Source organism: Astatotilapia calliptera, chromosome 14 (assembly GCF_964374335.1).
Source record: "Astatotilapia calliptera chromosome 14, fAstCal68.1, whole genome shotgun sequence".
NCBI lineage: Eukaryota > Metazoa > Chordata > Actinopteri > Cichliformes > Cichlidae > Astatotilapia > Astatotilapia calliptera.
This window is the reverse complement of record NC_137435.1, coordinates 23,442,835-23,583,000: the sequence shown is the minus strand read 5'-3', so window position 1 is coordinate 23,583,000 and position 140,166 is coordinate 23,442,835. Positions and strand designations below refer to the sequence as shown.

Genomic DNA, 140,166 nt, shown 5'->3' with positions numbered 1-140,166 from the left:
ACAAGTAGCGTGTATATTTCACAATTAACTCATGCACTTTACCAAAAATGACCGCTACAAAAATATGAAATGCACACTGCATGCGTAGTGCTAGCACTGTCAATAAAACATCTGCACTCACACTGTTCACAATTCTGAGTTATCATTCTCTAAGCAAAAAACACTTTCCCCTCTTTACTGTTGTGGTAAACCGTTCCATTGTGGTGGAATACAGCAATAAGTGCAACACGTGCATTGCACTGCACCATTAGGTGTGGTGCAAATGCTGCAAGGTCAGCGGTCAGTCAGGAATCAAATGATTTCATCATTCTAAATGCAAAGGGATGATTTGCCCTCATTCTGCAAGTACTGCAGGGTCTTTTTTCTACTTTTACAACTAATTATGGGGTACATGCTACATCACTGTACCAGCATGCATTAAAATGCTTAAAGATATTATGCTTTACATTTGAGCCAAAAGTTCATACACAAATTTAGTCTCTGCTGCAGTCTCAAGTGACAAACTCAAACTTTGCCATGTCGGCTGATTTTGTTATTTTCTTCTTCTTTCTTTTGAATGGCACAAAATTATCACAGTGCTCTAGTTACTGGTCAGCTTTGTGGCTATTTGTCTCACAGTAAAAGAAAACAATGCCAGTTCCTGTCCAGCTTAACTAAAACATTTAGCTGACCAGTGCTTGTTTCTGGATCACTTTTGGAACAAAAGGTTTGAAGTCATTCAGTTTGTGTCTTTGATTTGATCTGTTTGTTGCAGAGTCAGCACATAGAGCCAGACAACCATTCACTTTCACACCGACAGTGTGGAGTTAGGATTGGCTATAAATTTATGATAATGAACCCCACGCATGTCTTTAGACTGTAGGTAGGAATCTGGAGTATCTGGAGACAAGCTTTGCAGACTGGATTTGAATCCAGGATGTTTGTACTGAGAGGCAACAGTGGTACCACAGAAACACCATGCTGCTCAGTACGGCAAAACATTTATACTGTATTTAAACATATAAAGAAAAGAGTTTTGCGCAGTAGTGTGGATGGAGATCTGACTTTATTTCTTTATTATTTAGATGATAAAGATGAAGTTACAAAGCTTCCTATAAAAAAGTTAAAGTCCATCTAACTATTTCAGCTGGTTTCCCCCTAAAGTTATGTTATGTGTCAGTCCAAGGCCATCATTGTCAAAAAGTGTTGACCTCCTGCTCCTCTAATGGGTGCTGTGCTAAAAAAAAAAAAAAAAAAGCCTATAGGGAAAAAACTGTCACTTTTTGTTCTTACATCTCTGGTGGTACAAGGATTTAGAGAATTTCAAATCTCTGGTGCCTTTTGGTGGCATGATATGAAATATATAAGTGAAACATTTATTATGCAGGTTTAGAGACACCTTCTCCTCTAGCAATGCTGTACCACCACTGCACAGCAGAAAGTGGCCTTCATAACACAGGAGTCTTTCTTTTTATTGGTCTCATATCACCCTTTGGAATACAAAAAGAAATCAAGGCCAATGAACAGTTGTACAGTTTTATTTTTCAGTGGGGTGATATTTTAGCATTTTGGTGTCATTTCACATTATACAGTATTTTATTTGTTTTTATTCCTCGCAAGCCTTTGTGCGATTGCAGAGTGGTGAGGTGAGAAAAAAAAACAACTTTGAATGAGAGAAGTGATTTAAGCTTATAAAAAAAGGGGTTTTGTATTTTATTTCCTCTTCACTGAGTTAATTGTTTTCATCTACTAATGCAAGCTGAAGTCCTTTGAATTGTGGGAGGGAAACAGTAAGGCAAGAACATATGAGAAAAGGAAGTCGAGGGAAAAACTGCGTATGCTATCCGATCCCTGTGAACAGATCAAATAATGCCATACCTAAGACACGAGCTTCGATTTCGTACACATTTCTTAGCAATAGGATTAGTGAGGCCTACTGAGAACAAGAACCGAATATTGTTTTTGAAGAGACAATGTTCAGTTCATCCTTACTAGTTGTCCACTTGCCTGAATGATTTCCTTGCTCTATACTACAAATTCTAAATGTTCAAAACAGCAAAAGTTTACACCACTGCAGTACTCGGTGTCCTGTTCTTCAGGTCTTGAGCTAGGACTCTTCCGGTAATAACCATACTTGCTCTGAATTCAACTGAAAACTCTAAATATAAACTATAAACACTCCTAAAAAAAACCCCATTTGGTTTTATTTTCATCATAATGAAAAATGCTGTTTGTGGTGTTTCAGTCTGTCAATGTGACATATCAAGAAATCAAGAGAGATCCCAAGAAATGTATAAGATTTCTCTTTAGCGTGAGAATACACTAACAAACAAGTGTTGCATAAGATAATGGAAGATTGTGGAAGGAAGCAAGCCAACAAAAACTCTTTAAATAGTTTTGTTATGTCAGTCCATGCATGTAGCGCAGACAGAAACAGATACTAAAATGCAATCTATTTAGCCTCTTCAATCGGAGACTAAATGTGAAAAGCTTTTATGACAACAAATATTTCCCCAAAACTTAGATTCTAATATTCCAGTTCAGAGGCCATAGTAGTCTGGCTTTAAGGATCTTTCTGTTTGCAAATGCTAAACTTCTTACAGAAGAGCAATATAGGAATTATTGCCTGCTATACCCATTATCACCACATAGTGTCACTGTGTCAGGGCAGTGCAGTGGTGTCTATAAAAGGATCATTCACTTTCTCTTCACCCAGTTAAAAGTGTAAAACAACAAAACAGGATTTATGATTTGAACAGTCATGGATGCAAAAGACTACATTTAAAGATGTTCTAACGGTGTTGATACATTGTGATACAATTACAGCAGTTTGCTTCTATAGTGAAATATTACAGCACAACTCCAATTTTAAAATGTAAAATGTAAAATATAAATAACAGACTGCAGGGATTTACAAATCCCATAAACCCATATATCTTGTTTTTTCAGCAGAACATAGAAGCACATGACATGTTAAAACTGTGACTTTTATGGAAAATACTAGCTTAATTTGAGTTTAATGGCAACAACACATCTAAAAAAAAATGGAACGGGGGAGACAAAAAGGCTGTAAAAAGAAACAAGTGGGGCAACATTTGACAAATAATTAGGTTAACTGGGTATAAAAAATCTTAGAGAGCCAGAGTTTGTCAAAAGGAAAGATGGGCAAAGATGTACAAAGCCACAAAAAAAAAATTTGTCATGTTCTTTAATTTAAAACTGCAAATACAGTGAAAATCTCATAGTACACAGAATCTGGAGAAAACTGTGGGCAAGCAACAAGGCTGAAAATCAACAGTGGATGCCCGTGATCTTCGGGTCCTCGGACGACACAGCATTAAATTCAGGCATGGAAATCACTGCATGGGCTCAGGAACAGTTCCAGAAATCAGTGTCTGTGAACATAGTTCAGGGTACCATCCACAAAATTCAGGGTACAGTTCTGTCATGTAAAGAAGAAGCCATATGTGAACATATGAATGCCATCACCCTCTCTGGGCCAAAACTAATTTAAAATGGAATTAGTGGAAAACTGCTCTGTGGTTGAACAGGTTGAAATTTGAAATTCTTTTCTGGAAAACATGGACATTGTGTCCTCCAGAATAAAGAGGAGTGGGACCAGCACTCACTTCAAAAGCCTGCATCTCTGGTGGTAGAAAGGAGAATTAGCTTGCATGGAATTGGCAGCTTGAACATCAGGAAAGGCTGCAACAGTGCAGAAAGGCACATATATGTTATAGCATAGCATATGCCCATCAAGATGGCCTTGAAATGAGAGCAACACTACAATTCAATACAACATGACCCATTTTTTTCCTTAAAATGGTTCATTTTCTTAGTTCAAGCATTTGATATGTTGTCTATGTTCCGTTAAGGATAAAATATGTAAGGTTTTCAGATCATTACACTTTGTTTTTATTTTCATTTTCCACTGCACCCCAACTCTTTTTGGAATTGTGGTTGTAATTCTAAAAAGTCACTGACTGCTATTATGTTGCCAATAAAAATAATAGGATCAATGCGCCTTTAGGAAGCAGTCCAAGCTTTGTTCACACATAAAACAAGAGCAGTGGGCTGACTTAAGCTTCACATTTATATTATTTACAATTTAATACTAAATGATTTAATACCAAAAGTTTGCTTGCCTTTAAAAATTGTATATAACTAAAAACAATTCACTGACAGTTACTGCACCTAAATATTTCTTTATAAAATGATGTGAGCTAGAGAACTAGACAATGTTGAGTAAGTAGGACAAATTGTTTGATAATTTACACATTACTGATACCAAGCATATCTTTCTTCTCCATGCAGTGACTGGTTTGTCATAATATGAAATTCCAACCTACAGCTTTGCCCCTAGGTTTTGTAGTGCAAAATTAAAAAAACAAACAAACAAAAAACACTTGTTTCAAGTATAGATATATAACATAGATGGAAGTATAAGGTCATGTTAGTCTTTGAATTCAGGTGTTCCCAGTCCCATTGCCCTGCCGTTCACTTTGTCTTTTCAGACATTTGTGACATTGTGTGGATTGTTCTAAAGAGCTCACTGAATTGGTACTATAATAGAATACCAGCATCAACTGTAAGCAGTATTATTGCAGAATGGAACTGTTTACGAACCGCAGAAACTCAGTCATGTGGGGTTGCAGAGTGGTTAGACACATCGCTGAAAGTTGCTGAAACAGCTGAAACCTCCTCTGGCATTAACATTAGCATGAAACCTGTACTATGGGAGCTTCATATCATGGGTTTCCATGGCCGAGCAGCTCCTGGAGGTGTAATTTCCATTTGGCCATACAGTGTATGAGACTATAGCAGTAAAAATCATAGCAGCTTCAAACTTCAGAAATCCTGCTAAGATAAGATAACCTTTATTAGTCCCACATGTGGGAAACTATTCAGTGCTCTGTATTATGCCCTCCTACTATATTTTTTTCCCGGCTGGCCTCTGATTTTTCATTCCCACTGTGTTCTGGGTTGATGGTAACAATGCACTTCATCGTTGTGCCATAAGCTCTGACAAGAGGATCAATCAGAGCTAATGAAGCCTAGGAGGAGGTGAGAGAAGTGTAAGAGGGACGGCGCCGAAGGGGGACTTGGTGGGAATGTGAGGATGGAGGCGGGTGTGGCGGTGCCAAGGATGCAGTGAGGGGGATTAAGAAAAATGGCACTTCCACCAGTTCTTTTCCATTTCCTCACTTCCTGTGGAATAACACACACCGTTATCTGTGGACCACAATCTGCTGACCTATGATACTATCATTACATTGCAGAGAAATGGGCATTGCCAACATTTCTACATCGTACATTTCCCTTTTGCAATCTCTACTATTTGTAAAGATTTAAACCGCAGCTTACCCAGTGCTTGCTATCCTCATATATTTTTCATTTTGTAGGAAGGAAATCAAGAATAACTGCATTGAAAAGAGGAGATACCACGCGTTTTTTTCATATGGAAATTTCTGCACTGATGGATATTAAATCAGACTGGAAGCATACATGACACTTAACAACATTTGTATTATGCTTCTTTATCCTGCAGTTCACCTTAGCAGGATAACCATTTCATGCTTCTAATGGATTATTTATTACAGGAACAACAAAGAGCCTATTATACTGCACACCCCTTAAGCATCATACAAATGGGTGTACAATATACACAGGTTTCCTTCAAGCACTTGTAATAGCAAAATGTGCTAGGAAGCTTTATTAATGTATGATGTGTGGTTAATGTGATATGTGTAAAGTCAACTGCAGGGATTTCTCCACAGCATGACGTGGAGAAGTAATAAGGTGGAAGGGGGTTCAAGCTTTGATCAGTCGTGTAACCTCAGGAGGGGAAATAATTAAACATGCCCCAGATCTGAACAACTCAAAGCCACGCGGGGCTCATCCACAGCCGGGATCGGCACAGCTGTTGCTGAAGGACCTGAATTATTACAATTAAAATCACCAACATTTCATTATTACCGTCGAGCTTAGCGCCGCTAACCCTGAGTACGGTCCAGAACTCATAACCCTCGGCCAAATCCCAAGTTCCTCATTATTACAGCTTCGCTCATTGATGTCCCATAATCCGCTGTCATCGCTTCCCCAGTCGGTGAATCCTGGGAAACAGAAACAAGAGTCTATCCTGGTGACAGGAAGTGGTGGGTGGGGGGTGATGTGCAGAAAAAAAAGGGGGGGGGGGGCTGCAGAGTCATAAATATCCTCCCAAACTCAGTGTAGGATGTACGAGAAGAGCCTTTCTGGTAATAGCTGCTTCTGTTGCTCCTCCCCTACTTATCATCATCTCCTTATCTTTCTTTCTCTCTGCTCTCATTTTCATCTTTCGCCGTCTGTTAAGTGGAGAGCGCACATTCAGTTTTCTGTATGTCATGCTAATAACATCTCAGTGTCAAGCATCCACCTCTCTGCCCGCAGCCTGATGGGTATCATATTTTGTGTACATATTACCCTGGTAACAAAATTTGAAATATGATCAATGAATATCTACATGGATGTATTTGAATAAACTCCACACTGATCATTGCCCCATGAGCTCAGTGACCATCAGCATGGCTGATGTGACTGCATGAGACTATAGTTTCAGTTTGTTTATACAGGCATCCTTTATTCTACGTTAGGTGCTAGTGTGTGACTTGAAAACTGAACTTCTAGGTCCAAAGGGTCCTTTTCACTCTTTTTAGCACCTCCTTCACCTCTGTCTCGTATGTTTTGGTTCTTTTTTCCCTTTTCAGCTCTTATTTGTCTTGCTCCAGCTATTTTTTGTATGAGATCTCTTTTCACTGTTTCTACTTTTTTATGACTCTCTCAACCCCTCAGGGTGTTTTTTCAACTGCAGTTCTAGAGCAATTGATTATACCACACTACTGTACATGACTGCTCTTTCCCTGTCTGCAGCCAAACACACACACACACATACACCACCCTCATCTGACTTTGCCTCCCTCTCACTGTACTTGACTTTTCTGAGTCTATTTCTCTCTGCCTATGCAGCAGATAAAAAAGGAACCATGTGGTAGATGTATACACATACACACACACTGAAACTGATGCTCAGTGCAAACAGGCATAAACACATACACTCCAATAAAGGACAAATCCCGAGAGACGGAGAGTACAATCTCAGTCGAAGTGAGAAGACAGGAACAGGAAAAATAGACAGGAAAAAAAAACACATACATATTAACATCCTTCCCATCTCCTCTCGCATCCACTCTACCTCTAGCTCTCTCTCTCTCACTCCCTCTTTCCCTCACACACAAGCACAGACAGACCCCCCTCTCACACAGGAGTAGATAGAGAGTGGTGAAGAGCAGAAGGAGCTGGGTGGCAGGAGGGAGGCAGGAGGGCTGTTGTTTATTGAACAAAGCCAGGAAAGGAGCGTGCAGTCCTGGGAAGAAGAGCCGCTGTGAAATGCCTCGAAGGGAGCCCGCCAGCTACTCCTGCAGAGACCTGAAGGTAAGCGTCGTTCACCGCCGATGGAGGAGGGAAAAAAAAGCAGAGGAAGAGACAGGGAGAGGAAGGCAAAAGAGGAGAGGGGAGGTTTTTAAAGCCATTGATGCATGATACGACCGTGGCACCTCGTCCAAGCTGTCTTCTCTCAGTTTGACTGCGAATGGCATAGCATGACAGCATTATTTGTTTGAGAATTGACAAATAAAAAAAGTGTGCATTACTACAAGGAGAAATCCAAAACTGTGAGAATCCAATATCCACTATTTAGAAACAGCGAATGCAATGGCCGATTGAAAGAGAACATGTAAGCTAATTCAAGAGGAAGAGACCGGGAAAAGAAAAATGTTTATGGTACTTCAGCAATAACCTTTATCACCACATCTTGCACTCCCCCCCCTTTACCCCCACCCCAATCCTATGTCACTGCAGTGATATATAGATCATCACTATGCATCCCCTCATTGCAGGGGGCAGGGTAATCAAAAAGGCATTGAATATCTCTGACGCAAGCAGAGAAAAGCCTGTCAACGCTTCTACTGTTTGTGCCTATTTGGGCTCCGTGCTGTAGTTCTCTCAGTACAATGCAGGAGTTTTACAAGCGCAGCAGCGAACCTAAAGTGAACGTGCATCTGTGTGTTACTGTAAGTGTGACTGTGCGCGCGTGTGTGTAGAGGAGGGGGTCTCGCACGTCCAACATGCAGCGCAGCATGTTTGGGCTTTGCATGTTTCTTTTTTTACATTCTATAAAAGTTGGAGATGAAGCAAAGGACACTGGGTCGTGATAGCTGCTGGTATGAATATTGCAGACTGCATCAAAAGTGTTAAGAGAAAATAATTCCTCTTTTCTGGCCTGGAGATTATACAGCTGCTCGCTTTAATGTCTCATGCACCCCACTTTTTTTCCCCAACCTCCCTTACTGTATGGCGGACTCTCTGGGAGACACATCTCAAGAGTTGCTGCTGTAAAACTTTGATGACATTGCAGCGGGCTTAATGGTCACATTAATTGATCTCTAAAGCTCCTGTCTGTCCTGGTATTGTCTCATCAAGGCACATCGGGAAGACGGTGTCAAGGCAATGTGCAGACTCGATCATGATTTTTTAATGTGGAGGAATACTAAAGCCGATGCTCTGATCATTAACCACATTTTTACACATCACTCAAACTCAAACCCAGAAAAAGGGAAAGCCCGGGGTGATATCCTAATGCCGAAATTTGCAACAAAAACCTGCTTATTTGCCACACTCGATGTTACTTTTAATCACTGCAATTCACCGTGACCCTTCTCGCATGTGCTTGAACAGTGATTTGCTATTTCAAGGCTGCAGATGGAAAGTGTGAACTGCTGTGATGTAATGCTTTTTGATAGATAGGCCTTTGACCTCATAGGGCTATCATTGCAACTGTAATTCATGGCTGTGCACCTCATTTCCCCCTCCTACTAAGCCCGTGTTCAGATCTCCCTAACAAGTGGACAAAACAGGGCAAAGGGCAGGAATAATGCTCAGCAGGATCTAAAGAGACTCTCAAAAGACAAGACAGTGTGAATAATTAATTGGATGTGTTTATTTTGTTAAGACTGTGTGTCTCAAGGGGATGGGGAGAAAACCACATCCGCGATTCTCTAATACCACAGTGGCACATTTGTGTCAAGAGATTAGCCAGCCGTGAAGATTTTGTCTGTCTTTCTTTTGCTTTTTGCATCTTTTCTTTTCTTTTCTTTTTTTAGTATCACACACCCTGGAAAATGTGCATCCATCTCCGAGTGCAGCTCAGAATTACAGTATCTTATTTTTTTATAGATCTACATAAAGATGCCTTGTTTATGCAGCCCTACTGAACTAGTTGCCATCTATAAATTCTCCTTCAGTTTTAGCTTGTGCTCTTGATAAACTACTGTCTATAATTCAAAGCCCCGCCACTCTGTGAGCTGTACATGCAAGCAATCTGATGCTTGTGTTACTTGCAAGAGACAGATGTGCTGAATACAATTTCTTAAATAATCTAGTCTTTCCCTCAGGAAGATCAATCACTCTGTTTATGTGCTCGTAAATCTGCAACCAATGGAAATCGGTGCTTGTCCACTGTATGTTAAAGTGGCACCTACAATGCTTATGTAGCAGATTTATAACATGGCACACTCTCTGCTTCTGCCACAACTTCACAGAGCGTGCGTTTTCTCTATAGTCTCATCACACATAAAGTTGATAGAGTGCATGAGACTGCTGCTGCTGCTGCTCCAGCCTACACACAACACAAATAAACCTTCACCCTGTGTTTGGTAATGAGATGACTGCTTCAGGGATCACTGCTTTGTGTCATGGTTGTCTTTTTGTCCAGCACACCTATACTAACATAAAAAACATTAAAGCATGTCTACACTTCTACATATACCTAGGGTTACCCATCATGAATGGGAAAAAAACAGCTTTAGGGATCTTGTAGCTTGATGCAGTGTTGTTCTGTACGTGGGTAATTGCCAAGAAATCTTTTAAAAATTGTTGGATGTTTCAGGACACTTTGCTCTGAACATCCCTCAGTGAGCTTTCTAGTAACATATGCTGTCCAGGTGGTGTGAGAGGATTAAAAACTAATGCTGCAAAGCTACCTCTTTAACAACAGGACTGTAAAATGTACTCTGTCACTGGCTACATTTTAAAAAATGTGAAAAATTGTCACATTTGCAGGTTAAGTGGACATGTTCATGATGGGCCGCGCTCCTTTCTGTTAGCAGCAGGTTATTGCTTGCACTATCCTTTATTTACTATGTTAAGGGAGAATGCTTGCACTATGCACATGGCTGCCTTTGTCAGGCATTGCAGTCTGTAGGAGATGTGCATTGATGTCTCATATCCAGTGGATAACATTTCAAGCCAGGCCAGTTAGCTAAATCACACAAGGGCAATTGCATTGTGGGACATTTACATGGTGCATGTACTTGTAAATATCTGTCTTCAGACATGCTGGCAGAATTGGATGTTGTTTAGTTTGAAATGCACCAGTCTGCTATTTTGTTTGGCCAGTATAACAAATGCCCATCAATATCATTTGCAGACACAATGACAGCTTGACTAAATTCGATCCATATTGTGTAACCATGTTTTTTTCCTTTCTCTTTTCGTAAGAACAATGCGCATTAATCAGCATTGTGATAAATACAGCTTTTTATACAGAAGAGCACATACTGCTGATGCACATACTTAATTTTGAGCACTCGAAAAAAAATTACAATAATAACGTCAAAAAGGATGAAAATGTAAATACACCTCGGATCTGTTCTATCGGATCAGAGTGATTTTTATCAGGTTTTATGCACGGGATGTGAGCATCCATCACCAAGAGGAAGATGATGGATCTGCAAAGTCTCCGTACATTTACCATTCATTAGCAGAGATGCAAGAGCAACGTGCTGCACGGTTAAGGCCTATGGAGTGACACCATGTTCTTTTTTAATTTGACATCTTTTGAAAGAATGTTTTCAAGATTGCTCTGCTTTTTTGCTTCGACACCAACTTGCTTCACATTTATGCAGATTGGACTCACTCACAGCATGTCATCTGCTGTCAGAAACAGAGGTTTGAGCTTTCCGCTGAAGGACACGTCAGCAAAAAACTGAGCAGAGACCTTGTTACTCTGCTGCTATACCCAACATTGTTTTGTTTTTTGTTTTTTAACATGCAACTGACAGACCCTAATCTCATTTCATTCTGACTTAGTATGTGCTGACTATGGAGAAGGAGCATCCTCAAAGGGACAAGCACGGGGACACAGTGAAGCATGTTATGAATTCTGATCCAGATCATGACCTTTGGCTCTTCCACCATTCTCCATGTGCTGCCCGGCTCTGCAGCCCCACCCCTACCATGCTTGTGGCCTCACTTCACCTCATCTTCCCCTCCTGTTCTGTCCTCTACAGTTAGATGAGGCAGAGGATTAATAAGCGAGTACACTAAGACTGATTTTGGATGCAGAGAATTTGTATCAGTGGGTCCAATTTATAGACTGCACAGAAGAAGTTAGGGGGTGTTAGGGAGCATATCCACCTCTCTGCCTCACACATCTCACTTCTGTTTCCATCACGTCTCTCACACTTCAGGCCAGCATGGTTGAAGAGGGTGCGATTTGGCTCCAGTAGGTGTTGGGTTTTAATCCCATCGACTGCCACTTCAGCAGCAATGTGAAATGGCCATCACTTTTTCTTTTGTAAAGGTGCTCATCTTAGTGGAAGACTGACATTTTTGGCTTTGGTGAATTTTTTGTAAAAACTGTACAGTAGTGAAAAGACTCAATCAAGGAAGGTGTGATGCAAAGGATGTGTGTGTGAGAGAGTGGGATGAATCATTAGGAAAATTATTTCTCCAGTGTGAATGGAATGTCTTGGTGCAGCAGTGTCACTCCGGAGAAGGTCATTCGAAGGAAGGGCACAACTGGATACACTCAGCTCACTATCGGGCATAATGGGAAAATGGTACATGGTAAGTTGGTAAGTTCGTGTGTGTGCGTGTGTGTGTTTGCAGAGCCTGGAGACAAACTAGCTGGGGACATTTTTAGTCATTTGACCTGCCCGACCTCAAAGTGTCATAAGTGAGCAGAGATAGGGATGAAGCCATGTTATTTTATGGGCCAGTCTTAGCCTTGGATAATCATGACAGGTCCAGTAACCATGACTGAAGGGAGGAGTGGAGAAGCGTGGACAGTCAAGCAAATACAAAGCTCTTGTGCTCCTGTAGAAAGACTCTACCAGTGCAGATATCTTTACCATGCAGGGACTGGTAAACCTAAATCTAGCTGACGTCTTAATGTCTTAAGATAATCCTAAAAACATCTTCACAAAATTAGCAACATCTGCCTTTCTTCTCTTTTTATTCTATTTTTTCTTATTCTTCATCCTCAGCCTGTGTTTTTATTTATTTTTCTCACTATCAGCACCATTTGTCTTTCTTTTTTTGATGAAACAACAGAAAACACTCATCCATGAGCTCAAAATCTATGGATGAGATCCTCCAATAGTCCTGTTTTTACCGTTGAGCTAAGGGATACTGCTGTGTTTGCTGCATATCTTGCTGCCATTTGTAACCCTGTCATGCTCAGCAGAAAGGTCAATGAGGAATGGTGAAATGAAGCACCACTGTCAGGTAAAAGTCTAGTGTGAAGTCACTAAAAATGCATGCTGTTTTATTTGTATTAAAAATACTGCAGATTTTATCTTTTATTTTGGATCCTGAAAGTTATTCCTGACTGGGGCGAGCGTCAGCATTTCCAAAATAAGCACAATTGCAAAGCTTTCAGACAGGAAATAAGGAAAGCACAATCGATAATCTCCACATAATGTGAAATAAAGAAGAAATTGGGGGATTACTGAACCAAACAGTTGATCAAGTAAGAATTATAATTCAGGATTGGATCTGATTCAAGGGCTTTATTTGCATGTTGGTGATTAGTATTGATGTGAACCTCTCTTAGCTCAGTTACAAGCTCGCTCTTACTTCACAAAGCTGACAATACAAGTTTCTGAAGTTCAGGAAAATATAGGAAATTAAATCACAAAGCAAATTCTATTCAGTACCAGTCAGCCCCTGAGGGGAAATTATAGTGCTTGCTACAGGTTAGACGGAGAACAAAGCACATTTTGCTGCGCTCTGTATGGATAATTGTTTATAGCATGCGGTGTCAGCAAATAAGGGAAATATATGTAGTGTAGATATCCCTTAGGAGGCAAGTTGCCTGGTTTACTAGTACCTCTTGGCTTTAAACACAATAGATGAGTGCTCTTGTTATCAGGACACAAACACAATTCAACCAAAGCATCCTGTCACTCTTCGGGTAACAAGATAAATGCTTGTTACCCTCTTAAAGCGCTGAGATAAAACACCCCAGCTGGTATCCATTTCGAACACTTCTCATTCGGGCTTGTTGAATCTGCAACTGCGAGCAGACACTGCAATTACAGCCTTTCTGAAAGCGCACACGGGTCTGGAGTTCACAAATCTCTGGGGAATCATATTTAATTCATGGGAGAACCTAAAAAAAAACGAGTCAGAAAGTGAGACCTTGCAACCCCTGCAATGTATTCAGCAAGTTATGCTGAAAGCTTTGTGCGCACCTCTGCTGTCTGTCTGTCTGTCTGTCTGTGTTTTCTCTGCTCAGATGCCTGTCACGTCACTCTGCCCTTTGCTTTGGACGAACATTGTCAACACTACATTCCTGTGTGGATCTGGTTTGTGACGTGGTCCTCTCACTTCCCCTGTGCTCGCTTTTGTATTCCCTCCCCTCGTTTGTCAGTGATCAAATAAAGTAACATCAAAGACAGATGGCAAAGAAATGTCAGGTGTTGTTAAGGTCAAGAACGAGCCACAAAGGTAATTTACTGTTCCTTTGCTTGGTTACTTTCAAGGCCCCGTGTATCCCTTGTTCTTTGAGCAAATTAAAAGTATCTGATTTTCAAATAACACCCAGGGGCTCTATAAATTAATTGCCTCTTTTGGGGCTCCAAAGGTGTAGTAAGATTGCTTCCAAAACTAGGGCTTCATCTGAAACCCCACATACACACCACTTCCCTCTAAAATTATAGTAGTGGCAGTAATTAAATCCCACATCATTCAGGAGACGTTCAAAGTGTTCCCTTTCTACTTTCCCTGTCACTTTGGACCTCACACAACAGATGTTTAAAAATACCTGTTTTGTAATACAACTCAACAGCAGAGGAAAAGCTCTTTAAAACCGCATCACACTGCACCGGAGGCTGTCACAGCACATCACCTACTGGCTTCAGTTGTGCTAAAAACAACCACAAAGAAAATATGTATGCTCATTTTATATTGGAATGAATGTAAAGGGAAGGAAACAGATGAAGGTGCTTATTTCTCTGCCACTAACTGATTAAGAGAATAATCATTAAATTTAATGGGCAGGATGATGAATAGAGTGAAAGCAGTGTTCGGGGTTTTTTGTTGTTGTTGTTTCGTTTTTTATCGAGAGAGCGGTGTGTGCGAGTGGGTACACACAGTCACAAGAACTGGCAACGATGGCGATGAGGAGCCTGCTCTTTGGGAAAATGACATCATTAAAATAAAAATGTGCAGCTGAGCCTCATCATCCAGGCAAATTGGTCAGCATTGGGCACTGGGTCACCTCCAGCGTGATGAGGTCAGCTAATCCCTTACTTAGGTCTTGTTTGGTGGTTATAGTCAAATATTTAATATTTACTTCATGAGTCTGAACTGGAAATAAAATTAAGCGAGCACATCAGGGTTGTTCAGGTGCTGACTTTTGCCCTCACGTCCTCCATTTGTGTGCATTATTTTGTGCATGAAATGATGCACAAATGATTTGCTTTGTCAAACCTAGTTTACAAGAAACTGAATTCATGGAAATGCTCAGCCTCACAGCTGATATCCTCAGTGTGGTTAGGTTTATGTAACAAATGCTCACATCCTGTCTTGTGATTCAGTCTTGACCTCAAATGTTCCCTGCGCTGTGTATACCAAAACATAACCGTGAAAAAATATTCATGCTTGACTTGCTACATGCAGATAGTGCATTGCCAGTACAGTTATTGGTAAAACATGCAAACTACACTGTCAGCAAACATTTTGGCACGTTCAGTGCTCTAGTTTGGCAGTGTGCTGTGTTCATTAACTAGCAGCGTGCGGCCATGATGCTAGCTCTTCTTGGCGGTGATCACCTACAGCAGTTTTTTGAGCTAAATACTAATAAATACATATGGCTGTGTTCTCACTGATTAAAGCTCAACTCAATGTCATTCAAGAAACCAGTTTGAGGTGACTGGAGTTTTGTGGCACCAGAAGATGGGTGCACTGTGGTCATAAAGGGATAACAGGATCAGCAACAATACTCAGATGGGCTGCATTACTTAACTGGTACAACTAGACGCATTTTCTAATTTTGATGACATAATTGGGACCTGTGTGGTCTTCTGCTGCTGTAGCCAATCTGCTTCATGTTGTGCATTCAGAGACGCTCTTCTCCATAACTTAATTGTAATGAGTGTTTGGTTTGTTTGTTTTTTTTGCTTTGTTTTTCAGTTGTTGTTGTCTCCCTGTCAGCATTTGGTCATTCTCCACTGACCTCTACTATCAGCAAGACATTTTATGCCAGTGAACTGCCACTAACTGGATATTTTATGTGTTTTACTGACCAATATAAAAACAAAAAGGTCAGGAAAAATGGGAAAAATCCTAGCAGGTCAGCAGCTGTCTCACGTTCAGATTCACATAAATCACCTTTCTTCCTCATTTCTGACACAGTTAGAACTTTAGCTGAATGTCTGGGCCATGTCTGCATTCCTAAATACATTGAGCTGCTGTCTTGTGATTTGTTGGTTAGATATTTGGGTTAACAAGCAGTTAAACAGGGGTAAAAAATAAAGACATTTTGTGCCTTTATATTTTGAATATCTTTTGTTTTCTTCAAAAATAAGCTTACTTTTGCTTCTACGCAGCAAAGTCAAGCTGCCATAACAGTAATTTCCCCCCACAAGTACATCCCTGGAAATGCCTACATGAAAGAAATCTTTATATAGACTTTTGAAAAAATATATTGCAACAATTACAACTGCAATGGCTTGACCTTTTTTAACCTTATAGCCTTCTGTGATCTCTTAATATACCATCTGGCAAACCCTGACATAATGACAAATTCATGCGATTTCAAAGCCATTCATCCATTTTCTGCTTATCTGAGTTCTGGTCTTGGAGAAGCAGTCTGAGCAAAGACACACCTTCTTTCTATGCAGCCACAGGCCAGATGAGACATGAGCTCCTAAGTGTATCCTCTTCAGGCCAAGTGTTTTGGGTGCTCAAAACACCTCGCCTTAAGAAGTGTCCAGGAAGCGTGCTGTTGCCCAAATTGTCTTCTTTCAATGTGCCATCTCTATTCTGAGTACTTCCTGAATTACTGAGATCCAAGAGTGAACCTAGAAACCATTTGAAGTTTGTTTTATTGAGTCTATTTTGTAAAACAGTGCACTTTCATGGGTGATGTTATTCTTTCATTTTCTACCTATATGTTGTAGGCGTGGTTTAATTCAGTTTTAATTAGATTTTATTTATATAGTGCCAAACCACAACAACAGTTGTCTCAAGGTACTTTATGTTGCAAGGTAAAGACCCTGCCAGAGATTAATAATAACTAATGATTAAATTCAGAATGGTGTAAAAACACAGTTAGTGGGGGGAAGAAAAAAAAGAGTGAAGAAGAAACAACAAATCAACACTCACTCAACTCACCTCTCATTCTCACCAGTCCACCTCTTAATTTCAAGCTGGACCCTCATCCCTCCTTTGAACCAGGCCTGAGATACTTTATTGGTGCAACAACTCCTTCCCAGTCTGGAACCTACCATTTTTTTTTTAGCTTAAAACCACTGCCTCAGATCTGGAGGTGCTAAGGAAAACTGCCGCAGTGTAAGCTGGAGGTCAACAATCCACAAAAAGCAGAGTCGAGATCCTGTGAACATAAACCAGACAGCTTTAAACCACTGGCTGCGCCTACAAATCCTGTCTGCAAAAGTTATGACCAACATATTTTCCAAAGCACCCAAATCTTGCTACAGTTGCACACGGACCAAATCAGCTTCAGTAATGGATGCAACTAAATGCAATGTGTTCACGCAATACCTGTATCTGTTATGCAATACCTAGGGGTTGAAATGTAAAAAGCCTGAGATTGTACCTACAATGCAGTATGTACTCTTTCAGTAACATAGCTATGACCTTTTATTGTTTGTCGCATTGGTTTATTTAAAAAAAAAACATTCTGGAAATATGTTTAGTATAACAAATCCCATGAAGCACTTTTTCATTTTCGACAGGTTAGCTCCAGCTGAGGATGGCAGGAGATTCCCGAGTCCTAATGGACCACAACATGGAGATAGGCGTCACCCCTGCACAGGTATTCGCACAGTACACACACTGTATTTTGCCCAATCTGTATTACTTTATATTTAAACAACTGGGAGAGATTAACTGTGAAATACTAGAGAAACTATATGAGAGAGTGGAGGTGAGACCTCGTTTTTGGGAAAGCAGGGGTAGAAAAATAGATGAGAGATATATAGAGAGAAGATAAGAATGAATAATATGGAAAGCTCTGACATTGAAAACAAAGCATTGTGGAAAGCATTATGGAAATGCTTAAGAACTTAAGAATTTATCTACCCTATAAAGTAGATATGCTGTAGAATTATTGAATAGATAAAATAAGTACTATGAACATGAATTAAGGCTACCAAAGTGTAATTTTTTTAGTAGTTTAAATAAGTGTTTAATTCAGTTTACCTGGCAGTGAAGATAATGACCAAAAAAACAGCCATCCCAAATAACTAGTGGAGTTGTTATCCATCCTGAATTCCCAAGCTGATTGAAACTTATGCAGCTTACTCAACCTTGTCTGGCGAGGCTCAGTGAGAGAAAACTCCCAGTACTTACTAGTGCCAAACAGAGACAGCTAATGAATTTGTTTTAAGGGCCATCACCCCCAGGGACAGTATTGACTACAAAGGCTGGAGTTTGGGCAGCACTAGCTGTGATGTCTTCATCTATCACTCAATTAACCCAGCTCAAAGAGTGGAAATGAAAAGGCCTGTTTTGGCTGTCTTTCATTGAAAACCTCTGTAGTAGCGTTTAACAACTCGAGAAAACACGGCCATACGTCAAGTCATCTTGTCAGTAGAGAAGAAACGCTTAAAGCATTACCTTAAAAAGCGGTGTGCCGACTGCATTCTGCATGACTGTTTGATGCATTTTCCCTGACTATGGTCTGTAATAAGGAACCGCATTGACATTTAGTGAACGCACGGTCATCAAGCCACTAATTGCAATGCAGATCAATAAGAATAGTCTTTCAATTCTTCTTTTTCAAAATGGTCCTTAAAAACTGATTACATTAAATCTATATCTAGAAAATCAATAGTATATAGATGTGACCTAGCACAGCTGCAGTTAAAAAGCAGCTGACACAGTAAAACGATTTGAAAATTAAAATAAAAATCCGGCAGGTTTTATTTTTCAGGCATTACAATCAAAGGCACCAAAAAGGACACTGTTTGTGGCTCACACTGTGCTGTTCTCCAACTAAACTACGATAATGATCATCCCTATGATGGATGCAACTTCCCTGTTGATGAACGTGTGGCTGTGGGGTGAAATGGTTTGCAGGTGTAAGATTAGCAGAAAGAGACACAATCGTTGTCTCGTCTTGACACAATCATTTCATTTACCAACTGAGATCTGACAGCGTCAATGTCTCAATAAAGAGTCCCTGTGCTTTTCTGAAAGGTCCCTTAAAACATTGTCTTTGGTGTATGTTGGTCTTTTATGTATTTATTTGTGTAAGAGGGAGGCCAAAAAAACATTTTTTTTTCCAAATCATGTTTGAATTTATAGCTACATTGTGAAGCATTGCCTTTTCTAACCATAAATAAACTCAACAAAATATGATATTATAATATGATATTATAATAATGCCTACAAGTGTAAGGTGATTCTTTAGTTATACATCAGTTTTTTTAGGGTCTTTTAAAGGGTCTTTTAAAGGATGGTGGTAGATCTGTTCTTATCCGAGGTTGCAAATGTTCCATAGAGTGCAAAAGAACACAAGGGACAGGGAGGAAGGCAGGGCACAGTTGTGGAGCCAGATTGCCTCGCTGGAGCTGGGCCAACATAGACAAAGGCTTGAGTGTCCTTGTGTTCTTGTTGTGTCCTTACTCTCTGTTTCTTTTTTGCCCTCTGTGTATACATAGACATCTACAAAGTGACTTTGTAACGGCTCTTAATTTGATTTGCCTCGCTTATCTTCTCTCCCTCACCTCTAGTGTGGCTTAGCAAAACCTGATAGAAAATCCCATACTGCAGTGATAGTTAACACATACATCTTCCAGCACACTATGCCTAACAAATTCTTCAGAGCAAATCAATGCGGGTAAAATATCTCTCTAATTCTGTCTTTTCATGCCTAATTTCTTTGACCGTTTTTCTTTTCCTTACTTTAGCACTCTGTCTTTTTTCTTTCACATAGGTGAAGAAGCTTCCCAAACATTTGAGGGAGCCTCAGATCTCTACAGAGCGAACCCACCTGATAGCCGACCCAGTGAAGAAGCCACGTCAGCGCTACGTGCAAAAGGATGGTAAATGCAACGTTCATCATGGAAACGTGCAAGAGACCTACCGTTACCTCAGTGACTTGTTCACTACGCTGGTGGACCTACGCTGGCGTCTTAGTTTCTTTATTTTCACACTGGTCTATGTAGTCAACTGGCTCTTCTTTGGGTTTCTTTGGTGGCTGATCGCACTCATCCGTGGGGATCTAGTGCATGGTGACGAGGAGGGCTGGACCCCCTGTGTGGAGAACCTTAATAGTTTTGTCTCAGCCTTCCTCTTCTCCATTGAAACGGAGACCACCATTGGGTATGGTTATCGTGTAATTACCGAAAAATGCCCTGAAGGTATTATACTACTTTTGGTGCAGGCCATCTTGGGTTCCATTGTCAATGCCATGATGGTGGGCTGCATGTTTGTTAAGATTTCACAGCCAAAGAACCGTGCTGAGACCCTCATGTTCTCACACAACGCTGTCATATCGGTGCGAGATAACAAGATGTGCCTGATGTTTCGGGTGGGCGACCTGAGGAACTCTCACATTGTGGAGGCATCGATTCGAGCAAAGCTGATCCGCTCACAGCAGACCAAAGAGGGGGAGTTCATCCCGCTCAACCAGACTGACATCAACATTGGCTTTGACACAGGGGATGACCGGCTGTTCTTGGTCTCACCACTCATCATCTCTCATGAAATAAATGAGAAGAGCCCCTTCTGGGAAATGTCCCTGGCGCAAATGGAAAAGGAGGAGTTCGAGATTGTGGTTATTCTTGAGGGAATGGTGGAGGCCACAGGTATGAAGGGGGTAAGATTATCAGGAAGGGGTAAAGGAAGTATGGGAGGGCATACAAATGAGGATAAGTCAATAAAAAAAGAGATGAGGAAATGTTGCAAGCAGTGAGCTAGGATGGATTAATGGATGGAGAGGCGAAAGAGGAAAGGTGAGCCTGCCAGTAAGCGCTGCTTACTGGAAATGATGGAAAGACAGAGATACTAATTAAAACCTAATAATAATGCATTAAAAAATAGAAGACATTTTTTTATATCTTTCCTATTCTATATGGGTCAGTTTAGAGCCAATAAATTGTTTGAAATGTATATTTTCTTAATTCCACAACAGTTGTTGACTGTTCTTTTATTTAATCTTTAACTGCAAAACTAAATATTTCTTCCTTCAACCGAGGCAGACAAATAAACTCTAAAACCTCTTTACAAATGTTTATCTGTACCGGCATCTCTACTGTTGCTACTTCAAAGTTTTGCCTTTGATACTGTTTATTTTCAATTCAATGAAGCGTACCTACCTGCAATGTTGGCGTGTGTTTTTGGTAAAAACCAAGCAGTCCTGAAAAGTGCTGCAGGCTGGTTACATTAATGGCGCAGAGATGACCAGGTGTATCTGTAAAGTTCCAGAAAGTATTTCCCAGCTTAAAACTGCAGTCAAGACCACAAGTTCAACACAAGTCATTTGTCAATCTAACTTGTTCCTGTGGCTAAATCAAGTATTGTTTATATGCCTAACCTGCATTTTTTTAATGGCCTTTGTTGAAGGACTTATTACAATATACTCATTTTAAATTAATTGAATTATACATGCTACTAATTTACTTTACTGGATTGCATCATACTTCACATGAGTAAAGGAGACACACAGTGATTAGCGGTCTGATGATGCCACAGTTGGCTTTTTGAAAATTCTAACAAACCATCAAATGACCTAATATGACCAGACACAGCTTTGCATTCGTGTGAACATTTCTGCTCTATTTCATCTTATTTATTTATTTATTTCCTTTTTCCTGCAAAGCACCAGCAGTCATCCCACTTCCTGCTCACACTGCTTGATACTTGACTCAGGCATTAAATCACCTTTCGCTTCACCGGCAGAGACCATGGCATCATGCAGGGGTTATGTCGTCACTGTCCTTGACCGCTAGGCAACAAACTAATCTGACCATCCACCAGCCCTCCCCCACTTCCTTTTTTGTATGTGAGACTTTCATTCTGTGCGTGAGAAAGAACACAGTGACAGACAGAAAGCTACCTCAGGCCCAGGCTTTACGTGTCGTTAATAAAAAGTCATTAATAAACAAAATATCCTGCGTACGACCTCACGTGGATGTCGTCACGTATATTTTGGAAGCGATACATACGTGGGTGGTGAAACTGGCTTCATGCTCTCGCAGCCATTACTTGTTAGCTGTGTAGCCTGTGGTGTGCAGCATAATGGTGAGTAAGGCTCTGGAAATCACTTACAAGAGGTGCTTCCACATTATTTGTTTGTTGTTGTTTTTTGTTTTTAAAAAAAAGCAAAACACAAACATGACATATTAAACCAAATTTTGCTTTTCAAGTGTAATTGCAATAACAAAGCGGCTCTCTGAAATAAAAGCAGCTTATGATACACTTCACAGTTAGTCAACTTAAAATCGTGGGAAAATGTCACGATACAATAACCGAGTCTAATGAGTATAAGATGAGTAAAATTATGCAATCATGTTCACACTTTTTATTCCAAATTTAAATTGGAGTTTAAAATAAAGTTTAAACTGAATGAGATTCTTACACAAGACTTTGGATCACTTTAGCTGATGCAACAAAAGCTATCAATTTCATATTTAATTGAAAGCAAGGAATGGTTTTACTTTAATAAAAACAAACAAAAAAATAGGCCACCCCTGCTTCCCTCACTCCCTTTTCTATAAAGTCTTAATGGGAATTACTTATTAATACTTATTATTATTATTATTATTATTAGTAGTAGTAGTAGTAGTAGTACTTATTAGTACTTATTAATACTTTTTTAATAATACTATTTAATAAAAATAATAAAACCTTTTTTAAAAAGTTTTATGACACCTATTTGAAAATTCCAAAGTGGTAATGTTGTGATTTGATTGAAAACCTTCCTACATATCCATAGATGTAGATACTAACGAGCCTGTTAAATGCTATATAAGTGATAAGTGCTTATGGAGAAGTCCAGCACAACAGGATAGTCTTTCTCCCACATAAAATGAGGTCATCGCACCAGCTATTTTGCTGCAAAGAGCAGAGATCCAAACTTCCCTGGTCAACAGCACAAACACCTCTGCCCTGTTGTAAAGGGGGGACAATGAGGTACAATCAAGTTTTTATGAAAGTACGCCATATGTAGGCAAATAACATTGCCGTGCAGTCAGCTATGAGAAGAGCACACAGAGACTGTGTGCAAAGTGCAAATAAATGATTCAGTCTTCTTTCATTAATTGGCATGCAGACTCAAACATGCAATCCATATTGTATTAACTCAATTAACAAATATCCATCTATCTTTCTCAAAATAGCCATACCCGACATGAGAATACTGGTGCCTTGGTTTGAGCTTTTATGCTGCAACACAGCATGAGAGAGAAGTCATTCAATGATTGCAAACAGCAATTTGCTGACCCTCCTTTGCAGTGGAGGTTTTAGTTATCTTAATAACAATAATAATGATGTAAAATTCGTCTTTCTTTTTTTCTTTTTTTTCCTTTTTCTTTTACAAAATGTTGTGGTGTAACAAACAGGACGCTGTTGGTGTCTTGACTGATTTTGGGAAAATATCCCTTTACAAAGTTGCACTTTTGAGGAAAGTCTCTTCTCAATTACATCACAGTCCAGTGCAATTCAATAATCCATTTTGGAGGGTGGCTTCTTTAATGAGAATCAAAACACTGGAATGAATCCTGTGGCCAAGAATTATGGAAATGTGGGGCAACATTTATTAAAAACATGGGAGCAAATTGTATTACATGTGCATGCACTACGTTTTATGCACCCAATTTAGTAAAGTGTGCCTTGCTTGTAATTTCCTCATTGGCTGCACTCTGGCTGTGACTTTGAGTCAGACTCTAGATTTAAGATGTACGGTCACGGTAAAAAGAAAGTACACCCTCTTTAAATTCTAAAGTTTTACATATTGGGATATGATAAGAAATAATAACAGTGCCTTAGATGAACTGCAAAGCAGGAAATATATATTACACAGTTTATTCAAACAAAACAATGGCCAAAATTCTGAAACACTTTAATATAAAAGGTACACCCTTGATGTTTCCATATAAACTCAGAGAATAAGTAGCAGCTAGATGCTCCTAATTAAATGCACTTGATAAAGTGATCATCAGCAAGTGTGTACCTAAAAGGTAGAGCTTTAGGTATTTGTCAGGTCTGAAACACTCAGTTTAAAACAATGTTTGGAGGAAATACATTCAATTGAGTTAGATTTTCCTTATATAGCACCAAATTAAAACAACAGTGGCCTCAAGGCGATTCAGATTGTAAGGTAATGGCCCTGCGACAATACAGCAATGATCCTAAATCTAGTCAATTTGGCATAAAGTTGATCATCTCCTGTGAGAAAGATCATTCACAAGTAGAAAGCATTCAAGACAGCTGCCAATCTTCCCAAGAGTAGATATCCCAATAAATTAATTCCAAGGTCAGATTGTGCAAGGCTCAAAGAAACTGAAAAAAGAAGAGCAAGTTGTTTGGATATAATGCATAGCACCATGTTGGTAAAAACCAAACACAACATATCCACACGTACACCTTATACCAACTGTAATGCATGGTGGTGTAGGGCTAATGATATGGGCTTTTTTTGCATTCATAGTCCCTGAGCACCTTGCAGTCATTGAGTAGACCATGAACTGTACTGCATACCGAAGTATTTTAGAGGTAAATGTGAGTCAGTCTGTCCTACAGTGAAAGCTTTCCCCAAACTGAGTGATGCAACAGGACAATGAACCCAAGTAGAAAGAATCAAACAGAATGGCTGAAAAAGAAAAGACCTAAACCTGACTGAAATCCTGTGGCAGGAACTTAAGAAAGCTGAGCATAAATGCAGGCCCACAAACCTTGATGAACTGATACACCTTTATAAAGAAGAGTGGGTCAAAACTCCTCCACAGCTATGTAAGAGATAAAGTCATACAGCATCTTCACTCACAAAACACTCACTGCGGTACTTTAAAACAATAAAGCCACTAGAGGTTTGTTGTCAGCAACATACAGCAGATGCAGTTTTGATGTTTTATATTAGGAAACTAAAACTGTACGTGACCATGCTTCATTCTATTTAGTACTTGCTGTGATGGAGGCCCAGTCATATACACTATGTTGCTAACAACAAACTTTGCTGTCATTATGAGAAGTGTTTCTAAACTGAACTGAACATAGTGTGTTTGTCCCCTGTGTCCTTCACAATATTTATATATAAAATAAACCCTCTTTTATGCCAGTTCTCAGAATACAGAAAGAATATTGCATCATCATCATTGTTGCTTGTGAAAACAACGGTGTCTGCACTGCTGTTTTTTGTTTTATACTTTGCAAGAAAATTCATAAAACCGATATCTGCAGCAGGACCCACAAATATGATTTCAAATGGTGAAAAGAGAGACAAATGAAAAGAAAAAAAGTGAATATGACTGTAGGCTGCCAGAATTAATATAAAGCAAACAATCTTTTCAAACACTGAGATGGGGCCATTAAAGTTTAATACAAACAATAACTAAGCTTAGAATGACATTTCAGGAGTCATTACTTATTTATTTTTTTATTTACTTAGTTGGTTGGTTTTCATTGTTTATGTTTATTTGTTTGTTTGTTTGGTCATCATTTGTGATTCTTTGATAGAGGCTGATTCTTGATTTACAATACAAAGCCTGCAGCCTATGTATCAGCAGTTAAGTTCATTAGAGCATGTTTAATAGCAGATTTTCAGATTGAAGAAGGATGGTCGATTGTCTCGAGGTTTTTGCCTCGGCCCACAAACAAAAAGTAGAAAGAAAGTCACAAGATAAGCCCTCAGCATCTTTGTTCATCAGAGGACACGTGTGTACTGACAGGAACCCTTGAGGGCAAAAACAAAAGAGTCAAGACACATGGTCAAGTTACAACCTTCAACTTGACCTTTACAATTTAACTTTTTTGATGATACTGTTTATATGGTTTATCCGTTAGCAAGATTACTACAACTATTTGCATGATGGACACATTGGTAGTAAACAAAATCACCTAGAAGAGACTAATACATTATGTGTCAATGATGTTCTAGGCTCTATCACTGTCACTTACTGTAAGGATATGTCAAGTTCAACAAATCGTTTCCACCTGGATTTCAAGTCATGGTATGCTCACAGGTCATGATCTTTTTCCATGACGGCAGTTTTCCATGGTAGCCTTTTTCCTTTGGAAAAGAATCTGTTCCATTTTCCAGCAGGCATGATACCATGAGACTTAAAGTTGCACCTCCAAATGGAAACCAATGAAATATATGGTTTCCATTTGGAAAATCCTTTTTTTTTAATTCACCCTGATTACTACATTTGTGCGGCATTGTTTTGGAGGAAATGTACTCGTTGCACTCACTGTATGGATGAAACAAATCTGAGTCCTCTTTACAAGCTGTAGAAATCTCCAGATACTGCTTCTGCAGAAGTGACCAAATTATCCTAAAAGAAACATCAGTTGTTTTTTTTACTGTATATTTATAATGTATCACAATGAAATTTACAATAACAATCTACACATGGCTATCAGGAGGGTCTTTGTTTATTAAAATGGCTAATAAACAAGGGGGGGGGGGGGGGAGTACTATCTGATCACAACAATAGGGACTAAATTAATTCATTAGCAAAATACTGTAATTATATCTGTGAAGTCTCTATCTTCCACGAGGCCAATATAAAGTCAAATATTGTTTTGTGACAGTCATGACAAAGCCTGTGCACCACTACATGCCAACAGGAGAAGGTACTAAGGATCTTCATTGAACAGCTTAATGGATTTAGACTACTAAACTAGGGCTTTAAAACAAACACATCAAATACTATTTCAACAACCTTAAAATACACTATAGAATCTCTTGTCATTAGGAACTGAAAGATGCTATATTTCACAAGTTAAATGTGGAAAGTAGGCCACTCATATCCAGAGGGAAAGCTGAAGAAAATGTGCAAAAGCCTGCCTCTCCTCTCACACTAGATACCATATCAGTTTCATCCCATGCTTGATGTTTTTGGGGATGTTACATACATACAGATTATTTATTTCAAAGGTTATTGATGGAAAGTCAGATGTTTGCAGTTTAAAGTGATATACAGCTACATATCGCGCGTGTGAATGATTGCTCCAGCTTGGAAAGTTGTGGCAGTGATTATTTTGTGGCTATTTTAAAAGCTGTAAGTCTTATTAGCTAATTGACGCAGACTTTTCAAAGCTGCTGATATAAAAACAGACAGAATACTGAGAAGTGGGAAAACTTACTTTGCTGTCAGAAGTTTATATGCATTCACTGTGGGCACGAATGCCATGGTAATTTGGGGTTTTAATGATTTCTTTGAACTGTTCTTTGTTCCTGGGTGGAATGATTGTACAGCACACATCTTTATTGAAAAACAAATTGCGTGGACAGGTTTCCATACAATTTGGAATTCTTTGTTCCATGCAAGGACAAAAGCACATCCATACAGGCCCAAATCTATACAAACACTTGAAGGTTATATAATGCCTTTTAACTTGATAAGCCTTAGGCATATTGAGTAAACAACTGCAGATTCCAAGAGCAGTATTTCAAACAAATCTATGTAAATATAAGTTATTTGGGTATGGCACCCCTTTGCCAAGACGTAAAAGAAGAGCCAAACTGTCACAGAGAAATGGTTAGGATGTTCATAAGCCCAACTGAGCCCAACTTTATATGATTAAATATTGAAATGCTTCATTTTAAAATTGCTTTAAAGTTATCAATGAGGAGGTATGGTGAAATACTGTTTTATTATTTTTTCCTCAATAAAAAAAATGCAGTGGTTTCTGATGCTAGCTGCTATTTAGCTTTAGGTCATATTTAATTTATTAACAAGAACGTATTAACTGCACCACTAACTTTCTGCAGCTCACATTTTTAAGGCTATTTCACACCAGCTACCTACACTGGAAGAAAAACACAGTTATAACTAATGACAACGATAGCAAGAGTTCGACTTAGGTTAGCCAGTTTTCTCAGCACTACAAATGATATGTAAACATGAGCAGACATTTGCACTTGTCATAAAAGAAAACATGCAAAGGGACTTTTACAGTTGCACTGCTTCAGTAGCTGTGCCACACATCCACCATGTATAATAACAAGACCATGGATGTAGCTCATCAAAAAGGAATGCTATTTAGTTGGAGATTAAGTATCGGAATTTCACGAGCCGGACCACGCCTCCATACTGCTCCTTCTGGTTCTCATCTATATAGGTTCCCCCAGTCCTACAAGCTGTTCAATCTTGTTTAGGTGCCCTACCGTCCCTCCCCTTTTCAATTCTTCCTCTTCAGTCCCCTTCGAGGCCTTCCCCAAACCACAGCTCAATTCATGTCCAAGCCATTCACCTTTACCTACTAAAACGCTGTCAAACATAAAATGAGGACGTTATTTATATATTGTTAGTGTTACCAGTTACACTTTTGCAAGCAGAAATGCTGTTATAAAATATATTGTGAATGCTGCCTCCCAAGTCTTATACTTACACCAAGCTTTTATTGTTGCTATTTGAGTAACACACCTGTGTTAAGCCACAGTGTTAAACCATACTTTAATACTTTACTGAGCAAAAGCTACAAACATGCAATTAACATGTGCCTTTAGCATTTAAATGAATCAATGCGTAGTTGTTTTGCCTTTTGACTATCAAAGCATGTGCACACACAATATTGGCATGTGACGTGTACTATTTTTATTCAGATTTGCTTACTATTAAAACACAACTAATGGAATATATACAGTCTTTTTTATGTGTAAACTCAACAAACTAGCCAAATACTTCAGTGTTTAAAAAAATACTCTAGTTATATGATTGGAGACTGATGATAGGAGTGTAGAGAAAACAGTATGCACGTCTTTGCTGTTCTTTTGTAACCATGAATAATTAACTGATGCTCTTTCTCCCTATGCCTCTTTCTATGTCATTGTGTGCTTACCTATCCACTCTGGTTGTGTGTGTTTGGCTCTCTGGTTTCTCATGTATGGACCCCTCGGACTGTCGTGTGTGCTCTTTGATTTTGTGTGAATGTTTGTGTGTGTACATACACCTGTCTTTACCTTTTGGCAGGGATGACGTGTCAGGCAAGAAGTTCGTACCTGGACACTGAGGTCCTGTGGGGTTACCGCTTCACTCCAGTGCTATCCTTAGAGAAGGGCTTCTACGAGGTAGATTACAATAATTTCCACGATGTCTATGAGACCAACACACCCACCTGCAGCGCCAAGGAGATGGCGGCTAAACTTCGCGAGGAGCCGTTATTGCCACAGCTTTCCCTCCTCAGCCCTGAACCCAAAATGCATACGTTTGACCCCCTAAACCGACTGTCACAGCAGGATCCACTGAGCCAAGATGAGGAGATTGAAGAGAGGGTTTCAGGGGGTGACAGAGGGGAGACCAATGGCTCAGCCGCTGCTTTAGAGGAGCTCCCACTTGCTGACAGACTGTCTGACTGATGGGTTTGACAGCTAAAAGCCCAGAAAACTTTGGATAAAGACATATGACATTATATGGTTTCATTTGGTCAATGGCCGGCTTGGTCCTTTGCAGCACTCAGAGATAAAAGACATATCTCCAGCCACCAACTCATGCAATATTCCTCTACTAGAGTGTCAATCTATAGTATAGATTGGTTTTGTAGACAAATAGTCCACATACAGAGAAACACATGTACAGTATCTATATCTACACTTACAGGTGGGGGGGTTCAGATTGTGTTTTTATATACAATAATGACCACTTACTGCTATAACTCTGACAGTTCAAGTTGTATAATGTAAACTTGAGCGGAAACTGGTAGCCATGACAGCTTACCATGGGCTTATTATGAATCCAGTATTCTCATTTTAGAGTGTGTTAATTCAGCTTCGTTAAAGCATAATCTCATAACTCAGCTCGTGTGTCTGACTGCAGCTTCTGTGTGGTAATGGAACCTTGTTATCTGCAATTTTTTTGATTTAATATAGGAGATTATTATCCTTTCTCTGTCACTGTTGTTCTTCTGCGTCAGAAATCTCACTCACCTAGAAGGAAAGAGTCTTCAAGTATGCACAAACAAATAAGAACATTATGAAGGCAATGTGTGCCGGCAACCACAATCCAGTGTTATTTTCTTTGATCGCACTTTTTCTCACGTCTGTGCTGTCTCTCGTTATAGATGTCTAATTCTGTCCTCGACACACTGGGAGCCTTGACCCAAAACAAACCAGCTAGTACCTCATTTTCTACCCATTTTCAGGTTTTTAAACTAAGAATAACAACAAGGCAAATGCTGGCAAAACTGCATAAATGTGCTACGGTATGGTTGGTTAAAGATTTAATTCACCTGCCCACTGCAGCAAATGAAGCTTTCATTTCAAGCCCCTGGTACATAAAGCACAATTTCTTTATAAAGGGGACTCCACACTGACCTACCCTACCCTCCCACCTAGCCACCGCCACTGGCTAATGCATGTCAGTTCTAGTTAAAACTAACATCCAGATATAGCTTTCAACACTTATATGTAATGTTCAAGCTCAAATCCTATTTGAAATGCTCTTGATTTTTATATATGACAATTTCAAATGCTCCTCAAGCAAAATGTAATATTCCATGTATCCTTTTTATGTTTTTTTTTTGTTTGTTTTAAAAGCTTACAGATAATCAACCTTGATATTTTCAGCTGCATTAAAGCTAAATATACTAAAGATATAAACAGGATGTCTTATTTCGTGACTTTAGCATCTGGCTAACTTATTGCTGTTCTTTTTCCCCCCTTTGAAGGTCACCCTCAGCTTTTGCCCTATAATCTGGCACGTTTTTAGTGAGCACACACATTCAGTCTGCAAATTCACCACCATCACACAAGCCCTAGATGTTTCACATTATATACTTTATGGTCCTTTAAACTTTAGACTTGTCCTTGAAGGTCACTTGAGCTTGCATGGATGAGGTAACAGGAAAAACAGGGTATTTTCTAGTCAGCCAAATTATACATTAATTAATTCTACATTCATTCTACAGTATACTGTCACATGATGTGCAATTTTAAAATCACCAAAAGAAAACCCCCCATTTTTTGGGTAATTTCTTTTATTTAATTTGATGCCTTTTTTTAAAAATGATTTTCACTATGACATTTTGGCACCTTAGTATATTTATCATTCAAGTGAGGTCATTTTTTTCATTCCTTGAATGTCATCTGTTTTCTGTGTGTTCTTGTGGGAATAAACATAATATGGCCGAAAGAACAACATGTTCCTTTTAGATAATCTGCACATGCACAAACAAGTGTATGGGAGTCTATGAATGTGTAGGCATTTCGCACATGACGTTGCGACTGAGGATTTAAAAGTACCTTGATGTGGAGTGACTCTGAACTCTATCAGCTGATGTGTGATAAAATGACACATTTAACTCAAGTGGCTCTGGGTGAAACGACTGCGCCTCGTACACATGCTACCTGAAAACTGGATTAGCTGTGCATCAAATCATGAGAAGGGAACTTTAGCAACCAGCAATTATGAGTGCAGAACAATCTCCTCTTGCATTTAAGCTTGAGGCAAGGAAAACAAATGTGGGAAGATTAGAGCAACTTTGTTTCCACCACACACCCCCTGCCCCTACCGCACGCCTGAATTTCAAAAAATGGATTAACATTACTGTGGCTGCTAGAACCTTCAGGACTTAAACAGTTTCCCTGAGTCAGCTTTGTGTTTTCTGTGACTACGATTGAATTTGCATGCACAACAGCCAGCAGACTGATTAAGAAAGGCACCGCAGCTATTAACTACCAACAGAGAAAACACTGCAGAAGTCACAGGGGTAATGACATTTCAAAGAGTACAACCAGTTAGGAAAATGAAACATGGTGTTACATTCAGTGGCCAGCGTGCCATAGAAATTCAGTGAATCACAGCAATGTGCTGTCAAGGCTATTCTTGTCCAAGCTATTAAATGTGGAAGTTGAATTGCCAGCAAGCTGACAGACCCTGATTCAAATCTGAATAATGTACGATGATGAATATAATGCATCCATTCAGTGGTGCATTGAAATAGATACCCAAGGCAGGTGCATGGGGATGAGCGTGTGTGTGTGTGTGTGTGTGTGTGTGTGTGTGTGTGTGTGTGTGTGTGTGTGTGTGTGTGTGTGTGTGTGTGTGTGTGTGTGTGTGTGTGTGTTTGCGAGAAAGAGAGAGAGAAAGAGGAGACAGACAAGACTGCACAGTCATGACAACCTCGTGCCTACAATGACACATGCAAACAAAACAACACACAAAATGTTCTTTTATTATTTTGCCAAGTTGCACATGCTATTTCTGCCAAAAGGAAATCAAAGACAGGTACATTTCTAAAGATAAAGATGAATGGCACCACTTCAAGACACTAACTATTGTTCGTCTGCTTAAGACGCCTAGCTAAAATGCTCCCCCTTCTGTTAAATTATGCATGTATTGAATGAAGAAGAAAGCACGTTGGCCATTAACATCTCAGTAGTCAGAATAAAGCATCCTGCATGAGGGAAAGAATCACAGTCCCTGAGAGACAGCAGGCGGGGATGACTTCTGCAGTTGTTTGAGTTTTTTCCATATTCTTTTTCTGTCCATCATGTTTTGTTTTGCAAACAAGCTGACCCTGTCAAACATCTCCCACCGAGAACAAACACGGACAAACTGACAGAGCCGAGTAAAGCGAGCAAATACTTTATGCCCGTGCTGATTTCAGACGTTTCTTTCTTTCAGAACCCATCCAGAGACTAAAGGACAAGCTCCTAAACCCCATTGTCCCATTTTTAGCAACTATGTCTCCCTGCTGCAATTATATCTTATTAAGCATTCAAATCTCGTCTTACATGATACTGTAATGACTCCCCTCGTTTCATTCCCTTGAAGCTCCCACTGGTAAAAGACGGGTTCGTGTCACTTATATCTTTTCTCTCCCTCTTTGTCTCTGTCTTTCGTGAAAGGCTGCAATTTAACTCTTTCGCTTGCGTGTGCTACACACATCAGCAGAAGGCACTTTTGCACACACAGCTGTGCACGTGGTCTGCTGGGTTTCCTGGGAATCTTTCCCTGCAGTGTTAGTCAGAACAGAAGCTGAAATCCTCTTGAATCCAGCAGTGAACGTGTTAGAAAACGTTATGTAATGCAGCTTCAGATGGAGGAAAGGAACCAATTGCACTTTACGCGGTGACGTAATTCAGTCTGCTGTTTGTTCATGATGAAAATTTGTCTGCTGCAAGTCAGTTATACAGTCTGTGGTTCAAGTAGTTGCAAATCCACATAAAAAAGTTTTCTGAACTTCATAAAGCAGCTATGTTGTTCTTAGAGCACAAATATGCTGCAACCCTTGTGTTAAGGACAGCATCATCACCACACACTCCACCGTTAAGTCAACACAAAAACTTTTAAAGATGTATAAAAAGAGAAAATCGATAGCACTGCGAGTTGAGGAATGATCTTTTTCCCCGAGTTTTGAATGATACAGACAGATGGAGGCACAGAGTGAGACAGAGAAACCTTTGCCTTTTCCAGCCAGTAGACAGAGGTCTACCCTTTGATGTCGATGGCAGCCTTTGATGAGGATTTCTATGGCTGTAGAGTGTGGCTGCAGATTGAGCTCCCTCAAATTTACCTGCTAAGAAAAACAGACAACCAGGAAGAACCAAACATACTGAAGGAACTAGTCAGTGTTAAAGTTAATAAAGCATTAGTACAACACTAAGAATCCAAAAAATTCATGCTGATAAGATTGTGTGGTAAGGTAAATATGAAGCGATAGCCAGCACCTGGCTGACAAAGTTTTCTAATGCAGAAAATCTTTCAGAATAATTGGGTGAAGTTTTTTTTTTTATGGTGGGCTACTGTTTTTGCTCATAGCTCACATTATGTCGATGACATTCTAATTCTGTATAATTCTAAACAGTAAAGCTAAGATGAACAAACTATGTCTAGCTACTTCCTGTTGGAGAACTCAACGTTAAGGCTCAAAAGGGGAGGGGTCAGGGGGAATCGACCTGCGACAGCAGTACTGTTCATATGTCGCTATAATAAACCAAGGGATCTCCATTTCTGTCTGTTTCACGCTTGAGTGGTTGTCTCATTTTTGGGGTCATCTCCCTGTTGCTAAGCAACATCATTAGAGGGACTGGGACCTGATAAAGATGTCACCAGTTCTGATCACATAGTTCATAAATTACCAGACTGTGACTGTGACCGTACATCTAATGATGCCAAAATGCCTGTGATAGTGAGCACTGCACTAGTTTTTCCAAACCATAGAAGAGAAACCATAAAAGAAAATTCAAAGGATTGCTTCATGTTGGAAACTTCTGGAGCATTTTTGTTCCTAATGCCCTGTGAGCCAATTCTATCACTCAAGGCCTTGTTTTAAACACCATTGTACAAACCAATGGAGCATACACTGTTGGATTAATTAACAGTAACCTTTTAGCGTCATTGTCAGACATTGCTTCTACATTAATACTGCAGTGATACACGAACAGAACTTAGACTTACTGTATGTGTGGGAGAGAAGCCTTAGAAAAGTGTAACCACTTTGCAAGCTTATCCTGATAGTGGAAATAAGAGCAATGCCGCAAACCTTGAGATGCTTAAGATTTTTAACAAAACAGGCAGATTATCTGAGAGGTTTCTTTACTTTGATGAAGGCGTTCCCAATCAGATGCTTTCCAGGTGGTACTGCATGGTGGAAAAAAATGTACTTTTCTGGATTCACAATTTTTAACAAGATCCCCAACAGCACTGTTGTAATGCAAGCCCAAACCATGACAGAGCCTCCACAATGTTTTACAGATGGGTGTAAACACTCCTTGACCTCCACTGTACATACTAATATTTGAACCAAGGTTTTTAGGTTCAAATCACTGTATAAGATCTGTTGCCACTGATTTTAACCAACGTCTTGTGTAATCTGGCATACGTTTTCCTTCCTTACGAATGGCTTGTTCACAGCCACCATTTTCTATGAGGCTTCAGTGAGCAGTAGATGGATCAACTGAGGGGCCAGATGCATCTATGTCAGGTGTTTGCTGATTATTTGTCCTTATTTCTGAAGTTCATGACTTTAGATACTGTTCATCTGCAATAGATCTTTTTTAGTTAGGCCTGTCACCTTTTCTTTTGTCATTCATTTACTCAAAATATTTAACGGCGCACTGCACTGAATGAATCACGGGTCATTGTTAGGTCACTTATGAAAATAAAATTAAAAAATTGGAAAGTGGCAAGATACAAGCCATCAGAAATCCAGGGAACTGTTCCTTGAGACCAATTTTAAAAAGTCACAAGAAAGAGTGGCTCCTTGGAAGAAAAATATAAAGGAACTCGAGTGTCTCAAGACTTTCCTGGAGTACTGTCTAGTCTCTTCAGAGTATTTTTTTTACAACTTCTAACTTTGTGAACTATATTTTTATTCAGTTATGACATAGAACCTGTTTTTCTCTCTTATCTCAATATCACAGTGGTAAGTATAGGAAAAATGGTGTGGAACTGATGCTTGCTTTTGAACTCTTGGTGGATTTAAGCCCACTTGAGAAGCTTTGAATGAGTAGGAGAAAGGCGAGAGAAAGTGTGTGAGATATCCCACGTCAGTGATAGAGATAACATCAATACTTCCACACAATGGCTTCAAATGAATGCATGGGTTGTCTTTCTCTGAGAACTCGGCTACCAAGAAGCACTTTGTTTTAAAAGGATATCAAGCCTTAAAAAAAGCCCTTTTTTTGACTTCAAGCAGTCATGTTTAAAGTAGTAGGCTGACTGCCATTCACGTGAAACCTCTTTATGTGTGTTGTGAAAGCAAATAAGAGAAGACAATAAAAACAGATAGCAAATTAGTGACAAACAGTGTTTGATTAAATTCCTAAACCAATGAAGAAGCCTCCTCCTGTGAATCATACAGATTAAATTACAGCAAGCTTATTCATGTGTCCAATACTCCGTACATTATGCAGCAACAAAACAAAGTGTGATTTTACCTGACAAAATAGTAACATTGCAAGAGCGCAAGAGTGCAAAAAGTTTTGTGTGCTCTCAATAAAGATGGCACTGTGTGTCAAAGACTTGCAGTGCTGGAAAAACAAGCACTGCAAATCGTAAAATAATGCTTGACTGTATAATGCACAGTTCACCAGCATCTGAAAGAGGCAACTGTGGGAAACCGAATTACCTCATGCAGAGATGAGCTTGTATTCTAAATTTATCTTTCTATTTCTCTCTCCCTCGTTCTTTCTCTCGCTCTCTTTATCCATTGCTCCTGCTCATTGAGTTGGTAACCTTCATGATTCCTCTCCCTCCTACGCAGCAAAACAGTACTAGAACAGGAAAGAGAGCTGTCCAGTTTTTGCCTGCCTGTAGATGATTGCTTATATGTTTTGGCTGATGCAGAAGATTGCAACAAAATTTTCAATTACCAGATTAGCACTAGAAAGTTCTGCTTAATGCTTTTCCTTAAGGACTGTATCACAAATATGCAACTCAACCAGCTGACAGTGTGAGAGTGTGCTGGGCAAATCCTTGCCTCTTATAAAACATGCTCATTTATTACTCACACCACCAAATAACATCACTTGTGTAGTGCAAAGTCACTTCAGCTGTGGGTTGGTTTCGGTTTAGGAGAGAAACATCAAATATTTATAGATGTGACAAAACCAAGCTGCAGCAAATTGTACTAAACTGAAGCATTTTCAACCGGGCCTATTGTCTCCTTTGGGTCCTGGCATTAACATGCATCTGTGAACTGCTCTGTCATATATCTCTTCACGCATAAGCCAGCCACCCTCTGTGAGTCACACTATAATCACATCAAGCATATACCTCACCACACATCCTTTGCTCCTGTTTCACATGCGCTGACAGAATGCCACTCAGAGCGCACCGCTGAGGGAAACGCTGCGTACATCTTAGTCCTTTTGTGCAAACTAAGCCAATGAGTCTCAAAGACTCTTGAAGTCCCAGAAGCTTTATGCATCTTCGACACGTGCTTCCTTGTCACTGCATGTCCTCCCTCCAGCCAAGCTACTTGTTTTGCCTGTGACCTTTTAACAGATTCCCTTGGCATCACTGAGGCCTGCAGTCATTTGCAGTGTGCACTGTCATAGGCAGCATAGTAAACGTTTCCAAAAGGGTCATAAACTGTATGTCAACCATCAGAGGTGATTTTCTTTTCTTTTCTTTTTTTACACAAACTGTGCTGTCATGCCAAAATACTTTAGGGGTGAAGAATTTGTTAAATGCCTCACCCACCAAACACACACTCGCATGCTGTATGCGATTTGTTTGTTTGCCCTTCAGCATTGGATTAGGACTATATTTAGCCCAATGAAGTATGCTAATGAGCACCTAGTTTCTGGAAGGCATATCTGACAGCTTCCACCACACTCTGCCAAATCCAGAATCTTTATCACTGTTCTTTTTTCTTTTCTTTTCTTTTTTTGTTCTTCACTCGTCTTGTTGTTAAAATGCTTAAGTATTTGCATGAGATAAGGTTGACATGGGTGCACAGGGTGGCAGGATGTTTATTGGTTGGTGAAATTCATCTTAATTTGACAGACAGCAGACCTCCCCTGTGAAAGAAAACCAGTGGCCAGTGGCTGGTATCCCCATCTGCCAGTGTCAGGGGCTGGGTGCTCGGGTGTGTACTGGCTTACTCCCAGCGGCTCCATAGCGGGACCCAGGCCCACAGGCTCTGTCGGGTGTCCTTGGGTCTCAGGTCTCCGTGGCCGGAGCTCGGTCTGCTCTGACATAGCCAGCTCCCAGCAGGGCCTGGATGTCGGTGGGGTGGTGGGGCCTGGGTCTTCACTGTTGTTTATGCATATGTTGGTTGTTGCTGATGTTTCTTTGCTGTTTTCTTTTATTTTCTCAGCAAGTGTTGAAGCAGATTCGCAGTGTTTGTTTCTGTTAACTTTCTCACCAGCTTCACATTCTTACTTATTTTTTCTTTTCTGCCCTTCAATCTTTTCTGTTGTGGCTGTAATAACCCAAAATTAAAAAAAATCCTCATAAAGTTCTGATAAAATACGACTATCGAGTGGATCATTATAGCAGGTGCCTTAATACTGCACTTGTGAAAGTAAATCTGTTTGGCATGTTTTGGCCTTAAGACAACAATTCTGATTGCTACACTGTTGGACAGGACAGGAGGAAAGAAAACTGTTGCGTAACTGTGCTTTCTCAGATAGCAGTTAGAACTGTGACCCCTGTCCAGCCAGAGCTGAGTAGCCTGGTGAATCACACACACACACACGTGTACCTTTTTATATTAATTTTGCGATCTAAATTAGCTTGTCAGGTCATGTTATCCACCAGTAGACAAAAGTAACACTGCAGCCTTCACCAAACCCAAATTATTTTTCAGTTTCATTTTAAAAAATAAATGATCAGGCTAATTTTGCTATCTAGACTAACAGATACACTCAAAAAAGCAAGGACAATCATCAACCCGACAAACATCATTGATTTAAATCTTATATTGATGTGAAGTGTTGTTTGAGGGAAGAAATAAAGCACTGCTTACTGTTTCTAATTAAGCAGCACTCGGTTTTCTTGAAATCAATGGAAGTTATTTTCAGGAAGCTTTTAAACCACATGTATTGATTTTTGTAGCCATCTGCACTGATATTAGAAGACACATTTTGGGAAATGTAAACTATTAAAAGTCTAGGAAAAACTACAAAAACGAGCAGCAAACACCTTTTCTATGTTACAATGATTAATTAACCATTTACCAAAACCATGCTGTATATGTTGAAACAGTTATGTGGACAAGTAAATCTATAGCATGTGCAAATTCTGAAAACTGTCTTTTATCCGTAGGTTTGTAATTTTGAAGCTATAATTGATTGACTTGTCTGGGAAAATATTAGTAAATTGGATTCATCACACTCTCCCTTACAAATAATGAAATACCAAGTTACTAGTTTTTGTTTGTTTGTTTGTTTTACACCACAGAATACATCCAGATATGTTACATTTTAAAGCTTAACGCAATTTACCAACTCGTTTAACAAATAAACCTTCACCACGAGACGCTTTGGGATTTCTGTGGTTTTACAGATTGCTCTTCGCTGCAGGCAGTGATATCTGGGTATTGATTCTTGATGGACGCAGTCTGACAACTTTAAAAATCTCCATGGCGGTGTAGTGCAATTTATATTCCTGAACCTTAACCGGGATGGATCAAATTTATGTTTTAAAGCTCTTAAAAATCCTCACTGGTCATTTCCCCGTGGCTCAGCAGATTAAGGCGGATGTTGGCTCATCAAGACATGGTGCTCGAAGTTTTCATCATTTGCATAATAAAACCTCATCCCTCGTATCTCATGTGCACGCACTCCACATCACCTAATCAAGCAGATATCCCATGATAGCAGACTTTCGATGGCTCTCAGGAGATGATGAATAATGTTTAGTAAATCCTTCAGTCCACTGATGTGCCTCTTATTAACGTGCTACTAAACTGTGATGGGCTGTGAAATCAGCTTCTTGTGATACTATAATGGGCTGCTGTTTTGATTAACCTCTCTACTGCTGATGAGTCAAGGTGCAATATGATTTAAAGTTTTCTTGTAGAATCGCTATTTTAACTATAAAGCTGGTGGTTGGTCATTTTGAATTCATGTTAACCTGATTTTCATCATTGCATCCATTCACAGCATATTTATCTGCACAATCAAATTCAGATTTGAAAACATTAAAGAAAACTGTGAGAAACGGCAAATATGCATTAAACCTCTTATTTGTTATTGTCCTACTGCAATGATCATATGTTTGTATGCCTGAATGATGCCAATTTGGAACGCATGCCATTTTTACATACATAAATGAACATAACTGTCCACATAACATTCTCATGTCTGTCACATTTTAAGAATGGGCATGTTTTTATTCCTGATCGGGCATGCCGTTATGCCTCTATACCATTAACTGAGGCTGAAAGATGGTCAAAATACATTCAGAGAAAGGGCAGTTTCTCTGACATTTGAATGCTACATGCAAAGAACCATGATTGACATAAAAGGTGGGTGTGGCCATTCATTCCATGAAATATCACCTTGCCTTACCAAGTATTTGTCATTTCTGTGTAAGGCAGGAAGGAACCCATAGGTGCAGGACTTACAGGTAAAACTAAACTTAAATGCACCTTTGTTGCTGAATTATCGAATACATTTACCAAGGAAGTCACAAGGAACCTAGACTGAGATATACTTAACAGACAGAACACAGCCAGAGGACGAAGGAGAGCACAACAAGGAACAGAGGGAAATGCAGCCAATTTATACACACAGGGAATCAGGGCAGAGAGGTAACACCTGGGGAACAAGGCTGGACATATTCTGACTGACAAGACACAAAGCAAAACTCAACATGACGCAAACAGGACAAATGACTATTAGAATAAAACAGGAAACAGACAGAAATCACGGTCACATTGAAAACACAGGCACACTCAGACTGACTAAATACAGTGAACGGATAACAAACAAGAAAACTTCCAAACATGCCCAAAACTCAAAACACTGGCATGACAGTACTACATTGCCTTTTCCATCATTTCAATCTTAATTTCTATTCTTGCCATCAAAAGCCTCTATCGTTGATATCAATATGAGGGTCAAAGTGTCTGACCTAAAGCAAAATGTTGAAAGTTGTGTCGTCTTTTAGTATCCACGTAAATGTGCAGTTTTCAGAATTGATACAAATTTAGCAATTCCGATTCCATTATTGATATCACTTATCAGTGTGATTCCTTTTCAATCTGCTCACTGATTCTCATTGGGATCTCACTGGCTCCGCTTTGAAATGAATGAGGGTCGCCACCATCACTAGGCAGCATATCAAAGACATCACATTTGTGCAAATTAATTGCATGTCGTGAGGTGAAATGCTTGTGCATGATGGAAGTATTTCCTCTCTTTGTTGTGATGTTGGGGTCATTACTCAAAAAAAGCAATGTATTATATATAATACAGGGAAAACCTTTCTTACAATTAATGCAGTACTATCTCCCAGGAAAAAGTAATTGATTACACTACTCGTTGCATTACCTGGCACGCACTGTCTCATAATTACCATCTAAAATATAAACCTATACTACAGTCCCACACACCAACAGAAACCTGTGCAGAAGTTAGGTTGGTGCACATCTGACAACCCTATTTGACAGCTGTTAGAATTTATATAATGGCAAAAATCAGTCAGCTAAGTAAAGAGAAATGACAGTTCATCATTAATTTAAAAGCTGAAGTTTTAAAACTTTGAATGTGTCCCCAAGTGTAGTTGCAGAAACCATGAAGCGCTACGACAAAACTCATATGAGGACTGCACCTGGAAAGGAAGACCAAGAATCTCCTCTGCTGCTGAGGATGAATTCGATCGCATCACCAGCCTCAGAAATCACATGTTAACAGCACCTCAGATTATAGCCCAGATGAATGCCACAGTTCCAACACATCTCTGTATCAACTGATCAGAGGAGACTGCGCAAATGAGGCTTTTATGGTCAAATGTCTAGGAATGGACACTGGACCAATGAAAATCTGTACTTTGGTCTGAGCAGTCTAAATTTGAGGTTTTTGGTTCCACCCGCTGTCTCTTTGTGCAATGTGGAAAAGGTGAATGGATGGTCTCTAAATGCATGGTTCCCACCATGGAGCACGGAGGAGGTGTGATGGTGTGGGGGCGCTTTGCTGGTGACACTGTTAGGGATTTATTCAAAACTGAAGGCACACTGAACCACCATGGCTACCACAGCAGTGACATGCTCATCATTTCCAGCACTGCCATCCCATCCCATCAGAATTTGGTTTCTGCTTGTTTAAAAAAATAAAATAAAGATAATACTAATTATTATTGGATGACCTTTGGAGGTGCTGATTAATCAGGGTTTGTTACCTTTTGACAGAGCTAGCCATGTCTTCTCTGCATCTTCCGTTTTTGTTAAAGCTGTCTCTTAACTCTTGACAAGAAATGTGTCAAAGTATTAATTTAGATATTAAACTCTAAACACAAAATTCACTATGGTTTGTCTTTGCGTGTGTTCGTCTTTGTGTGTTTCCATTTCTAGCCATTGCAGATGTGTGGCACCCATGGCTGCCAGCACTGTTCTTGCTGGTGTTTGCATGTGTGTACTGGTGTTTGTTTGTGCATGTCTGTTTTTTGTGAGGACTCAGCTGTAAAAGGTTTTAATTAGGATTGGATGGCTTCATGCATTATTGTTAGTTATCACAGTGGCAGATCTCCAGTGGGAAAAGGTTCCCTAAATTAGACATGGACAACTGGGTGGGGGGTAGTTATTTGTTTTTGTTTTTTCTTTAATATTTCTGCCATCATTATATTTATTCATCAAAGACAATAGGTCTCATATTTATCTCTGTTGTTATGCTGTATAGTGTGGACTTATGTTAGGTGTTAAGTTGTGTTTTTGCTGTTTAACTAGATTTAAAAACTAATCTCTCTCACAAATGCCTTTAATTGCTTTAGCTTGTGTCCTCCATGGCGGTGGCATTCAGAATGATGACAAAGCAACAATCGCTTCACATGATTTGGTAGTTTGAAAAACACTAATGTGCCATCTGACAGATGTCTTTTGATGGCTTCTGTTAATGTCATTCTAAATCCACGCATATTCCCACTGGGTAGATGTTACGGGTGAAGGAGATGTCAGCCATCTGCAGTGTGACAGCGTAATCAGGACAATGTCATATGACTTGATGAGTTCCTATGAGACCCTGGTGACACGTACTGTGCAGTGCTGTACTGTGAAAAGCAGCTTCTATAAGGAACAGAGAAATGAAATGTTTAAATGAAATGTTTCCGCCTGTGTTTTCTTTATTTAGATCACAGTTGTTTTTTATGCTTGTACTTATTTGTCTGTTAGTGCTTTTCTTTTTCTCTCAGCAAGTGTTGTTTTTAAAGTATGGTACTAAAATTACTGCCAACCACAGTGTATAATCGTGGCGCTTTCAACAGCAATCAACATGAAACCCATTCATAAATAGTTTAAACAAGTACTCAGTATTATGACATAAATCTCTTCCCGTGGGTTTGTGTTTGTAAACTGTTTCTTAGCTGATCAGAGACTCGACTAGACACTTCCCTGCTGGCACAGACAGAATCACCAAATAACTGTCTCGTCTCCTTCCAGCTGAAAAGGTAATATTCTTCATCAGAGCAGTCTGTTTTGCTCAGCGTGCCAGATCTAAATGGCTGAAATTCCTGCCCACTTACAGCAGTTATGTGAGCTGCTTTGGCTAAGATCAGCTGTGCAAGAAATACAAATTCCCAGCCAGTTTTTTCAGATGTTTCTTTCACTGACTACAAAAATTGTACCAGGTTTTTTAAACATGACATCTACATGCACCAAATGATTAATAACCTACCAGAGAGGCAACACCAGTTATTATCACTGATTCTCATTAAAACACCAAAGATTTCCAATTGACCCTTAAATTGAGTGCAACAACTTATTGGCCTCACTGACTGATATCGGTGACGATACAATGCATACATGCATATTTACATATATATTGAAAACAGATTTCAACTTGTCATCTTGTGGCCTACGTCTGGATGTCGCTGTGAAAATGATGTGGATGAATAACACTGTAGTAACATAATTGCATCAAAGAAAATGAAGGTAGCAGGGAGGAAATTAGCAAATGAAAATATGTGAAGCAGCAGGTATGACAGGCAAAGTAATACGCCAAAGATGAGGAGCTACAGGTAACACAGCCTTTAATTAATGCTGGCCCAAACTCTGATTAATGCAACTGTCAAGACTGAATTTGATGGATGGAGAGTAAATGTATTTGCTCACCCAGGATTTGATGTAAGATTTACTGCCTTGTGGTACCAATGTTTTATTCTCCTTTTAGGGTATGGTATGAGAGTAAAGGAAGGGAAAGGGTGGTTGTGGAAATGATGCAGATGAGAGGCCTAATTTAGAAAACATCTCCAAGCCCATAATCTGTGAGGACTGGCCTGCACTGCCCACCTTGCGGTTTCAGCCTCAAGTGTTCCTGCATCCTATTATGACACATGCTGAGGCCTCAACTTGAGTAAGAGGTGGCAAAGAGATTATGCTGGGTGAGTATTAAAAATTTCATATACTGGCCTTAAGCCCGTTTTCCCTTCTTTTCTGGGGAACCTGTGGTGCTTGAGATGAGGATGATTACTTGCAGTAAGGCAATTTTCTTTCTTCTCTTTTTTCTCTTCTTAAAACATAAAAGCCTGAATACAGTTTCCCCTAATGGAAGGTAAATTTTATCCGCTTGTGTGTGCTTGAGAAAATGTGAAAAATGCAAATTAACTAAAATATTAGGTAAAAGTTGGGGGGAGAGATGTTTCAGAAGGAACTATTGTGTAAAGTGTCTACTGGCAATCACAGTGAGTCTTGTGTGGCTCCCTGTGCACAGTGTGGCACGCTCCTATTTCAGAGTAACTGTCAGTCTCTTGCCTTTACTCTGACAGCTGTGTTTGAGATGTGTCCAAATGTTTGAACAATGAATTTGATAGCTGAAAGTACCTGTTTCGTGTGTGTGTGTGTGTGTGTGTGTGTGTGTGTGTGTGTGTGTGTGTGTGTGTGTGTGTGTGTGTGTGTGTGTGTGAGTGCGTCTATGTGGTATGGATTGACATTTGACCTGCGCTGTACCTGGGCTCCGGGGACATTTCGACTTTTTGCTGTGTATTCATGTGTCCCCCTAAAACATGACTTGTAAATGCATTTTTAAGTGTCTAAATAATAATTTTTTCTACTTCTTATGAGGTCATTATTTATCTTTTGACCTGTATTTGCTTAAACTGTAGTGTAAATTCATTTATTAAACTATAATTAAAAGATTTTCTGATTTTCTTAAAAGTCCACCTATACCCCTCACCTGATTTTTGTGTATTCCAGTGTATTGCACAGCGACGTTTCGAGTTAGAGTGGATGTGTGTAGGTACTGCAATTTAATACACATTTTCAATACACACGGCCGGAAGTCATTGTGATTGGTAGGCTATATATATAGGCGGTACCTACAGGAAACGGCGCCACAACTTTCGCGCGCGTGCCCTTTAACAAGTGTATGTCGACGGCAATACGAAGACGGATTAAAAACACAAAGGTAAGCCTTTTTTAATGTAAAATGCACCATGACTTTAATACTATATGAAATTATAGGTGCACAGGCCTATATTAAACTGGTTTAATTTATGCTTTATGGACTGTTAGTGAGTCTTTGAAGAAGTAAAACGGCCCCAGCGTTTGTCATTGAGTAAATAAAATAGGGCTGACGACTAACCGCGTCAACGCGATAAAGCGGGCTAACCCGTGTTAGGATTTACTCGGTGTTAAAGCATTATTGTGGCTTAAACGTGTTAATGCCGACATCGCGACTAACGCGATTAACAATTAAACCAGCGCAGTCTGAGTCAAAATCCCTGATGTCGCTGTTAGCTAATTTCGGGCAGTTTGTCCAATGTCTGTCCATTCTGCTGACAGCCCTAAAATAAAAGCAAGGGTATAAGTGTATTTAGTCGTGTATTTATTTATATGCCTGAAGAAAAAACTTCTTACAGTTTTGATGCCTAAGCTTTCTCAGTACTTGTATCACTCTCTGCAGTCGCCATTACAGAAATGTCACATGTCGCCATTTTGAGTACTAGGCCTTTAACATTTTAAAAGAAGGCATAAATTAGCACTATGAATAAGTCAGCTGTGTTTATGCTGTAAACTACACTACTGCTAGTTCTGCTACTACTGATGATGATGACAATGATGACGATAATCGTAATACTTTATATGCTTTGGTAATACAGCCAATCGTACAGGAGAACATGCGAAGGAGACTCATTCCTCCACGGGAGGATGCAGTCTGTCATGTTTCTGCTGGAAGGGACAAACTGGGACTTGATATCCACTACATAAATGCCTTCAAAGGTAAGTTGGTCTTTAGTTTGGATTAGATTTGGAGTTTGTCACTGTCTTTTGTCACTCACTTGGTATGCCTCTGCAATTCAGGTCGGGGCATTTTCACGACTGTTCCATTCCAAAAAGGAGACTTTCTTTTGGAATACAGAGGTAAACTCATAACAAAAGAAGAATGTGAGCGGAGACACAGAGTTTATCATGACAGCCTGAAGGTGTTCATGTTTGAATTCAAGTTTGATGGAAAACTCTGGTGGTGCGTATTATATCAGTGTAGTTTGATTAAGATTAAATTACACATTGCTTTTGATTTATGAAAAAAAGCTTCCTAACTAGTTAAGCTAATACTTTTTTGCCTAACCCCACAGTGTGGATGCATCTCAAGAAGATGGGTCATTAGGCAGACTTGGACTGATGTGGTTGTCGTTGACAAGTGCTAAGATGAAAATATTAAATATCAATGGAAAGCCCCATCTATGCTTATTTGCAAGCAGAGACATAAGTCCAGGTGAAGAAATAGACTATAATTATGGTGACTCGGATTGGCTCTGGAGATGCAAGGTATTTCTACAATTGTACTTTTTGGAACTGATAAATTGCATACCCTAAGCCATTTTTACATTTGTACCTACTCAAATTGGCTTAACGTGACTTAGGGCATCTAGTTTTTCACTGAAATTGAGTATCACCTACTGTGCCTGGGGTAACTATAGCAATGCAGCCGAGCATCCAGTGATATAAATGCCACAGCAAGCATGGACGTCAAGGTGACAAAATGCCTGCTGCTCAGTCTATACTTTAGTGTTCAATTCAGGGATCACGCTGTTAATTTTGGTCGCTATTTCAAACATTTCAGAGTTTCAAAAATGATGGCTTGGATTTTCACGAAGGAGGCGCACTCATAACTTATCGAGTGACACCATTGACCAGCCACCTGGTGGCATTCAGTCTATGTCAAATTTTCTGATCACTTTGGATCACTTGGAACCTTGGTGCAGTAGTTACTGAAAAACTACATGGTACTATAACCTACTGGAAAAACAGGGGTAGGTACTAATGGAAAACAGGCAATTGTGATGGCTGCCACATCAAAGCCCTCTAAAAGCACTAAAAAAATATCAGCAGGTATGCAGAAATAAAAAATGGCTTTCGGTTTCTAAATTTTAACAGTGATTGATGTTTAATGTGATTCTACACAGCAAAATCTCCAGTGTTAAATTAACACTGGAGAGTGTCTATAAGGGTCCACACCTCTGAGTGTTAAATACAACACTGTTGAGTGTTAAATTAACACTTTTGACAGTGTTATATGTTTAAAAGTAACCTAGTCAGTTTTGAAGATTAACAATGGCTAACACTGAGCAGTGCTGATTTTCTAACACTGGAAAATAACTCAAAATGTTAGAAATATTCCAGTGTTAGAAAATCAGCACTGCTCAGTGTTAGTCTTTGTTAATCTTCAAAACTGACTAGGTTACTTTTAAACATATAACACTGTCAAAAGTGTTAATTCAACACTCAACAGTGTTGTGTGGACCCATATAGACACTCTCTAGTGTTAATTTAACACTGGAGATTTTGCTGTGTAGCCTCTTTAGTTAGATTCATTTTAAATTTTGTCCCTCGAAGATAAATGGGCCCTAGTGACAGTTCGTTGCTGCTACAGGTGATTGTTTTACTCCTTTAGCAATGGCTTAAAAAATAAAGAAATCACACTGACTATTTGTCTCTTAATCATAGGGCCTTAAATTCTCTATACATGACAGTGAATATTTTAAAGACAATAGCTTGAAACTTATCTTTCTCATACAGTTTATTTAATGTTTCAAAAGCCTCTTCAAAAATGCACTGTATATTCATTTTCTATCTGTTACACACGAAGACGGAGACCAGCCAGATTCAGAAGACTGTGAGCTGCCTAAAGCCGCAACCAAACAGCTTTCCAAACAATGATCTGATTTTAATGAATGTTTCTCATGCACGATGTGTACCTTACGCTATTTGCCAATAGTGAAATGGTCTATTCATCCTCTTGAGTGATGCATTTTTAGTAACTGTCAGATTACTGTTCTTTTGTCTTCATTCTCTATCTGTTACACACGAAGACTGAGACCAGCCAGATTCAGAAGACTGTGAGCTGCCTAAAGCCGCAACCAAACAGCTTTCCAAACAATGATCTGGACCTGAAACATCCAGAGCCTGAAAGGGTAAATATAATCCAGTGTACCACTTAATGAACTAATAATTTAATCTATCATCATTCTTTATGGATGCTGTGTGTGTGTGTGTTTGGCAGTCACCTGGGTGTGATGTGATTTACATGGACCGTGGCTTGTAGGTCCTTTTCATTGTTTCAAAGTGCAAGTCTGGATAACATCTGAGTGTGTGTGTGTGTGTGTTAACCACCCAAATGTGACTTAGGAGGACCACACTGTTATTGGGGGACTCCGTCAAAGTTTGCTTCATGGTGACATCACTCTGGTTTTAGGAGGGGTCTTCTCGTATGTCTTGACAGTTTGACCTACAGCATGCAGAACTGACTGCATGTGCTTTGTTTCTATGTTGAAATTTTTTGAAACTCAGGCTTGAACATTAAGATAGATAGTACTATACAACTTCTTAAGTTGTTTTAGGCACTTTTTACTGCTTTAGTGCATGGGCTCTCTCTGGCTGTGTACTCTGGCTTCTTCCCACAGTCCAAAGATGTAGCTTATGGGGTTAGGTTAACTGGTGATTCAAAACTGCCCTTTGGTGTGAATGCAAATGCTTGTCCTTCCATGTTAGACTGGTGATCTGTCCAGGTTGTACTGCCCTATGGTAGCTGGTATAGGCCCCAAAACTGCTACCCCACAATCCTGATAAGGATAAGTGGAAGAGGATGGATGATTGCAAAGGAATCAGTTGTTAACTATTGTAGCCAGTATTTTTTTCAGAAGAAAACATTTCTTGAGTGGAAAGGCCCCCCCCCACACACACACATGCAAATTAAAAACAGAAGCACAGGCCTGCCCAGTACAGTTGCAAGAAGAGCACTTGGTCTAATCTTTGTGCCATCTTTTCTTTGTTGCAGGATCTTGATGAAGAAATGCCTCAGCAAGACTCAGAAGCCATGCATTCTTCTTCAGTGCAAGATTTTGAAGAGGTAACATTGACCTAGGACAGATTTTAATGAATGTTTCTCATGCACGATGTGTACCTTACGCTATTTGCCAATAGTGAAATGGTCTATTCATCCTCTTGAGTGATGCATTTTTAGTAACTGTCAGATTACTGTTCTTTTGTCTTCATTCTCTATCTGTTACACACGAAGACTGAGACCAGCCAGATTCAGAAGACTGTGAGCTGCCTAAAGCCGCAACCAAACAGCTTTCCAAACAATGATCTGGACCTGAAACATCCAGAGCCTGAAAGGGTAAATATAATCCAGTGTACCACTTAATGAACTAATAATTTAATCTATCATCATTCTTTATGGATGCTGTGTGTGTGTGTGTTTGGCAGTCACCTGGGTGTGATGTGATTTACATGGACCGTGGCTTGTAGGTCCTTTTCATTGTTTCAAAGTGCAAGTCTGGATAACATCTGAGTGTGTGTGTTAACCACCCAAATGTGACTTAGGAGGACCACACTGTTATTGGGGGACTCCGTCAAAGTTTGCTTCATGGTGACATCACTCTGGTTTTAGGAGGGGTCTTCTCGTATGTCTTGACAGTTTGACCTACAGCATGCAGAACTGACTGCATGTGCTTTGTTTCTATGTTGAAATTTTTTGAAACTCAGGCTTGAACATTAAGATAGATAGTACTATACAACTTCTTAAGTTGTTTTAGGCACTTTTTACTGCTTTAGTGCATGGGCTCTCTCTGGCTGTGTACTCTGGCTTCTTCCCACAGTCCAAAGATGTAGCTTATGGGGTTAGGTTAACTGGTGATTCAAAACTGCCCTTTGGTGTGAATGCAAATGCTTGTCCTTCCATGTTAGACTGGTGATCTGTCCAGGTTGTACTGCCCTATGGTAGCTGGTATAGGCCCCAAAACTGCTACCCCACAATCCTGATAAGGATAAGTGGAAGAGGATGGATGATTGCAAAGGAATCAGTTGTTAACTATTGTAGCCAGTATTTTTTTCAGAAGAAAACATTTCTTGAGTGGAAAGGCCCCCCCCCACACACACACATGCAAATTAAAAACAGAAGCACAGGCCTGCCCAGTACAGTTGCAAGAAGAGCACTTGGTCTAATCTTTGTGCCATCTTTTCTTTGTTGCAGGATCTTGATGAAGAAATGCCTCAGCAAGACTCAGAAGCCATGCATTCTTCTTCAGTGCAAGATTTTGAAGAGGTAACATTGACCTAGGACAGATTTTAATGAATGTTTCTCATGCACGATGTGTACCTTACGCTATTTGCCAATAGTGAAATGGTCTATTCATCCTCTTGAGTGATGCATTTTTAGTAACTGTCAGATTACTGTTCTTTTGTCTTCATTCTCTATCTGTTACACACGAAGACTGAGACCAGCCAGATTCAGAAGACTGTGAGCTGCCTAAAGCCGCAACCAAACAGCTTTCCAAACAATGATCTGGACCTGAAACATCCAGAGCCTGAAAGGGTAAATATAATCCAGTGTACCACTTAATGAACTAATAATTTAATCTATCATCATTCTTTATGGATGCTGTGTGTGTGTGTGTTTGGCAGTCACCTGGGTGTGATGTGATTTACATGGACCGTGGCTTGTGGGTCCTTTTCATTGTTTCAAAGTGCAAGTCTGGATAACATCTGAGTGTGTGTGTGTGTGTGTGTGTGTGTGTTAACCACCCAAATGTGACTTAGGAGGACCACACTGTTATTGGGGGACTCCGTCAAAGTTTGCTTCATGGTGACATCACTCTGGTTTTAGGAGGGGTCTTCTCGTATGTCTTGACAGTTTGACCTACAGCATGCAGAACTGACTGCATGTGCTTTGTTTCTATGTTGAAATTTTTTGAAACTCAGGCTTGAACATTAAGATAGATAGTACTATACAACTTCTTAAGTTGTTTTAGGCACTTTTTACTGCTTTAGTGCATGGGCTCTCTCTGGCTGTGTACTCTGGCTTCTTCCCACAGTCCAAAGATGTAGCTTATGGGGTTAGGTTAACTGGTGATTCAAAACTGCCCTTTGGTGTGAATGCAAATGCTTGTCCTTCCATGTTAGACTGGTGATCTGTCCAGGTTGTACTGCCCTATGGTAGCTGGTATAGGCCCCAAAACTGCTACCCCACAATCCTGATAAGGATAAGTGGAAGAGGATGGATGATTGCAAAGGAATCAGTTGTTAACTATTGTAGCCAGTATTTTTTTCAGAAGAAAACATTTCTTGAGTGGAAAGGCCCCCCCCCACACACACACATGCAAATTAAAAACAGAAGCACAGGCCTGCCCAGTACAGTTGCAAGAAGAGCACTTGGTCTAATCTTTGTGCCATCTTTTCTTTGTTGCAGGATCTTGATGAAGAAATGCCTCAGCAAGACTCAGAAGCCATGCATTCTTCTTCAGTGCAAGATTTTGAAGAGGTAACATTGACCTAGGACAGATTTTAATGAATGTTTCTCATGCACGATGTGTACCTTACGCTATTTGCCAATAGTGAAATGGTCTATTCATCCTCTTGAGTGATGCATTTTTAGTAACTGTCAGATTACTGTTCTTTTGTCTTCATTCTCTATCTGTTACACACGAAGACTGAGACCAGCCAGATTCAGAAGACTGTGAGCTGCCTAAAGCCGCAACCAAACAGCTTTCCAAACAATGATCTGGACCTGAAACATCCAGAGCCTGAAAGGGTAAATATAATCCAGTGTACCACTTAATGAACTAATAATTTAATCTATCATCATTCTTTATGGATGCTGTGTGTGTGTGTGTTTGGCAGTCACCTGGGTGTGATGTGATTTACATGGACCGTGGCTTGTAGGTCCTTTTCATTGTTTCAAAGTGCAAGTCTGGATAACATCTGAGTGTGTGTGTGTGTGTGTTAACCACCCAAATGTGACTTAGGAGGACCACACTGTTATTGGGGGACTCCGTCAAAGTTTGCTTCATGGTGACATCACTCTGGTTTTAGGAGGGGTCTTCTCGTATGTCTTGACAGTTTGACCTACAGCATGCAGAACTGACTGCATGTGCTTTGTTTCTATGTTGAAATTTTTTGAAACTCAGGCTTGAACATTAAGATAGATAGTACTATACAACTTCTTAAGTTGTTTTAGGCACTTTTTACTGCTTTAGTGCATGGGCTCTCTCTGGCTGTGTACTCTGGCTTCTTCCCACAGTCCAAAGATGTAGCTTATGGGGTTAGGTTAACTGGTGATTCAAAACTGCCCTTTGGTGTGAATGCAAATGCTTGTCCTTCCATGTTAGACTGGTGATCTGTCCAGGTTGTACTGCCCTATGGTAGCTGGTATAGGCCCCAAAACTGCTACCCCACAATCCTGATAAGGATAAGTGGAAGAGGATGGATGATTGCAAAGGAATCAGTTGTTAACTATTGTAGCCAGTATTTTTTTCAGAAGAAAACATTTCTTGAGTGGAAAGGCCCCCCCACACACACACACATGCAAATTAAAAACAGAAGCACAGGCCTGCCCAGTACAGTTGCAAGAAGAGCACTTGGTCTAATCTTTGTGCCATCTTTTCTTTGTTGCAGGATCTTGATGAAGAAATGCCTCAGCAAGACTCAGAAGCCATGCATTCTTCTTCAGTGCAAGATTTTGAAGAGGTAACATTGACCTAGGACAGATTTTAATGAATGTTTCTCATGCACGATGTGTACCTTACGCTATTTGCCAATAGTGAAATGGTCTATTCATCCTCTTGAGTGATGCATTTTTAGTAACTGTCAGATTACTGTTCTTTTGTCTTCATTCTCTATCTGTTACACACGAAGACTGAGACCAGCCAGATTCAGAAGACTGTGAGCTGCCTAAAGCCGCAACCAAACAGCTTTCCAAACAATGATCTGGACCTGAAACATCCAGAGCCTGAAAGGGTAAATATAATCCAGTGTACCACTTAATGAACTAATAATTTAATCTATCATCATTCTTTATGGATGCTGTGTGTGTGTGTGTGTTTGGCAGTCACCTGGGTGTGATGTGATTTACATGGACCGTGGCTTGTAGGTCCTTTTCATTGTTTCAAAGTGCAAGTCTGGATAACATCTGAGTGTGTGTGTGTGTGTGTTAACCACCCAAATGTGACTTAGGAGGACCACACTGTTATTGGGGGACTCCGTCAAAGTTTGCTTCATGGTGACATCACTCTGGTTTTAGGAGGGGTCTTCTCGTATGTCTTGACAGTTTGACCTACAGCATGCAGAACTGACTGCATGTGCTTTGTTTCTATGTTGAAATTTTTTGAAACTCAGGCTTGAACATTAAGATAGATAGTACTATACAACTTCTTAAGTTGTTTTAGGCACTTTTTACTGCTTTAGTGCATGGGCTCTCTCTGGCTGTGTACTCTGGCTTCTTCCCACAGTCCAAAGATGTAGCTTATGGGGTTAGGTTAACTGGTGATTCAAAACTGCCCTTTGGTGTGAATGCAAATGCTTGTCCTTCCATGTTAGACTGGTGATCTGTCCAGGTTGTACTGCCCTATGGTAGCTGGTATAGGCCCCAAAACTGCTACCCCACAATCCTGATAAGGATAAGTGGAAGAGGATGGATGATTGCAAAGGAATCAGTTGTTAACTATTGTAGCCAGTATTTTTTTCAGAAGAAAACATTTCTTGAGTGGAAAGGCCCCCCCCCACACACACACATGCAAATTAAAAACAGAAGCACAGGCCTGCCCAGTACAGTTGCAAGAAGAGCACTTGGTCTAATCTTTGTGCCATCTTTTCTTTGTTGCAGGATCTTGATGAAGAAATGCCTCAGCAAGACTCAGAAGCCATGCATTCTTCTTCAGTGCAAGATTTTGAAGAGGTAACATTGACCTAGGACAGATTTTAATGAATGTTTCTCATGCACGATGTGTACCTTACGCTATTTGCCAATAGTGAAATGGTCTATTCATCCTCTTGAGTGATGCATTTTTAGTAACTGTCAGATTACTGTTCTTTTGTCTTCATTCTCTATCTGTTACACACGAAGACTGAGACCAGCCAGATTCAGAAGACTGTGAGCTGCCTAAAGCCGCAACCAAACAGCTTTCCAAACAATGATCTGGACCTGAAACATCCAGAGCCTGAAAGGGTAAATATAATCCAGTGTACCACTTAATGAACTAATAATTTAATCTATCATCATTCTTTATGGATGCTGTGTGTGTGTGTGTTTGGCAGTCACCTGGGTGTGATGTGATTTACATGGACCGTGGCTTGTAGGTCCTTTTCATTGTTTCAAAGTGCAAGTCTGGATAACATCTGAGTGTGTGTGTGTGTGTGTGTTAACCACCCAAATGTGACTTAGGAGGACCACACTGTTATTGGGGGACTCCGTCAAAGTTTGCTTCATGGTGACATCACTCTGGTTTTAGGAGGGGTCTTCTCGTATGTCTTGACAGTTTGACCTACAGCATGCAGAACTGACTGCATGTGCTTTGTTTCTATGTTGAAATTTTTTGAAACTCAGGCTTGAACATTAAGATAGATAGTACTATACAACTTCTTAAGTTGTTTTAGGCACTTTTTACTGCTTTAGTGCATGGGCTCTCTCTGGCTGTGTACTCTGGCTTCTTCCCACAGTCCAAAGATGTAGCTTATGGGGTTAGGTTAACTGGTGATTCAAAACTGCCCTTTGGTGTGAATGCAAATGCTTGTCCTTCCATGTTAGACTGGTGATCTGTCCAGGTTGTACTGCCCTATGGTAGCTGGTATAGGCCCCAAAACTGCTACCCCACAATCCTGATAAGGATAAGTGGAAGAGGATGGATGATTGCAAAGGAATCAGTTGTTAACTATTGTAGCCAGTATTTTTTTCAGAAGAAAACATTTCTTGAGTGGAAAGGCCCCCCCACACACACACACATGCAAATTAAAAACAGAAGCACAGGCCTGCCCAGTACAGTTGCAAGAAGAGCACTTGGTCTAATCTTTGTGCCATCTTTTCTTTGTTGCAGGATCTTGATGAAGAAATGCCTCAGCAAGACTCAGAAGCCATGCATTCTTCTTCAGTGCAAGATTTTGAAGAGGTAACATTGACCTAGGACAGATTTTAATGAATGTTTCTCATGCACGATGTGTACCTTACGCTATTTGCCAATAGTGAAATGGTCTATTCATCCTCTTGAGTGATGCATTTTTAGTAACTGTCAGATTACTGTTCTTTTGTCTTCATTCTCTATCTGTTACACACGAAGACTGAGACCAGCCAGATTCAGAAGACTGTGAGCTGCCTAAAGCCGCAACCAAACAGCTTTCCAAACAATGATCTGGACCTGAAACATCCAGAGCCTGAAAGGGTAAATATAATCCAGTGTACCACTTAATGAACTAATAATTTAATCTATCATCATTCTTTATGGATGCTGTGTGTGTGTGTGTTTGGCAGTCACCTGGGTGTGATGTGATTTACATGGACCGTGGCTTGTAGGTCCTTTTCATTGTTTCAAAGTGCAAGTCTGGATAACATCTGAGTGTGTGTGTGTGTGTGTTAACCACCCAAATGTGACTTAGGAGGACCACACTGTTATTGGGGGACTCCGTCAAAGTTTGCTTCATGGTGACATCACTCTGGTTTTAGGAGGGGTCTTCTCGTATGTCTTGACAGTTTGACCTACAGCATGCAGAACTGACTGCATGTGCTTTGTTTCTATGTTGAAATTTTTTGAAACTCAGGCTTGAACATTAAGATAGATAGTACTATACAACTTCTTAAGTTGTTTTAGGCACTTTTTACTGCTTTAGTGCATGGGCTCTCTCTGGCTGTGTACTCTGGCTTCTTCCCACAGTCCAAAGATGTAGCTTATGGGGTTAGGTTAACTGGTGATTCAAAACTGCCCTTTGGTGTGAATGCAAATGCTTGTCCTTCCATGTTAGACTGGTGATCTGTCCAGGTTGTACTGCCCTATGGTAGCTGGTATAGGCCCCAAAACTGCTACCCCACAATCCTGATAAGGATAAGTGGAAGAGGATGGATGATTGCAAAGGAATCAGTTGTTAACTATTGTAGCCAGTATTTTTTTCAGAAGAAAACATTTCTTGAGTGGAAAGGCCCCCCCACACACACACACATGCAAATTAAAAACAGAAGCACAGGCCTGCCCAGTACAGTTGCAAGAAGAGCACTTGGTCTAATCTTTGTGCCATCTTTTCTTTGTTGCAGGATCTTGATGAAGAAATGCCTCAGCAAGACTCAGAAGCCATGCATTCTTCTTCAGTGCAAGATTTTGAAGAGGTAACATTGACCTAGGACAGATTTTAATGAATGTTTCTCATGCACGATGTGTACCTTACGCTATTTGCCAATAGTGAAATGGTCTATTCATCCTCTTGAGTGATGCATTTTTAGTAACTGTCAGATTACTGTTCTTTTGTCTTCATTCTCTATCTGTTACACACGAAGACTGAGACCAGCCAGATTCAGAAGACTGTGAGCTGCCTAAAGCCGCAACCAAACAGCTTTCCAAACAATGATCTGGACCTGAAACATCCAGAGCCTGAAAGGGTAAATATAATCCAGTGTACCACTTAATGAACTAATAATTTAATCTATCATCATTCTTTATGGATGCTGTGTGTGTGTGTGTTTGGCAGTCACCTGGGTGTGATGTGATTTACATGGACCGTGGCTTGTAGGTCCTTTTCATTGTTTCAAAGTGCAAGTCTGGATAACATCTGAGTGTGTGTGTGTGTGTGTTAACCACCCAAATGTGACTTAGGAGGACCACACTGTTATTGGGGGACTCCGTCAAAGTTTGCTTCATGGTGACATCACTCTGGTTTTAGGAGGGGTCTTCTCGTATGTCTTGACAGTTTGACCTACAGCATGCAGAACTGACTGCATGTGCTTTGTTTCTATGTTGAAATTTTTTGAAACTCAGGCTTGAACATTAAGATAGATAGTACTATACAACTTCTTAAGTTGTTTTAGGCACTTTTTACTGCTTTAGTGCATGGGCTCTCTCTGGCTGTGTACTCTGGCTTCTTCCCACAGTCCAAAGATGTAGCTTATGGGGTTAGGTTAACTGGTGATTCAAAACTGCCCTTTGGTGTGAATGCAAATGCTTGTCCTTCCATGTTAGACTGGTGATCTGTCCAGGTTGTACTGCCCTATGGTAGCTGGTATAGGCCCCAAAACTGCTACCCCACAATCCTGATAAGGATAAGTGGAAGAGGATGGATGATTGCAAAGGAATCAGTTGTTAACTATTGTAGCCAGTATTTTTTTCAGAAGAAAACATTTCTTGAGTGGAAAGGCCCCCCCACACACACACACATGCAAATTAAAAACAGAAGCACAGGCCTGCCCAGTACAGTTGCAAGAAGAGCACTTGGTCTAATCTTTGTGCCATCTTTTCTTTGTTGCAGGATCTTGATGAAGAAATGCCTCAGCAAGACTCAGAAGCCATGCATTCTTCTTCAGTGCAAGATTTTGAAGAGGTAACATTGACCTAGGACAGATTTTAATGAATGTTTCTCATGCACGATGTGTACCTTACGCTATTTGCCAATAGTGAAATGGTCTATTCATCCTCTTGAGTGATGCATTTTTAGTAACTGTCAGATTACTGTTCTTTTGTCTTCATTCTCTATCTGTTACACACGAAGACTGAGACCAGCCAGATTCAGAAGACTGTGAGCTGCCTAAAGCCGCAACCAAACAGCTTTCCAAACAATGATCTGGACCTGAAACATCCAGAGCCTGAAAGGGTAAATATAATCCAGTGTACCACTTAATGAACTAATAATTTAATCTATCATCATTCCTTATGGATGCTGTGTGTGTGTGTGTGTTTGGCAGTCACCTGGGTGTGATGTGATTTACATGGATGAAGTTTATTAGTTGATATCTGCAACTGAATTGAAAACACCTCACCTTTCCAACTGTCCAAAACAAATAAATGTTGCAATATTTTGCTAACAGTGTCACAATCATCGTCTGGTGTGCACAACAATATCATCTTTGGACAAGTGCATTCAGTGTGTGGGACTGGTTTCCTCCCTCAAGTGGCTTGGCTATAAGTGCAAAGGTGAGACATTTAGTGAATAGGTACATTATATAGTAAAAAGCATTAATGGAGTTCAACAAGTTAAGACTAGCTGAAATGAACACTGCTCCCTTTTTAATTAATGGGTGGTCACGTCTAATTAAAGAAATGTAGTATTACCTCATTGGTGCAGGACCTTGTAAAAATGGTATACTTGGGATTGTCCTCAATTCCCCATTCCATAACATAAACTGCTCAAAATAATAAAGGGAACACTTAAACGATGCGATGTTACTCCAAGTCAGTCACACTTCTGTTATATCAAACTGTTCACTTAGGAAGTAACACTGACAACCAGTTTCACATGCTGTTTTGCAAATAGAGTAGACAACAAGTGGAAATTATAGTCAATTCACCATAATAAAGGACTGGTTCTGCAGGTGGTGACCACAGACCACTTCTCAGCACTTATTCTTTCTGGCTGATGTTATGGTCACTTTTGAATGCTGGCGGTGATTTCATTTTAGTGGTAGCATGAGACAGTCTACAACCCACACAAGTGGCTCAGGTAGTGCAGCTCATCTAGCGTAGCACATCAATGTGAGCTGTGGCAAGAAGGTTTGCTGTGTCTGTTAGTGTAGTGTCCAGAGCATGGAGGTGCTACCTGGATGTGGAGTAGGCCATAGGAGGGCAACAACCCAGCAGCAGGCCTTAAATAGTAAAACTATGTACTATAATTTCCAGTATTTGCTCTGTTTTTTGTCATATCTCGTTGTTAATGTGAGGTTTTTGGGGGGGTTGTATGTGTTTGGTTTTTTTGGGTTTTTTTCCCCCACAATTTCTCAGATGAAATTGCATTAAGTGATGCTGAAACAAAGGACAGTGAGAGTGAATCAGATGATGATGACACATCACTCACAATGTCGGCGTGTGGCACCAGTGAGCCTGTACATGCAGTAGCTGATTCCACAAACACAGCGCAGCCCCAAGACACTGTAGATTGTGGTAAGTTACCACTAGCTTGGTTTCTGTGGATAAAATGTTTGTTACAAATATTAAAACTTAATCAAATTGTGTAATCAGCAGATGAAGGACTACTCACAATGCCTGCAGCAAGTGAGACTGCTGCTCCCTCTGAAGGTAAGGGGTGCAGTTGGTTCTCGAAGCTTATTATTGTTTCATCACTTTGCAACATATGGCAAACTGCAGAGTGGTGGCAAAAAGTCACTTGGATGAGTGACAAAATGTTTCTCCCACTGAAAACGCTACGTCCAGATTAACAGAATCAACGTTTTGGGATTTACTTACCTGGATGATTGAGCATGCATCAAGAGACTTTTATTCAACTTTTTATTCAGTCTTTTATTCACAGCGGAACACTAAATGTTGTCTCATTTTAGAAATTTGATAAATTTTCAAACAGAATTTTAGCTCGTTTTGATATTGATGGTAGCAACACATTTCAGAAGTTAGTACAGGGTAGCATCCATTCTTTTAACAAGCAAATGTTTTTTGTTTTTTTTGTTTGGTTTTTTGTTTGTTTTAACTACTACTACTTTATATATCTTCCAGAGAAAAATGCTGCTCAATCCCACAATTCCCGAAGAGCTCCCAAAAACATGTGGTCCAAGGCTGAGGTTGCTGCAGTGATGAGGCATTTGAAAGACCACATAAACGAAGGGAAACTAGCCACCAAAAATGAATGCAGTCATTGCAAATTGGTAGAAGATCCGGTGTTGGCAGGAAGAACAGTTCAAAACATAAGAGATTTTGTAAGAAACAGAGGATTAACTGCAAAAAGGCAGAAAAAAATGAACTAAAATAACTGTTTAGAGAGCTGTGGTTTTACATCTTGGTCAGATTGCCAATTGTTGTTAACACTGATGTTCTGTTTAAAGAAAAAAAAGTTCTTGTTAAATACAGAAGTAGTTTGTATTTCATAATTTTTACATTTAATTTATTTAGGGTTTTTTTTGACGGGTTATATTTAAAATAAAAAATTATAAATGCATATTTTCTCCCCTTAATATTTACCTTTAAACTATTAAAATTCATTTTAAATGTTTTTAATTTTTCTGTTTTCTATATTTTTATATTTCTGTGGGAAGCGTGGGCATTTTTGTCCATAGATTTCTTTTTTTATTTATGGTTAAAATTAATGTTCAGATCCAAGAACACTAATAAAATGATGTTCCAGTAATCCTGTGTCCTGTCAGATGTGTATTCATGGTAATGATGAGCTATTTACATATTACATCATTGTCCCTTTAAAGACCCAATATTGCTTTTTTTGGACCTCATAAAACACATTGTTGTCAAGTGGACAATGTCTCCAGAAAACACAATAGAGTCTGGTTGGTGTGTATCAGTGTATCTAGACTTCTATAGGGAGTGTATGAGGTCTGAAGTGACCCAAATTTTTTTCAGATTTTTTCGAACACTTTAACCTCGCTCCCTTGGCTCTAAGTCCTTTCAAAAGGGTAGTCCACTTAAACCACCACCGGGCGGATTGACGTAGTATAGTCCCGCCATACCACATAGACCCGTATGTGTGTGTGTGTGTGTGTGTGTGTGTAAAGATAATTTACAACTTGGATACCTTCCAACAAACATGCTACCAAAGTTGAGCTGTAGTGCTGAACAGTCTAACTCTCTGTGACACCATCATTATCTGGACTGGAGCTTTAACTCATTCACTTTTTCTACACCAATCACCCTCTAACAAAGTTAGACAGCCACCTTTTGATGTGAGGCTAGCAGAATAAAATACGGCCCTGTGGCTGAGTTTTTATTAGCCAGCGTTTTCATTTAGCAAGCTGAACGTGGATAGCCTGTCTAATAGCTCTGATTCCACCCTTCACTCCACCCAAATCTCACACACCTCACCAGTTGATAGTCAATATATACTTTCCCTATTTTCATCTACTGCCTGGTTTTACCGTAGTATGTCTTATTACACCCTGAGCCCTTCTCTCTGTCTCTCCCAGTAGTGTGTTCTTTCTGCGACAGCTGTCAGTCAAATGCAGACAGATGGCAGTTTATATTGAGCCAGAAATATGGGAGTGAAATTGTGCATCACTGCCAATTCTTCCCATCAGTTACACTTGGTTTCCTCTAAATGCATCCTATAGCTATATAAACCTGGAAAGTAACTGAGACGGAGAAAAAGAAAATGCATTTGAAGTAAGAAGAACACAACTCTTTTTTTTCTGTCAGTCTAACACAGTTGCAAATGTATGCAACACCAATATTAATCCTGAATATTATGCACTAATCCTCTGTTATTTACTGCAAAGTATAAGATGATCAAACACGCTGCCTTAAGATAATACATTTTAAACATCTTTCTCATCTGAAGACTTCAAATGAACGTGTTGGCAATATTTAGTTGGACCCAAGCATAAAATTGAAATTCATGTTTGCCTTCTGCAGTAATCATTTCAGGCCTACCTGCTAGAGGACAGTCTAGGAAAATACCTTACTTATCCTTTCTGCTTTGTATACACTGGATGATTTTTACAGCACTGACTGTGCCAAGGCTAGAATGCTGGGGGAAAGTAAACTAGGACACTGCTGTAATACACACTGGCAGGCATCTGAGCTGTTTGATAGATAAAAGGGAAAGAAACATATAGAACAAAACAAATGGCACAGAAGAAGAAATGACGCAGATAGCATGAGCCGATGTGCTCATCATTTCCAACACTGCTCACACAACGAGTCAGGCTGTAGAACTGGTGCTGGGTTACTATTACTAATAACAGCCTGTCCTCATTTGTGGAGCAGTATGGAAAAAAAGTTTTGTAATGTTGTTTGAAGACAATACATGTACAGCATTCACTGTTATTTTGGAATAATTATTTAGAGGTCTAGAGGAAACTTTGGGTTTTTGCAATTTTCTCCACTTTAGACGTCAAATGCAAATGCTCTTGGACATGTATCAGTTGCTTTCATACAATTCTCTACCGTCTACAACATTATCATTTGCTTATGTCATGTCAGTCAAAATGAACTATACTTTTGGATGCTGAATAGTCGTTCCCAATAAAACTAATAGCCTTCATTTCATTGCTCGAGTCATCACATACAAAACTGGTGAATTAGTTTTCAAATGCTGTCCAGCAAATGTTATACCTTTTTTATTATTTTTTCCTGGAAATGTCCCCCAAATTGAACAATTTCTCTCAGGTGAACTTCAGCTTTCACTGACAAGGAGGTGTGTGAAGTATTAGTTGTAACCAATGACAAGCCACTTGTTCACAGTCACTCATGGATTAATCCCATGAACCCTCAATTGGCAAGCATATATGAACCGAGCAGGACATAGTGTGTACCATTTCTACAAGGTCAGCATTGTAGAAGGGGGTTGAGGATGCGGGGGGGGGGGGGGGGGGGGGGGGGGGGGGGCAAAACAGCAGAGGGAAAAGACAGCAAAAACATAGGCAGATCCCTAATGAAATTAGGGCAACACTTGTCGACCATGTTGTCAATTACGGCCTCACAATGGATGATGCTGCAAACAAATGTTGGAAGAACACTGTGAAATCAATCAGTCAAACATTTCGTAGGGAGAACAGGTATGTATAGTATTGGACAGTAATCCAACATCTCATAATATCTCATGTTTAGTGTACATTACTGTAATTTTACTGTACACGACTGTACAAAAAGTGTATAGTGCTGTCTTGAGCATTTTCAGGTAGTGTCACTGAGTTCTGACCTTTTTTTGCATTGGAAAACACTGAAAGAATACTGTACACTGTCATAATGGAAACGTGACAAAGCCACTTGACTATCTTGTTCATCAAGATGGTGTCAACACTTCTCATTTTGATGACACTGGCAGTTTCATTGACGTGAATACTTGCTTTTAGATAGATAGACAGACAGACAGACAGACAGACAGACAGACAGATAGATAGATAGATAGATAGATAGATAGATAGATAGATAGATAGATAGATAGATAGATAGATAGATAGATAGATAGATAGATAGATAGATAGATAGATAGATAGATAGATAGAAGAAGCTTCATGGTGAGACCTGGTGGGGCCTGTTTCCTTATAATTATATAAGACATTAAACATATAAAAGATCTGCAGCTGATCGCAGGTGCTGTTCACTAGAACTCTCAATATGAGGACCAAAGACATGCAAGTGAGGGGACCATATGTCAGGCTGAAAAAATAAAATAAACCTTTTAGAGTCAGAACATAAAATCTGCAATTATACCCTGCATACCTGAGTGTCTCTGTGAGCGTGAATACATCCAAGTCCAAGCTAATTAATTGGGGCAGGGACCAAGGGAAAGAGTATCTCCAGCTGCTCCTCACCAGCTCGGTGCCCCTGGGTTAACTCAGTCCTGTGAGACCAGTGCATACACATGCACACACTAGTCACACATACTCACACAAGATCTTATGTACCGTATAACAAGAGAAAAAGAGAAAGTCCCAGAGGAAAGCCATTTAGGGGAGCCTAAATGACAGTTTAAAAGAATGTCATCAACTTCACACTAATTCCTCTTTAAAATGTCCTCATATATATTATATTTTTCATTGTTTTTCAAAAACAAATTAAGAACGTGGATTAAAATTTTGCTTCTTTCTTCTTTCTCCCTAATGAAAAGAAACTATTGCAAACTTTGGTTTCATCGTGGTCTAATGCAAATGATCTTCTTTTTGCATTAATTCAACAGAATATTTATATCAGAGTTCGTAGGCAACAGAAAAAAAATACATTGATATTCATAATCTTTTTTAATGCAGTGACATCACTGCTTTAATATTGTCAGCACAGACAACAACACACTGCCAGCTGTGAATACACATGTTGTCTTACACCTTCAATGAAGGTGAACAAGCTAAAGCATACTTTTCTAAACATGCTGCTTGTGCTATATTATGTTTGCTAAGGATTTTGGCTTCTTAATAAGCTTCTTTTTTGTTTTGCATTTGATTCATTGGAAGGCAACTGAGCTCCCAGGGCTACTGTCTAATCAGCAGCAAAGCTGCAACCCATTAAACTGAAGTAAGATACTTTTCAATACCATTAACTACAAGGACCATGAAAATACATTTGTATACTGAGACATTCATGTATACTGAGACATATTTATTTGTTTTTGTGATGTGAATTATTGATCTTTTAATGAAAAAACCAAACCCAAGTGACAGCAACCTGAGTGATACAAGTGTAAGTGCAGAACATGCTCAATCTGAGCTTCTTCTCCTCTGATTTAGAAAACACAGACAGGACACAGGTCCTTGTTGTAAAAGAATTGTAATACTGTCAGCGCTGACACTGATGATAACGTTACGACTGACGTTAACAGTGACAGGCCTGACACTTTGGTAAGAATGTTTTTGGGGTTTTTCTTTTACTGACAGCTGAACTGTAAAACTCACAATTCTCACCCAGAAACCTCCTCCAGTAGATATCTGACATGAGGTGTTCTGGATTTGCATTTCATATTTTTAATGTATAACGTTGTACATTTAACAGTAACACAAATTAAGCACAAAGATTTTTCGCAGAGATGGGCTTTTGATGTTTTACTCATTTCCCGAACTGTAAAATATGTATTTAGACCCCTGTAGGACAATGTTGTTATTCTAGTGGCAGGTCAAAACGCAAAGACATGTCCACTGACAAGAGAAAGTCACCCTTCATGTCCATCAGGACGTAACACAGAATCGCACTGTAAGCAAAAGCTATTTTGTCGACAAACACGGCATGATTTATCGTTTCCTTGCACCCAGTCATGGTAACATAAGACATAGCATCACACTAGACATGTTTTCACTCTTGTTAAATCATTGAGGGTTACAGTTATTTGTTTGTTTTTTGTTTATTTGTTTTTATTTAATAAAAAAAAGTTGTTCTTTCTTGTTTATGTTGCTGATCGTTTTGTGAAACTGTAATTTTCTATTAGTAAAAGAGATCAGAATTAGAGATATTCTGCCAGACTGATTATTAAATAGTTTCTGATCTTGTGTGGTTTTATTAGCAAACCTTCTTGTCATGTTGCGTGACCCAGTTTCGGTGAAACTTCACATCATCGGACTGATGATCTCACACTGACTCTGGAAACTCTGGCATACAGAGTTCATGGTCAACTCAATCACTGCAAGGTTTCCAGGACCTGTGGGTGGAAAGCTCATCACCCTTCCACCACCGTGCTTAACAGTTGGTATGAGGCGTCTGTGCTCATATGCTTTGTTTTATGGCCAAACAGGTCAACTCGGTCCAAAGGACATGTTCCAGATGTCTTGTGGTTCTCTTGGCAATCCTTCCAAACAATGCATAACTCTTTATTCTTTTTCCATTTGTACCTTTGTTAGCATATTAAGTGTTAGCATAACATCATTTTAGCACAACTTTACCACAACAGAATTGTTCTAACTCCTGAATGCTTTGGACCAGTAAATAGTCAAAACTTATCCTTTTATACATGTGCTCACCCTTAATGATGATCAGTTACTCAAATGGATGTAATTAGCCACGTCAATCCTTATTACTTATCCTTCCAAAATCCTGTGTAAGCTAGAGTTTCCGTTGTGCTCCCTACACTGTTTCAGCATTTTGGCTTGATATTTGTTACATAAATAATGAAATGGTGTAATGTCCAACTCAGGCACTTACCTAATTTTAAGACCTGGTAGGGACCAGATGACTTGTTATTATGACCTGGTAAAGTCATACAATTTAAAAATTGTGTACTTTCTTTTCCACAAGACTCTAAGCATTTCTTTTTCTCTACCCTAAATCCCCCCAGTTCCTCATCTCCTGTTGCAAGGTGCTCATCAGAAAGTTTTTCTTATATTTGTATATATTTATATATTGAAGTCTTCATTATAAAATAGATAAAATACCTACAGCTGCCACACACTGTAATTTGCATAAGCCTGCTTCCTGCATGGAGCCTCTTTGGAGGTTGTAATTCAGCCCCACTGTTCTAGTGACTTTAAAAATGTCTTTTGAAACTGATATTACTGTGATAATGGCGGGACTAACAGATGACACCTGAAGGCATTTTTTGACAACTGGATATGGAAGAAATTGAGTCCAGGCGAGTTTGTTTCTGCCTTTAGAGTGGTTAAACATGCTAGTCTACACAATCTCAGTTGCTCATTTTCTTTTTCATTCAGGGAAGGAAATACATGGCAAGAGCAGGATACCCACTGTTTTTATACTCTCTGATACATGGCATACATATTATACAAAACAGTGAGGGAAAATATTACAGAGAAAAGTATGTTTTGGAGACAGGCTTTTATCAAACAGACATTTGTCAAATGTAAAATATGTATTTATGGAGGACAATACAGTGTAGTGTTAGGTCAAAATACATGTGCACTGACAAGAGAAAGTTATCCTTCATGTGCATCATGACATGACCCAGAATCACACTGTAAGCAAAAGCTATTTTCTCGATAAACATGGCATGCATTATTGTTGTTTCCTTGACACAGTACATAGCATTAGAGAGCTTTCAGATTGTATTAACATACTGAGGGTTCGCAAAGTTTCTTTTAGGAACCCCCAGTACCACCACCACCACCACCACCGCAACCCCCGCCCCAACTCTCTCTCATCTACAGGTAGTTTCCCTTTATAAAAAGGGGAGGGGTGATCACTCACAGAGGTCCTTTTCAAAAGGGCAAGCAGGTTTTGGCATAGGGCCAGCTAATCAAGGTCATCTCCTCTGCTTAGTACAGCACTTCCTCTCTGCAGTGATCAGGACTAAATAAAATAAGGTGTGTCAGATATGATCTCTCTCTCTGAATACCATGTGCAATGGTAGAATGAGCTACTGAAAAGACAAAGAACTGCTTGTCCAAGCTTAACATACGTGGCCATCGCTCTTTCGCATATGTTTAGGCCAACCAGACACTGTAGTGTAAATAAAGGATGGGCATGGTCATCATGGCATTACCATTCTCTGGATTTGCATTTTAAACAAACATCTTTTGTTCGTTTGTATTTTTTTTTTTTTTAAGTCAAAGGAGCAACTAAAATGTGATGCATTGCAAGAGGAATTATGTTTATCCACCATCACTCATACCATGCTGGAAAGTCAGACATTTTAACATGGGCTTCATTATTTCATTGCAGTGGTTTCCAGCTTGAATTTCACCCGCTGCACCCTTGGTTTTATTTTATGGTCTGGCTAAGACGTTCAACAAAAAATATGTATTCCAATTGTGACGCAGCACTGGAATAAAAGAAAAGATAGATTGACCTTGACCTCTTCTTCACAAATGATAGCACCTTTTGTGGGTAGGCTGAAAACAAGCGGTTAACAGAAGTCAGCAAATAGGGTCAGTAGATGAGCTCCACAGCTTCTAATGACAGAATCATCCATCACTGTCATTCGAAAGCTCGGGGAGGAAAAAAGCTTGAACCCTTCTCAAGTTAGCCCCAGATGGCAGAAGCTGGGCTTACAGTTCTGACAGAGTTTTGCTCTCGTGTGCATATAGGGCAAAAAAAATACAGGAATATGGAAAATAGTCTGCTGAAATCTCAGTTGCTCAAAAGTGGAAAGCTTACCACATTTCAGCATTACTAAATTTTCATTATGTGCTTTTTGAGCAGTCTTGCAAATACTCGCTTTTTTAACGTGGCATCAGTTAAAACTGGAACAAAAAAGTGTTGTGACATTTGACTTTTTCACTTTCACACTTTAAAACAGCTGAAAAACCCGTTTGCAAAATAGACACACACCCTTTAACGTAACAGAGTGGCTTCTCCAAAGTACCTCTTTTACAGAAGTCAGCAGATTGGCTTGTGAATATCATTTAGACAGGAGGGCGGATTTAAGGCATTATGAAACACTCCACTTCTGGTTGTATTTTTACATTGTTTCGTACGGTCATTAGTCAAACAGACAGGGAGAGGAGAAAGAGAGAATTGACCTCTTGATATCGTGGGAGGGCATTACCGCGTTGAGAGGTGGTTGACAGGTAACAAAGGCTTCAGTTCACTCCAAAAAAGTCTATTGAATGTCGAAAAAGAGACATCACATTCTTATGTAAGTGCATATTACGAGACAAATCCCCATAAGCATAACGGGCAGTGCAATTATAGATAGCAAGTCTGAGAGTGGTTTAGAGAGAAACACAGAGAGAGAAAAGTTGGAAAAAAAACTGAAAAGCTAACAACATTTGCACAGATGCAGACTTTTATTTATCTGTATATTATAATAACAGTAAGATCAGGCACCACGTGGCACATCCCATGAGCAGTATCCTCAAACCATTCGTCTTGATTTACAGTCAACAAGGACTGATGACTGAAATGCTCCCATGTGTCTGCAAATATTTTTATTCAATAACATATACTCTTAGTGTGCCATAAAAGAACAAGAAACATAAATAACTATCTCTGCCATGTAGTGCTGGTAATGTCACATCCAAAACATAGTCATTATGTGTACAGTTATATTGCAGAAGTATTCAGTGGTAAAACAAAATATATATATATATATATGCATATATATATATTAGGGAGTGGGGAGGGAAGAAAGGTGGATAATCCCTAAAAATGTCTGATCTTTTAAAATAGCTACTCTGCTGTCAAATCTGATGAGCTATAATGAGGTCCTGTATTAAACTAGATATGATAAATTACGAGTGCAAATCAAACCGTGTGTTCCCATCACTGTCTTTCTCCATTTTTCTTTTTTACCAAGTGAGGTAACATCTGTCCCACAACGTGCCAGGTGTTCTGCAGCAGATCTAATGAGAATTTTTTTTACCATGGAGGTGTCGGGTCTATACGCTGAAAGCTCTGAATTATCTGGGTATGTCTTAGATCTTTAAATGTCTGGTTTTATTGCCAGTTTATCGCTGCAGACGAAAGTTTAAAAGTTTTCTGCACTTCTGAACAGCCATTCATTTTTTCATTCATTGATCCTCTTTAGTTTTTTTCATCTGAATGGACAACAGTGTAACCCATTCAGACACACTCATCCTTTGTTTGGTTGCTTCATGTGAGAGATTTTTGTGTTTCTATTTTCTCTGTGCTTATCTCACTCATTTGAAGAGGCTAGTTCCAGAAGAAAAGGTCACCCATTTCTTTTGACTCAACAGTTGACTGGGGTTCATGAAAGAATGCTAATACTACACGGTGTGGGCACATGGCACTTGATGATTAATAGCTGGTACAAATTAGAGATTCACCAGAACCACTTTTCTTAAGATTAAATATGGCCGTGCAGCACATGTGAGGCTCTGTCTGTGAGGCTTTTGCATTAGAAATTTGCCAACAAGTAATAATATGAGATGTAGCAAGTCATCCATAAAAGCCATAGTTTTTACTAATGCAGGAGGAATCTTTCACTATAATCATGAAACACTCCGAGAGTGTAAACCTCCACCAAAGCAGTTCACTCTTTGTATTAAGTTTGTTTTAGCATATACACTTTGTTTTCTTTGTTTTTTTCAAATTACTTTAGGAAGTTTGTAGTGCAGTAAAAACAAGTTCAGACTTTTGCTATTTGAAACTTATTTTATATTTGACATACTTTGGAGTATTATTGTTTTTATTATTTTTATTTATGTTCATATAGTACATGTTAAACATGCATTTCACTGTTTATTAATATCTGTTTAACTGTTTAGTAATAAGTATCAAGTGAAAAAAGTTTATTTGCTTTCCAAACAAAAATTATACTTCATCAACATTATATATGTATATAAATGTGTATGTATTTAAAGGGCTTTCAAGGTCAAAGGTCCAAAGTAATGTGAATCCCCATATATGAAACCCTGTATACCTGTATGTTGCCAATACAAACAATGGGAGTAAGAATTCAGTTCAATTTAGTTTTATTTATATTGCGCCAAATAAAAACAATAATACAGAGAAACCTACAACATTCAGATGAACCCTATATGAGCCAATACTTGGCAACAATAGGAAGAAAAACTCCCCTTTAACTGGAAAACCTCCACCAGAACTAGGCTCAGGTAAGGGCAGCCTTCTGCCACCACTGGGTGGTGGTGAGAACCAGTAAGAACTATCATTTTTAATAGCTCTATATAGCATTATTATCACTTGGACCTTCAGATCATTCTATTGACCATGAAGGAGAGGTCGGAGGTCAAATGTGACTTGATGTTTTAAATCTTTATATGGCACTTTTTAAACACCAATTGAAAAAAAAAGCCAGAGTTATTTGGCTTTTTGTCCATTTTTGACCAATAAAGTTTTACAAGAAATTTATTCACTACATTAAGACTTAGCAGATTTACAGACAGAAAGGCACGCACAGATGCACACAAACAAAACCAAAAACGTAAACTCTTTAGTGAACTATAGAAACTATAGATGCATAAGTGTGAATCCTGGAAGAGACGGAAGCTGGATGGATGGATGGATGGATATTATGAAACAACTTGTTCAAAGGTCTTTTGAGTGATATTTCTTGGCATTAAGAATTTTACATGCACAGTTTCTTACACCATCTTCTGGATAAGATCACAGTGCACTGGAACACTATCACCAAATGGTTAGGTGGTCTTTGAGGGTTTCAGTAGACTCAAGCCCAGAGGTGGTGAACAGTAAGCTCACTGATCTCCACAGGCCTCACCCTGCACTGAATCAGCTTCTGTGAAGTGGTGAGAAAAATCCTGTACCATCACAAGAGCGTCTGTTGTTTTTACTCTCCACGGGTTAGCTCTGGACTCTTCTTTTTTCTCATTTCTCTGATGTTTGCTGCAAGTTTGGTTGTTACTGTAACTGATAGCATTACCCAAGTTCTTCAGCTGCCTTAGGAGAGCAGAGCTTCCATCTGCCTTCGCTTTTGTCGTTGGTGCATATTTTAAACTCTGAACTGCTAATATTTGCTCAGCAAATGTGGGGCATGCCATAAATAGCCACAGGAATAGCTGAATACTAACCATCATTGAAATATGCAAAAGATTTGAAATAGAGTTAAAGGATAGATTAACAGTACAGGCTGCATTCTGTTTCGCATTCTGTTCATGCACTTTTTAGATTTTCAGTATTGGAGGGGGTGAGTACTCAGAGCACTCACCCCAAAAATATTCCCACTCTACTCTGCCACTGCAGTGCAAGGTTGCCCGCTGCAGCTTTCAGGTCATGCAGCACATGTGAGGCTCTGTCTGATGAAACAAAATAGGTCCTACGTTATGGACGAGAAGCACACCCTGATGCCTTCAGTGCTCCGGGACCAGCAGACAGATGTACCAGCAGACTGTCAGACAGAGTGGTGCCAGGATAAAAACTCCACCTTCTTTGGCACAATAACAGGAGAACAGGATTGCTGAAGCCACACTCAATGTGCAGATTGGGATAACATAGGAAACATGGAAATGGAGCCAGAGCACACTGGTGCATCCAAACACACAGTTTGGATGTGAAGGTCATTCAGAAAAAAGCCTATTCTGGCAGTTGTTTAAAGACACATAGGGGCTGCCTTACTTGCCCTATTCTGCCTATTCAGCCAAGTTGTAGAACGAGACAGGCGATGTTTATTTATTTTATCTGTTGCCTAAATAGTTTCTTGTTATTTATGGTTAATGTTCCATTACTTGTAAAATGATCTAAGACAGATATAAGATAACCATCTTACAACTGTGTATATCCGAGCCACATTCCGACTATTTCCCTGCTGAAGCAGAGATGGCTGAGCCTACGGGTTTATTTTGCCTCGTCACGCCAATACACAAATCTGAGAAGCAAGATCTTGTGAAAAGAACAAACACTGTGTATTTTTTCTAGATATATTATATAAACCATTGTGTGTTCTTAAGCAGTGCACATGTAATATCTTCCAGCTTTCAGCTGTTGGCCTTTTTAGAAGAAGGTACTGGAGCTGATTCATTTTCCTAGGAAAAGCTGTAGATACGTGATTATTATTTGTATCTCAGGTGCAAATTTAAAAAGTAAAAGTCCATTAATATACATTAAGGGGGTGTCAAACATACGACCCCCTTATGGAGGGGGGGGGGCAAAGACTGTGATCTGGCTCACTGGATTGCTTTAGAAAAATGGTAAAGGGGGCATAAACTGGACTTTTAACTTTATTTTTATATGTTTAACAGCTTTTTTTTAATAGCAATAGCTCACCCCCCTTAAAATCAAAGTGGGTTGTATATGAGCTTGACATCCTTCCATTAGAGATGTCACATTGAAGAACAACATTTTTCTTTTTTAAATCGATGAAAAATTCTATTAGCGTTGCCCCAATGACCTTTTATAGTAGGGTGACCAACCATCCTCTTTTCCCCGGACATGTCCACTTTTCACGTTCTGTCCAGGGCGTCCGGGGGGATTTTCGAGATTAATGAAAATGTCTGGATTTTCGTACAGTGGACCCATATGTGTGACTTCATCCCCGAGCAGCTGCTTTGTGAGTGGTTGTTCTGCGCTCACAGACGGGACAGATAGCGTGCAGCAGCGCCTAGTGATGTTTAAAAGATGCCAAAGCACAACTGCAGCTTTTCAGACAAACTGCGAAAAAAAACATTCCCCCGTACCATACCGGTACTGGTAATTTTTCTTATACAGTTGAGGCCTTATTTCTGTACCATTATTTAATTCCAGAGGTTTTGAAGTTATTTTTTTTCCCCTTGTTGACTTGTAAAAGCCTATATCACATTTTTTTCATTAACCGCACAGAGAGGCATCGTTTAAATATGTTAAGATTTTCTTTAAGCAAACAGTATTATTAAAGTTCTTCATGACTGGGCAAAGTGTCCTCCTTTTTGGAAATCAAAATATGGTCACCCAATTTTATAGTGAAAACATTTCACAACAGGATATTATCATGAAACCTCCTCAGTTATGTTTATATGTAATACACATTGAATATACAAAGTATTAAAATAGTTTTTTTAAAAAAAGACCTAAATGTGTTTTGTGCAACAACAAAAAAAATCCTAATATCCCGCAGCTGATCAGTGCATGATCAGCTCTTTGGAGTACAAGATGACCTTCACAGATATTTTACCATCCATGAATTTATTTTCTTTCAAACTTGCTTATCTGCAGAGCTTTTGCACTGAACTCATAATATTGCATAATTTATAATGAGATAAAAACAAAAGAGGCACGAACATAAAATGCTCTTTCTGGCTGCCTGTTAGGAAACAATGACACCGTGTTAGCCTTTAAATCAGCTGAGCTGGCTGACCTTTCGGGCTGTGCAGCAGATACAAGGAAACACTTAGCATAAAGTGTTGTGAATGAGTCTATTTCTATTTTTTTTTATCGCTTTCTCAGTCTGTTTGCAATTTTTGAGATCTGTTGTTGTCAGTTACCTAAGAAAACTGTGCATTGCCTTTCTGTAGGAAGGGAAATCAGTTGGTTTGGGGTCATTTGAAAACAAGAAATGGAGCTTTTTGAAAAAAGATGAACAAATAGCAAAACTGATGCTGTAGAAAAGCTGCTTATCTTTTTTTTTTTTTCTACCTCACTCGTCTTATTTCCTGCTCATTCTCGCAGTTCCCATGGTAGTGTAATGTTTGAGCACCTGACTCACGGCAGCTCTCCGGGCTGTGGGGGTGTTACAGGATCACCAAGCCAAGCCAGATGCCCTCTCACTAGGTAGCCAGCTACATACTGTACATCTTCCACCTCTTCCCACTTTAACGGTCCACTGGCCTCCTCACACAGACACATTGTGCATCGATGCTGTGCCTTACTGTTTGTGAAATAGGAAAAAAAGGAAAATATCACATACTGCTGAACTCCATTTTTTTTCTTGGTAGTGATACCTGCTGTTCAACAGACAGTAAAACACTGGTGTCAGTATTGACAGAGTGGAAAAGCAGTAGTCATGTAAAGTCATGTAAAGAACAGAAAAGCAGCCAAATACCCAGGATGCAGATGAGCGATGGTAAATCTTCCTTACTGAAATTACACACAAGCTTCATTTCATCTTTTTTCATGGTCAGCTGTGCAGAGAGCTTTAAATGGTTAACGTCATTTTCAAGTGACTTTTTGACAAATACTTCATTTTCCTTTCCCCTTAACAGTCCATATAATAAATAGAATATAGACGACATATCGCAGGTTATACCATCCCACACTAAATATGCAATACACAAGTAAGAATTAGAGTTCTGCAGTGTTTTTTTTTTCTTCTTTTTTGTGTGTGCGTTCATTTTGCAACAATGCTGAGAAAAATGTAGGCCATAGGAGTCTTCAGTAGGCTACTATGTACCTCACATTAAGTCTAGTGTGTTTTTTATAGTTTGGTACAAATTTCCAACCCTTAAAACTCACAAGCATAAAACACTAAAATCTGCTTTTCTCTCTCTCTTGTTTTTTTTTTTTTAAATCACATTGCTTACTTCTAAAATGTAAAAAAAAAAAAAACCAATTTGTGTTATACTGCTAGTGTGCAGCATGTGCAAAATTTTTTGTTTAAGGACATCTAATTAGAAAACAACTGCGCTAAAGTAAGATGTTGCTTGTGCAGGCTGAAAGCACAGTGACTTGAGCAGATGGTGTAATGAGATATATGGTAATAACCACACTGTCAGCGCGTTGGCCTGTATGAGACCGTGCTTAGACAGTGGCATAGCAATCATCCCCCACCGCGTCTTTATTCCGAAACAGATGCATTGTGAACTACAAGTTAATGCATTTGTGATCAAGATGTCCTGGGAGTCTGCATGAAAGTTCAAAGCTGTGCATTGTACATGCATTTTGTTAGTTTAGTACAACTTTTGGGTTCATTAGGTCAACATTACATGCACAGGTGAGCTTGCAGGGCTCAGTTGGTGCGGCGCAGTGTCATTAGTAACAGGGTTAGGAGTTTACGTCATGCAAAAAAGTTTACTAACTCACTGTATGTGTAATACACTGTGGCACCGGATGTTTAAAAGTGTTCATCGTATACAGTCTCATGAAAAGTCTGACCTGATTTGCAGCTGTCATATAAACAGCCCGCACACAAGGAGTCACACAAACCTTGTTCAGTTATGTAACCCCCTGTTGTGTAAGCATGCATACCCCATCGAGTGTGATGGGGCTCATTCTTTAATGAACTCTGAAATTCTGTGAAAAGCATTAATTCAAACAGATATCTGTTTATTCTCAAAATAAACAGATCCATGTGAAGCAGTTACATGTGAAAAAGTTCTTCTGCATTTGAGATTAAACATATGGTGTGTAATTATGTAAACAATCATGAATGTGAGTTGGTTTGAGCAAATCTAAGGGTGAAGGATGAAGGATGATGTGCTCTATTCACTCTGTAACTTCTGATGATAACCTATGAGGAAAAACACTTGTCAGTGATGGGAAAGAAGGGCTTCCTTTAAACACTCAAAGTCCTGAGCTCAGGAAAGGGTAGCCATCTGTCACAAGTAGTTGGACAGAGGGAGGAAAGAGGAGATTTAAAAAAAAAAAAGTGGAGCAAAGGGAGATAACAAACAGCAAGTAGCACCATTCACAAGGAAAACTACAGAAGAGAGAGGAGAATGGTTGTTGACATACTGGAATGTAAAAGCATCGTGATCATGGAACCATGGAAGCTAAGGGATGATTCAGGGTCAGCTGATAAATTGCTGATAAAAGTTTTATAAGAAGAGGAAAGTTTTAACTTTAATTTTGAAAGTAAAGAAGATGTCTGTCTCCAAAACCCAAACTGTGAGCATGCTCCACAGGACAGGAGTCTGTCTCCCATTCTTCTTTTGGTAACTAAGAACCGCAAGCACGCTGTCTGACAGAGAAGTGCTCTATGAGTTTTTTTAAGATATAATGGGGCCTGATCATTCAAGGTTTTATATGTGAGAATAGAGAATTTTAAACTGAAGTCGAAGAGAAGCTAATGTTAGACAAATATAACCTCCCTTTCTTGTTCCTGTTTGTACTCATGCATTAGCATTTTGGATCAAGCTTTTCAGTGAGCTTTTAGGAAAACCCAATTGTAAGGAATGAGAGCAGTCTAGCATAAAATACATAAATGCACAGACTAGTTTTTCTGCATCATCCTGAGACAGGATGTTCTTAATTATGGCAACAGTGCACATATGAAATGAGCCGGTGGTAGATGTTTGTTTACCTTGCAAGTTAAAGCCATCCACAAAACAATGGATGAGTCAAATCTGATTATACTGTAAATGTGTTTTTGCTTTTAGATTCATTTGCAAATGTGTCAGTTAGCAACTGTCAATTTGAGTGTAAGGGGTGTATGACGTTTGTTTCTACTCTATTGAAAAAAAGGACTGTCCTCCTTACAGGTGATATGCAGGCAAAACATGTGGACGTGAGCCACACAGCAAATATACCGAGTTTGTAGTATCCATTCATGGTCATGTGGTGGGTTCTGCTATTATGCAGGCGCAGTAAATCATATTTGCAGCTTAAAGGTATCCCGCTTCCAGTGTGACCTTCAGGAGAATGTCTGCATTGCTGCTCAGAAGGCACAACACTACACTCAGGTGTGATATCGCTCTAGCTCCACAGACCACATTCACATCTGGAGAAACTACAGTGTGAGTGTGCTTTTACTATTAGTCAAAGTTGTAGCAGTGGCTGTATCACAGCATTTGCTGGGGTAATTGAAAACGCAGCATATGTCTGCCATTAAACTGACATAAGCAGATGAGGCAGTCACTGTCACTGCTGAGGATGTACCACTCTGTGAATGAGCACAGCTCAAGCGCCAAGGGCCAGGCTCCATTCACGTTAACATTAATAGAAGGTTTGGTGTCTACAGAGAGCAGACCATCATCGCTGGCATGTCACCTGCAGCAATTGTATCTTAGTCCTTCCAAGTTTTTAGGTTTTTGGTTTCCCAGACGTTCATACCGCACACGTTCACTAGCACATGCACTAATGCTAGGTTTAGTGTTTCCATTACTCCAGGCACTTTGAGGCACGTGGGGTGGGGGGGCTGCTGCATGATTGCACCATGTGCAGTGCAGTAGACTGGATATACTGTATATTATGCATGCAATGGAGACATACTGCCATCTAGTGGTAACAACAGCAATATTCTAATAAAATAAAACATTAAGAAAGGGCAAAGCAACTGTAAAATCAATTATGATCAGTTTTAATCACCTTTAATTTACGAATGTATTTTATTCTGTACATTACAAAATATCCAGTGGTACCATTTGTATCTGAAAAAAAACCATGAAATAAATAATGAAACAATCACCGTAGTCAAAGTATAACAAATGAGCAAAATTGTCATTAGATTTTTTTAAAAAAACATTAACTTGAACACAGTTCCATACTTTAAAGATAAAGAATCAGAGTTCAAATTAACAAATTTCATTCTAAACTCGATAAACCACTCGCATCAGGCTTACATCTTAACGATATACGTGAAAAGTCCAGACAAGTGAAAACTGCGCATGTCAGATGTTTTCATTCCATCAACTCAGTTCATCACAAGAACCGAAAAACAACAAGCACCAAGACTGGACATCTACTGATGAAACCAGTTTACTGCAGCTATCTTGTCACAAACAGCTGGGTCGCTACACTTAGCATTGATGCCCAACATTTTTTCTATTTCAGAATTTTATTAATTAATTTCTTTATCTACAGAGTTGAAGATTCTTTAGAAAAAAATGCTGAACCACATCACCAAAGAAAAACATTTGAAAAGCGGTTAAATCGCTCTATTATTTCACTTTAGGAGAAAAACACACATAAGGTGCCAGGATTGTCACGTTCAGAAAAAATCAAATATCCAACCACAGAAGGCACATTAAGAGCTGAGACAGATGACCCCACGAAAAATGGAGATGGATCTGTATCATAAATGTGGATGCAGGTAGAGAATGGCTCCCGAATCCTCCAGTCTTTTTAAGGCTTCAGCTTCATGATTAAGGTCGTGGTAAGAATTCTGTAACAGAGTGGAGGAGCATTAGTATTCAAGGAATATGAAGCTTTGCCAGTGAGCGTGTTAAAACAAAAAGTACATCACTACAGGTGGCCGCGCACCTTCATAGACTTCATGGTGGCATATCCATAGTAATGGATCGGCTGCTGCTGTTGGCTCTTTGAGCGAGGGTATCCGAATCCAGCAACGTGGACCACGTCACAGTAGTTGAGAGCAACAAAAATGGCAAGTATACCCGTGGTGGGATGCACTGGGATCTGCAACAAGCAAGAGATCATGACAGCCCACTGCACTTCTTCTTGTTTTCATGATTTATTATTTCTAAAATTAGCAAATATTAGTAGATACCCCCAAATAAAGAACTGAAAGATTTTTACCTTGCACACCTGAGTAAAAACAGATAAAAAAAATAAATAAACAATAAACAAAAACAGGTTTGTATAAATCAAATTAACTTTATAGAAGGAGAGTTACTTAAAGCATGTAAAAAATGTACATGCTGAGCTTTGCTGGTTGTGCAAAAGAGCTTATGATGTAAAAACAATCTCCAGATGGCTTTGGAACTGAAACCCTAAAAGAAGCCCCTCATTTCACCACTAGATGGCGATAGAGGAAAACTGCAGCTTTATATGCGGTTCATTTGCACAAGCATTTCTATCTGCAGTATTTGCTCTCATAACCTCACCCACATGGCTTATGCAAACACAGTTTTGTTTCTATGCTTTTTATTTCAACCACCTACTGTTCCAACAGAATTTAAACGTTGTGCACAACAATTAACTTAAACTCTTAAAAACAGAAAAACTTGAGTATTTTGACATTTTATTTTGAAATTCATTTGCAGCTCTGAGACTGCTGTTCTCAAGCAAAGTACAGCTGCTTTTTCAAACACAGTGATTCAAAGCATTTAAGCCCTCTGCCTTTCCTTTCCTTCCCCTCGATTACAGTAAATTAGTCTTTTTCACAGTAATCGAGAGGAAGGAAAGGAAAGGTGTGTGAAAAATTGATGGTTACTACACATATAAAGCCTCTGCCATGACTTAATGGTATGGTTAGCAATTATGTTGTTAAAAAAAAGTGGACATATGCAGAGTAAGCATGGGTGCACCATGTAAGCAGAGTAAAAATGGGTGTGCCATGGTAAAGGATGAGTTTATTGTCTAAAGTCATTGTGACAGATACATACGTAGTCCTGCAAGTGAAAATGCTGGCCTTATCACTAATGTACAGGTGCACACACACTAACCTGCAAAGGTTTTAGTGTGGCTGCAAGTTAGTTACAGAGACATAAAAAACTCAAGATTTGGCTGAAAGCTGGTCTGGTGTGATGAAATCCAGGTGGACTACGTCTGTAAAGAGGACACAGACTAATTCCTACAATTCGATTCCACACTACAATTTTTCCTGTATATCCCGAGGGAAAAACAGCCCACAAACAGCGGTGATATACATTTCCCTTCACATTTTGTGCATGTCACATTCCTTAATTGGTTTCTGCCTAAAAACAATGACAAAAGAACATGCAGGAAGCAAAACCTTCCGGCTGATATTTTATTTTTGCTTCTTTAAGGAAAAACTAGAACTCAAGGTAATGTGAGATTTAATGAGAGGAGACATGTTTGTTGTGTTATTCCTGGCTGGCTCTTTCTGTCCACAGAAATTCCCCTGTGCTGTTTGCCACTCCCTCTATGACTGATTATGATTACGCGTGCTCACATAGGCAAGAAGAAGAATTATTTCCATATGACCTGAAGACAAAAGAAACTCTCATTCACTTTTCAAATTAAAACCCACTTTAACAAAAACCTTTTATTCTTCATCTTTCCAAATCATCATCTGTGTTTTGTGTTTTTTTCCTGTGCAATGCTCCATCGGTAAATGCACCGGTGTTTATATTAGCCGACTTCCAGTATGTTCTTTTCTAGTTACGGGGCTTACTGAATGTCAAAACCAATAGATCTCAAACTTTTTTTCTGGCGTGCCTCCCTTCAGGAGTCAGAAAAAGTTAACACCCCACTGTTCCTCATCAAATGTTAACAATGAAAAAGTATTTAAACTTATTTAGTGAAATGTCAACACAGCATCTGCAACCTCTTGTTTTGGAAAAAACTCTGTGTAAACCATCCTGATATCAAAATAAAGTTAACATATAAGTGAGCCTTAATCACATCACAGGTGTAAGTATCACAACAGACGTCATTGTGTCAAAGTAACTGAGGATGGAACACAGATTTTTTTTCTTGGCCTAATTTTTTGTGTGTCTTTTACAGCATGAACCTGTGCTGCAGTAGATCAAAAACTGAAGAAAACCATGAGTCAACAGATGGACATTACCCGTGGAAAGATCAATGCTGCTGAAGTGAAACAGAGCAAAGTTACAGAGGTTTGATTTTGCAAATTAAAAAAATTTGGCACCATCTGTGAGAGCTGATATTTCTTCAGCATTGAAAAGCAGAAATTTGGCTTTCTTGCTGGAGGTCAATTTCGCAAAACAAATCAATAAACATACTCTAAAAAATTATGGACTGGTGCGTAATGCGTCCGCGCGTAAAGAATCAAATAAGGCAGAAAGTAGGAATTTATGACAGGAAACTGCTGTTGAAACACACTGCGAAATGGAGCTGTGCAGGAAATGTGATTGCATCAAAGTGGATTTTTTTGGTAACAATACAGCACAGGTAAGACAGAACTGATGCTAATGTTTGTCACACTTGAAGCAAAATTTTGGTCTCCTTTTGCTGCTGGCTTAGTGAATTTTTGGTTGGGTCGTGATGAAACTTGCACTTTTGGACTCGGTGAGATCTGTGCTTTCAACAGAGACATTGTCCGTGTACATGCTGTCAGATTTGTTGTTTTAGCTGTGTTTGGTGGTCATGGAAATGGTTTTGTGAGCTTTAGCTAAGATTCTGATATTTCAGTGATGCCACACATCTATATTTGAATAACAGATCTGGCAGCACAGCCTGTGAAACTAGCTGTTGCTTTCAGTTTCAGATGAAAACGCCGTTTTCAAATTTATCTGGGCTGGTGTGGACGTTGTCTCAGTGGAGGTTTTTGAAACCCACGTTGAAGTGTGAAACCTCAGGGGAAGTGCTATTTTAAAAGTTTATTCAGAGGTACAGTAGGGCTCAAGTGTGTTTTTTTTTTATAGTTTAGCAACAGGTCAGGCTGGCATCCGGTACTCAGTGAATGATCAGCACAGCTCCTCAATGTGTGCTGATAACTCTACTTCTGCCTTTTTCAGGAGATGTTTAAAAGAAAGCCTACACACAACACACCGGCATGTAGATGACAGTAAGTGTTCATTTGCGTGAGTCGTTGAGCTTTTGTACCCTCAGGGTTAATTTTTTGCAAAATGTGTGTCTAAACAAATGTGCAGTTGGTTATAGCAACAGAGATAACAATTTGTTTGAGTAGCCTTGTCAAGAATCTGAAACAGAGTTTTTGCCGCTGCACAGAGCATAATCGGTAACCTGAGGGAAACTGATGATGCCAAAGCACAGGAGTTCCAAAATGAGACAAAATGTATCCAACAACAACACAGAGTGAGGGCGTGCCAGATGCACATTTCCATCGTGTTCAGTAATGTGTAAAAAATGTCATGCTTACAGCCCCGAATAAACATAATTCAGGTGTTACTTGAAAACTTTACTGCCTGCAGGCCCCAGTTCTCCCACCACTTCATCCCACCTCTCCTACTGCTGCCCCCTAGCCATTCCCGTACAAGCTGCACAGATGGTACAGAGCTCCTGTCGAGTGAGCCCGCTGATTGCCTGCAGGATCTCTGCCTTCCCGCTCCTCACTCTCGTCTTGCAGTGAACCAACTGTGTTTATACCGCAATCTGAAATGGTTACACCCATTGTCAAGTCTTTGACAAAAAGGTCTCAGTGGGAACAAGCAGAACCAAAACAAAACTTGGCTGAAGATCCACATCGACGACGATCCCCACCAAACACACAGAAAGCCACACTTGGAAGATGAGATGCTATGGGCCAATAAAAAATGCTGTAATACACCAGTTTCAGTCCAAGAGGGATCTCGTGGTGTTTCAAAATCTGATCAGCAGGGGAAAAAAAAGAAATGTCATGCACTCTGGATCTTCATTGCGCAACTGCTGTTTTTCCTCGAGTTTATGGGTTTAGAGCAATGCTTTCACTTTTACTTTTCGTGTTTTGATTCAGCCATCTTGCGTTTCATTTGCCTTCTACTTTAAAATGTCAAAGGATATGCTCAGTGAAAACCAACTAAACATTAAAATCGAGTTAAAAGTTAGTGAAGGCCACAGTACAAAAGCAATACTCCGCATCACAGATAAGCACACTGGGAACTGCCTTTTACCTTTGAAGACATACAATAAGAAAACAATATTTTGGCTTTTCTTACCCCCAAAAAAATGAAATAAGCCAATTATTTCCCAGGGAACCACCGATTTATCATTAAAGACATGAGACAGTTATCTTACAGTGAGATACCAGGACGCCAAGCAGAAGCTAATTGTCACCAAATTCACAGTAATCACCAACTAGATTTCAGCAGAAACGCCTCTTACAATAAACTGTTTACCACAAAGGTCATGACGGATCATTCTGAGGAGCAGTGCCTAATCAGCAGAGGCTCCGTCCACCCTTGTTAACATTCATGTGGGAAGCAGTGAAAGGCCAGAAAAGAAGAACAGAAACATAGGAAAAAGAGCACAGAAGAGGAAGAAAAGTCTGCTGCAGAGGATGCCAGAAATTCTTGGTATTGCAACATCCCCACCACAATTACAGAGCAAAAACTTATGATTAAGTAAGAAATGGGACTGATTTGAATAAGGAATAAAGACAGTTTGGTTTCGATCTGCACTGAAACTTCTACTACCACAAATTGAGATCACGCATAGTCACGACTGCAAAAAAACCAAACAAAAAACACTTAAGTGAAAGTGATCACTCACCTGTTTGCTCTTGGGGTGAAAATTGATCTTTAGCAGCTTGACTGCAGTCTGATGCAAGAAGTGTGGGTCCAGCACTCTAACTTTACTGGCATCACCCAACCAAATTTGAGGAGGGGGCTTCCAAAAGCCTTTCCTGACCTGGCAAAGACAAAAAAACAGACAGGGTGTTTACAGACTGAGAGTGAAAACGGCCACGAATTGCCCTTTATTTGGCAGAATGGATGCATGCAAGGAGAGACGCATGTAAATCTCCATGTTTGGAGGACACTAAATCGATGTGCAAATTAGCGGGTAATGACCCTGCAACTATTAGCAGCAGGAGGCCGGAGGTGCCGTGGGATACGGAGTGAACGATGCCTGCAATGGAAACAACATTTAACTCTGGAGAGTGCTGGCACTGCTCAAGTGGAACCTCTTAAGTAGTTGTTCCTGATATGCAAGACAGACAAGCTTGAAAAGTAAACAGAATGTGTTCAGTTGAGGCAGAGAGAGGAAAGAACGAAAGAAAGGGAGATGACTGTGTGTGCGTAAGAGAGTCTGTGTTTGCATGTGGGAGAGTGCATTCTCACACACATCCAGTACCCTCTTCTCATTGTAGAGGATCTCTTTGAGCCACCGTAGATCTTGCTGTTTGAAAGGCACCAGGACCATAAGGGTGTCAGGCTCATTGTCCAGTCCAGGGTTGTAGAAGGCTGACTCAGGGTAGAAGAACCTCATGGTGGTCTTGTTCCCCACGTCTTCCTCATAGCCTCTTACCGGGGCATCATTCAACCTGAGGCAGGAATAAAATATGTAAAGAAATTTAAAAAAGGATTTTCAGAGCTGTTTTAGTCAGGATTTCAATTTTTGCAATTAGAAAAAAGTTGATGTAAATGAGCATTGAATAACCATTATTCAGTGGATCGTGAAATACTGCACTCCCCACCTGCAGCTAGCCTCTCAGAGCTTCAACCGATTCAGTTTTTACATAAATGATTTAAGGTCTGATCGCATGCTTAAAGACACTGGAGGTAACATGACCTCGGCCTTGAGCATAGTTTAGGTAAAGATCCATTAGGTGATCTTTGCATGCAATGTTCACTGAAATCTGATAATACTCTAGGAGGAGTAACAATTCTTGTAAATCACATAAGCTCATGGGTCCTTCAGCCCGAAGTTGACAATTCTTGATTTCTTGTGTTTTTGCAGATTTTTCACACTTACATGTTGCAGATCAATAAACTATACACGGACAACCTGAATAAGTACATGTGGCAGAGTTGTGGTCCCTGGCTGAGCTGCAGGGGAGGGGTGGTGCAATGAACTCAAGTATGCATATGTTTTTTTTTACAGAACTTTATGCTGATGCACAAACTCAACAGCGACATCCTTTATTGCACAGATAGTCCATGACCATCTCTTTAGTTTCTGACACATTAATGTGCAACAAGGACAACTTGCAACACTCTTTTTCTGGTCAAGGTTTACTCAGCAGAGATGCAATCACTGTAAAAATAAAACTGGAGAAAACGCACTTCTGTGATGGCAAATAAAACACGATTTACCAACATGTCACACCGCAATCAGTCTTATGAATACTAAGAAGTTGCAGCAGCATTAATTTTGGTGTATGTGTAAAGTTGCACCCAGATATGTCGTCTACTGACAGATATTATCTATCACACGATTAAGAGCTGGGGGGGAAAATTAATAAAAGTTAAAAAGTTGCCTCAGAACAGGATGACTAACTCACTCTACGCTGTACACAGCCTGAAATTCGAAACCTTGTTCACTCTGTGAAATAAAAAAACATCTGTGTTTCATCACTTAACAAAAAAATACAATATAACTCTATAGTTGAAAAATTCAATAGCACAGACTGAGAACATTAAATTATTAGCAAGCACTTTGAGAACTTAATTCTCAACAGGCTTTTAAGAAGTCAAGCAGTGTTTCCATGGCAGGAAAAAAGCCAGATGACGTCAAAATCTCAGGCATGCATTGAATTCTGAGTGTCAATAACCTGACTTGGCTGGAAAATAATTAGAAGAGAGCGAGAGACGTGAGGGGAGGGAAAGAGGGGGGTTCGGGGGGGGGGGGGGGGGTGCATTGCTGCCAGGCCTAATTCTGGCTGTTTGAAAGAGGCTTAAAAAAAACTCAGAATGCGGTCGTTCATTCCAAGGCTGTAGAGTCAGATCTGCTAGATGCCTTTGTCCCTGAGTAAACTCAATGCTTTCTTTTCTGCTTTTAAAGAACCTGATTTGACCCAAACTTAGCCTGAGAGGACGGCTCTGTGTCAGAGTCACATGCTTATACAGTCTACAGCTAAGTGAATTAAACCCTATTTAGAGAGGCTGAGGGTAAAAGAAATCAACACATTCTCTTTTTTAAAATGCAATAGCAATGAGTCCTAACTGCCTTGAAACATGGAAGTTTAACTGCTCTCCTTTTAAATCAACCTTGGACATGATTTTTTCTGATTGGCTGTGCTTGATAAACAGAAGGGCAGAACAGCAGGTTGGTTGGGTTTCAATCCCTACAACAAAAAGTGTAGATGACCTCACTAATGATATCGCCAACAGCTCTATCCCTCAACCTGCTTGTACATGCACCCATATTTGAAAGTCCTACATCCCTTAATTCACGAGTTATTGCGCTCGCAAACTTGGGTATCCACCCAACCTGGCTGTCCACCAGGCGAGGTGATGACATTACCCCAAGCCTTTCAGGCTGAGGGACTGAAGACTGTCAGCAATCAACTATTTAGAGCAGTCTGAAGTCTGAGCTTCTGGCTTAAAGACATTTAAGCCATATACTGACTTCATTGTTTGCAACTTTGAACATTTTAAATCCAAGCATCCATCTAAATAATTGGATTTAAATATATGGCAGACACTTTCAAACACACTTTAACCCCACTATTATTGCACAGTAGAGCATATCATTTCATTTTAATACCATAATCAGGAAAAATGATTTCACTGTTGTGTGGAGTATGATTATTGCTTACCGAATGACCACATCGTATTTATTGATGATGCTTCCCAGGGAGCTGTTTTTAATGGCAAAGCCATTACCTATGACTACACAAGTTCTGCACTCAAGGCTGTGGAGAAAAACAACACAGGTTCACATTATGAATTAAATGTGGCAAATTTGTCTTTATCAAGGTTTCTCATCAGTCTTAAAATGAACATGTTTTGTTCAGTTACAAACAAAATGGCTCTCTGGAGGCAAAAACCTATCATCACTACTGGAACAGCACGCGAGGACATAGGGAACAGTTATAGGGAACAGTTACAGAGAGCGTTTTCACAGAACTCTTTGCAACCATGTTAAAAATCAAGTACAAGGCCACAGTTAGCATGTTAAACGTTAAAGTTCGTGACAGCACAATTAAAAAAAGATGGAACAAGTGTGGCTTGTTTGGAACGTTTGCCAAGAGAAGGCCTCGTCTTTCTAAAAAGAACGAGGCAGCTAAAGGCGGCGCCACAAGCTGTTGAATCATAGGGTGTTTTTCACAGGACTGCATAGTGTGTATTTGTTGGCACCGATCTTGGCCTACTCTATTTTGAGCATGATGGCTTGAATTGGTAAACAGAGCAGGATACTGAAAAATTTTTAAATAGTTAAGAATATTTAGAATAATTAGAAAAGTGCAGATTAATATTCTTGTAAATAAATAAATTGTAAGATGGTCTAAAAAAGCAAATCGTTATCCATGATTGCAATGTTAAACTAATTCGCTTTACTACTGTTGGCCAAGTTTGCTAAAGTGTGCTCAAACTTACTTTTCAATGTTGGCTGGCACGTGATAATTTGTAGTTACAGCAAGCACTTTCAGTAGCAGCAGCTCTGGGATGAAAAGTGAGAAATGGAGAAGTTCAAAAGTTCACGCCGAACACAGAGCTTGAATTGGTGAAAAAGCTACAGTCCTGGGTTTCAGCTGTATTAACAGTTTAAGATGTCATCTATTTAATCCCCAGTCCTGGTCCCAGTCAAAATGAGACAAATTTGCTAAAAGTGAGTGGGAAGAGTGGGGATTAATTTAAAATGCAAGGTCAACATACCACTGCCCTTAATGCCATAAGGTAATGCCAGATCTGACAGATGCTGCCGCCAAAAGAAATCCTCCATTTTCATAAAGAGCTGCGTCCGTCTGCTAATGCTGCATGAGAAATGTCAAAGCAGGGTTTATAAGATGATACCACACAGTTTCAGTGTACAGATGAGTTATGCTGCCAGAGGCTTTGTGGCCGGGAGAGCAAAGAAAACTGCTTCAAGTTTTTTGTCTAAAATAATCAACCCACACAATAGACAATACCATCTGTTCTGCCAAGCAGTACAGTGTTCAAGCTAGCACATAAAAAAGAAAAAAAACTGCTTCGTAATCTTAACTGATGCACTAGCGTTACCAAATGTTCTGGTACCCATTAAGCAGGTAAGCCAACCTCGTTATAAGAAAATCACCTATTTATATGATGCCATTCAATAGCAATTTCCTTCATTAAAATTCTCCGCTGACATTCCCTCGCCATGGAGAGGGGAAAGAAAACAATAATGCTCACAGAGCCTGTGGAGTGAGACAAATGTGGCAGGTTGTAATATGTGAAACAGTTGCTCTTCTGTGCTCACTCACTCCAGCTGTTTATAACCTACTGTCTTTGACAGTAAGTCTCTCAGGCATTTATTACTCTTGTGTGCCAGCTAGCCCTCTGTAGGAGATCAGGATAAATCTCCGGGCAGGGAGTCTAATTAGAGAAATGTCATTGTAACTGCCTCGCAGGCTTCCCTGTGACTGACTCATGTTAAAAATCCAAGAACAACGGACTGGTAACTCTGAACTGAACTCTTTTTCAGCTACACATCTTAACTGTTGCAAATGTTAAAGGGCAGGCGGTGGAAGGTCGACTGGGCTAAATAAATAAACAGTGACCTTGGATGAGGTTTGGCCAAACCACACATTCCCTTTTACTAATAGAGCAGAGCCAAGAATAAAGGTGAGTAAATATACAGGTCGATAAACTGATAAAGAGACTAAAAGATAGATAACTGTGAGCATGTTAGAGAATGTGAAACAGGGATTAGTTAACAAAACGGGCTAGACATTATCAAGTTATAAAAAAAATATGTATATGTCATGAAGACATTGTTAGCCAAAATTAGTTTTTCACATTAACTCCCTCTCTCTGGCTTTTTATCAAGACATTCCACTGGAATGACTGAAACTTACTGTAACCATTATTTAGATGGAAACTCTTCTTTTAAACATAACTCTTCTTCTCTGTAAAATATGCTTTTCTGTCATGACTGGTACAGAGCAGTCCAGTTTCAAGGAACTCGGCACTTTATGTTCAAATAAAAACACTGCTATACACCACTCCTTTAATAAGTCAGTTTCCCCAAAAAAAAGAAAAAAAGAAAAAAGAACACACAGACATGCCATTACTCACTTAAAGTTAAGGCTCTCCCATTTCTTCTGGGTTAGCCAGCCACCACACAGCGACTTGCTACTGCTGGGAGACTTGCTGGTGCCTCCATAGCTGAAAGACAGTTGCCACAGATGGCATGAAAACTACTGCTGAATCAGTGAAAATGGAAAGTGCCAGTAATTTAGTCCAAAATGCTCAAAAAGTGCAAAAATTGCTATGTGTGAGGCTTTGGTTGACTAGCAGCTCAGACCACTTTGTGAATAGGCTGTCTTCTCAGATTTTAGTGACTCAGCGCTGGCCAGAAATCCTGCGAAATGGGTATTACTGTGATTCTGTGACTCAATACCAGAGAAATTAAGAAAGAAAGAAAGAAAGAAAGAAAGAAAGAAAGAAAGAAAGAAAGAAAGAAAGACAGACATGTTTGTGTTAGAGTGTCTTTGTGTGAGATTACCTCTGAATCAAGGCATACGAACAGTAGAACATGACAAAGGTGACGAAGAACAGGAGAACTGGGAGGAGCCTAGGCCACCATACTGGAGCAGACAAAGACAAAAACAGAAGCAAACATATCAGGGTATAAAAGTAGAGTCACCTGAGAGACAATGCTCAGTCTTCTTCTATGCAAATTATGATGTTTGCTTTTTCTGACGTGCCATTTTGAAACAGGTGTACGGGCAATGCCAATGAAACTGATTTTCATTCAAATATCACTTTCCAAATTAAGACAAATGCAAAGGCTTATAGGAAACTGTCCATCTGCTAGGATTTATTTTTAACAGCAAAGAGTGAAGATCACAAATTACGATACGATGTTCTCAAAAATGGTTTGAATTCTTTAAATACACTGAAAAAACTTGCAAATCTCATAAACACATATTTTATTCACAACAGAACACATAACAAATGTTTAAACTGAGATATTCTACTTTTTCATGAAAAATATTAGAAAACGATGGCAACAAAGGGCTCAAAAGGTCAGTGGTGCTAAAAAGAAACAGCTAGGGGAACATTTTGCAACTAATTTGGTTAGTTGACTACATGTTAGTTACATGATTGGGAATAACAAGAGCACCTTAGAGAGGCAGTTTGACAGAAGTAAAGCTGGGCAGAGGTTCATCAATCTGCAAACAAATCTGTCTACAAACCATTTCTGAAATTTGAAAGTGTAAATACAGGTTTAAGATCAACATATGCTCCAATCCAGAAAATGTGTCTTTCAGGAAAGGTTGCACATATTTTAGCAAGACGATGCTAAACCACATACCACCTCTGTTACAACAGTTTCATAGCAGAAAAGTACATGTGCTGAACAGTATGTCTGTGAAGGTTCTCAGTCATCCAGGTCATTGTAGTCAAAGGAGCTTGCAAAGAAAAGAGTCTGGACTTCTTTAAGTTGCTTGAAGACATTTCACCTCTCATCCGAGAAGCTTCTTCAGTTCTAAGGTCAAACATGTGAACATTGGCATCCCCTTTTGAGGATGTCAATGTTCAAATTTTGGACAGAGAGGACAGATGGTTTGAAAGAGGAGTGAAAGAAGCCATCTATGTCCACTGTGAGCGACCATCTTTGAACAGAGGCGGTGTCTGCCATCTATAATCCAGTTTTGAGTTACCTCCCCAGACGCCTTAACGCCCACTCACACCCTGGGCCATCTGACCTCAGGAATTCGCATGATAAGGTGGGGCCAGGTTTCACAATGAGCTCACCCGAAACCCTGGCTGATTGGGACCCACACCCAGTTTCACACCTTGGCTCAGGCGATTAGAGGATCATCAGGGGGTCCTTTTGTCCCTCTGCGGGGGGACACTCCCACTAGGTTTAAATCAGGGACTCCCCACCATTTGACCTTAGAACTGAAGAAGCTTCTCGGATGAGAGGTGAAACGTCTTCAAGTAACTTAAAGAAGTCCAGACGCTTTTCTTTGCAAGCTCCTTTGACCATGTGCTGAACAGCACTCCAAACCTTTCATCAACTGAAAACAGTTGATACATCATGAAACCAAAAATACAACGAAGTCAAAGAAGAAGAGAAACAAGGATACTACACAGTGGTAAACACAGCTGTTACCCAACTTTTTTGAACGTGCTGCTGCCACCAAATTCAAAATGACTTATTTTGTTCATAAAATGGCAAATTTCTAAGTTTCAACATTCAATATGTTTTCTATGTTCTATTGTGAATGAAATATGGGTTCATTGCATTCTCTTTTTATTTAAATTTTACATAGCACATGTATGGAATGAGGGTTGTATATGAGTATCATTTGATATACTGGACTTATGTTAATGTGCATTTGGGAGCATCAAAAGTTTTCTTTTTCTTTTTTTTTTAACAACATCTCCATGAAATTACTCTAAAGCAGGGGTCGGCAACCCTAGGCACGCGTGCCAACTGTGTCACGTGAAGGGTTAACTGATGGCACGACCATAGCTGGACTGGCCATCAGGCATACCAGGCATTTGCTCGGTGGGCCGATGATTTTTTTTTTGTAACGGTATAAATGAAAGGTGGTGGATTGGCCAGTTGCTGGCCGGTGTGTAAAAATAACTCAGTTGTTTGGTGGTGGCTATGGCGTAGCTTCCACAGATTCAGTAAAATTAACAAGTGGTGGAGGCTGGCAGGTGGACGAGGGAGAGGGGAGGCAGGAGGAGGAGAAACCCGAGGCGGCCACTGGTCTGAGTGTGAACTGAACTTCAGGTAAGAAGTTATGACTACAGTCCATCTGGGTCAGATATAAACCAAGTTTAGGTGGAGTTTATTTTCATTGTGCTGACTTTTTACAGTCAGTTACAATAACTAGCTAGCATGACGGAGTTTCTATACAGCTGGGTGGGTGCTATGATGTTACTGATAGTGAACTTTATTTTATTTATAAGGTTAGTTAGTAGAGTTGCCAACTGTCCCGCATTCAGAGAAATTATTACGCATTTCGTGTTGAGCTGAGAAGGGACGCAGTTTGTCCCGGACTTCAGCTAGAATGGAAAAAGACACAAAGGTGGAGTTATTCTGTCTTTACGCTGCACAGCTGCCTCTTCTCTCATTCTCTCTCTCCTGTTGCTACTTTAATCATGAAACTGATCAATGATCAGCTGATTGGCTTTTCTCTCTTGTTTGTTTATCGCCCACTTTGCGCCAGAAAGAGGAAACTGAGGAGCTGTCCGCTCAGCGCAGCGTCAGCACCATGGAAATACACGGATACATCCGTAGACTCGAGACACAATGCGTTTTTGGGACTTTCAGGTGTATGGACCAATGTTTTCTTTTCTGATCAAACCAGAAATCTTTAATGAGCAGCTGGATTTGTCTCGCATTAACTGGCTGAGTTAATACCAGTTAATGCAACATCGAAGCAGCTGGAATCCACAGCTGTGCGTGTTCATGGAGCTTGCATTTTCACCAGCTGGACATCACTACCTGACAAGTTTAACTGTCTTCACAACATTGCAGAGGCCTTATTGACAGTATTTGGCTCCACATATCTGTGTGAGCAGATTTTCTCTCACATGAGTGTTAGAGATGGCACGATACCACTTTTTTATGTCCGCTACCGATACCATAAATTTGTATATCTGCCAATACCGATATGAATCCGATATAGTGTATTTTTTAATCAATAAAACTGTTTTTTAATATCTTGCTGCATTTTTTATAAGTTCATACTCAAGTTTAAATAAACAACAACACTAAAGCTATTCCGTTATACCTGTATGTAAAAAATACACTGCATCCAAAATATTTCATAGTTCAGCAATACTGATAAATCTAATAAACTTAAACCTACACAATCCTTCCTATTCTGGTATTTTAAAGAGCACTTAGCAGAAATATTAAGCAACCTAACTAATAGGGTTGCAAACTCCCAGCAAAAAAAAAAAAAGGAAACCACCCCCCACCCTCCACCTCATGATGCTTAATCAACGTAATCAACTTTAATTTGATGCAGTGTGAAAACAAAAATGCACAGAATTAAATTATTTTTCAAGAATAATTAAATAGATTCAACATCTTTCTTCAACAGAACTGCAGACTGCACAGATGGTATCTTCCCAAAGGAAAAAGTACTATAGCTTACTAGGGTATATTAGACTTAACAGTTACTATATACAGTAATGGACTTCTATACATTTTACATCAGATTAAAACTTTGGGTGTAAGATTCAGATAATTATTTATTAAAAGCTCGACATTTTAAATGAGAATAAGAAAGAAAAGTATGTCTTTGTGCCCCATTTTCCCTGTTAATGCCCTATCGGCCCCCCTGGCTAAACTTTGCTAGATCCGCCCCTGCACAGTTACCAGCCGTCAGCTACGTAGAAAAAGATCCTGGTGTAGAAAGTAATATTAAATAAATTCTAACAACAGCTTATCAAGCTTAAACGTGCTGCTGTTGTTCAGCTGCTGGTTTCCTCTTTCTGGCGCGAATGTGTGCCAAAAACAAACAAGAGACGGAGTCGCGACAGGAAAGCCGATCAGCTGATCATTAATCAGTTTCACGTTTGAAGTAGCAGCAGGAGAGAGAAGGAGAGAGAGGCAGTCGCTCCATATATTGGTTGTTAAGCTTAACGCAGGAATGCTTTACAAACATTCAGAGATGAACTTACACACTTGCTTAACTTCTCTCTTGGATAACTTCCTCTGAGTTTGGTAGTGAGGCTCCAAATACACACAGCCGCTCTATCATGTGAGCACACTGCTCCGAAGTGCAACGGTTATGGGCCGAGTTACGCCGTGTCGCAAGTTTTGTGAGGTGCTTTTTTGATATTTAATGGATCGGATTACATTTTTTATTTCTCTCCGATATCCGATCCAGTAATTTACGTCAGTATCGGAACGATACCGATACGTAATATTGGATCGGTCCATCTCTAATGAGTGTCCTCGGGTAGCTGTCTGAATGCTGGACACTCGGAGACCTGTGTCTCTGAGTGGGAGACCAGAGATCAGATTAATATGTGTATTAACAAACATGCCATATTGGCCCAGTTTATTTTTCTTATCATTGTTGTGAGGAGACCATAAATAGCATTTGTATTTTTTGTTGTACAGTTAATTTGCTGTTATAGAGTTCTTGTTATGGATAAAAAGTGTCTTTTTTTGTTTCAAAATAGCTGATAACTATTCGCTGATAGCTGCCAACATCTGCAAACAAATATAATTCTATAAAGTGGTTCTATATAGTGTGTAACTGTTAATATAGAGCATTATTAAATTTATTGCTAATACAATCATATGGTACACTGACTTCTGAGGAAATTTTAAATGGCACTCGCCATCAAAAAGGTTGCCTACCCCTGCTCCAAAGTTTGCTGTGCTTGGACTTTCTTCTCATCAGGTTCAGTGGTAAAGCTACACTGTACAGTAAATAAAGGTTTTTTCCTGCTAACTGGACTAATAGCGGGAAGTTTGGGGCAATTTAAGGTGTGATTAAATATTTTAAGCTTCATCTATAACAAGGCATTGAACAATAAACCCAAGGACCATTAAAAAGAGAGTTTGGAAGGTAATTTTAACCACTGTCTTTCTGACAGTTAGATAAGGACTCCATTCAATAATAAATTACAGCCAGTAAGTGCTGCACGGTGTTTGAAAACAGATAAATATACTTAGCCTGACTTAGCCTGATGCAAGTTTAAAAGAATACATTGTAGTGTTATGAGTGGTTTATGTGCAAAAATACATGCAATAAATTATACACGGAATACATGGAAATTGCTACAAAATTCATTTAACGCTAAAGTTTTTAAAGTGTAAAGAGAAAAGCCAGCAACAGCCTTTGGTAACATTTTACAGTGGTTCGAAAAAGTGTTTCCCCCCGTCTTAAATTCCCTATTTTTTTGCATATTTGTCACACACTTATATGTTTCAGATAATTAAACAAACGGTAATATTAGATAATATAAGATAAGCTGAGTCAAAACAAAATGTAGTTTTTAAGTGGAAAAAGTTATCAAAACCTATCTGGTCTTGTGTGAAAAAGTAATTAACCCTGCCCCCTTGTTAAATCATGAATTAACTGTGATTAAACAGGTTTTTTGTAAAGCTGAGTTCAGTTTCACTAAACACACTCAGGCCTGATTACTGGCAGACCTGTTGAATCATTCAAATAACAAGGCCTGGACTGCTTTAACTAACACGATCTGTATGCTGGCTTAAACAGAATTATGGTTACTGTTTGACAAAGACTCACTGGTAACCAAATTGTTCTGATGATAAGTGATAGTACTGATAAGTTCTACAATATTCAAGAAGTCCAGTTTGACCTCTCAGTATCTCACATTAAACAACAGTGAATTTAGGGCATGTTAAAAATCCCAATCCTCAAATTTGCTGTTCACACAGAGAAAATCATAAAAAAGATCTTAAGACAATAAGTTAAAAAAATGCAATGAAAATACAACAACAGCATCAAAAAAAATAAATAACAATCACAGAGAGCAAAAAGGCTTACTTTTAGTTGCCTTCTGGGACATCTTCACATGCTCGCTGAGCCTCTCATGACTTCACAATATGTGGTCACCCTGATAGTAGGTACAGGAATAAGAAAGCTCAAATATTTGCACATATGACACTGCCTTTACTATAAAAAAACAAAACAAAAAACAACTGAAAATGTGATCTGAAAGTCAAATGACATGAAAACTAAGATGTAGAGCATTTTGCACACATATGTAAATGTGTTCAAAGCATTTAAAAAAAGAAGGATCACAACGCGTTTCACAACTACAAGCAACAGCTAAAAATACTCTAAGTTAAAATTAAAACACACAACAGTGTGCACTAGCTAAAAGCAAACCTATACAAATAAGCCTTGAAGCGCTCTTTAAAACTTTCAATAAAGTCCAGAGATTTCAAATGTATTAGTAGTGCACAAGGTTATTGTAATTAGCTGAAACTAAACTAAAAACTAATCACAAAAAAACCATTTTAATTCACTAAAATAAGTATAAAATTAGACCTTTGAAAGACTCGTTAGAAAATATAAAACTTTAATAACTCTAATAGTGCATTCCGTAGTTCACAAGCTCAAAGCTCATAATCTGTTTTAGTTTTCAGTCTAGAACAAAGTGAACCACCAAGAGGTTTAGGGTAAAAGACCAAAATGACCTGTATGTACTGTATGGATGTAGGAGTTACAAAGGTTTTGATAAAACCAAAGAAGAGGCTGTGAAAAATTACATAACGTCAATCACTTTGATGCAGTTCTCACATCCAGAAGTTGTCTCACTACTCTTAATGCAGTTCTCAAATCAGAAACACTTTTCTCCCCACTCAATTGCATTTCTCATTATTTTTATCTACATATACTTCACAACTAAATATATTTGTAATTATGCTGATGCACTTCTTACTTGAATCTCACAACTCATCAAAACAGCTTGTACTTTTGTCAGTCAGAACTGTAGATACTTTATTTCCTTGCATTTTTTCTCAGTTGCTTTAGTAATGTTTAGATGTAATTTCTTACATCAGAAACGTCATTCTCACCACTCTCCAAGCATTTTTACAATTTTTTTTATACTTTTATTAAAAGGCATCTGAAGGACTTTCAGACCACGAGAAACAAAATTCTTTGGTTTGATGAAACAAAGATTAAAGTCTTTGGTCTGGATGCCAAGCATCATGTCTAGACAACATGTTCTCATCCCAACTCGTCACATACCCATGCGATAAGATAAATCGTCAGGATGTTACGCATTCAGAGGCATGAGAGCCGTTTGGAATGAATCTATACATGCAAATGTGTTTTACTCTCTGATCATGAATTGCTTTGGAAAACACTATCTGACTGGGTTAAGGTTATGGTTAGGGTTAAGGTTAGGGTAAGGGCTGGAGCGTGTGTTACCGCTGCGAGCAGCATTCTATTGGATTCAACTGAGAATCTGGAGCGTATCATAAGGACGCCAAAGGGTACCTTTCGCATTGCTATGAGATGCCTCGGGACATGACAAATTGCCGGTATGTCACACGCTAGGAAAGAGAATGCTCGGGTCTGGGGAAAACCAGGCACCGTTCATCACTGCGGAAATGCCATCCCTACAGTAAAGCATAGCATCATGCTCTGGGGATGTTTTGCAGCACCAGGAACTAGGACAATAGTGGGGGTAAATGGAAAAATGAATGCAACAATGTACAGAGACATCCTTGATGATAACCTGCTCTACAGTGCTCTGGATCTCAGAGTGTGATAAAGGTTCATTTTGCAATAGGACAATGACTTGAAGCACACAACCAAGATAAGAAAGTATACAAAACTAGTAAAAACTATAATTGGACCATGTCGGATTCATAATAAACTGGTCACTGAACAAAAGGATATAGTGTCATTTTTAGCACTTTGTGCTTGGTTCAGTAATGCACATCTTATCTATTATCTGATTTGTGACAGAAGCCAGAGTCCTTCAGAAACAGTTTAGCATGCCTGCCCATGCTTCAGAATCAGCGGAAGGAGTGCAAAGCAGAACGTCTATTTTAGGATACACATGAGTGCACATGCATTTGCTACATTAACAGTAATATAATACTGGTACAAATTTCTTAACACTACCACAGGGTTGCTCTGCAGATTGTACTTCTGGAATAGACTGTAGGCCAGTCAGGGCACCTACAGTAAAAAAAATGGTTATCTCCCAACATGAAATTTAATATAATGCTGCTGCCAACTGAATCAGGGACGAGTTATATATGGGTAACGCCGTGTGTGTGTGTGTGTGTGTGTGTGTGTGTGTGTGTGTGTGTGTGTGTGTGTGTGTGTGTGTGTGTGTGTGTGGATATGAAGCCAGCTTCCTATCCAGCTCCAGATCCTGTGTTATTGTTCAGGAAAACACAAAAGAACTGAAGAATGTGGACAGGCGCACGCTTGTAACGCAACTGTATTTTCTTTGATAAAACACAGTTATTTTGTTTTTTCCTCTCCACCTCACTGTGGTCTCCTGCTGTCCACAGAATTACAGGATGAACATGTTCTACGCTTGTACTCATTGTTGTGCTGGACTGTTGTGGAGCCATTTGTTTGCTTCAGATGTTTCACTTAAATAAACTCAGTTACTCTCTGAACAAATTGATTTGTTAGTTCAGACATGAACTAAAAGCTGCTTCCCCGTTTCCTTTGCTAACCCTGCAACTATTTCAACAGTTTGTTTGGCAGTCGAGCCATAGTTAAAAGACTTAGAGTTAAAATTGAACAGATCTTGCAGACATTACAATGATGTCAGATCGAAGTACTTCCTAAACACTGCCCGGATGTCACTGTTAGACTTTCTAGCAATACAAAGTTCAAGAATTGTTTTAGCATAAAAGGAGACAAACTAAAGCTTTCAACTCACAACCTCACACTTTTGGGCTCTGCACTATCCTACTAAGCTGATTAACCTGATGTTTATGTGATGCCATTCCTGAGTTTTTGCTGTTGACATCGCAGACAGAGAGGAGATAACTGTAACTGTAAGAGCCCTATGTGTTACGTTCACTGTGGACTTTCTGACAGAGCGCTCCACAGGGCCGTGTGTTAACACCTCTGCTTTTCACTCTGCTGACTCATGACTGTGCTGTCACACAACCTCAACCACATCATGAAGTACGCTGATGACACAACTGTGCAGGACATGATAAGCAGCAATGATGAGTCAGCATACATCCCACCCTCGCTCATCATCAACGGCTCTGCTGTGGAGATGGTTTGGACCACCAACTTCCTTGCACATAACTGAAGAACTCCTTATCAAAGATATCTCAGCAGAGAGTGAACTTTGTGATACAGCTGAAGGAAGGAAGCTTCCCTTCTCCCAACCTCACCACATCCTACACAAGCACCATCAAGAGCATTCAGGCCAGCTACATCACTATCTGACACGGCAACTGCAACGTATCTTGCCGCAAGCAACTGCTGTGGGTAGTGAGCATTACTGGAGCCTCACCCGCCACTACAAGAGGATGGAATACATATTGTGATTTACTGTTATGTTCTGGCTAATGGTATGTTCTGGTGCTCAAAACAGAGACGTACAGCTTTTGTGCAATCTTAAAAAATCCACAAAACTCTCTTAAAAACTCCTACAAACAGCTAGAATCATGCTACTTTTGTGCTCACCGCAAATGAAACATTTTTATTGATAATTTCTTGAGATCAAATTGTCCAGATCAGCTAAATTGCCACTTAAGTGACATTTTCAGTGATACAGTGACATTTTTCACACTTCTACATTCAAAAATGGAAATACTGCTGTACGGAACATTAACAGAAATTTGGTTGGGTATGCAAGACCGTTTTAAGACTTTTTAATGCACCATAATTACACATTCTCCTAACAAACGTCTTTATTAACACTTGCACACTGATCACTAAATGAAACAAAGCTCCTCAGGAACCAACCAGTGGTTTAAAACAAACAAACAGGACATCTTACCTTTTTCTTCTTTCATTTCAAAAGGCTGGGTCCTCAGTTGTTCCTATGTAATCAGTCTGGGATTTTCCCTGCAGTAAAATGAAACTGCGATCAGTCATATAAAGGCAAACAGAGAAAGCCTGCACAGTAAACATATTAACTTTGATATCCTTTTCTCCTCGTCTCCAAACTAACTAAAGAACCATGTCAAAATTCCAGCTATGAAGAGAAAGTAAGCAAACTAAATAAGAAACATGGATAGCAAATTACTGTATTGCTGTGGGATGAATGAACTATAGATGCACAATAGCTGTCTGCGTGAGATACAGTCTAGAGGAAGGGTGGAGCGATGGCAGAGTGGAGAAATAGGCTGACTGGTACTGAAATAAAACTTCCACAGGATGTTAAGGGCAAACAGAGCAGAGCCAGATGAAGGTTTAGTCCTATCAGAAATGCCCTTCACCACAGATGCTCCTTAAAGTATCACTGTAAGTCTAATCATGGATCAGGAAAGAAATCCAGACAGACCACTTAAGAGGCCAGTCACAGACTGCAGTGATTATAGATGAGTCAGGCAGCTACCACGGAAAAGCACAGGGGAAGTAATTCCAGCAACAGTACTCCATGGGAAATTTGTTGTCAGTGATGTATTGGTTTAAACTGTTTCCACCAAAATTCTCAAGGAAAGTCAGGGCTGGCAAAGCAATACTTATCATTAATACTTAAGCTAATGTGATCACTGGTTAAGATAACTGCAACATATGTGCTCTGTATTTAAGGTTAGTTAAGGTATTCAAGGGGTTGGGAAGCTCATCTTGTAACCAGAAGGTTGCCGGTTTGATCCCCGGGTCTGTCTGTCCTGGTCGTTGTGTCCTTGGGCAAGACACTTCACCCTACCGCCTACTGGTGTTGGCCTGAGGGGCCGATGGTGCGATATGGCAGCCTTGCTTCTGTCAGTCTGCCCCAGGGCAGCTGTGGCTACAGCTGTGGTTTGCCTCCACCAGTGTGTGAATGTGAGAGTGAATGAATAGTGGAACTGTAAAGCGCTTTGAGTGTCTAGAAAAGCGCTATATAAATGCAATCCATTATTATTTTTATATTACTGTGTTACAGGCCTTGTGAGTAAGAATATGATCAATGGTAATTTCACTCACTCGTGTTTGCCCTGTTCATTCATTTTTAACCAGTGTGAGAACATGTCTTCGTACAGACATCACCATGATATCCTTGTACCCCGGGCAGATTCAATTGGGTTTGTCATTTTCATACTTTAGCAAACAGATCACAATAACTACAGTAAACTTACATAATGTAACTGGATCTGACAATTAAAATAAATATTGTAATTTTACCATCATGTCGTGTCAAACTGTTAGGCAAAAAACAGAGAGCAACAGTTTTTAATGCAATAGTTGGAATCCACAAAAGTCAACAAGTATTTTAAAACACCCTGAGGAAAGACTCCTACAAACAGCTAGAAGCACGCTATCTGTATACCTCTGGCAGCAATAAGCATACTTAAGGGTCTTTTATGCTCACTGTAGAGTAAGCATTTTGAGTGATAGATGATAAAATATCAAATTGTCTGGATTGGCTAAGTTGCCACATCAGTGACATTATCATAATTTCAGAATGTACAGTAGATCAGTGATTCCTGAGATTAGGGACAAAACAGGCTTTAATTTTCTAAAATATATTTTTTGATTTTTCAAAAATATATTTAAATATAATTGTTGTACAAAGTTTGGCTGTCTCACCAAGTTTTGGTCCAATCTCCCAGGTGTAACATTTTTTAATAATTTATGGTTTTTGCTGGAGAAGTACAGGGCTTTTGTGCCTTTCCTTTATGAAAAACTCTTCCTTCAACTCAGGGTGGCTGTTAATTTTTTTTCTCCTTTTTTGATACTCCCTGCTCCTCCTCTTTCATTCCATTACTGACAGGTTCCCCTTAGCCATTCTAGCCTGAAATGTACCATTTTGTAATTACTATAATTTTTCTGAACCATATGCATTTATACAGATTAAGGATCAATATTCACAACACAATTATGTATTAAGCAATAGAAATGCTATCCGGTCTTTAAGTCTGATGTCATTAGCCGTTTCCAGGTCCAAACTCCGCTGCATATCCCAAAGTCAAAGGAACTCAGCAGCATCACTGCGAGTTACAAACTATCTAAATTCTTTCATCTTTAATAAAACGATCAGTGTGGCTGAGTTAGAAGTTAGCTAGCTGGTTTCCACCTACATTCCAACATAAATGAAGACAGAAAACTAAACAGCAGTGACTTTTGTCAGGTTACTGAAGTTGGACTAGCTGGTATATAATGATGTGCTAGTTGATCGCTAGCGACACAGCTATGTTAGCGTAACATAAACCAGGGTAGGGCTGGGCCATATTATACCATTCACAGTAATACCGGTATAATGTTAGGCAACGATAGGAAAATGAAATATCGCGATAGAATATGAGTAAAACGCGCATGCGCAGTGCCTTTGTTTTCATACGCACATGGCCGATTGTTGAGTGAAACAGATGAACCAGAATTGGTTTGTAAAAATGGTGCAACTTCAGTGATGTGGAACTGGTTTGGTGTTTGTCCATCAGATACACGACAAAGCACATGTTTTTGCAGAACATGCAAGCGGCTATCGTTATTGTCGTATTTGTCGGACTAAGATGCTCTTAAGTCTTGGAGTAATCTGGGTCCTAAACTCCGTATACTTCAGGTCAAACGAACACTGCAGCATCACTGAGTGTTCAAAACTGTCTAAATTCTTTCATCTTTAATAAAACGATCAGCATTGCTGCTTTACCAGGTGTAACTATGAAGTTTAACTTCCAGGCATCCATGAAAACAAAATTTATTACATTTAACGAAGTTAGAAGTTAGCAGGAAGCTAGCGGAAGTTAGCTCGCTAGTTTCGCTAGTTACCTAAGCATGATATAGCATGTTCTGACAGAGATTTCTGAAAAAATTCAAACGTACAGCTCTGCTATCACTTCCAACATAAATGAAGACAGGAAACTAAACAGCAGTGACGTTTGTAGGGTTACTGAAGTTGGGCTAGCTGGTATATAATGATGTGCTACGTGATCGCTGGCGACACAGCTATGTTAGCATAACATAAACAGTGAAGCTGGAGGACGAACACTAACACTTTTCCACTTATAAAAGTTAACGCGAAGGTTCCTCATGGTTAGAGACAAATGCAATCGCATGGCAGGATGCTGTAAACGGACCAAACTTCAGTCAGGAGAACAACTAAGATAATCCATCCACAATACAAGGTTAGTCATTAATATACTGCAACAACATGGGAATAGAGCAGCTGCCAGAGAATTCAACATTAATGAATCAATGGTACAGAAGTGGAGGAAGCAAGAAGAATGAGTTTAATAAAGTTTGATTTATCTGACTGCTTTGTTTCGCTTAATGTGCGTTATAATCCCGTGCACCAAAAAATACGTACTGCACACTGCAGTTTAATGTTGCAAAGCACCTCTTTTTAACTTCAGTGGATATTATACATAGTTATGCTCAGGATATGTCAGCCCATTTCTACTGGAAATGCCTTTTGGTTAAACTTTCAGCAAGGAATTTGCATTTGCATTGTTACATTTTTATAAAGCTTTAATGTACATAAAAACCAGCTTCTTGTTTAAGTGAAAATAAATGGAAGGTTGTCTTTTTGCGCTAGTAATGTTGTGGAGTTGTATTTTGTCTCGCATCAATTATATCGTCAGTTATATCGTTATCGCAAATTTTCAAATATATATCGTGATAAATATTTTTGGCCATATCGCCCTGCTCTAAACCAGGGGCCTCAAACTCGCGGCCCGCAGACCATTTGTGGCCCACATCACCTCTATTTGCGGCCGCATATTGATGTGAAGAAATATTTTTTTTAAATTGTTATACGAAAAATGATTTAAACGACAGCATAGTGTTACAGGCATGGCCCTTTAAGACTGTAGCCTCATGGGCGGTGTAGTCCTTGCTGCAGGGAAAACGTGTGGGACCGCCCCTCCCGCTGTGTGTGTGTGAGCGTGAGGGAGGGAGAAAAACAAAAGTCGACATCATCACTTAAAGACCAGCTCTCGGGGCAGAGATAGCTCAGTAGACGCCACATAATCGGAAGGTTGGGCGTTCAAATCCAAAGAACAGCGGTTATCCTGGATTTGTAGCTGCCTACTGCATCACTGAGTGAGTGGGTTAAATGCAGAGGACTAAGCATTTTCCTACAGGATTAATAATGTATACATAAACAATGAGATTCAAGATAAGGCAAATTCGATAATATTCGACACACCTGTAAAGCAGAAATATCAGTAAAATACACAGGAAGTAATATGACTGAAATATTAATAAAAAATAACTTAATTTAATTGATGAATAGCACACTTTTGTGGCATTTGTCAACACCATTAGAAAAAGGGTCAACACCGTCAGACAAAAATCCTGATGGTGTTGACATCCGATGGTGCTGACAAAATACCCTACTTTCTCTCATAACACATCTTTTTCTGACAGAAGCCATCTTGTTTTTCATCAGTTGCTTATGACCTCTACAATCCACCTAAATGAAGCTTTTTTTACAAAAATAAAAAATAAAATCTTGCATTTCATCGACTTTGGTGTAGACGCATTGTTGTTACAGAAAGGTATGCCATAAATGAAATAAAAATTTAAAAAACTTATCACAGCAGTGACCTCATGGCATGTGTATCAAACAGGAAGTGGTAAAGGGGTCCTCAGAGTGTAAGCTACCCACAATAATTCCTGATTTTTTTGTACTTTTAAAAAAATCTGATGGTGTTGACAAAAACTCTGGACACAATTTTAATCACTTAAAAAATATGTAAAAACAAATTTTCAATTGCATATTTTGATATTATATAAGTTATTGACTTAAATACTTCGTGACGAGAGCCATGATGTTTAATTTTACATAACTTTTAGTTTTTTTTCTGTATTTTAATATTATCACACCTGCTTCTGGACAATGGATTTTTAAGGTACTGGTAATGTATTGTACCATTAAAAATAAATATATATGTATGATAAAATGCAAAATCATACTTTTGTTTTATACTCATTGCCTTGGTTTGTCTTTTAGTCAGTTGAGTTAACACTTATATGCATATTTTTTACCCCAAAATTGGGTTTTATCTGGCGGACATGTTTTGTCCCTCAAGAATCACTGAGATCTTTGTTGCCCTTTCCTGTGGTGGCTCTGTTTTCATGGTTACCATTGTTGCCTCAAATTTTTATCATCTCCCCTGTGCTTGTAAAAATTATTATGTGAGAGTCAGCTCTTATAGCCTTGTAAACATAGCCTCTCTAGCCTCTCCATACACTCCCTTGATTTTATGTTTACAGCAGCTTGAGCAAAGTCTTTAAAAAATATATGAGATTCAGTGAATATTAGTAACAGACTAGAGAATATATGCAGGAAAGAAAATAAAACATTTCTTCATCTTCCTCCTCTTTGCCACCCCTCCAGCTGGTGACGCCCTAGGTTGGCACATTGTTAGGCAAACCCAAAATTAAAGAGTTGCAAGCTTCCATTTTAAAGTTTCAATTTCAGTAGCTTGGCTGCTAGACCTAATCATATGCATAAATTACAAGACAGTAAATTGTAACTATATATTATGCGAAATGGACAATTTAACAGTAATTCTTGAATACCAGGCCTCCCTGACGCAATATTTATGGTAATTATGGGACCAACACGGTCAGCGGGAAGATAAAAAATTGTCCAAAATGGCCTTTTTCCTCTAAAATCCTTTTCAAATAACAGGTTGTTTCCCTCAACCTCTAATAATACCGTAATGGATTGCATTTATATAGCGCTTTTCAGGACCCCTCAAAGTGCTTTATAATACCACTATTCATTCACTCTCACATTCACACACTGGTGAAGGCAAGCTACAGTTGTAGCCACAGCTGCCCTGAGGCAGACTGACAGAGGCGAGGCTGCCATATCGCGCCATCGGCCCCTCTGGCCATCACCAGTAGGCGGTAGATGGAGTGTCTTGCCCAAGGACACAACGACCGAGACTGTCCGAGCCAGGGCTCGAACCGGCAACCTTCCGATTACAAGACGAACACCCAAGGAACAGTGCTGATTTTCTAACACTGGAATATTTCTAACATTTTGAGTTATTTTCCAGCGTTAGAAAATCAGCACTGCTCAGTGTTAGCCATTGTTAATCTTCAAAACTGACTAGGTTACTTTTAAACATATAACACTGTCAAAAGTGTTAATTTAACACTCAACAGTGTTGTATTTAACACTCAGAGGTGTGGACCCATATAGACACTCTCCAGTAGAGCTGGGCGATATATCGAGTTTTTAAAACATATCGATATATTTTTATACGAGATATAAGATGTGACAATATCCTTTATATCGATATAGTCTATGTTACGTTATAATTATAGTTGTGGAGCCGCAAGTTTGCCTCTCTTTCGTCCACTTTTGTCTCTACGCAACGTTACTCCGCCTCGCCTTCACTGAAGACAACTCCCCCTCCTCCCCCATCGCTTCACAAGCAGGCAGCGACAAGACGGACACGGCAAATCTCCGTTAACGAGTTACTGCGCATCGCCCCATGCGTGGGGCTGGACGGCGTCAACGTGCTAACGAGCTAAACATGCTAACGAGCTAACAGCGCTAACCCTAAAATCCTTTCATTCTCTCAAAAGTTGATAGCGCGCCTTATGTATGAATTCTGGTTGTGCTTGATGGCCGCGAACTGATTTTATGTGGTACACGGCGCTCAGCAATCTGTCAAAAATGTTTGAGTACGACTTTGGTAAGCTACGGAGCTGCACCGCTTGATAGATTGTCGGCGCATTACGGCTACCGAGGAGCTTCGCGGAGTGATATGTACTGTGCATCAACGTAATATTACCGTATTGTGTGTGTATAAGGACCATAAATGGCACCTGTAAGAGACATGGTTATGAAGCGGATTTCAAACTCCAGGCTATCAGTCACACAGTAAAACTTGGGAACAGAGCAGCTGTGAAATCTGTCTGTCTTTGTTATTACGCTCAGCGTCTTTTAGTTTACATTTTGACTGCACAATTGTGAGCTCTTTGTTTAGCACAAAAACAACCTTGTTTTCTTTTATTTATGGAGCATTATTATTTAATGAATGCTCATAATTTAATTTTGAGTAATTTTTCATGTACATCTGTGCTGTATGTTAATAAAAGTGCCTGTGTGACATCTGGGACACAGCTTTGACTAAGAACTCTCTTTTTGTTCTTACTTTATGGCTTAAAAAAAAATCGAGATATATATCTTATATCCCCATCCAGCTAAAAAATATCGAGATATGAATTTTGGGTCATATCGCCCAGCCCTACTCTCCAGTGTTAATTTAACACTGGAGATTTTGCTGTGTACATCTTTTTTTCTAGTTGTTTCAAGTGGCAACATGTTTCAAAAGACCTAAAGTATTCAGTTTCAATCTGTTGCTATAACAGCAATGGCATAAAGGAATATTGGAAGTAAATACTTGGGTGTTTTCCCATGTTTGTCAGTGTGTTGTACTCTTGGAACATGAGGAAGTACCTCCATAACAGGAACTTCTTCAAGGCTGCATGATGGCTCACATCGAGGAAATCAAATCTTAATTATACAAAATACAAATTTGCAGTACTTAACGATGCCACAAGACAGTCTTCTTAACTTCCTCACACAGAAAAAAAAAAACAATTATGGGTTATGACACGAAAAAACTGACACATTGCTCAAAATTAGAGTAATCGATATGCTGTAAACACCATGTATGTGTGTGCGTGTGTTTGTGTGTGTACTTTTGGAAATGAATTAGGTTTTTATTGTTTTATTAAAAGATCCAATTTGTTTAAGTTTTATTTCTGGCAGCAGCTGTCCATTTCCAGCCTCATTGACCATCCAATCTCTCATTCACTACACAGTTTGACATCTGCAGGCAATTATCTACACATATTATCTCCACCGTGTGAAGAACAGACATGAAGGCATCTGCACGCTGCACCCTTCTGCACGTATACAAAAAAAAAAGGATTTCCATGGTGACATGGCTACTAAGTGTCATACACAAACAACAAAATTAATTCCATCAAGAAGGTAAAGAGATACCAGATCAGACAAAAGGAAGCAGCTGCGTAAAAGTAGGCCTTCATTTAGACTTGCATAAGAATGACTTACAAAATTTCATAAGCTCGGAGCTCTAAATTCATGTCTGATTTGTTTACGTTTTTCGTGTGTTGACCCTGGGATAGTGTACAGTGTTTGGAAGGGCAACGTGGGAGACTTAATCTGAGTGTTGAGGAGTAAATGGAAAATATTCGATCTGAAAGCGAACCAAGATATGCTGTAATTAATGAGGTATTTAATCTGATGTTTCTCCTACAACCACTGGAATAAAGAAGCAACATTAAAAAAAAAACCCCAAAGTAAAACAAGTGTTCTGCGAACGTCCTTCTCTATCGTCTCTGGTACGGCTTTTTTAACAGAGACATATCTAACGCGCAATTGACCAAAGTACACAAGAGTCCTGTGGGCACTGCTTACACAGGCTTTTCCCAGTTCCATCCCAGCTTCATTTTGTTCCGTTGTGAATAAAAAATAAAATAAAATCTGTGAAAAGCTCCTCAAGCTTTCCAGTGTGCTTGCAGGGTCAGGGAATGATTAGGTTTGCCTGACATCAATGTTTTGGGGACAGATGTGTGTTTATAATATTTTTTGAGCCCAGCTTTGAGCCCAGCTAATTGATTCAAGCAGAAATGAGTCAGTACTGCAGAGACCATATTTAATGATTACCTTCAAGTTGCCACACACTTCATATCATTAATCTCGATTATATATGATATCTGTAGAAGAAGAAAAAACTAAAGTCACTGCCATGAAGGAGACTAAACACAGAAAAAGGACACTGCACTTTGAGTTTGCATATAATAAAATGTGCTTTGTAAATACATTTTCCATTCCCATCTAATCCTACATACTCTTTCAGATGGTTGACATTGGAGACTCCACAGCCATCCTGATCTAAAATTCAGCCATGCCTAAACTACCAAGGAAACAGAACAGGGAAAAAATGAAAAAGGGAAGTGTAACAGGAATGGATTAGTAATCCATTTAAAGCTACTCTCGCCTGTTCTCTTAGTCACAGAAGTTGCAAAGGTGTGTAGCTCAACATGACGCAAGCTCCAAGGGAATTTAGTTCGTAAAATCCCATATAAGTGTATAATAAACCTTATCAATGACCTTTGAATGCAGTCAAATATTAGAGTCCAAGGTTATTATGGCAAATATTAAGGAGTATGAATGCAGGTACATCTTCAAAAGCATCTTTCAATCATTCATTCATTCATCATTGCAACTTTTACAGCATGACATTTACTGCCCTGGACAACAGCAAGTGGGAACAAGGATGTCGTCAAAAGAGAGGTGTGCAACTCTAATGCAGACTGATATTCTGATGTTAAGATTTCAGGAGAATTTGTACTCTACTTGAGTCATCATGAGCGGCTCTTTTAAACGGGGAAGCTCAAGACTTACAGTGGGGCAAAAAAGTATTTAGTCAGCCACCGATTGTGCAAGTTCCCCCACCTAAAATGATGACAGAGGTCAGTAATTTGCACCAGAGGTACACTTCAACTGTGAGAGACAGAATGTGAAAAAAAAATCCATGAATCCACATGGTAGGATTTGTAAAGAATTTATTCGTAAATCAGGGTGGAAAATAAGTATTTGGTCAATAACAAAAATACAACTCAATACTTTGTAACATAACCTTTGTTGGCAATAACAGAGGTCAAACGTTTACTATAGGTCTTTACCAGGTTTGCACACACAGTAGCTGGTATTTTGGCCCATTCCTCCATGCAGATCTTCTCGAGAGCAGTGATGTTTTGGGGCTGTCGCCGAGTAACACGGACTTTCAACTCCCGCCACAGATTTTCTATGGGGTTGAGGTCTGGAGACTGGCTAGGCCACTCCAGGACTTTCAAATGCTTCTTACGGAGCCACTCCTTTGTTGCCCGGGCGGTGTGTTTTGGATCATTGTCATGTTGGAAGACCCAGCCTCGTTTCATCTTCAAAGTTCTCACTGATGGAAGGAGGTTTTGGCTCAAAATCTCACGATACATGGCCCCATTCATTCTGTCCTTAACACGGATCAGTCGTCCTGTCCCCTTGGCAGAAAAACAGCCCCATAGCATGATGTTTCCACCCCCATGCTTCACAGTAGGTATGGTGTTCTTGGGATGTAACTCAGTATTCTTCATCCTCCAAACACGACGAGTTGAGTTTATACCAAAAAGTTCTACTTTGGTTTCATCTGACCACATGACATTCTCCCAATCCTCTGCTGCATCATCCATGTGCTCTCTGGCAAACTTCAGACGGGCCTGGACATGCACTGGCTTCAGCAGCGGAACACGTCTGGCACTGCGGGATGTGATTCCCTGCCGTTGTAGTGTGTTACTGATGGTGACCTTTGTTACTTTGGTCCCAGCTCTCTGCAGGTCATTCACCAGGTCCCCCCGTGTGGTTCTGGGATCTTTGCTCACCGTTCTCATGATCATTTTGACCCCACGGGATGAGATCTTGCGTGGAGCCCCAGATCGAGGGAGATTATCAGTGGTCTTGTATGTCTTCCATTTTCTGATGATTGCTCCCACAGTTGATTTTTTCACACCAAGCTGCTTGCCTATTGTAGATTCACTCTTCCCAGTCTGGTGCAGGTCTACAATACTTTTCCTGGTGTCCTTCGAAAGCTCTTTGGTCTTGGCCATGGCGGAGTTTGGAGTCTGACTGTTTGAGGCTGTGGACAGGTGTCTTTTATACAGATGATGAGTTCAAACAGGTGCCATTCATACAGGTAACGAGTGGGGGACAGAAAAGCTTCTTACAGAAGACGTTACAGGTCTGTGAGAGCCAGAGATTTTCCTTGTTTGAGGTGACCAAATATTTATTTTCCACCCTGATTTACGAATAAATTCTTTACAAATCCTACCATGTGAATTCATGGATTTTTTTTTCACATTCTGTCTCTCACAGTTGAAGTGTACCTCTGGTGCAAATTACTGACCTCTGTCATCATTTTAAGTGGGGGAACTTGCACAATCGGTGGCTGACTAAATACTTTTTTGCCCCACTGTATTTGTTTAGGCCTGCTCTCAACCAGCGGATATTACCGTTGTCTTTTTGTATTTGTATATTTATTTGTTGCATGCTGTTTGAAAAGTGTTATAAGAATCTATTTTACGTTCTTACTTACTTACATCTTCCAGTTCAACACAGTCGTGCTAATTGCGCTTATATTAATGCCGATTCTTAACAAACAACAACAACAACCTTTATTTATAGAGCACATTAAAAGCCTAGGCATACCAAAGTGCTTTACAAAAAAACAATAAAATAATACAGTTAAGAGCATTAATATCAAATATAATAAGAACAGCAGACAATGTTCACAGTAGAAAGCCACTAATAAAATGGACTGCAGCACATAGATTATAGCAGACCCAGTGCCGCATGATAGAGAACACCAAGAATAAAGGAATAGTAAAAAGTTAATGCAATAGGTCGCAATATTTTCCAGTGTGTTCTTCTTTTTTGCTACTGATCCAAAATCCACAAGCGGCCTCTTCACATCAGCAACCCAAAAAATAGGTCAATAGGACTTTGATCACGCTGATCATCACAAAAGTCTGTTTGTTGTCCCAGTCAATGACTAAGTGACCAGAGTGATCACCACAAAGGAAAAAACGGGCATTCGCATCTAAAAAAAAGATTACGTGTCATCAATGAGTGAAACAGACAAGAACAAAAAAACACACACTACGACTTTGCTTTGAAAGTTTGCATGGCTGTAATATTACTGTGGAGCTACACGTCTAAAACAAGCTCAAACAGGGAGGCAGATAATCAGGAGACGTCGATCTCCACGATCTGAATTTATCAGCTCCGACCAAAAGTATATCTGTCGCTGCCTGCTTTTGTTTTTTCCACCAAGAATCCGGGCTCTTGATATACTTGCCAAACTTAAATTCCATTTCAAGTTAGATTCAATGTCACTGATTGCAGGGAATATATGTGAGACATGTCATTCTCGTGCACTCAAGGGTTTCCTGTCTACATCTAGCGTGCTGCCAGCACTAAAAGGACAGCATCACACAGAGATGACTTGTGCCAGCCAAATTAAATCTTGTGATCCATAATAACTCGGCTCCAATAGGTCTGGGGTATTTTTAAGACTAACAAAATTCACACAAATACACACACATAGCTCGCTTGCCCAAAAGGGGGGCCTAAACGGCCTCACTTACCAGCAGCGCTGTCGGACAGATGACGTTAAATCGGCGGGGAGCGACTCTGTTCAGAACTGCAACCAAGTTCACGTTGCTTTTGGTGCCATTCCGTGCATTTGAAACCAACAAACCCTGTCAGCCCACCGCTAAGGCACGCCGACAGAAGCAATGAGGGCGTTAACGCTCATGTGACGATGTAACGCTCCACCGGACGCGCAATACCACAGAGTTTATCTCTTCTGCCTGCTATGAAGTCGCTCTGACATAGCGGTTAACATAGCGCTTTTAACAGCGGACACCCCTTCTTCCCCCCCTCCCCCCACACACACACTGTGCAGCAACGCATGCGCAATGTGGGGTATGTGCACTGGCCGCTAGAGAGGTTTCACTGACTGCGAAAACCGGGCAAGTTAAAACTTGTGTACGGGCGTAGCAGCAAGCAGGACTTCTCAAAGTGCCCCGTTCAAAATCTACAGCTCATCACGATCATTTGACCTATGCCTCATAAATCCGGCTCAAACTGGACTATATTGCAGACGGAGCAACATCTGGAAAGGCTTTGCAGCTGGCTGAGATTAAAAAAAACAAAAAGAAAACTCTAAATGCAGCTGACACATGAAGTGAATTCTGAGCTGTTTTTTTTTTCTTTTCTTGAAATATTGAAAATGTAAAAAAAAACGTAAATTACAAAGGATAGCTGCTTTCGGTAGAGTTAAATTCTTCACAAATATTCAACTCATTTGTCTTCGGAGATATTTCACTTTTATTGATAGGGCTAATTCACAACAACAGCTGCCACAAGGCACTTTATGCTGTCAAGACCCTACAATAAGCAAGCGTTTGGCGACAGTGGGGAAGAAGAGCTCCCTCTTAGGACAAACCTCCCACAGCAGGCTCAGGGAGGATCAATATTTAATTATGTATAATGATTAATTGCATTATTGATGTATACGCACACAGAAGGTTTAAGGAAATGGCTGAAAAAGGTGCTCAGTGCATCATGGGAATTTCCCACCGGCTGAAACTTATTACAGTGTAACTAAGGGATGGTTCAGGGTCACCTAATCCAGCTCTAATGATGAACCCTATGAAAGCCTAACCTTACAAGTAGAGTCTCTCAATAATTAATTAATGGCACTGATTCTTTGCGCAGTCTTTTAGGAACGAATTTTAAAAGAAAATAGGTGCTATAAATGCACTAGATAGACTATCAGGTAGTTTACAACAAATTGAATTACCGAGGTAAAAGTAGGCTCCAACATCAAAACTTTGCTCATGTGCACATAAGAGTCCACATTGAGATAGTGGACTCTTATAAGTACCTGGGTGTTCACCTCAACAATAAACTGGACTGGACTACAAATGCAGACGTCCTGTATAAGAAGGGCCAGAGTCGACTCCACCTGCTGAGGAGACTGAGGTCCTTCGGAGTCTGCAGGACTCTGTTAAGGACATTCTATGACACTGTGGTAGCATCTGCCCTTTTCTATGCAGTGGCCTGCTGGGGGAGTGGATGCACGGACAGGGACAGGAGCAGGATTGACAAACTGGTGCCGAGGTCTAGCTCCGTGCTGGGATGTCCCCTGGAGTCTGTGGAGGTGGTTGGCGAGAGGAGGATGTTAGTAAAGCTGACATCCATCATGATCAACCCACATCACCCACTGCATGAGTATGTGAGTGGGCTGAGCAGCTCCTTTAGTCAGAGACTGAAACACCTTCGCTGCAGGAAGGAGCGCTTTCGCAGATCATTCATCCTAACAGCAGTTAGACTCTATAACTCCTCATTCACGATGTCATAAGTCACTGGACACTGTGTGAACATCCACGGTCACCACTTCATGCATAATGGACCTTCCATGTGTATGGACATGTGAAGGTATATATGTATGTATATGTATACATATGTATATTTAGTGTGTACATGTCTATACATAGGAATAGTAGTGGTACAATAGCTAGGTTCTCAGAGCATGTGCTGACAAACTGACCGGAGTCTTCACTAAAATCTTCAACCTTTCCTTGTCATCAAACACCGTCCCGCCCTGCCTCAAAACCTCCACCATCATCCCCATCGCCAAGAAGACAGCTGTGGCCAGCCCAAATGACTACAGGCCTGTTGCACTTACGCCTGTAGTGATGAAGTGTTTTGAGAGACTGGTCTGTCAGCACATCAGGGCCGGTCTGCCTCCCACTCTGGACCCCCACCAATTTGCCTACAGGACAAATCGATCCACCGAGGACGCTATCACCATAGCGCTCCACACTGCGCTGAGTCACCTGGAGCACCGAGGAAGCTATGTGAGAATGCTCTTTCTGGACTTCACAGCTCAGCATTCAATCATATCATCCTGGAGATCCTGGTCCAGAAACTGTCTCACCTGGGACTCTCCACCCCCATCTGCCTCTGGATCAAGGACTTCCTGACAAATAGACCACAGTCTGTCAGACTCGGCCCCCACCTGTCCAGCACCATCACACTCAGCACCGAGTCTCCACAAGGATGTGTTTTGAGTCCCCTCCTGTTTACGCTCTACACATCCAACTGCTCCCCTACCCATCTCTCAAACACCATCATAAAGTTCGCGGATGACACCACAGTGGTTGGACTCATCTCAAGGGGGGGATGAGTCGGACTACAGAGATGAGGTCAACAGACTGACTGAGTGGTGTTCAGTTAACAACCTCCAACTGAACACCACGAAAGCTAAAGAACTTATCTTGGACTTCAGGAAGGGCAGAGCAGACCCGGCCCCACTTTACATTCACGGGAGCTGTGTGGAGAGGGTACACTCCATGAGGTTTCTGGGCGTGCAGATCTCTGATGACCTCTCCTGGACTGCAAATACCACGGCGGTGGTTAAAAAGGCCCAGCAGCGTCTCCACTTTCTGAGAGTGCTCAGGAAGAACAACCTGGAGGAGAGGCTGCTGGTGACATTTTACAGAGCCACCATAGAGAGCATCCTAACGTACGGCATAACAACATGGTATGCAGGGTGCTCAGCTGCGGACAGGAAAGTACTGCAGAGGGTCATCAACACAGCCCAGAAGATCACTGGCTGCTCTCTGCCCAGCCTGGGGGTCACTGCAAACTCTCGGTACCTCAGCAGAGCTGGCAATATCATCAAGGACTACTCTCACCCCAGCAACCAACTGTTTGAACTATTACCGTCAGGCCGACGGTACAGATCACATAAAACCAAGACAAACAGATTCAGGGATAGCTTCTTTCCCAGAGCTACCAACATAGTAAATAAGCACAAAAACAATTGAACCTATTCCATACTGTCACTGTCATTATATTATGCTGCTATTCATACTGTCATTATATTAATGCTGCTATCCTGTATATATTGTACTATTGTTTGAGTACTTACGATTGTTTTTTTTGTACTTTTTATATTTTACATTTATATTTATTCTGTTGATCTTATGTCCTGCACAATAATGTTTAATATTTAGTATTTACTGTCATATTCCCATATATCATTGTGATGTTGTTTATTCTATTACTCTTGTTCTCTTCTGCTTGTTTTCTTTTTTCTTTCTCAGCAGGTGACCCAGGTGATTGATATATGCATTTTTTTTCTTTTTTTCTTCTTTTTTTCTTTTTCTGCCCGTTCTGTTGGTTTTTGGTTTTTGCCCTTCTCCCCCGTCCCTCTTCTCAGCTGTTTCTCTTTCCCTCTTTCTTTCTCCCCTTCTTTCCCCCAGTCAAGTCTGTCCTATATTCAGTAAGTGAAAATAAAATAAACAATAAAAGGTGAATCAAATGGACCATTATGGCAAGGCTGGGATGGTCAATTTGGTAAAGTAAATCCGTTGGGCATCTTTCTTTGCCTTTAGACAACAATTCTGATGGCAAAAGAGCCAAACGGGACAGGCAAAAAAAACAAAAAAAAACAAACAAAAACATTTATATTTATTATTGAAACTTGCACCAAGGGAGTGGCACTCCAATTTCGTTGTACTCTGTACAATGACAATAAAGGCTATTCTATTCTATGTCAAGCTATATAGTTTATGTCTTGCATATTTCCAACCATATCCATCATCACATACTGTGTATGCTACCATTGTATACAGTGTATTATCTTACTTTTTTTTTTCATTGATTGTACTTTTTTGTATTTTTGTATTTCCTTCTGATATCTGTAACGCAAAAAATTTCCCCGTCGTGGGATCAATAGTCTTATCTTATCTTAGCTTAGCTTAGCTTAGCTTAGCTTAGCTTATTCTATAGATGTCTCATCAAATCATAATGAGTTTTACTTTGATCTGTCAAACATTAACTCTTGGTTTTGGATAATTAGCATGTTGCTCTCAGTCACACTACATAATAGTGTATTCTGACCAAACTTAAATTTCAGTTCACTTTTCCCATCTTTACTATCAGAGCAAGAAACACCAGTTTGTGTCAAGCTTTGTCCTTAAGCCTACATTTCTGCTTTCAGTGAGCATCGTCTTGTTTCTTTTTTTAACACAATCAGGAGCGTGTCAGTGGAAAGTTTTGAGTCTTGGCTGCCTTTGCAGTTCATTAATAATGAGCATTAATCCAGGCAGTTTCAGACACATCCAAATACCACGGATTCATGAATGCCCAATGATTCAATTCAATATTTCCAACCCTCTATGCTGACGCACACTGCACACAGTTATAAACACACTTTTTATGAGACATTGTTAACTACTTTGTGATATGAAATACAATTTCACGTGAAACTGTACTGGCAGAAGCTAGAGTTCGTAATGGTAATCATTCATGGAGAATGATTTTCCAGTCATTTATGATGTGATCATGGATTTGAAATAACCTATCCCTTTTACCATGTATTCCTAGGAAGTTGTTTAGTAGCGACAAAAGACACACCCAGATACAGAGTCTCCAAGGGAGGTTACTCTGTGGCAAGACAAATAATGTTTCTTATGTTGCAATGTCCCTTCCTCTGCGCTTCTTGTTCTCACAACAACATCTGGAAATAAGTTAATTAGTAACACAAATAATCTTATATCAGCTAGACATAACTCAGATGAGTCAAAGATCTGATGCCAGATATTTGTTGTTTCCTTGAAAGAGATACCAAGCAAATACTGGGGAAATATTACATAATACAATGACAGCCACTATCTTTTGAAATTGTTTTGTTCAAGCAGTAGGACATTTGATTCTCACTCTCACCAAAGGAAGCTGAAATAGCCTCATATATTCTATACAGGTTGATCCCGCCTGTGGGGTGAATTAGATGGAGTTACTGTTGAAGGGTACCTGATGAACTCGTCTTTACATTTTTTGTACAGGTACCAACATTTAGAGAGACATATTTTTTATCTGTAAGTAACAGCATGGTGTAGTCTGCCATAAGTAACAGACTAAAACATAAAAAAGAAAAGATCAGCGCTTCTGTTGGGTTAATAATAATGGATTGCATTTATATAGCGCTTTTCGAAACACTCAAAGCGCTTTACAATTCCGCTATTCATTCACTCTTGCATTCACACACTGGTGGAGGCAAGCTATAGTCGTAGCCACAGCTGCCCTGGGGCAAACTGACAGAAGCGAGGCTGCCATATCACGCCATCGGTAGGTGAAGTGTTTTGCCCAAGGACACAAAGACCAAGACAGACAGAGCAGAGGATCAAACCAGTAACCTTCCAGTTACAAGATGAGCTTCCCAACCCCCTGAACCACGGTCGCCCCACAAACCACGGTCGCCCCACGACGGTTACTGGTTGGTTTATACTAGTTTTTCCTTAGAAAACTCATAATTCTTTGTTTGATTTTAGAACATAGATGTTTAATTATGTAGATTTGAGAAACCACAGTCTGAACATCTTCTATATCTCTTGGCAACGAACATTCATTGGGTTCTTTAAACGAAAGCGTCGCTCCTTTACGACTTTATTTGTCCAGTTCCATCATCAAGTTTAGCTCGTCATTAATCATGTCTGACTCAGTATAAGATAGATTGTGTGCAGTCTTTCTTAAGTGGATGTCAGAATTATTTTCCCAACAATGCCCAAGAATACAATAGCAAACGGGATCCTGAATTAGACTTTTAAATGTTATGTAGAAGAAGTAGCTGCAAAGAAGCTTTATCTTTCTTCCTTGTTTCACACTGGGGAGAGGGTATAATGAAATCATAAACACAGAAATAGGCCAAAGTGCAATAAAACTAGATGTTCATGTTATAAACTTAATGCTGCTGGTAAAACAATTAAAAAAACAGTGGCAGATAAGTTAATGAATAACGGTGTTTATTATGTGGCTTTAATTCAATTCAATAACATTTTTTATGTAGCATCAAATCACAACAGTTGCCTCATGGTGGTAAAGACTCCACAGTAAACTCCAAAAATCATACGTCCCCCTTCCCCCTTTGAGCAGGCATCTTGGCAACAATGGTAAGGAAGGAAAGACTTCCGTCTTTTATTTTGTCTATAAAGCTACTGTACTGTAAGTGATTCTCATTTCTTATGGCTCAGTATGCTCACCAGTCTCACTGAAACCACGAAAATGTTTATCTGTAACCCAGCTGCTTCATCGCTGTAGCACAGCCAGCTGAACTCACTCATCACAGGCAGAAAGATCCAGGTCAGTGCCACCGCACACTGTACAGACCACCAAGGGGACTTAAAGCTCAACGCTCTCCCAACGATAGTGATCTAAAACACACTGCTTGCTATTAAGAGACCTAAACTCTGCGCTCTCCTTTACATCTTTCTTGGTGTTGAAATTTGTGGGATGATGACACTCAACTTGCATGTTCGGGGGCTTTTCCACACCAAACCACAGTCACTGTTTTCAGTTTTAGTCTTTAGACAAGTGGATGAGCATTTTAGTCATTTATCAGTATTATTCATCGAAAACCAAAAACATTTCCTTCCACTTACCCAATTCAAGGTCAGTTCGAGGTGAGGGATATGACATGTTGAATCTATCCCAGCTCTAATCATGAAAGAGGTGGGGTACATCCTGTGTGGGGCTAACACAGATAACTGTTTCCACTCACAATCGCACCTATAAACTCACAAAGGCACAGTGAAACCATGCACACTCCCAGTAAGAACACACAGGCAAATATGATCCTATTTTAAGCTGTCAAATTTTAGTGAGCCTAAAATAGGTTTAGTGGATTAGAACACAGGGTACACATATCTGTGAGGCAACAATATAAACCACTGCCTTGCAGTGTCACATGTCAATCTAATCAAATCATGTTTTGTCTTTATAAACAAAGGAAACCTTTTATATTTTGGCAGATTTTAGTCTAACACTGATTGATATATGGAACATTTATACTGTCCTGAAGCAAGGTGCTTTATAAACAACATGCTTAATTCACCTATTCACAGCCAGTTGTACAAGCACTATTTCTATGCAGAACTGCTTGCTATCTAACATTCACACACATTCATACCCTGATGGATGCATCACAGAGCTACTTCGGTTTATTATCTTGCCCAATGATATTTGGCATGTAGACAGGAGCAGGCAGGGATCAAACCACCAACCGATTGGTAGATGATCTGCTCTGCCTCCTGAGCTGAAAAAAAAAAAGAATACTGTACTCATAAATATACTACTCGCTTCAAGTGCCATTACCTGAACCGAAGTCAGGGCTCTTACACACAAAAGGATACATTAAAATGCTTATGTATTCAGAATATTGTCACAATTACTTAGTGTCAGAAGATTAGACATCTGGAATCCTGACAATGAAGCAGCTAAACAGCAACAGGTGGCTATAAGCTAACATTATGGCAGCTAATGTTAGGCTAGCGCTCAAATATGCTTCCTCTCTGATAAACAGCTTGATTAAATTCTCACATTAATTGAGAATTCATGTCCAAGTCCAACAATGCTGTGCCTTAACGTTAGCTAACACGGCACAGCAGAGCACAGCATGAGAAAACAGAATTCAGCTTACATTCTGCAATTTGCTGGCATTCATTAGCGATCGTGATCAGACCGTTTATAGGGCCACAGTTCGTTAGTTTAGCTTGCTTTTTACATTACGTATGTGAAATGTGACACGTGTTTTGTCTGACGTTAACAGCCATTCACATAACTACATCTGAATGTGTGTGTGTGTGTGTGTGTGTGTGTGTGCGTACACATGCGCATGCTCAAGGATTTGGTAACAACAAAGGCTTCATAGAATATCTGTTCCTTTTAGAGATTAGTCTCAATTTTTATGTTGCAACGTTGGCTTGGCACGAAATAGCCGATTATAAGGGATCTCTGTTTGCAGCGCTAAATGTCTGCTGTTGTTTAGGAGGTTGGGGAAGAGTGAGGAACAGAACACAGTAGTACATCTTCAGTGCAAACGATTCCTTGTAAAGGGAATATAAGCCCTGTCTGCTTTTTGGAAAAAAAAAAAAAAACATCACACATTGTTCTCCACTTGATACTGTGAATACTTCATATTCCACGATGAGTGGACTAAACTTAATGTCAGCTATCTAAAACCTGTTGTTTGTTACTATGCTTAATGAATAGTGAAGTCTGCCAAGGAGAAGTGAAAGCTCCCTTGGAAGGACGATAGGGGTTCACAACAAATTTTCAACTTGATCAGACTTTGTTTCAACTATTTATTCATTAGTTATAGTTGGACCGGACCTGGTGCTGTCTGACACTGTCCAAGTGTCAGGAAGATACAGTCTGGACAACACACGTTCAAATACACCCATGCACTGCAATTCCAAACAAGAAACAATGGTTGGCAGGTTGGCAGAAATACTAACAGCAAAAGATGATAAGTCTAAAGAAATATTTAATTTAAAATGAAGAAAGAAGTGTGTTTTTTTTTTCCTAAAAAGGAATTACATTCCCTGTGTTATCACTCGAAGCCCAGTTCAAATGTCATACCACTGTCAGCAGTTTGTAATGGGTGGGTATTTCCCTTTCTCATACACAACCCACACACAGACCTCATGATATGACCCATTCATGTTTCCTCACTGGTACTCTCTATTGTTGGAATTTGCAGTAGAATACACCACCTAGTGGAAAAGACAACCTCCTCTCATTACAAAGCTGAGACTACAAACACAAACGCCTTTAATGTTTACATTTAAATATCTTGCGCACTCACACTATAGTTCACAAGCTGTGACAGGAAAATTGAATTCCCATGCTGATCATTTTTATTGTTCTGCCACATATCCAGTGTTAAAAAAGCAATAACCGCACGCTGTGATAAAAGGAACACTAAAACGGAGGTCAGTCAGTAGCTAAGTTTCTCCCTTCCTGCGTCATATTCTTTAATTGCTGCTGCTGATGATCACAGGAAATGCCACTAAAGTGTTTATGGCTCTTTCGCATCACTTCCAGTGGAATAGCAGTCCCAGCAGGGCTGTGCTGGGACATCAGCTTGTCTTCTTTTGAGCTGTCTGCTCCATCTAATCCACTGCTAGAGCCACTCATCTGGAAATTATGAGTCACCTCTTTTTTAACCAGGTCCTCCAGGTCTGAAGAAAGAACAAAGGAATGTTTTTAAAGATATTATCTCACCCAGAGAACTGATTCATGCAGATGACCCTTTTATTTCTTTTCTCTTTTTTTGCTAGTTGGATATAAAAGAAGATTTACAAGTAAAGTGTTGGGTAAAACAAACATGAAGGCTTCCACAAACTTGAGCACGCTCCTGTGCATTTTTAATAAATTCATTTGAAGTTTATGAAAACGCATCAATCTTTTAGAAGCTGTAGTCAAACACTAATCAATATATATTTATGAGGAGAACATTTTTTCTAAATAATAACCTAGAAAAGGTCATCGCTGTACCTTTGATAAATGACAGAATCACTTAAGAATTGTATTTTCTATTAATTTGGATTATCTTTATCTAATATTTGATGATCTGAAACATTTAAGTATGAGAATCAGGATGAGGAGTTTATCACAGCACATCACTTTGATTTGTGATGTGTTAAATCAGTCTGTGATTCCCAGCTGATTTAAACAAATATCATTTTAAACATGGCATGACTGATCTCAGCTCGTGTTCATATCACTCTCTTCTCATTACTTACACTGGAGTACCGTCCTGTTGACAAGCGTATAGGCTTGGATGGGGTTCCTGCTCAGGTCAATGTAGTAGTAGAACTTCAGCTCCTTAGGGTACTGAGAGTGGGACAGGCTGTGAAGCAGAGGAATCATCCTATTGGACATGGGTCCCTCTGTCAGTACCTGGTGCATCATATAATTACACCAATCATCCTGAACAAAATTAGGAGTGATAAGCAGAGCTCGTAAGTGACTGTTCTCCACTGCCTGACAAAACTCGGTGCAAACTGCACCTCCTGGACAGGCGTCCCTCTGCCACAGAAAGCATCTGAGGCTGCGGGGCGAATCCTCAAGGAAGGAGACCAGGCGTGTGGCCTCTTCAATGTCACTTTGGGCGCTGCTGTGACAAACAAATAGGTCATACTTTCTTTTCCATCTCAACTCACAACTGAGAACAGTAGGCAGCTGCCGTGGTTTCGAGGGGGTCCCCCCGGGTGATGATGACAGCGACGACGAAGAGCATGATGGTAATGTAGATGAGGATGATGTTAATGCACCACTAACAGAAGACACTGAACCTTTTGTGGCTTCTTTATTGTGTTGCTTTGATAAAGATCCTCTCGATTTCAAGAGTTTCTGGAACCAACCTAAAGGAAACAAAAAGATTTTAAGGTCGATTTGTTTTTCTTTTTAAGTATAAAGATTTCCTGACATTCCACACAACTTATGAAAAATCGTGTGAATAACAGTAGATATTTTTGTCACACGTGCACAAACAAATCCTCAAAAGGATTCTGATCAGATTTACACTGAAAGAAGTGACCAGAACTTTTTACTTACCGTGCATGTTGCTGAGGTCGTCATGGTTGTTCAAATCGTATCCAAAGTACTTCTGACAAATAGATATAGATAGTGATAGATAAATAGATAGTGTTGAATTCCATCGGTGGGAGCTTCTAAAAATCCAATTTCTCCACTCTTTAAAAACATCGCAACCCGAGGCTGTAGCCGAAAAGCTAACTCACACAATAGCAGCAAAGAGAAAGTCACTGATATCACCATAAAATGAGGAAGTTAGAGACTGCTGGAAGGGATGTCTCTGCATGTGCAGTCGAATTTCAAATGCAAAAACTGTCAGACTTCACTGATCACCTTATTCATCGCTGTAAACTGACATTTGTCAAAAAAAAATATTTTGCTTTTTTTTAAACAATATGATAGAAAAAACTGATCTCATAAAGAACAAAATGAAGTGGGAAGCATGAAGACAAGGTGGGAAATGTTAATAGGCCTAACCATGTCCACAAATCTATTTCTGTAATCCATGTGTTACTATGGTTTGCATTTCCAGCTTCACCATGAAGGAAGTTAATAAAACCACTGTTATATATTTAAACAAGAGGAAGTTTGGGGTGACAGTAAGCCTCAACCGCCCCCCCCCCCCCCCCCCCCCAACACACACACGTTATTTATGAAAAAAAGTCCTGTACTATGTTAATTGTGGTGGGGGTGAACCCTCATTTGGGCTTTTCCCACATTTCAGCATTTTTGAAGTGTGGGAAAATTTCAGTATAATTGGTCTATTAAAATTTGAGTAGCAGGGTCCATATGAGTGCACCAGAGGTGGGCGGGTTTCGTGCATCTGCCCGCATAGCAACCACTGCAAAATGATACCATGTACTTTTTTGCCCCTCAGAGGCATGAGCTTTCACACTTTTTTCCCTTCTGCTATGCCACCTTTTGTTACACTTTAAGGATATTGGCATTTTTGGGTTGTCTCAAGTCCCAGAACATGAATTCTCTAATCATTTAAAGTAACTGAAAAAATATGGTAATAGCTAGCCAGTAAAAACTAAAAAGAAAAAAGATTTTAAAGATTTTAAAAAGCAAAGTAACTCATCATTACACATCTATACATGTTTCAGAGTTTCAGTCAGTAAAATAGTTGCTTTGGTTTGGTTAATCTCCCCTGGAAATGGAGTTTGTAATCAGTTCTGTCTGTCTGTTAGCAGTCTAGCATCCATTATTTTCATTATTTTCATTTTTTTTTCTTTGATGGTAGATACCAATAACAGTTCCACCTGATTTAATTTTTGTTGAAATCTGGTCAAGTTCACACCTAATGTGGAAATCAGCAAAAATTTTGTATTACTCACAATTTTTCCGAATCCAGAAAATTTATCTCCACAGATAAAACTCTCTTTATTAGTTATGCACATCAGGAGATCCAGGAATCTGGAAACAGCGAAAACAGGTAAGGCCAAAAAAAAAAAGTAGTGTGATGGACTGAATCACAAGTGTTGGTATCTCACAAACACCCACACTGATAGATAGAAGAGATAAAGAATAAGGAGAAGAAAGAGAGATAAAAAGGATGAGCCAGCACTATCTTGTCTATTTAGTATTTTTACTACACTGTGTTAAACTGGGAAATGGGTGAAGGTTTAATTTCTATCGCCATCAACAGCATATAATTTCCTAGGCCCTAGAACCTGTAGAGAAACAGTTTTCTTGTATATTTACAGTACAGTTTGTAGTACTACATGTATGCACATAGGAAACATACAGACCAATCACGTGCATTGTAACTCATCACACATGAAGCTACTCAGCCAATCATTTAGTTTCTTCAGTGCAACCCTGCGAACACGTGTGTGTGCAAACAGAGAAGTCTGAGAGGAGATGAAACGCAGAAGTCCAAAGACAAAAGTAAAAGCAACAGAGAGAGAAAAGCGGTCGGTAAAAGCTGTTCTTAATAATTCTTGATGTGACTGAGGATAAAGAAGATGAAGAAACTTCTCTTTCCCTTTTTAAATGAAACATTTTTTATGACAAAAGCTCATTTATTTTAATTTTGAATGTAAAAGAACATTGTTCAATTTTATTATTATTCTATTATTATAGAATTCTCGAGTTCATGGTGAAATAATAAGCATAGTGCAAAGTATTATTTAACTGAATGTTTTTTCTTTTATTTGAGAGCCTGTTGTTTGACTACATACAGACACTGATACAACTATTAGGCTACCTCAATATATATTATATTGAATTATGTGTTACTTTGTAATAACCGAAAATATTATAAAACAATAATACTTCTGGACCTTAATTTGAGGACTTTTTCTTTAATTGGACTTAGATTAGCTTAGATTTTAATTGTCCTGTCTTCGGCCTATATTATTACTATCAAATAACACAATTATTTACCTGAAATTTCTCTTTAGGTAGTAGCTTATACTGAGTACTCAGGGAACTGTAGGGGAATTTTTGCTGGTTAACTTAACCCAGCTGTTTCCTCTTGGTGGTTTCATATTTACTTTTTTTGTTTCTCTTTTTGTCGTATGTCTGCTTGTCTGTACCATCAGTTGTTCATATATATATATATATATATATATATATATATATATATATATATATATATATATATATATATATATATATATTAGGGGTGCAATATATATATATATTAGGGGTGCAACGATATTCGTATCGATATTGAACCGTTCGATACAGTGCTTTCGGTTCGGTACGCATATGTATGAACAATACAACATTTGTAATTTATTTTATCAACTTTCCTTCTGACGATGCTGTCTGTGTTGAGCGCTCAGTGAATCTGTGTTCGACTACTCCGCCTAGGCTGCACTGTCGAGCGCAGATACACTGAGCGCTCAACACAGACAGCATAGTCAGAAGGAAGAGCACAGGGCAAGCTAGCGAGACAGAAGTTAAGCTCTCCTTGCAACAGGCAAATTGACCCTCATTCAGATCTGGCGTTTGGAATTATTTTGGTTTTCATGTGACGTATGACCCTGAAGGTAAGCGAGTCATGGACTAAAGTAAAACAGTATGTTGGATGTGCCATGCAATGCTCAATTACATTGGTGTGAACTAGTGTGTTAGCGCAGTTAGCTCGTTGATGTGTTGGCCGTCTAGCTCCATGCACGGAGCGATCGGCGGTAGCTCCTTAACGGAGATTTGCCGTGTTGTGGCGTTAAGGTCATTTCAACGAGATTAACCTGAAAGCACTAGCGGGAACACAACGAATATGACTGCACATTTACGCCGACATCATCGTAGTGCAAAGACAAGTGGAAGCAGACAAAAAAAAGCAAGCATGCTACTAACTTTAGCCGAGTCATTTAGACAGCTGTTAGCACATGATTCTCCTTATGCTGCTGAGAATATAGCCCAGAAGAAGCGGATAGTATAGCTTTTATTTTGGAAAGAGACATTTCTCTGTAATAAACTCTCTTTTCCAAAGATGAGTGATTCCTCAATCAGATACAGGGCTTGCAATATCGCTAGCCCGACGTCCCGGAGCTAGCGATTTTTTCAGTCGGGCTACCAAAATCTATCTCTGCCCTGCCCGTTGGGCTATTGTAGGAAAAATATATGTCAATGCTTTTGCATTCTTTCGGGAAATGTAGCTGGGTAATTATGTCATTGGCATCGGTGAGCCACTGTCAATATGTGACATATTGAAGTCGCGTTTGAATTTGCGCTTGTTTTTTTGCTTTCACTTTGCAATCGTGTGAACTGTGTATAGAGAGCGACAGCACTGATCTGTGAGTGATGATAATTTGTGCACCAATTCCTCTGACATCGTCTTATTAATCGTTAGCTTACTATGCAAACATGACAAGTGAAATCTCCCGCAGCTTACACATGTGAGAGGTTGATCGCGCAGAGAATCGCTGAGCTTATGTGAGTGCGTGTGTAAAAGCATTTCAGTTCTGCTGAGCCAAATAAGACAGGTCAGGGTGAAGAAGTGACAGCCAAAGAAAAGCTTACCACAAAACGGAGAAGTTATGACAAATCAGACTATAAGGCAAAAAGAAAGTGCAGCTTTATGGTTTCATGGACAAAAGAATTTCTGTGGCTGCAATATGATGAGCTAAATAACCAGGGCTGCACATAAGTGGTCCGCAGGTGCGCATTCGCTGTCAAAATAAAAAACACGCACAAGGGTTAGGGTTAAATTTAAAAACTGTACTTTTGAGTTAAAATATATATTTATAATTTTAATAAATGACAAATTAAAAAGGCTTGAACATTTTTTTGTATCGAAAAAATATCGAACCGTGACACCAAAGTATCGAACTGAACCGAACCGTGAATTTTGTGTATCGTTGCACCCCTAATATATATATATATATATATATATATATATATATATATATATATATATATATGGAGAGAGAGAGAGAGAGAGAGAGAGAGAGAGAGACACATGCAGATGTCACAGCTTGTCACTCTTTTTCACCCTATAGGCAGGGATTAGACCAATTATACGGGGATCTCTGTCCAGAAGAGCGCAGTCCTAGGAACAGCTAAGATACTGCGCAGGACCCTCAAGCTCCCAGGCCTCTGATAGAGGACCTGAGCTTGAAGGGGGTGAGCAGGGAATTTTTATATATATATATATATATATATATATATATATATATATATATATATGCTTACAAGTACCTGGGGATCCCGCAGGCAAATGGGAACCATGAAGAGGCCGCTAGAAAGGCTGCAACCACCAAGTACCTGCAGAGGGTCAGGCAAGTCCTGAGGAGTCAGCTGAATGGTAAGAACAAGATCCGGGCCATCAACACATACGCCCTGCCCGTGATCAGATACCCTGCTGGGGTAATAAGCTGGCCAAAGGAGGAGATAGAAACCACTGACATAAAGACAAGAAAGCTCCTTACCATGCATGGAGGGTTTCACCCCAAGTCCAGCACCCTGAGGCTGTACGCTAAGCGGAAGGAAGGGGGCCGGGGACTGGTGAGTGTCAGCACCACAGTCCAGGATGAGACAAGGAACATCCAAGAATACATTGGGAAGATGGCCCCAACTGACCGAGTGCTCAGTGAATACCTCAGGCAGCAGAAACCCAAGAAAGAGGAGGGAGACGAGGAACCATCATGGAAGGACAGGCCCCTGCACGGTATGTACCACCGGCAGATAGAGGAGGTGGCTGATATCCAGAAATCCTACCAGTGGCTGGACAAAGCTGGACTGAAAGACAGCACAGAGGCACTAATCATGGCAGCACAAGAACAAGCTCTGAGCACAAGATCCATAGAGGCTGGGGTCTATCACACCAGGCAAGACCCCAGGTGCAGGCTGTGTAAAGATGCCCCAGAGACAATCCAGCACATAACAGCAGGGTGCAAAATGCTAGCAGGCAAGGCATACATGGAACGCCATAACCAAGTGGCCGGCATAGTGTACAGGAACATCTGTGCTGAGTACAACCTGGAAGTCCCGAGGTCAAAATGGGAGATGCCCCCAAGGGTGGTGGAGAATGACCGAGCTAAGATCCTGTGGGACTTCCAGATACAGACGGACAAAATGGTGGTGGCTAACCAACCGGACATAGTGGTGGTAGACAAACAGAAGAAGGCGGCCGTAGTGATCGATGTAGCGGTTCCGAATGACAGCAATATCAGGAAGAAGGAACACGAGAAGCTGGAGAAATACCAAGGGCTCAGAGAAGAGCTCGAGAGGATGTGGAGGGTGAAGGTAACGGTGGTCCCCGTGGTAATCGGAGCACTAGGTGCAGTGACTCCCAAGCTAGGCGAGTGGCTCCAGCAGATCCCGGGAACAACATCGGAAATCTCTGTCCAGAAGAGCGCAGTCCTGGGAACAGCTAAGATACTGCGCAGGACCCTCAAGCTCCCAGGCCTCTGGTAGAGGACCCGAGCTTGAAGGATAAACCGCCCGCAGGGGCGTGCTGGGTGTATATGCTTGTTTTTATTACATTTTTAATAAATGGCAGGTTGGTTCATCTGCCTCCATTTCAGCTCTTACCTCCACTATCTCTGTATATGTCCAAACTACCTCAGCCTAGCTTTTTTTCACATTGTCTCCAAAGCTTCCAGCCTGAGCTGTTCCTCTGATGAACTCATTTCTAATCCTGTCCGCCCTGGTCACGCCCAATGAAAGTCTTAACATCAACTTTTTGTCAGTACCCCCATCTCCAAACCATACATCATAGCAGGTCTCACTTCCAATTTACAAACCTTTACTTTCCTCGCTTGCTGAAATCCTCTTGCCACAAATCTCCACTGACACTTGTCTCCACCCATTCCACATTTCCTGTACTTTTCTTGACCTCTCTTATGCACTGTCTGTTGTTTTAGATGGTTGACCCCAGGAATTAGAACTCATCTGCCTTCAGTACCTCTATTCCTACAGCTTCACAGTTACACTCGCCTCATTCTCATTCGGACATGTAATCTGTCTTGCTTCTACTGGCTTTCATTCCACTTTGCTCCAGAGAACATCCCCCCAGATACATAAGAGATGGGTGGATCGCTGGTATTATACCAGTGCTGTCGTTGGTATGGGATTGACGCTAGTGTTATGTTGTTTGTAACCTCTAAGTTTAGTATATAACCCACTTAATTGCTTTAGATAAATTATATTTTGGGAATGAAAAAATATATCTCAACGTGTCCTTTTTATTATTATTATTATTATTATTATTATTATTATTATTATTATTATTATTATGATAAAAATCACATTAATGAATAAATCATGTATTAATTTATTCATTAATGTATTTATTTAGTTATTTTTATAGCCTATAACACATTTAAACAACAGAAGTTGACCTAAAGAGACAGGCCCAATACAAATTATTTTTACAGGTAACTGGTAAAAATATTGGCATTGGTACTGGTAAAATAGACAGGAAAACACTACCGGTTCATTGAAATGAACACTGCGCAAGCGCAAACCTCAGCAAAAAAAAAAAAAAATGCCGGAAGTCAACATCACTTCCTGATCGTGCCTCTGACGTGTCTAAAACAGTTTTTTCACTGGTAGTGGGTTTCACTCCTGGGGCATTTATTATCAGTTTAAGTATTATCCGGTAAGAGTTCGTGTTCTGAATGGCAGGCAGGAGCCGTTAAAACGACACTGTATATAAACCCAGGGCTCTCTTTCGCTTTTATCCACATATCTGTCTGTGTTTTTATTTAAACCAGGTACGTGCTTAGAAGATGCTAGACTTCTTCACCATCTTCAGCAAAGGGGGGATAGTGTTGTGGTGTTTTCAGGGAGCCGGTGTCACTGAATCCTTCACGGGGCCGGTCAACGCTTTGATCCGCTCGGTGATCCTTCAGGTGAGCCTCACGGCTAGCTGCTTGTGGCTGTTGTCTTTTTATCCAGCTCTCTGTAACAAGGGGCCAGCTAATGCTAGCACTAGCGGGTAGCTCATGCTAGCACTAGCTTATGGCGTAGCGATCAACTAAATAAGCTTCTTCTGGGCTGTGTGCCCCCCCGCATACCACTCATTCATATATAAGTTTAATATTTCCTGTGCTATAGTGACGTAATTTAGGTGGTTGAAAACACACACAGCGATAGCTGCAGTAGCAAAAGCTCCCGTTTACATGCTGTTGATGTTCTTTTTTTTTTCAGGAGCGAAGTGGGAACAGTTCGTTTAGTCATGGGGGCTTGAGTCTTAAATACAAGCTCGACAACGAGTTTGAGTTGATTTTTGTGGTAAGTCGTTCATATAAGTATTGAATGAATTAAAAAAAAAATCAGGTGGGGATAGGTGTTTGTGTTTTATATGTGTTTATGATCATTACCTTTTTCTCGTTTCACCTGTGCATCTCTAGGTGGGTTTTCAAAAGATCCTGACGCTGACATATGTGGACAAGTTTATAAATGACGTCCAGCTTCGCTTTAGGGATCGCTATAAGAATGAGCTGGAGCAGAAGGGAGCTTTAAAGCTGCTCAACAACAGCTTTGAGTTTGAGAATGACTTCAAAGTGCTTCTCAGGTAAAGAAACAAAATAATTTCCATAATAAACACTTAGGTACCAAACAACACACAGGCCAATGTCTGTAGGTAGGCATGGAAATGTGCAAATAATGTTATTAGTAATATAAAGCCAATTCATTCATTGTCTTCCGGTAATCCAAATTCAGATTGTGGTGGCAGCAGGGTAAGCAGGGCATTCCAGATGTGATTCTTCCTAGCCACACTTTTCAGTTCTTGGGCGATTGCACAAGATATAAATCTCTCCAGCGGGTTCTGAGTCTACCTTAGAGTCTCCTTCCATGCCCAGAAAACCACCAAAGGGAGGCGCCCAGGCGAGATCCTAACCAGATGCCTGAATCATCTCAGCAGCTTTTAACATGCAGGAGCAGCAGCAGCTCTACTCTGAGACCCCTGCAGATGTCACAGCTTGTCACTCTTTTTCACCCTATAGGCAGGGATTATACTTTCCACAAGTCTGCTAGAGTTCGCTTGGGTCCCACTGACACAGTTTTCGTCATCAGATGGCTAACATGAGGGTCCACTTGGACGTTTGCGTACTTGCCCGCGTTACTGCTGAGGCTGCATCAAACTATCTGCCCAACTTGCACTCTATCTTTCCATCCCTCATAAATACTTGAACTCCTTTGCTTTATGTTTGGGAACATAAAGCCAATTCAAATTTTATTTTAGCAGCAATCAAACTCAAGTCTGTCTTGATAATGGCCAAAATATGTTTGTAAATATTTGTTTTACATGCCACATAAGAAATATGATCAAAAAGCTGTGAGATTTAATAGTTTTGTTGTATGTTTGTTTTATTAACTTAGAAAAAGTGAAAGATGCATCCCTGACAGTTTCTTTTTGTTATTACCTATGTTGACATATATTAATTGTTTATCAAAAGTGTGGCGGAGGAGAGCAGTAAAGCTCGAGGCCCTGCCGGGATGCGGACCTTTGAGCAATCTGGGAAATCTCAAAAAACTGTGAAGTCAATGATTGAGACAAAGGGTGGGGACAAAGGCAAGGAACAGGGTGGCAAGAAGAATAAAAATGCCAAAAAGGAGGGTAAGTGCTCTCTTTCGGTTATAAAAAGCAAACTCTAAATGGGTAAGGGTAACGTGATTTCAAACTCAGTTCACTCTGATCCTTTCCAGCTCCTGCAGCTCAGCCTGCCAAAGGGGATCAAGACAAGGCCTCAGCCTCTGGCCAGAAGATGGTGGAGAATGGTAACCAGAGCCTGACTGCTGAGGAGATCTTGCAAAAGAACAGAGAGGAATTCTTCCGTAAGCACAGGCCAGGAGCTTCTGAAAAACCCAGGTAAAGCAGCTGATACTTCCATGTAAAAGAGAGAGCAGGCCAAGAGCGATGTGTGTTTTAAAGACACATCTTGATGTCATTATCAATCTGTCCTGAATCCCAAGTTTATTATTTTTAATTGTTTCCTTATTATTTAAAATTCATTCATTTTTCTTTTCCCCAAAACTTATATTAAGTGTTACTTGTGTGTGTGACTGTCTGCTGTGTTGTGTTAGAGCCATGGTTTGATGATGATAATTGATTATTTTCTTTCCTCCTCGTGTGCAAAGCATGTTGAGACACTCATTTTTGTTATTTTTTTTTTATTCTGATCTCGTTCTCACAGTAAGTCGCCAAAGCCTCAGAAGCCAAAGGGGAAACAAAATCGTGTTTGGAACAATGGAGGCAGCAGCACCAGGGATCTGGACTACAGCGACAAGAATGGAAATGGTTCTCCAAATGGTGCCGAACAGAACCTGGAAGCACAATTTGATCCGGTATTTAGTGGTCTTTAATCTAACCACCTAGATCCCTAAGACATCTGCAGTTAGATTAATGTGATTAAAATAAGTGACGAGATGCCACATACTTAGTTCCTCGTTTGTTTTTCAGGAAATGCAGCCAGCCTCCATGAAGGGAGACTTGCTGTCTGTGGAATACGAGTCCAGTGATGAAGAGGAGATGGAGGAAGAGGATGAGGAAGTGGTCATCAGAGAAACAAGCAAGCCAAGGTATGAAATATTAGTTTTAGAGTATCAGGAATACCATTTTTAATGTTGTCTAAACTATAATTTGTGCATTTCTTTCTTTCGTTTTCAGTTCCAAAAAGGGTGGAGGTTTGTTTGGGATGCTGAAGGGCCTGGTGGGCTCCAAGAGTTTAACCCGGGAGGATATGGAACCAGTGTTGGAGAAGATGAAGGACCACCTGATCGGTATGAAGTCAGCTGCAGAAGGCATGATAGCCTGGTATTCGTTGTCTGGTATTCATTGTCCTCCTTTCTGATCACACAGCAAAGAATGTAGCAGCCGACATTGCCTCCCAGCTGTGTGACTCTGTAGCCAAAAAACTGGAGGGCAAAGTCATGGGCACATTCACCAGTAAGTACACATTATATACATAGCAAAGTGTTGATTTGTAATTTATAGTATGGTTTAAGGATCATGTTTATATTCCTTCTTCCTCTGAGTGCACCAGTCCGCATACTGGGAAGAGTAATAAAATTACAGTAATCCATTTTAAACATGAAGTGTATGTCAGAGCCTCTCATACTGATAAGTAAAGTCAATTAACTGCAACTCCTGTTGTTAAAAAAATAACTCTGATGATATGAATGCTGTAACAGTATGACCCCCTTGACTTGATTCACATACTTGGCCTTAACTGGCAATTCCAACTTATTCATTTCTTTTATTCATTGTAATTATGAATTGTGGTACTATGTTACTTTATGGTGTAATTATATTAAATACACTACATCTGTAAATGATGTTGTGCACTAGCACATATGGGTAACGCCGTGTGTGTGTGTGTGTGTGTGTGTGTGTAGCTGTGGCCTCAACAGTAAAGCAGGCCCTGCAAGACTCACTGGTGCAGATCCTGCAACCCAAGCGAAGAGTGGATATTCTGAGAGATGTCATGGAAGCACAGAGCCAGCGAAGACCTTTTGTCATCACATTTTGTGGTGTCAATGGAGTGGGAAAGTCCACCAACCTGGCAAAGGTGAATTGACATTGAAATTTTTCTGCTTGTTGGTAATTTGAGTAATTTACCGTGTCCTTGTAAAGGTAAACTTTCCTTTCCCTTGGTCTAGATCTCCTTCTGGCTGATAGAGAATGGTTTCACTGTGCTGATCGCAGCCTGTGACACATTTCGTGCTGGTGCCGTGGAGCAACTCCGCACTCACCAGCGCCGCCTGAACTCTCTGCATCCCCCCGAGAAGCACGGTGGACGACCTGTAGTCCAGCTTTATGAGAAAGGTTACGGGAAGGATGCTGCTGGAATTGCTATGGAGGCCATTGCCTATGGTAAAAAAAAAAAAAAAAAATCTACTGTGGCATTAGTAAGGGGTTGCTGGTTGATGCCACACAGCACAGTGTGTTGTACCTTAGCTGTAAAGAAGGGATGTGGCACTTTTAATATTAGCATTGCACCCATTTCAGTATCACTTGTTCACCTTTCCACTTTTGATCCCTGTAGCCCGCAACCAGGCGTTTGATGTGGTGCTGGTGGACACTGCTGGACGTATGCAGGACAACGCCCCCCTAATGACAGCGCTGGCCAAGCTTATAGCAGTCAACATGCCTGACCTAGTGCTGTTTGTTGGGGAGGCTCTGGTGGGCAACGAGGCAGTTGATCAGCTGGTAAGATCACTCAGAAAGTTGAAATATTTTTTTTGTACATATAAGATGTAATAATTAGTTCATTTTCAATTTGAAGTAATACAACAGTTAGTTCATATCTGTATGAGTCATGCGATCAGCTGCTAGAGCTTTCAGTCAGTGTCTAACGCTACTAAAAAAGAACTTGGTTAGGTTAAAAAAAAATTCTATGTATTCAATTGTCCAGCAGAGGGCAGTGCTATTGCATTAAGCTGCTGTTTTGTTACACCCCTGCCTCTAGACAGCATTAGGTTGGAGATTTACATGTGAACTCTTTCCTCAGCAGTTTGTACCTGAACAACTCTGCTTTTGCTTCATGTCCATAGGTGAAGTTTAATCAGGCTCTGGCAGACCACTCCATGTCTGACAAGCCTCGCCTCATTGATGGAATTGTTCTCACCAAGTTTGACACTATTGATGACAAGGTATTTTATTCTGATCACTTTACCATTGGGGCCATCTCATTTCTGTGATTTAGAGAATATTTGAATGCAGTTTGGTAATTAGTTTGCAGCTGCTTTCTGCCTTGTGAATAATTTGCATTATTTCTCATTCGTCATCCTTCCTTCTATACAGGTTGGTGCTGCCATCTCCATGACTTACATCACAGGCCAGCCTATTGTGTTTGTGGGCACGGGGCAGACCTACAATGACCTGCGCAGCCTCAACGCCCGTGCTGTGGTCAGCGCCCTGATGAAGGCTTAAGTTGGCCGCATGTTCTTCTGGTTTATTCATCATTGCAGAGAAGCCTTTGCCACACTGCCACAAGATGTTCCAGCCCCGCTATAGCCCACGTTTCCATGCTGCTGCCCTGCGCCCCCTGCTTTTGGAATCAAATGAATGAACTAAATGTCTCACGCAGGATGTTATTCTTCCAGTAAAAGGACAAGTGTGCATTTGAAAAGACAGAACGTGTTGCATCAAAGCCAGAGGAGCCTCCCTTTGTATTATTTTTAAACATTTGGGCCAAATTTAGAAAGTACCTCAGATCAGCTTGTGTTCCGAAACGGTGAAGTCTCATTCAAATGATATAATTGCTGACTGGACCTAGGCTGTGCTATCGGTTTACTGGTTTACACAGTAAAAGCTTGGAAAAGAAAAAAGCTCCCTACCTGGCATTTGTCAGTCAGATTTCTTTCATCTAAATGAGGTCGGGTAGTGCGTGTTTGCTGGATGTGACATTTCAGCAGCTGCCTGTGCCTGAGGAAAGGTTAGTGACCACAGTGCCTGTCTGTCTCCTGTCTTCTCAGTTAACACTTCAATAATGTGGATACTTACCCACTAATTTCATGGCTTTGCAGAAGAAGAAGAAGCAGCCCCACTAGTCTAGTGGGGAAGACAGTTTATGATTTACAATAGGGTGGGTGTGAATACCAGCACTTATCAGGTTAGATGTTTTTTTGTGTTCAACAAGAAGAAAATGACGGCATAGAAAAATCAAGGTCGACAGGGCAGTGCATCAAGATTTCCTGAGCAAATTAACAGTTATGATCTAAAAGTCATCTCCCAGAGTTCCTCACCTATATAACACACAGTTAATTCATTGCCATTACAACATGAAGACTTTGATTCCCCAGTTTATAGTGGATGAAAAGCAGAAATCCATTTGTAAGTTTAGGTTTTTCTTGTTCTTACAGGTGTCCATAGATGTCAGACTACACTTCTTAGTGGTCAATTAAAGTTCTGTGGCCCTTTGACTTATTTCCCCCTCTGATTCATTCATCATTTGTAAGAGAAAATTGAAGTTTTAAACATTTCGGCCCCCCTTTAAAATGTGGTAGTGCAATATGAGAACTATAAAGAAAATTTGAGATAATTTATGAGAATGTAAAAGTTTCTAAATAAAGCTGCTATATGCTATGACAGCCTCTAAAGTGGCGCTTGTTGTACTTTGTGTTAGAGATGCATGTACGAAAGGACAGATGGAATACCAAAAGCTTTATTTTGAAAATGGTGCTTATTATTTATAAATACTACATCAGAAAACACATGCAAGTATTAAAAGTACAAAAAGGGGCTTTTAAAGAACTATTTTTTTTTCTCTATTTTTAGCACAAGAGTGGCAAAGAGGTTGCTACTGCCGGGAACCGCTCTGATATGAAAACATCTGAATGTACGTTTTTACGACAGTCGTTACAGTAACTCGTCCCTTTCCCCACCAAGCAGTGTGCAAATCAAGTTTTCCAGGTTGTGGGATGAGCATGACTGATTCAATCTATTCACACAAGACTTAAAATCGAGAGCAGGGGTTGTGCGTTAAGCTCAATGCGTATTTACTGTATGTTGAAAATTCAGCATAACAGCATGTTTAACTACTGTGGATTCACATGTAGTGTTTCTGTCGAACTGAAAGGGGAACATCCCATTCAGTTACCCGGATGCTTCCCACAAAGTGGATGTTCCAGCAACATTTAAATCCAGTATAGTAGGGGATGCCAGGCAAACTTTTTTCCCTTTTAGTTAAAAACGGAATGAGAAGGGAATCTGAAAAATAATGATGTAATTAAGGTTCCCCATAGATTCCTAAATGTATTCAACAAAATCAGACTTGATCTGTGAGTAAAGCTGTGGAAGAAAATGCATCTGTCAAGAGTATGGGGTTGAAAAGAAGTGGAAGGAATTGTCTGAAAAGCTTAAAAAAAAGTCAAAGAACATCTACTGAAATGATGCCACTGACAATTGTTAATACTGCCACACCAGTTTGTGGAAAAAAATACCAGTATTTTTTTTTTTTTTGTAACTAAAATTCAAGACAGACTTGGATTTTCTACCAGCATACAGTCAGAAAACAGTTCTGAACAGGACGTTTAGTCTGAAAATGTCTTTAGCGAGAGGCCGCAGCTCCGAGCCAAAGAGACGAGTTCAGTCTTAACCTTGAAGGAGGCTTTTCTGTGTGTTAATACCGATCTGCTGTTCCTCTCCGTTCTGCGACGGGGATCCTGCGGATACACATTGAAAAGAGACAACGTGCAAAGAGTAAGCAAGTAAAATTTTATTTGTATAGCACCTTTCTAGATAAAAAGATCCCAAAGTGCTTCACAAAGAGCCCACATTTATGATAGATTTTTGATAGATACTGACAAAGAAAGAACATCCATGACCTCTTTCCTGTCCTTATTTCTCATCTTGTGATAAACTGAAAGCTCTTTTATAGAGCCCCAGTGCTAAAATAATAAAAAAATTTGTAAATGTGATGGCCCCTTTAATGCAGATCATTCAAAGGCAGGCTAATGTGTTCCAATTCATTCTGCTTACCCCAGCCATTGGTGGACACGTCACGGTTGCAGATCTCATTGGCCAGCCTCTCAAAGTACTCAGGCAGGTCAGCGTACTCGTCTCCATAGGAGATGACCTTGATGCCCTTGTCAAGCATGTTGTCGCGCAGCTTCTTGAACTCTCCCACATCCTCTCGCCGCACGAGCATGAAGTGCTCGAGGTCCGACTTGTGTTTAACCGCCTCCAAGAACAGAGCCTGGAAGGTTGTGTCGTCTACTGTGCGGCCGCAGCCCAGAAAGACAAAGGATTTGGTCTCGTACAACTTCTGAATCTCACGCTGCAAAAAACACCCAGTGATAAAGCTGTATTATTTCATTCACAGGAGAACCTTTCAAATAAACTAGTGCACGTCCAGAGGAAAATTGTAAATCATTAAGATGTACACATATAAATGTTTACATCTTAAGCCAAAAAGGGGGCAGAAAGCAGTGAACGTTAGTGCCTACCATAACCTCAGTGTTCCTCAATACATTCTGATAGCCAGCAGGGTGCAGTACGATACCACTGGGGTTGGTGTAAACACCGTGGATATGCAGAACACTTAACCTCCGTTTCTCCTGAGCCCACTCCAGCACCTAGACACACAAGCACACACGAGTGCACACTTAACAGTCCATTGCACAAAATCCTGTTCTGGCTGGGAATGGAGCGCAATCACTGAGCAGCAGTGAGAGGATATTCGCCCTGATGGAGATGAGGCATAAATACCAGGACTGAGAGGCAAAGTAACGGGTCTCTCAGAAATCTCTGCTCACTCTGGCAAACTTGTGTTCTCTTTAAGAAACCACTCAGCTAAGTTTAAATGTGCTGGGACATAAATGATGGGCAGCTGAGAATTTGCAGAAAACTTATTTGGTACTTAAAAGAAACGTTTTGTACTAGAAAAACATGTGCTTCCTCTTCAGCCCACTTTAAAGCCAAAAATCAAATATTGTTCAATGATTAAAAATGGAAGTTAAACTTTCCTCCACCTGCCTGACAGAAAGGGCTCTTTCAGGTCAAAAGCCTCGTTTATTTTTTCTCCTAAACCGGCCAACGGGGAACTTCAGTGGAAGCCGGTGTCATAAATGTAACCAGAGCACAAGACAGTGCTCGGGGCAAAGTTTAAGCAAGATTTCAATTTGTCATTTATTTTGTCTGAATTTTAGGGAGTCATACCTACAAACCTTCCAAAGTGCTCGTGGTATCACATGATGTTGGGGACCTTTGCCCTCATTTGAGAAAAAAAAAAAAAAAGACAAAAAAACCCCAAACAGCTGACGGCATCTATTGCAGCAAGAAAGATCAATCAATCACATTTCAAGTAATATTTACCTTCTTCTCATCTGTCAGGTCCAAAGACTCCAGCTTAGTGCCCTGATGGGCTGCATAAATTTCCAGCAGGTTGTCGAAGTTGGTAGTGAGAACGAGTGCGCCGCTCTCCATTAACTGCAGCACTGACCGCAGTAAGTGTTTCCCTGCGTGCTCCATCTTACACTCCAAATCATCAAACACTTCGTACAGGCAGTCCTTGAAGAACGTGGACCTTACATTACCTGTTCTCTGTTTAAAAAGAAAGAAAAAGGAAAAGCACGTTGTTATTAGTGGATAGTTTTTTGCCCAGTTGGGGCTTTTACTTCAAGATGTAGTAGGTTTGGAGACCTGTGTCTAGTTGCAACTGCTAAATGAGCATTTTAGACCAAACTTGAGTGCACCTTACTAATGCAGCCATGTGATTCAGGCATAACAAAGGATTTAAACTTGTCGTTAAAATGCCTCTCCTTGGCACAGCCCTTCACGATAATTTAAGTGAAACTTAGGTGGCGCCGAAGAATGAGATAGCTGGAAAAAACTGTCTAAGGCACATTCACTTACTTCTTCTAGTAACTAATAGACTTCGCTTAAGTCTATTTAGAGATTACAGACTATGACTTAAACCTCATCCTCACCTGGTGAAGCTTTTAGTTAAAAAAAAAAAAAAAAAAAAAAAAGGTGGAGGTGGGGGAACTGGGCTGCTAAGAATAGCTAAAAGACAATTCAGAAATGCACTGACCACTGTGATCCTAGGACAAGGAAATACTCCGCGGACTCTCACAGATTACAGCTCTAATGGGCTAAACAGCAGGAGTCCTTTCCACAGGAAGAAACTCATTATCCACATCCAGCGTCTACAGCACCCATCCTGACCGCCGTGTCCTTGGCCTGTCTCTGGTCAGGACTTACGTAATAACCAACTAAAGCACTCGAGACCAACTCTGTCTTGTAATTCTAATCCTAATTTTTTATAATGCACTTAGCAGCTTTACAAACAAAAACACTCACACTTTAATTTTTCAGGAGCACAGTAAGAGAGAGTTCAGTGGAAAAAATTTTTTTTACAAAATACTATGATTTGTTTTAAGTAGTCATTGCAATACAAATTGAAGATTAAACATCTCAGATTATGGTCTAAACAACTATCAAAATTACACGTCTTCCCTGAATTGAGCCAAACCTTTGGTCAGCACACTTGTAATTAGCCTCTTCACTGCCAAGGGTTTCAGGCCTAGACAGTCTCTTTAGGTTTTAACTTTGGATTACCCCCATTACAGACCGCAGCCACCCTACGAATACACAAATCCATGAAAGTGGGTTAAACTGTCTCTGTCTTATGCTATTGGAGGTCTCTGACACTATTACACAGCTGCTGAGTTCTGTCTAAAGCACTGTACAGCAGTTGCTCTGTTAGCCCAGAGCAGAGTAAAACTACAGTGTACATCTACCTAGCTCTAGTGCTAGCATGTGTGCTTCTCTTCACCAAGAGAAGTATTTGCACATAGGTTTTTGTGAATTAAATGCCTATAGGCATTTAACACTCATACAGACTATACATTACTGTGTGCTTGCACTAGACTTTAACTCTGCTTGAATGTGAAATCTGGGCTGTGGGGGTGGGAGTGGGGGACTGCTGGTTCACATTATTCTATGCTTGTTTTTTTTCCTCAGCATGTTAGACCCGGCTGTGTCTGTGGCCAACGGGAGTGGGCTGGTGTCTGCACGACTGTGGATTGAAATAAACACGATGGATAAAGCCATAAAAGCGCTGTTTGTTCCCTTTGTTACAACAGGCTGAGGGCTGAAACAAAGCGTGTTTTATCAATGTCAAAGGTGCGATGAAACATGACTAACACAGGAGGCAAACGGTATTAAGTCTTCCATCTGCCAGCCCAGCTCCAGAGCAGACTGGTTCAATAGTAAGAGAACTGAGTCACATGTAAATCTATCAATCTAGCAAACTAATGAGTCCAGCGAGCCGTGGTTTGGTTAAAAAAATAAATAAACTAAACATTGTTTTCTCACCTGCAGCCTCACACAGCCTGTGGGAAAAAATGATAGCAATGCGCTGCATTTAGACACATGGCACAGTAACCGTCTTCAAAAACACACAAGAGGGCTCAGGATCTGACTGTAAATGTTTTATGTTCTTCTACACATAGTACACGCTGGCGGTTACACACAAATGTCAGGTTTATACGGTTGAATAATTTAGAATAATGTGACTCTACTTTGGATAAATCCTGAGCTCCAGCTGAGTCTCAGTCCTCCTCAAACAGATGAATTCACCTTTATCTTCAGCCTCCTCTCCTTTATCTTAACTGCCACACCCTTTTCAGAGATAAACACATATAGAACATGCACTTAGACTGTGTCATTTTTGTCAGGACATCACTGCATTCTGGCAGTACCACACCTCTTCTGTGCAGTGTGTCACTGAGCCTGTGAAAGCTCGTAAGGTTACTGTTATGATTAGGTGGTCAGGTAAAGGGAATTCCTGACAGCTTGGGTAACCTTGATTGGCTCATCATAACATTTCAGGTGTTATTAACCTATGATATTTACCTTTGATGTTTTACATATCTCAAAA

The 140,166-nt window shown here is 39.9% G+C and overlaps 7 protein-coding genes across 16 annotated transcripts in view; 4 read left to right on the top strand and 3 right to left on the bottom strand.

The window, feature by feature from the left end:
- The first annotated feature begins 7,265 nt into the window (after window positions 1-7,265).
- On the top strand, window positions 7,266-29,207 carry kcnj5 (potassium inwardly rectifying channel subfamily J member 5). Its single transcript, XM_026192452.2, has 4 exons — window positions 7,266-7,449; window positions 17,280-17,359; window positions 19,484-20,357; window positions 28,686-29,207. Exons 2-4 carry the CDS (start codon window positions 17,297-17,299, stop codon window positions 29,069-29,071), a joined length of 1,323 nt encoding a protein of 440 aa, XP_026048237.1. The 5' UTR covers window positions 7,266-7,449; window positions 17,280-17,296; the 3' UTR covers window positions 29,072-29,207.
- A 15,337-nt stretch (window positions 29,208-44,544) lies between these two features.
- Window positions 44,545-57,138, top strand: LOC113033586 (uncharacterized). The gene is made up of 20 exons (XM_080288530.1): window positions 44,545-44,722; window positions 45,417-45,537; window positions 45,619-45,781; window positions 45,894-46,086; window positions 47,631-47,732; window positions 48,596-48,667; window positions 48,836-48,937; window positions 49,793-49,864; window positions 50,033-50,134; window positions 51,008-51,079; window positions 51,248-51,349; window positions 52,213-52,284; window positions 52,453-52,554; window positions 53,420-53,491; window positions 53,660-53,761; window positions 54,627-54,698; window positions 54,867-54,968; window positions 55,832-55,903; window positions 56,072-56,173; window positions 57,037-57,138. The coding sequence occupies exons 1-20, from the start codon at window positions 44,684-44,686 to the stop codon at window positions 57,121-57,123; spliced, it is 1,923 nt and encodes a 640-aa protein (XP_080144656.1). The 5' UTR covers window positions 44,545-44,683; the 3' UTR covers window positions 57,124-57,138.
- A 142-nt stretch (window positions 57,139-57,280) lies between these two features.
- LOC145419966 (uncharacterized) lies at window positions 57,281-59,856 on the top strand. The gene is made up of 5 exons (XM_080288531.1): window positions 57,281-57,378; window positions 57,593-57,698; window positions 58,503-58,661; window positions 58,743-58,796; window positions 59,229-59,856. The coding sequence occupies exons 3-5, from the start codon at window positions 58,577-58,579 to the stop codon at window positions 59,474-59,476; spliced, it is 387 nt and encodes a 128-aa protein (XP_080144657.1). The 5' UTR covers window positions 57,281-57,378; window positions 57,593-57,698; window positions 58,503-58,576; the 3' UTR covers window positions 59,477-59,856.
- A 16,826-nt stretch (window positions 59,857-76,682) lies between these two features.
- Window positions 76,683-111,349, bottom strand: st3gal4 (ST3 beta-galactoside alpha-2,3-sialyltransferase 4). 7 transcript variants are annotated; one of them, XM_026191635.2, is made up of 13 exons: window positions 110,572-110,851; window positions 107,057-107,106; window positions 98,252-98,319; window positions 94,297-94,366; window positions 88,299-88,380; window positions 87,869-87,958; window positions 86,486-86,583; window positions 86,207-86,270; window positions 85,426-85,521; window positions 83,010-83,208; window positions 82,437-82,574; window positions 77,601-77,756; window positions 76,683-77,502 (listed from the first exon to the last, which is right to left on the bottom strand). In XM_026191635.2, exons 4-13 carry the CDS (start codon window positions 94,316-94,318, stop codon window positions 77,413-77,415), a joined length of 1,035 nt encoding a protein of 344 aa, XP_026047420.1. In that variant the 5' UTR covers window positions 94,319-94,366; window positions 98,252-98,319; window positions 107,057-107,106; window positions 110,572-110,851; the 3' UTR covers window positions 76,683-77,412. The 7 variants fall into 7 exon arrangements, with proteins under 7 accessions (XP_026047420.1, XP_080145446.1, XP_080145445.1 ...); XM_080289320.1 differs by having other exon boundaries at window positions 83,019-83,208; window positions 110,572-110,850; XM_080289319.1 differs by lacking the exon at window positions 94,297-94,366 and having other exon boundaries at window positions 110,572-110,852.
- A 7,776-nt stretch (window positions 111,350-119,125) lies between these two features.
- tirap (toll-interleukin 1 receptor (TIR) domain containing adaptor protein) lies at window positions 119,126-121,610 on the bottom strand. The gene is made up of 3 exons (XM_026193094.2): window positions 121,397-121,610; window positions 120,583-121,203; window positions 119,126-120,018 (listed from the first exon to the last, which is right to left on the bottom strand). Exons 1-3 carry the CDS (start codon window positions 121,401-121,403, stop codon window positions 119,771-119,773), a joined length of 876 nt encoding a protein of 291 aa, XP_026048879.1. The 5' UTR covers window positions 121,404-121,610; the 3' UTR covers window positions 119,126-119,770.
- Window positions 121,611-128,294: 6,684 nt separating this feature from the next.
- Window positions 128,295-134,881, top strand: srpra (SRP receptor subunit alpha). The gene is made up of 15 exons (XM_026192197.2): window positions 128,295-128,432; window positions 128,548-128,685; window positions 128,984-129,067; window positions 129,187-129,350; window positions 130,237-130,397; window positions 130,487-130,649; window positions 130,975-131,125; window positions 131,241-131,359; window positions 131,448-131,560; window positions 131,640-131,726; window positions 132,176-132,348; window positions 132,440-132,653; window positions 132,826-132,989; window positions 133,334-133,432; window positions 133,584-134,881. The coding sequence occupies exons 2-15, from the start codon at window positions 128,563-128,565 to the stop codon at window positions 133,710-133,712; spliced, it is 1,944 nt and encodes a 647-aa protein (XP_026047982.1). The 5' UTR covers window positions 128,295-128,432; window positions 128,548-128,562; the 3' UTR covers window positions 133,713-134,881.
- Window positions 134,882-134,930: 49 nt separating this feature from the next.
- Window positions 134,931-140,166, bottom strand: part of fam118b (family with sequence similarity 118 member B) — an 8,057-nt gene continuing 2,821 nt past the window's right edge. For all 4 annotated transcript variants that reach the window (XM_080289210.1, XM_026192198.2, XM_026192200.2 and 1 more), the window contains 4 exons: window positions 137,598-137,825; window positions 136,730-136,858; window positions 136,263-136,560; window positions 134,931-135,946 (listed from right to left, as the gene is read on the bottom strand). In XM_080289210.1, coding sequence (XP_080145336.1) covers window positions 135,876-135,946; window positions 136,263-136,560; window positions 136,730-136,858; window positions 137,598-137,825 — 726 coding nt within the window. In that variant the 3' untranslated portion in view covers window positions 134,931-135,875. The remainder of the gene's footprint in view (window positions 135,947-136,262; window positions 136,561-136,729; window positions 136,859-137,597; window positions 137,826-140,166) is intronic.

Bases quoted from the DNA above. Each gene is read 5' to 3' on its own strand.
- srpra (XM_026192197.2), top strand. From the start codon at position 128,563: ATGCTAGACTTCTTCACCATCTTCAGCAAAGGGGGGATAGTGTTGTGG. The intron at 128,686-128,983 runs GTGAGCCTCACG...TTTTTTTTTCAG, and splicing joins TCCGCTCGGTGATCCTTCAG to GAGCGAAGTGGGAACAGTTC. The intron at 131,727-132,175 runs GTAAGTACACAT...GTGTGTGTGTAG, and splicing joins AGTCATGGGCACATTCACCA to CTGTGGCCTCAACAGTAAAG.
- st3gal4 (XM_026191635.2), bottom strand. From the start codon at position 94,318: ATGTCCCAGAAGGCAACTAAAA. The intron at 86,271-86,485 runs GTATGTTGACCT...TTTTCATCCCAG, and splicing joins TTATGGCATTAAGGGCAGTG to AGCTGCTGCTACTGAAAGTG. The intron at 82,575-83,009 runs GTGTGTGAGAAT...TGTCTTTGCCAG, and splicing joins ATGAGAAGAGGGTACTGGAT to GTCAGGAAAGGCTTTTGGAA.
- LOC113033586 (XM_080288530.1), top strand. From the start codon at position 44,684: ATGTCGACGGCAATACGAAGACGGATTAAAAACACAAAG. The intron at 47,733-48,595 runs GTAAATATAATC...TCTTTGTTGCAG, and splicing joins AACATCCAGAGCCTGAAAGG to GATCTTGATGAAGAAATGCC. The intron at 51,350-52,212 runs GTAAATATAATC...TCTTTGTTGCAG, and splicing joins AACATCCAGAGCCTGAAAGG to GATCTTGATGAAGAAATGCC.
- kcnj5 (XM_026192452.2), top strand. From the start codon at position 17,297: ATGGCAGGAGATTCCCGAGTCCTAATGGACCACAACATGGAGATAGGC. The intron at 17,360-19,483 runs GTATTCGCACAG...TCTTTCACATAG, and splicing joins TAGGCGTCACCCCTGCACAG to GTGAAGAAGCTTCCCAAACA. The intron at 20,358-28,685 runs GTATGAAGGGGG...ACCTTTTGGCAG, and splicing joins GGGAATGGTGGAGGCCACAG to GGATGACGTGTCAGGCAAGA.
- LOC145419966 (XM_080288531.1), top strand. From the start codon at position 58,577: ATGTCGGCGTGTGGCACCAGTGAGCCTGTACATGCAGTAGCTGATTCC. The intron at 58,662-58,742 runs GTAAGTTACCAC...TGTAATCAGCAG, and splicing joins CCAAGACACTGTAGATTGTG to ATGAAGGACTACTCACAATG. The intron at 58,797-59,228 runs GTAAGGGGTGCA...TATATCTTCCAG, and splicing joins GACTGCTGCTCCCTCTGAAG to AGAAAAATGCTGCTCAATCC.
- tirap (XM_026193094.2), bottom strand. The intron at 120,019-120,582 runs GTAAGTAATGAG...TTCTTTCTTCAG, and splicing joins CAACAGGACGGTACTCCAGT to ACCTGGAGGACCTGGTTAAA.